Source organism: Silene latifolia, chromosome 10 (assembly GCF_048544455.1).
Source record: "Silene latifolia isolate original U9 population chromosome 10, ASM4854445v1, whole genome shotgun sequence".
In the NCBI taxonomy this organism is placed as follows: domain Eukaryota; kingdom Viridiplantae; phylum Streptophyta; class Magnoliopsida; order Caryophyllales; family Caryophyllaceae; genus Silene; species Silene latifolia.
The window spans coordinates 156844141-156976032 of NC_133535.1; the positions used below are offsets into that span (position 1 = coordinate 156844141).

General features: G+C 38.4%; 5 protein-coding genes, 1 long non-coding RNA gene and 3 other non-coding genes across 15 annotated transcripts; 6 read left to right on the forward strand and 3 right to left on the reverse strand.

Annotated features, from left to right (window-relative positions):
• Window positions 1-1118: 1118 nt before the first annotated feature.
• On the reverse strand, window positions 1119-6111 carry LOC141606513 (plastid division protein PDV1-like). 2 transcript variants are annotated; one of them, XM_074425666.1, is made up of 2 exons: window positions 5484-6111; window positions 1119-1762 (listed from the first exon to the last, which is right to left on the reverse strand). In XM_074425666.1, exons 1-2 carry the CDS (start codon window positions 5754-5756, stop codon window positions 1298-1300), a joined length of 738 nt encoding a protein of 245 aa, XP_074281767.1. In that variant the 5' UTR covers window positions 5757-6111; the 3' UTR covers window positions 1119-1297. The 2 variants fall into 2 exon arrangements, with proteins under 2 accessions (XP_074281767.1, XP_074281766.1); XM_074425665.1 differs by having other exon boundaries at window positions 1119-1771; window positions 5484-6109.
• A 2888-nt stretch (window positions 6112-8999) lies between these two features.
• Window positions 9000-10421, forward strand: LOC141608719 (uncharacterized). Its single transcript, XM_074428064.1, has 3 exons — window positions 9000-9497; window positions 10084-10147; window positions 10384-10421. The coding sequence occupies exons 1-3, from the start codon at window positions 9000-9002 to the stop codon at window positions 10419-10421; spliced, it is 600 nt and encodes a 199-aa protein (XP_074284165.1).
• A 12937-nt stretch (window positions 10422-23358) lies between these two features.
• LOC141610312 (small nucleolar RNA R71) lies at window positions 23359-23465 on the reverse strand. The gene has a single exon (XR_012528213.1). It is a non-coding gene; the product is annotated as a small nucleolar RNA R71 (small nucleolar RNA).
• A 20284-nt stretch (window positions 23466-43749) lies between these two features.
• On the forward strand, window positions 43750-46395 carry LOC141608720 (uncharacterized). The gene is made up of 2 exons (XM_074428065.1): window positions 43750-43797; window positions 45433-46395. Exons 1-2 carry the CDS (start codon window positions 43750-43752, stop codon window positions 46393-46395), a joined length of 1011 nt encoding a protein of 336 aa, XP_074284166.1.
• Window positions 46396-51085: 4690 nt separating this feature from the next.
• LOC141606514 (mitochondrial carrier protein MTM1-like) lies at window positions 51086-56177 on the forward strand. 4 transcript variants are annotated; one of them, XR_012526750.1, is made up of 11 exons: window positions 51086-51177; window positions 51313-51520; window positions 52870-53028; window positions 53138-53266; window positions 53602-53661; window positions 53762-53932; window positions 54058-54154; window positions 54898-55021; window positions 55151-55300; window positions 55437-55495; window positions 55803-56177. XR_012526750.1 is itself a non-coding variant. In XM_074425668.1 (11 exons), the coding sequence occupies exons 2-11, from the start codon at window positions 51323-51325 to the stop codon at window positions 55930-55932; spliced, it is 1176 nt and encodes a 391-aa protein (XP_074281769.1). In that variant the 5' UTR covers window positions 51086-51177; window positions 51313-51322; the 3' UTR covers window positions 55933-56177. The 4 variants fall into 4 exon arrangements, 3 of the variants coding, with proteins under 3 accessions (XP_074281769.1, XP_074281768.1, XP_074281770.1); XM_074425668.1 differs by having other exon boundaries at window positions 52939-53028; window positions 54898-54989; XM_074425667.1 differs by having other exon boundaries at window positions 54898-54989; window positions 55803-56046.
• Window positions 56178-56738: 561 nt separating this feature from the next.
• Window positions 56739-60373, reverse strand: LOC141606515 (uncharacterized). The gene is made up of 2 exons (XR_012526751.1): window positions 59766-60373; window positions 56739-57106 (listed from the first exon to the last, which is right to left on the reverse strand). It is a non-coding gene; the product is annotated as an uncharacterized LOC141606515 (long non-coding RNA).
• An 8902-nt stretch (window positions 60374-69275) lies between these two features.
• On the forward strand, window positions 69276-97392 carry LOC141606516 (uncharacterized). 3 transcript variants are annotated; one of them, XM_074425670.1, is made up of 7 exons: window positions 69278-69791; window positions 73258-73455; window positions 73925-74249; window positions 74424-75107; window positions 75191-75735; window positions 95725-95952; window positions 96573-97392. In XM_074425670.1, exons 1-7 carry the CDS (start codon window positions 69450-69452, stop codon window positions 97299-97301), a joined length of 3051 nt encoding a protein of 1016 aa, XP_074281771.1. In that variant the 5' UTR covers window positions 69278-69449; the 3' UTR covers window positions 97302-97392. The 3 variants fall into 3 exon arrangements, with proteins under 3 accessions (XP_074281773.1, XP_074281771.1, XP_074281772.1); XM_074425671.1 differs by lacking the exon at window positions 73258-73455 and having other exon boundaries at window positions 69279-69791; XM_074425672.1 differs by lacking the exons at window positions 73258-73455; window positions 95725-95952 and having other exon boundaries at window positions 69276-69791.
• On the forward strand, window positions 89202-89308 carry LOC141610256 (small nucleolar RNA R71). The gene has a single exon (XR_012528159.1). It is a non-coding gene; the product is annotated as a small nucleolar RNA R71 (small nucleolar RNA).
• Window positions 97393-115908: 18516 nt separating the features above from the next.
• LOC141610392 (small nucleolar RNA R71) lies at window positions 115909-116015 on the forward strand. The gene has a single exon (XR_012528303.1). It is a non-coding gene; the product is annotated as a small nucleolar RNA R71 (small nucleolar RNA).
• The last annotated feature ends 15877 nt before the right edge of the window (window positions 116016-131892 follow it).

Below are 131892 nucleotides of genomic sequence, written 5' to 3' on the forward strand. Positions count from 1 at the left end.
GTTAATGTGTTTATCTTACTGAAATCGTATTCAAAATAACGGTCATAAAATATTTTCAAACTTTTCTTAAACTGATGACTAGTTCCCAAATATATTTCTTTTACCATATTATTAATACCATCAATTTTTTAAATTTCTTTGGGTTAAAATAATATTGATAATTTTTTTTTTATACGTGTAAAGGAATGTATAAAGGTAAATTTTTTACTTGATTTATTAGAATAGGACCACATAAATGATTTTTCAAGTAAAATCAAATAACATGTTTAAAACCTTTCTTTATCAAGCCGAAAAATCCGAGAAACCAATAAAATATCAATCAAACTAATCAAAATTAGAAGAATATCATGGAAAATTCTCATAAAAACATAAAACTATCATTTTTCAATTTATGTAATCATATTTATAATGTACGAGGATTACACTTTTTGAATTTTCTTTTCCTCATGGCACCTTCAAAAATCAAATCAATTTTTCAATCTGTCCTTATAATTTGGGCCTTTTAAAGTGAGCTACTTAACATCTTCAAACGTCAAGGTCCAAAGTATAACCTTTCTTATAGGGCGGCTCGTGTAAGGTGAAATAGGCCTACCACTTTCACCTGCCTCTCAGAAAATGGTGTTTTGTGGCCCAGTTTGTGTCCATTTTCAATTCATGTGAAAATTTGTTGAGTATTCTCACTTTTCCGGCTCGACTTTTTATCGATAATACAAATTTTTATAAGAGACGGTCTCATGATAATCATGTCGTTAAGCTAGTAATTGTAACTTGTAAGTTGATCAGAGGCAATAATAGTAGTCATTAGTGAAGCCAGGATTTACGATTAGGGGGGCGATAAAATTCAGCAGGAGCAAACAAGTAATGCCATAAGGCGAACTCGAAAATTTTTCGAAAATTTGACCTACTTTCGCATTTTTCATTGTTCCAAGTAGGTGTGAGCAAAAAAAACCAAACCGATTTTGTAACCAGAAACCGAACCAAATCCCGGTTTCAAAACCGAAAAAATCCGGGGCCCCCTTAAATCCGCCACTCAGCCTTTATCATCACTCGTAGACGATAGTAGCTTTTATACACAAGGATGAAATAAATTAGTCCTATTTTGTGATTAATCTAATTCCTTTTCGTCGAAAAAAGAAATTCATATATACAATCAGTCGAACAACAAAACGCTACATGGCTACGAAAGGCCAGCGAGTTTTTTTTTTTTGCCAAACCAACAATATCTTCACAGAAACAACAAACTTCTACAAAAATTCATCAACCGGTAACATGACAAGATGTAAATCAAGGCTTAGTTTTAACCTCTAGCCAACCGTACATCCAAATGACTCCCAGAAAACGAGGTACTGTCGACTCGAGTTGAAGTCTTCCCTGTTCTACCTTGCTTCAAACCAATGTTCAGAAGTTGATTATCCTTGTAGGTTACTTGCTGCAACTGCAATAATGCAAGCATGCTAAGGGCAAACACTGCAGCATTTCCTAGAACTGCACCCATCTTGTCCGGTTGAAGCGTTTTCTTGGCTGTATTGAAACCCGACAGAAGAATTCTGACCAGAAGGTTTGAGCGAACCCTGCTTTGTTGGGTAGAATGTTCAGTGGGTGCGGAAGGATGGATAAAGCAACTGGCATCTCCCACAAAGTTAATAGCTTCATCAATCACCTTATATTTCTTGCCGTGGTGTTCAGCCAATCTTAAAGCAAGAACAAGACGGCACTGCTCTAATCGGGCAAGTGCAGCATCCCTTTCTGCACGCTGCTGGACCTGCGCATTCTGACAGAATCAACATAAAAAAGATAAAGCTTAGCATATAAAAACAAAAAACATAATTACCATCAAGCAGAACCCGTGACCTTGTGGTCACACTGGCTCTGATAGTCTGATACCATGTCAAGAAAACATCTCAGCCAAAAGCCTAAAGCTAATGGTTGGAGTCCCAAGATCGGTTTTATACTCTTAACACTCAAAAGATCGTAAATAGCCTCCCTAGTGGTCTTACACAGCATGAATCCAGGATTAAACACTATCGTGCTGAAGAAAAACAGAACTTAACGACCCACTATCCAGATATACAGGAAAAACACATTCAATCTGTAAGATTGCCTTTAATCCTCGCATGGAAATACTTCAGGTAAAAACAGATCACATTGAAATAGGAGACTAGCTGAATTAATTAACTTGAACGGGTTAACATCAAAGATTGTGATAACTCCAGGACGGATTTAAAGCACAAGCCATTAACAATCCTCCATGTAAGTAAAATGGTGAGTTTCGCTTCATCCAATTATAGTGCTTTGTCTAATCTTTTATTCAGAGTACTGTCGAACAAATACCAAAACGCTTTCATGAGTTCTAATAACTCTGCTCCTTTTAGACTGTACTCAAGAAAAACTTGAACAAAAGTTACCGATTTTTTGCCTAGGACTGTTTTTCATTCCTCAAGTGACACGGCTGACACCTATATCTCTTATCCTTTACAAAGAAGGCACAAGTCGTAAACTCATACTAATACATTACTAATACATAACTGAATGTCCACCATAAACACATCACAAATATTCTATTCGTAATACTCGTAAATGATTAGAAAGTAAGCACTAAGCAGTATATTTTGCGGACATTTATAACGGTGCACATGGCCAATCATTCAAAAATTTTGTACCGTTGGAAGTTAAATTATGACTCTTATTATGCGATCTTCACCTCCATAGGCAAACCATGATATCGTTTCTCTATGCCAAATTGTTGGTAACAAACATCATCCAAAAAAAAGAGGGGTACTAAAGAGTTTTGAGTTTTGACCTGTGTGGAATAAAAGACAATAAAGGGGAACGGTTAACAGATAGCAGGAGACCAATAAGATCTTCCTACGGCTTAATTCCTGTCAGGGAAGACGATGCCTCCACTCAAAAACATTTTCATACATCAATGACACAGGAAGAGGACCTGCTGTCGAACAGTCAGAGCCTCAGAGGGTAAATACACATGTCCTTGTTCTGTGATAATTGAGCGACTAATGTAAAACACAAACTAATGGATGGGGTTCACTTTCAAGTTTCAACAACCTCATTTTCCAACTCGTTCAGGAACTCAGAAGACTTTCTCTGCTTGAACACATTTGCTCACTATTTGAGTGAAAGTATCCTCACAAATACAGTCAAGTTCGTTCCACAGAAAGCTTCAGACAGTAACCAGTAAAAATAACCAGTATTGTCCTGAAAATGCAACCAAGTGCCACACAACTTTTGGACTCCCATGGGCAAATTGGCAATTGCACATACAAGACAATTTCTCCAGCAGTACTCTTGTTACATTTCAAATCAACGACACAGTCCAGAATTTCCTCCCATACGGTTCAATACAGTTGAACCAAACAATAACAAAAGGAGACAAAGACATAGCTTGACAGTTATTTCTACTTATCCTCAAACAATCTCTGATATTTCTAATTTTCCTCATTCGTGAGTGACATATTATTGTCGTGTGGATGAAAATTGATCCTTCACCATCTCACGCTTATTCTCCTGATAGATCACTAACACAGTAGAGCTTTGGTATCATGTCTATATCCATGATAACGTTAACTACAAGTTAGCTAAAAACTATATCCATGATAAACATGTTAAAAATATCTTCAAGTGTGCGCATTGATATTCACTCTTTGAGACATTCGTTACACCTATATAGATTGGAACAACAACAATGTCGTAGTATAAAGGAATTGGGGGCAGCTAACAACAATACGACCTTTTCAAATCTACTAGATGGTAAACCAACTAACCAAATACAACCCTTATCCATAATAGATTAATAGCATTAGTCATAGAAAGTAAAGGAAAGCAACAACCTTAGTTTGAAAAGAAGCGAGATGCAATTAGGGGATGGGGTCCCAAGGCAACGAGGCGCAAGGCACGAAACTTGTGGATACAAGGCCCATTAATTTTTCAAACGGACATGTATGTTTGAGAAAGACAAAAAATTGTGCAGCAATAGTCCTTTTTTTTATTTTTAAGGCTACCATGTACTTATAAGTGAAAATTAAGGACAAGGCAGAGAAGACAAGGGTAAAAAAAAAAAAAAAAAAAAGAAAATGGAATTGCTTAGTAATGCACCTTGAATGAAACACTAACGCAGCAGGAGGCGAACTAGCATAAAAACGGCCAAAAGTCCATATCATACCCAATATTTCTACTACGGGTGGAGGGAAATGGAGGGGGAGAGATTTCGACTTTTGGAAGATCCATTTTCCCTCCTCCAAAGCAAATCAAAATCCTTCCATCATAGGAACAATTTAGAGGGAAATTAACACCCATATTCCATCAATCCACCCCCCCTCCCCTCCCCTTCTCTTCCTTCCATTTCCTTTCTCTTTATCCCCCTCCCCTCTCTTTCCCTCCTACTTTGCTACCCAAACAAGCCTTACAACAGCTCATGAAGCAACTCTAACAAGGAAACCATCTCCCCTCACAAAGAAAAATTTACGAAGTTCAAAAGCAGAGTTATAATTGTTAGAGAAAAGAATGGACTCCATATATGATATCATTCATTACAATTACTCATATTATGAGTTATGACCTCTACCAAAGAAGCTACCATGTGTCCATGTCTAGAATACTAGAATCCATACACAGTTACACACATAAAGCCAAACTGAAATGTAAATCTGGCCTAGAGTATCACATACTAACCATATCATCCAATTACATCATCCCTCCGTCCCAATCATGTGATTGCCATTTCTATTCTTTGCATCGGGTATTTTAATCAAAGGTAACAATTGATATGGAGGCAATAATTCTCACATGCATTTTAGTAACAATTTCAAAGCCTATCAAACAAGAAAATTGACAGTCAGTATACTGAGTACTTTGGTAGGCATTCAACCTGCCAAAATATCCAAATCCCGAAATTCTTCCAAACCCGAAAGTCATGTCTAGTTTCTTAAAATTGCATCTAAGGGTCCAGTAGATCATTCACATACACACCTAACCTCTTACAGTAATTGTTACAAATTCTGGTTTAAGACGGGTATAGGTCTCAATAGTGAATCGAATGCACCTGGTATAATGAGGTCAGTTGATACGGACCTGGTTCACAATAATGACTAAATACAACCATATTAAGTGAAACCAAATTCGGAATTCTAGTCCATATAACCCCAATCAGGCAATCATAAAACACGAAACCACGTACTAAATTCCGCTTACATACTTTCAACAAACGTATGAAAATGAAATGAGCGAAAAAAAGGTATTTCGTAACTAATAAAGGGCACATCCCACAACAAGTCAACAACAAACCTCTCAAAATCAGGTCCTAATAATAACTAACCAACAATTAACCACAAACCATAAAATTCACAACTAAACAGAAACAAAAAAAAAATCACCAGATTCTCGATCATTTGTTTACCTTTTTTATTCTCCGTGAAATATATTTTAATCAAAGATAAATAAATGAGTAATTTCAAAACAAGAAAACTAACATGGAAAAATTCAAGCTGATCTTCGAGATTCTCGAGGGCAGAACGAATGGAATTAAGACTCTTAGCTTCAAAAATGGCGGATGAATCCTTCATAAAAACAAACCCATTATTATTATTATCATCAACATTGTTATTACAATTAAAATGGGGATTTTTGAGAGATTTAGTGGAATTAATAAAATGGGTTTTAGAAATTGAGTGAATTGCATCACTAAGTTTGTCATGTAAATCCCATATTTTTTCTAATGTTGCTTCTACTTCTTCGATCTCCATTTCTTATTAAAAGCGGTTAACAAAACCCGCTTCGGATATATTATTGTGTAAGACGGTCTTACCCAACTGAAAAATGATTTTAAGGGTTTGGGAATTGGAGGGAAATTTTGCAATTTTTTATTTTGGGTGGTTGAAGAGTTTAATGGTGGAGAGAAATAGAGAAAAAAAAAAAAAGAGTGGGAGGAAAGGAAAGAGGTAGTTTTGGGAGTTTGGGTGATGGTCAAGTTTGGAATGTTGGACCTTGCTTGTTTAAGACTTTTTGTTATGTGTTTGTTGTATTATATGGGCTTTGGTCATTTTTTGGTAGGGTTATTGTTTGATCATTTGATGGTTGTCATGTTTTGATCAATTCTTGCCATGGAAATTTGTAAGGTTAAGGGTGTATGTTTGTGTAGATTGTATGTTTGTAATGAGATTATTGAGTTTGAGTTTATATTGGCCATGTTTACGAGTTGGAGATAAGTGGGCTCGAACTAGTGATATATCAGTCACATGGTAAACATGTGTTAAGTTTAAGGTGTTCGAAGAGGTTTTAGTTTGGTGTTTGAAATAATGTCGATGAATGATAGGTGATAGGAAGAGCGGAACACAAGTGTGGGTTGGCTCTACCACACACACCCATCGGCTAAATTTTGGTTAGTCCGCCAGCTCGGCCCATCTCACCATTAATACCGGGTCCGTAACTAACAGGAAAAAAATAGCCAGGCCCATTCTGGCCCGCCTCACCACGCGCCGATCCTGGGCCAAACATAATGTAGCCTGGCGCGGCTCGCTTGGTCCCTCTCGCTTATGTGGGCCGGTTCTGTGGTATGGTTGACTAGGCCCGTTGCCAACTTGACCCGGATTACATCAGCCCGGCCCATTGTTCAACTCTAGTAGTAGGTAATGAATTAACGGATTTTCTAACATGTGCCCTTAGGGCACAGGTTAATAAGTTAATTAAAGAAAGTTTGTTGAGAATATTTCACTAATTATGGTAAATGTGAGTTTGTGGCTTTGTGCATCTAATTTTCATGATTTATTATCTACAAACTTTTTGCAATTAAGTAATTAACTTATTAACATGTGCCACATGTTAGAAAAACCCATTCATTAAATCTCTTATCCTTTTTATACCGTACTTATCAATTACAGATTACCTCCTATTATACCAAAGACAAAAAAGTGTGTATAAGAAAATACTTCGTAATCCTAACAAGTAACAAATGTTATACATGTGGATTTATGATTTTTTTTTTTTAACAAAGTGCGGAGATTTGATTAATTAGGTTAGCTCCCTTTCAAATAAAAAAAGAAAAAAAAAGTTGAGCATGTAGGGAATTGCACATGCACTTCAAATTTGTACGTAATCCCCCCTACTACTAAGAGAATAAAATTCTTTTAGTATTTTCCCGCCCAAGTGTTCCCTACTTTAATGGGTCTGCTTTGTGGTCTGAAAACACCACAAATCACATTCTAAGTTGACCACTATTTAAAAATAATCTTTGACTTTTCTAATTAACAATCCTATATGGAAACAAACTGATTTTCCATTGATTGCCAGATCTATTACTAACATTCTAACGTATAACCAAAAAAATTCTGACTTTGATAATTAACAATCCTATATGGAAACAAATTGATTTCCCTTTGATTTGGCAGATCTCATTACTAACAATTCTAACGTTAGAACCAAAAAAAATCTCTGACTTTTCAAATCACAATAAATTACCCCCAATATACAATATCTCATATCAATTTATCAGAGATCAAATACGAAAAATACTGTAGATCAATTATATACCTATTCTTGAACTGTAGATCAAAAATACTGTAGATCAAAATATTGTAGATCAATTATATATACCTATTCTTCAACTCTCAATCCAGAAAATCTGCAGTCAAACATAGCAATTCATTTTATCAAATATAAGAAAATATCATCATTATATTATATTTGAGGCAAGTTTTGTATATTCAATTGCCTTCCATTCACAATATCCGCTACTACTAAGAGAATAAAAATTCTCTTAGTTTTCCCTCTAAAAAGCATCTAGCTAAATAAGGTAATAAATAAAATTTCATTTCATTACATTATTATCTTTTCAATGAATATATGCTTATAAATAAACTCTCATTTTTTAAATAAATTCATAATTATGATTTTTTCATTAAAATAAAATAAAATTGATATTAAACTATAAAGTATAAATTGTTAAATTTTTCAGTAATGTAATAATTATCACTGTAGAGAATAACTTGACACATTCTTAAATAAATCTAAAATCTAGAACTAATAAATTCACAACTTAAATAAATTTTTTTTATTAGTTTTCCATTTCAATTTTTTGTTTCATATCAAAATACAATGGAGTGAACTGATAAATATTAATAAGGTGCAAATTTAAAAAATATAAATCCTCCTATATACTAAGCGAATACAACTTTTCTAAAGTTTTCCCTCTAAAGTGCTCAAACTTATATATGAAAATAAATTAGATTTTCATTTATTAAGCTAATTTTTCATTTAAAATAATCTATACATAACAAGTGTATTCCTATTATTAATTTCGTGATGAAAAAAGTTTTTTTTTTTAAAATAATTTGATTTAGTTAAAATATTTTCATAAAAAACACAATTCATGTAATTATTTAATTCTTTTGATTTATTTTAATATTAGTTATTTTTTATAAAACTTCGTGAGATATAAATCTAAAATCTAGAACTAATGTACTAAAAATTAAAAGGCCTATATTTACCGCGCATTTGCGCGGGATCTACACTAGTTGGCTATAAAACTAATTAGTTCTCTCTTCTTTTTCTAATGTGAACAACACCGTTAGAGTAGTATAAGCTCTTTATTAACAAATACGAGTATGAACGAATCGATCTAATGTGTCTTCCCATCGGAATTACAACTAATATGTTATGAAGTACAATGAATAGAGATTGATTGATTAAAAACTGATGCGGCATTGAAACATAATTGAAATTGAAGTGTACTAATTATTAGTAAATATTATGAGAGATTGTATATATCGTTTAGTTATTAGTTATCATAGCTAGCTATATTCTTTCCATGTATTTAGGTCTTATTGTTATATCTTGTACCTATATATTCATAGCTAATATCAAACCCTAATCAAGGGATTTATGTAACTTACATGGTATCAGTGTCTAGGTTCATTTCTTGTGTCTCTGCTCCCGGCACCACAGATCTCGGCCTATTCCACAGTCTCTACCGTGTCTAGCCTCACGCAACGATGGCCGGTGACGACAAAACTGAAACCTCAAAATCAACCCTACATCCCGTCTACACGGTCACCAACATCCATAATAAGGTCCGTGTCCTTAACGGTCTTAAGGTCTCTTACTCGCTATGGGTCGACCTATTCACACTTCATGCTCGCGGCTACAAAGTTTTGCATCATATTGACGTCACTACACCTCCGGCAAACACGGATCCGTTGTTTAGTGCGTGGTCGGAAGTCAATGCCATTGTTTTGCAATGGATTTATGGCACCATGTCAGACGACCTCCTTCCCCGGGTTCTCAAACGCGACTCCACTGCCCGCGAGGCCTGGACTCGGGTTGAGAATATCTTCCTCAACAACAAGGGTGCGCGTGCTGCTAGCCTTGAGCACGAATTCATTAATCTCAAACTCGGTAAGTTTCCCAATTTTGACACCAACTGTCAACGACTAAAGGACTTGTCCGTGGCATTGTCTGATGTCGGAGCCGCCGTTAGCGACCAACGTTTGGTACTTCAATTAGTCTGTGGCCTGCCCAAGGAATACGGCACGGTTACGGCATATATTAACCAAACGCTTCCTAATTTTGAAACGGCGCGAAGCATGATCGAGCTTGAGAACCATCGTCACGATAGTCGCGACGAACCCGCGGCCCTGGTGACTCCTTCTCCCCCCCCCCCCCCCCCCTGCTGACACCCGCACTTGGGATGATGCTCCCAAGTCTGCCCAACCTCGCAGTCACCGCCACAGTGGTGGCAAACGTGGTAACAGTGGTGGTCACAAAAATGGGGGAAACCGCCAGTCGAAACAAACTTCCCCACAACTGACACCTACTCTGATGTGGGGACCCATGCCGGGGTGGCCATCTCCGTGGACCCCCCCCCCACCTTGCCCTTACCCCACCTACCCAGGGTGGACCCAACCATGGCAGCCGTGGCCCACACAACAGCCCTTTGCCTCACGCTCTGTTTCCCGCAGCAGAAACAATGGAAATCGCCAAACTGCTGTTGGTTACGGACACGCCAACGTTGCCACCTCTGACGATTGCCCTCAATCTACGGACATAGGACAAGCATTTAATGCCCTCACGTTGCAGCCTTACAATAATGGTCCGTTTTACATGGATACAGGAGCATCGTCTCACCTCAGCGCGGACTCAGGTGTGTTTCATTCCCCTCTTAATTACAGTACAATACGCTCGATTTTTGTCGAGAATGGCGCTAGTATTCCAGTACACGGGTCTGGCCACACGAATTTTCCCACACCCACCCGCTCACTTCACCTTCACAATGTCTTATATACGCCCAAAATTATTAAAAACCTTATATCTGTAAGACAATTCACTAAAGATAACAATGTTTCCGTTGAATTTGACCCTCGTGGTTTCTCTGTGAAGGATTTAGCAAATGGGAGTCTGATTCTGAGGAGCAATAGTGATGGCGACCTCTACCCCGTGTCAGCCGAGTCAGCCGCAACCACCTCTGCCGTGTCCAGCCCTACACTCCTTGCTTTCCATCCCGATGTCCGGCACTCCCGTTTAGGACACCCGGGTGCCTCTATTTTTAATTTCCTTAAGTCTCAATCCCGTATTGATTATAATAGCAAATCGAACTCTTCTTTGTGTCATTCATGTCAAATAAGCAAACACAAAAGGCTACCTTTTTCTAATTCTTTATCTAATACTTTTGCCCCGTTTGACATTATTCACAGTGACTTGTGGACATCGCCAATCAAAAGTAAAGCAGGTTATAAATATTATTTGATTTTAATTGATAATTACACACAATTTGTTTGGGTTTATCCGTTAAAATTCAAATCCGAAACCATTTCCAAATTCATAAAATTTCGTAACTATGTCACTACGCAATTTAATCGCCCCATTAAAGCTTTTCAGTGTGACTTAGGCCGTGAATTCGATAACAATGAATTTAAAAATTTTGCTGACCAAAACGGTCTCGTGTTTCGATTCTCGTGCCCTCAAACTTCGCCCCAAAATGGCAAGGCTGAAAGCATGCTACGTCGTATAAATGAAATTGTTCTTGCCCTGTTACACCACGCCTCTATTCCTCTTGAATATTGGGTCGATGCTCTTCATACGGCAGTCCACCTCCACAACATTTTGCCCACTAAAACTCTCAAATTCCGTACACCAACTTCCGCTCTCTTCCATAAAAATCCCTCTTACTCTCACCTCCGTGTTTTTGGATGTGTCTGCTACCCCAATCTCACCGCCAAAACGCCCCATAAATTGGCCCCCCCGATCCACCAAATGTGTCTTTCTAGGCTATCCCCCGGAATTTCGTGGTTACAAATGTCTTGAGCTATCTAGCGGTAAACATATCATTTCCCGTCACGTCACCTTCGATGAGTCCGTTCTCCCATTCGCTCAAGCTTCATCTGCCACTACCTCGACCAGTGACCACGCCAACAGCCACCTCAACCCCGCCCTCATCGATGCCTTCCTTCAACCTCTCCCTAACCACCCTCCTAACGAACCTCACTCACCCCTCACCCCCTCCACTTCTGCCACTACTCCAACTACGACCACCTCACCCCATACCCCAATTCACCACACCCCTGTTCTATCCCCGCAATCCCCTGCCCAACCCCCTGTTTCATCCCCGCAAACCCCTGCCCAACCCCCTGACTCGACACCACATACCCCACCCTCCACCAACACTCCTCATACCGTACCCACACCCACTCCCTCACGGACCCCTGCCCATAACCATCACTCACTTGACCCACCCCCCTGCTCCATTCGTGACCACCGAATGACAACACGAGCCATGAACGGGATTTTCAAACCCCGCGTTCTCACCGCCACACACACCCAGACGATCTCCCCCTACCAAAGAATCCCCATGCTGCACTACAGGACCCACACTGGAATACCGCTATGAATGACGAGTATCGTGCTTTAATTAATAATTACACTTGGGAACTCGTACCTCGTCCCACTAATGCTCCTGTGATCCGTTGTATGTGGCTTTATCGTCACAAGTTTAAATTTGATGGTTCTCTTCAACGTTACAAGGCTCGCCTTGTAGTAAATGGTAAGTGCCAACAAGTGGGGATTGACTGTAATGAGACCTTTAGCCCGGTGGTCAAACCGACAACGATCCGCACGTTCTCAGTCTTGCTATTTCTCGGTCTTGGCCTATACACTAATTAGATGTAAAGAATGTCTTTCTACATGGGGATCTTGTCGAAACTGTGTATATGCATCAACCCCCCGGATTTGTTGACCCCAATATGCCACATCACGTATGTCGACTCCGTAAGTCTCTCTATGGACTTAAACAAGCCCCTCGGGCTTGGTATCAATGGTTTACGAACTTCATATTGTCCAAGGGCTTTAGTAGCAGTGTATGTGACCCATCCTTGTTTATTTATCATCATGGTACTGACATGGCCTATATGCTCTTATACGTTGACGATATTGTTCTCACGGCCTCATTCTCATCCTTACTTCGACGAATTATTGATGACTTATCCAAGGAATTTGCAATGTCAGACCTCGACAAGCTGCACCATTTCCTCGGGATACAGGTAACGCGTACTTCATCTGGGCTGTTTTTATCGCAAAATCAATATGCCCGTGAAATCCTTAGTCGTGCTTCAATGGCTTCGTGTAATCCCGTTTCCACACCTGTTGAAGCTGGGTCCAAACTCAGCTCCACTGCCGGGCCTGTTCTCGCTGACTCCACCCTCTACCGTCAGCTTGCAGGCGCTCTACAGTATCTCACGATCACTAGACCCGATATTACTTATGCGGTCCAACAGGTTTGTCTTTTCATGCACGCCCCCCGTGAGCCACACTTTCAATTTTTGAAACGTATTTTACGATACATAAAAGGCACACTCGAATATGGTCTCACAATTACCAAATCTGCCGCCCATACTTTAACCGCCTACTCCGATGCTGATTGGGGCGGTTGTCCCGACTCACGACGGTCTACCTCCGGCTACTGTGTATTTCTTGGTGATAACTTGGTATCTTGGTCCTCAAAACAACAAGCTACTGTTTCTAAGTCTAACGCGGAGGCCGAATATAGGGGTGTTGCTAATGCGGTTGCCGAAACGAGCTGGTTACGCAATTTACTTCTGGAACTTCGTGTTCCTATATCCACGGCCAGTCTCATTTATTGTGATAATATATCCGCCGTTTACTTGTCCGGCAACCCGGTTCAACATCAGCGAACTAAACATATAGAGATTGATATTCATTTCGTTCGCGATCAAGTCCGACTTGGGAAAGTTAAAGTTCTTCATGTTCCAGCCGAATATCAATATGCCGATATATTTACAAAAGGACTTCTCAAGCACCTATTCACGCGTTTCCGCTCCAGCCTAAGCGTCCGCTCCTCTCCCGCTTCGACTGCGGGGGTGTATTAGTAAATATTATGAGAGATTGTATATATCGTTTAGTTATTAGTTACCATAGCTAGCTATATTCTTTCCATGTATTTAGGTCTTATTGTTATATCTTGTACCTATATATTCATAGCTAATATCAAACCCTAATCAAGGGATTTACGTAACTTACGCTAATAATGTACTATGAAAGATCACCTTCCATTCAATTGTTATGTCACAAATTGTCATTAAAGACATGACATATCCGTCACTCTTGAGTGACGGATACCATTTTACCTCATAAAGTACCCACTTTTTCTCTCTCTACAACACTATTCATGTGGTCCCCTTTCTCCACTAACCCATTTTGTTACCGTTTTATCTCACAAAATATCCGCCACAAATGGTAACCCGTCACAAGGGAGACCAATTGTTATTATGTAGTGTATGAAGTACTCCCTCCGGCTTGCTATTTTCTTCCCATTTCATTATAATACTCCTCACATATATTAGAGAAACGGGAAGAAAATTAAAAACCAGAGGGAGTATTATTCATCAAAGCTTTACAACCAATGAACAAACAAAGAGTAGGGTAACTCGGCCCACATTCATAGCAAAATGCCACTAAATCTCCATACATAACTAAAGGAAAGACGTTCTTAGTTTCTAATTTTTAGATATTGAGTAAGGATCTTCTCCATTTCCTTAAAAGAAATAAAGTGTTATTATGTTTTAATAGTTGGGATTAATTCTGGATAGATCTGGTGGTTGTAAATACATTTGAATAGGAAAAAGTAAATGAATGAAAAGAGATATATATAATAATATGGGTGTATTAGAGAGGAAATGAAGATAAATAAAGGGAGAGAATCCAAATTGTTTCCGACCATACATAATTACATACAGTATATTAATATTATTATTATTATGTTTGTCAATGACTAAATCAAAGTACACTGTAATGAATGGGAATGCACCAATAGAATATCAAGCGCTAATATCCACCGTTATTATTATTAGGCCCCTATGTACCAAAAAAAAAAATTATTATTAGGCCCTAAAGACTAAAGTTTATGCTTGATTAGATGTGTTCACAATTATAATTTTGACCATTATGTGAAACACTGATTAAATAACCCACTAAATAACGGACAATGTTATTGTTAGGATGATAATGGCATACACATACCTTAAACAACTAGCGCCTAGCGGTGTAACACCCCAATCTAGTCCTCGAACCGTAAGCGGTCATTCACGATAGCTATTTAGGTTATGTATTTACACGGAATTTTTTTTAGCACATTTTGATTTCAGTCATGCACATTCTTGAAGGAGTCTTAATATGGACTTTCAAAAAAGAAAATGCATTTTGTTGATATCATTACCTCTTTAGAATCTTTTATTAAACATTTAATCATATAAGCTTATCAATAAAACTTTCCAATTTATAGGAGGTATTACATTTGGCGCCATTGTCATTGGTGTTATGGTGGATCCTAAATAACCAGGTGAATGTTAACAAGACACCAAACGTAATACGGAGTATTCTTTCCCACTAAACATGATGTAATAAAAAAAAAGTTGTTAGGAAACTATCGAGCCAAAAACTTAAGCTGATAATTGGAGTCTTATAATTGGTTTATATTGTAACACGTTCCTTCACATGAATGTTCATTAGACTTGAAGTATGGATGCAATGCAGGCCTCCCAATACTAAGACCATCTCAACCAAAACCTTATATTAAGGTGGTTTTATATCAAAACACGTCCCTTCACAAATCGTTTCATACGACGGTCTCATACACAAGACCAATCCGAGAACAAGAGGGAGCTTCGTAGACCTGTTTATTTTTTTTGAAGGAAAAGATCAATTCATTAATAAATCGTCATACGGCACTTACAAGAGATAAGTATAATCGAAAACAACAAATCTAATAGAAGCCAAAGGACAAATTCTTCTCTTAAAACTTGGGATCTCAAAACATGATATGACAATTCGGCTCGTCCTTGTATCGCTCTCTTCATGTAACTTTTAAGGGGATCCTTCACTTGATTCGTAGACCTGTTTATTTAATTAAACTTTAATTTGATTTTCATAATTTGACATTTTATAACAATAATAGACATGTTTAGTGTTTGTTATTGACTAATATTTGTGTTTGGTCATTTCTCATTATAGGTCTACCATATCATATTATCATAAAACGGTTTTATAAAAGACATACGAATTTCCAAACATTATTCTAGTCAGATAATCCGACCATCTACTATTTTAGTCCAACATTCATATTGACATTTGAGTCAAAATTTTCCCCAAGGGCCAATTTAGCCGAAGTACACTGCATACACACGAATATATTCGGTTCAATCAAGGGGGGAAGAAAATCATATGAAAGTAGTGGTGCACTATCCATAATATTATTCGATATGTACCATTTGCGGCCTGTCTAGGGTGAACATTGGTGCACTATATATAGACCTTGTATCCCATACATCTTAGCATTGCAATCACCAATGTCTCTCCATATATATAATTAGTACACACATATTTTGTAGTACAAATTATAATTTACGGCTTAAAAGAGAGAGGGCTTACATGAAAATGAGAGTCACAAGTTGAGTAGCCAAGGATGACTTGCCTGCGTTGCTACTTATAGAGTCTCGATGAGATCTATAAAGAGTGTACGATAGGCAGTCTCCTTGGCTATCTTCACTGGCTCTCATATTTTCATGCTAGCCCCCAATCTCTTCTCGAGGGCTAGAAATGCTTGCAAATTATAAATATGGTTTTGAGGGGGTCGGAGTATGATGAAGAGAATATAAAGAGAGAGGGCTTACATGGAAATGAAAGTCATATGTTGAGTAGCCAAGGATGACTTGCCTGCGTCTCTATTTATAGTGTCTCGATGAGATCTGTAAAGTGTGTACGATAGGCAGTCTCCTTGGCTATCTTCACTGGCTCTCATATCTTCATGATAGCCCTCGATCTCTTCTCGAGCGATAGGCATGTTTGCAAATTATAATTATGGATTCGAGGTGAGTGTGTTGAAGAATATAAAGAGAGAGGGCTTACATGAAAATGAGAGTCATATGTTGAGTAGCCAAGGATGACTTGCCTGCGTTGCTACTTATAGAGTCTCGACGAGATCTGTAAAGAGTGTACGATAGGCAGTCTCCTTGGCTATCTTCACTGACTCTCATATCTTCATGCTAGCCCTTGGTCTCTTCTCGAATGATAGACAAACTTGCACTTTTTGATTGAATATCTCAAAATTACTAACAATGTAGTTTAATTGCAACACTTAGGCATGCATATCATATCGTTTCCATTTATTCCTATTACTTGCTTCACGTTCTCTCATAAGGAGTATGTAGTTGCTCTGTAAGAGCGTTTTTCACCAGTTTATGTGGCCAATATAGTAACAGCGCGTCTTGCTTCAAACAGTTTTTCCCCAACATGTTATCATTTACAATAAAATGTTGTTATTTTCTGAAAACATATTACCATTATTTTTCACATCATTTTCATAACATTTTATGGATTAAATGGTTACATTCTCTTAAAAAATGGCAACATTTTATCGGTCTTATTTCAAACAGGAAAACAACCCGTCTGAAATAAAAATTTACGAATATAATAAGGGGCCTGATGATGTCACGAACTAAATTTTGATAATGCCACGATTTACTCCTATCCTATGTAAATGCAAGTTGCAGGCAAATAATACACTTATAAATTCGTGGCATTAAAGCTTTACTCTCTAGCAATATCATTGCCCTATAATAAGATCCATTACGAGTACGTATTTTTCATATAGGTTGCACATATAACACATTGATGATTAATGACGGAGCAGTCGAGAAGATATATAGATTAGAGATGACTAGATGAGGGACAAGGGGCGTCTTGTAACAAACGGAGACCGGGGGCACCGCAAAAAAATGAGGCCCCAAATATAAATGTACAATTTTATTATACTTCATTTTTTATATTCAATTTCATAAGTAAAGCTTATAAATTCGGGGTCCAAAATCGGAGGCCCGGTTCCTCCTTCCATGGTTGCACGGGGTCTTAGACACCCCTGTGAGGGACTCGAGCTAGCTATTTAACTTGACAAGCTAAATACGGAAAACTAATAAGTCTTTTTTTTTTCGAAACCTAATGGGTTCATGCTCGATCTTAACTCTTAAGGGTCTGGTAATCTGGTATCACATAAAGCTAAATACACAGAGTTTTGGAATAAAGTTACTCGTATCATATCTTCCTATCATATACGAAGTATGACAATGGGACTACTCAATTATGGAAAGACCTAAAATATACCCCGCACATTACATATTCCGTATAATTTAATGAACACTAAAACTTTGGAGAGACGGTTTTTCGATAAGTTATTGAGAGATCAGTCTTTCGTACCCTTTTATTTGTATTTTGTGACCCTTTTGTTGTTGATCGTGACATAGTAAATTCGTACCTATTTACATAATAAATGTACTCATTTTATCTTTAATAATAATTTGTACCCTATTTTATTACCTTTAGTACCACTTTTACTTAAAATTGTAAAATAATCTCTCAATAAGCTTATTGAGACTTTTGAGAGACCGTCTCTCAGGAGACCTACTCTTTAATGAATTACAAAAAAATAACATCTACATTGTAATCAATAATCAATATTTTTTTTTTGAGAGAAAAGAACAATTCATTAATAGAACGTCATACGGCACTTACAAAGAATAATTATAATCGAAAACAAATCTAATGGAAACCAAAGAAAAATAATTTTCTTATAAACTAGGGATCTCAAAACAGCATCTGACAATTCGGGTTGTCCTATTATCGCTATCTTCATGTAGCTTTTGAGGGGATCATTCGTTTGATTTATGAGATAAACTTTACCTCTGACTGGTTCCAAAGATCGTTGACAAATTACTTTTACCCTTTGAAAGTACACGCTGCAAACCATCAACGAACTACTCTTGACTATATTACTGATGAAACTAACTCCACGAATAAATGAAAAAACCCCGAAATAAGGGACGGAAAAACGATTCTGACCAAAATGGAGACTTTTATTGAATAGAAGATAGATATGCATACTATTGATTGAAATTTGAAACAATTTTGGGGCTTATCATAGATCGATTGATAATCGATGGGAGCCCCCTGTATAATATGATGGAGGCTAAGGTTTTTTAGAGAGAGTTTTTTTAAGATTATTGTAGTCTTAGTTTTCTATATCAATAATCAATATTTGTTTTACATTAATGATGCGGAAAAAAAAAAAAAACAGAATTAGTAAAGAAGATGATCATGGTGTATGAGTGTATGACGATCCATCCCTTACTACTAAGAAAATAAAAATTCTTAAAAGTTTTCCCTCAAAACTCCATCTATTTATAAAAGGAAAGAAATGAGATTTTCCCATTAAGCTATTACTCAATCCTATTCAGCCTATAGTTCCCATTTCTCTAATATATGTGAGGAGTATTATAATGAAAGGGGAAGTATAGGCTGAATAGGAGGGAGTATTATTATTATTATTATTATTTTATTTTATTTTGGTGTTGACCAGGAGTATCCCCTACCGACAGCTGGTGCAATCTCCTTCAGGGTACTGAAAGCAATTTAATGGGTTGACCCCTTCCAAGTTTGGCTTTTTCATTCGCAAGAGTCAGGAATCGAACCCCTCACACCAGCCAACTTTGGTTCCATTAAGCTATTATCTTTTCTTGAAAGCATGAATTTTCATTAAATTCTAAGTTATAATTATAATGCTTTAATCAAAATAAAATAAAAGTTGTATAAAATTATAAAATACAAATTTGCTAATTTTTCTTGCAAAATGACTTGATGCATACTTACAACGTATAAAACAATAAAATAAACTATTATTATTAGCTTCGTGAAAAAAAAATTCATTAAAATAAAATCATAACAAACACATCCTCATCTTTATCAAATCATAGTTTACCAATTAACAAAAGAGAGAGAGAGAGAGAGAGAGAGAGAGAGAGAGAGAGAATTCTATGGTCAAACTCGAGACAACAAATACCTTACGAAAAATTTCCTCCAAATTCATAATTGTTAAGGTAGGGTTAGGTAGGTAACAATCGGATTTATATTCCTAACTTAAAAATGTAAACGGATCAGCTGAGATTAATATTATAGTTCGTTGAGTTTGCACTAAACGTATGATTTCATGTAGTATGCTATTTGAATTGAAGACTACATAGTTCTTTCTCCGATTGCTATTTTACAATCCAAAGTAAATTTATCTGGGTAAATTAAGAGGTGTGATATCCATTTTAAGTACCCGCTTCACTGTCATCCCTACAACCTCGCTCCACCACTGCTCATAGAACTTAATACGTAAACAAATATCCGAGACAAAGAGAGTACAAGATGAGTATGCTTTAATTCGTCTATTATTTGAACTCGTTCTTATAAAAGTTATATACTCGTATAAGACACTCTAATAGAAATATTGATTTCCATCACTTAAACACGTAAAAGTCGTATTGTTCCAACAATATTGCACAGAATCTCTTAGCCAATTTTTTTAAGATTTATTATTATCATAATTGGTAAATTAATTAATGGTTAAGCTAAGTTCCTAATTTACCCTTTAACACTAATTAGTTAAAATTTGAATTTTGATGGAGGGAAAGCCAAATAGCTAAGTAAATTACAATAATACCCCGGGTGTTACTCAATTTGAGTAACACTGGATGTCGGCATCTCATTTTTCATTATAATTTATACGGTGGATGAGTGAAAAATGATTGACCATTGATGAATAGTATTTTAGTCGCTTTTTACCCCGCATTTATATCTTATTACGACTCGATTTTGCGTGCTTAATTGTCTAATTAGCTCATTTATTTACTAATTTATAATAATTAGTCGTATTAGTTATATTTAATAATTAGTCGGTTTTATATAATATTAGTATTATTAACATTATTTTATTATTATATTAATTTAATGGGTAGGTGAGACGGGAAAGCAAGTTGGAATAATGAGACGGAAGCATGGTCAAAGTGAAGCAAGACGGATGTTGATAGAGTCAAGACGGGTCAAAGCAAACCAAATAAATGAAGGTCAAAGGTCAACCTTGACCTTTAACAATCAAGTAACACGTCCTGCTCCTTCATTGTCTTCACTCACATCATTCATCACCATCATCACCTCCATTATCATTCACCTTCGACATCATACCCTCCTCCATAATCAAACACCCCCTGCATCTCATTCATCAACAACAATCAGCTTCATGTTCATCGTTTTCACTCATCACCATTAACAACATTCATCATCATCATCAATTCACATTCACCATTATCACCTCAACACATTCACCACCATTCAATCACTCCATCATCATCGTTCATCACCATTTTCATCAAACACCATCAGTGGAGACCGCCACAAACTCACGCTGCAATCATCGTCATCATCCAATCAACAACGGCAACTCCACCATCACCAAAGCACAATCAGATTCGAACTCGGAATCGAAACAAGTTATTCAGAAGCTTTGTGCTCCATGCCGGCGCCCCGGCAGCCGACTCCTCAACCGGCAGAACACACCAATTTGTTCTCTTTTTTTTTTGCGAAGGTCTCGCTACCGGTATAGGGACCGGCAGCCGTCTAGCCGGCAAAACGCACCACAATCAACAATCTCGCATCAATTTTGTGCTCTATGCCGGTGCCCCGGCTGCCGACAGGCCGGCATAACGCACACCCATCCCTTTTCTGCTCTTTCTTCAATGGCCTCGCTGCCGGCATCAAGCCCGGCCGCCGGTGGACCGGCAAAGCACCTCTGCTGCGTTTTACTCGTGTTTCCCTTCCCCTTTTTCCTTTTTCTTTTGTTTTTGAATTGATTTGTCTGGGATGTAATTTGTGTCGATGAGTTTGGTAGTTAGGATTAGAGTCATTATTATTATTATTATTATTATTATTATTATTATTATTAGTGTCATAATTATTAGTAGTAATTAGTATAAAAAGACTACCCCTTTACTTACATTAGCCAGGACATTATAAAACACTACCTCACATTACCCATTACTTACCTTAGAAATTAGATTAGAAACTAGTCTCTCTTACTCTCTCAATATTGGTAGAACCCTAAATATTTCCCTTTCAATATTTCTTCAATAAAATTTGTAATCATTACTCAATTAGTTTAATCAATCTCTTGTTTATCCAAGTTATTCATTCCATCAATTCAAGTCCCCATGTTATTGGTATAATTCCTTACTCTTATTTCACTCTTTAATTTCAATTGTTTACATTTGCCTTCTTTTAAGTTTTGTTTAATTGTTAATGTTTGAATACTACTTCTTATTGTTTAATTGAGGTTATTCTCTTTCTTGTTCATCTTTTCTCTATTCACCATTGTTGTTTACAAGATTGAATCTTTGATTTCTCATGTTAAAGATTGAGTCTTTGTGTTTATTGACTTAAAGCTTGTGCCTTTAAGTTTAATCTTCATTGTTTTTTGAATTAAATTGTCTTTCCTTGTAATTTGAGTTGGGTATTTGCATGATTAGTAATAGAATTTACACTTCCATCATGATTATGCATAAAGAAACCATCTTTGTTATTTTTATTGCTCTTGGTACCATGATTAGTGAGTAGTCTTCCACTAGGACTCGGTTTGACCCAATATGAGTAATTTCACTAATTGAATCTCATAAAGGCTAATTATTTGGGGAAATTGGTGAGGGTAGTTTAGAGGATTGATTTGGGTTTATGGATTGATTTTTGGGTAGTGTCGATTTATGACCCTTGTCCACCAACGAGAGTTGGTTAGGTTGTGATTTGGATACCCGAAATTCGACCCTATTGCTAACCTTGGTTGAGACCGAAAGGGAGAACCGGGTAGGGCACCTCTAAATTAGCGTTTGAAATCGACCCTCGAGAGAGGGAGTGGGATGACCCGGAATACGATGGGGGCTTAATGACCTTGACCAAGTTCTTGACCTCCTTGGAATTGTGCATGATTTTGGGGTAGTTGAGTGTTGAGTTAGGGATTCTTACCTTCGAACCCGAGAGGGGGGTTGGTGGGTAGTGCTAGTGTCCTACTTCGAACCCGAGAGGGGGGTCTTAGGCGAATTAGAGCCATCTCCTCCTTGCTTGTCTACCCGAGTGATTAGCCTAGGGAATTAATATGTGGAATTACGAATTGTTGTGGTAAAACCGAGTTCTAGGCCTTTTTAATCATTTGATCTATAACTTTATTCCTTTCTTACTCATTTATCATCTTTAGCTAATTTGCATTTCATTTTATTTAGTTTAGTTGTTTAGTTTTAAACCTCATCCAAATATTTCCGACTTAGCTAAGCATAAGAATATAGACAATTAGTAATCACCCATGCTCCCTGTGGATTCGACCTCGACTACCCTACTACATTAGTTGAGTTATTTGTTTGATCGGGGGAGTGCGACAAACCCCGCTTATCAAAATGGCGCCGCTGCCGGGGAGCATTGGCATGATATTAGTTGTTTTGTTCTAGTTTAGACTAGGTCTTTCTTTGTTACTAATCCCTTTGTTGAGTAGTGGAAGGTGTTTTAGAAGAACCGGGTAATCTTGAGTTCTTTGAGAATCCATTTGGAATTCCCGAAGAACCAACAATGGCCGCGGTTCCTATGAGGGATAATTTGGCTCCGAAGAAGGTGGTGAACCCAAGTATTGTCAAGCCACCTATTCAAGCCAATAACTTTGATGTGAAGGCTACTTTGTTGCAACTAGTCCAAGGAAACCAATTCGGAGGGGGAGCCACCGAAAACCCCAATGAACATCTTAATGAATTCTTGGATAGTTGTGACATGTTCAAAGCAAATGGAGTGTCGGAGGATGCCATCCGCCTTAGACTCTTTCCTTATTCCTTGAGGGGGAGTGCTAAGGAATGGTTGAAGAGTTGTGAGCCCGATTCATTTAGAACTTGGAATGATGTCTCCAAGGCCTTCTTGAACAAGTACTTCCCACCACAAAGAACCGCAAGAATCAAAAGTGAGCTTCAAGGCTTCACTCAACAAGATGATGAGACCCTTTACGAAGCATGGGAAAGGTATAAGGGACTCCAAAGGTTGTGTCCTCATCACGGGATTGGAGATGATGAGTTGATCAACAACTTTTATGAGGGGTTGAGCAATGAAATGAAAATGAACCTAGATTCCGGCTCGGGAAAGGGGGCATTAGATAAAATTGATCACAAGACGGCCAAGGAGCTTATTGAGGAAATGGCTTCCCGAACTTTTCATTGGAATAATGATAGGCACAAGAGGAAGGGAAAGTCAACCGTCGAGTCGGCCAACAATGTGGAAGTTAAGGGATTGATAGAGGAACTCAAGCAACAAATTGCTTTGTTGAACTCAAGCAACACCTCTAAAAACTCTTCATCAAGTAGGTCTCAAGTGTATTGTTGTGAGATTTGTGGAGATCAAGAGCATCCACCAAATGAATGTCCTTTGATGATGGGAGAGGCAAATTGTATGGAGCAAGTGAATGGAGTGTGGGAATCAATTCCGGCTAGACAATCATTCAACAACAATCAATACCATCCCGGAATGAGAGCCCACCCAAATTTTTCCCATGACTCACAAAATGCCCAAAACCCCATTTTCCAACAAAATCCACAATTTACACCAAATTTCCAAGCCCAAAAGCAAAATCCCACCTTTCAACCAAGACCACCATTTCAACAAAATTCTCAACCCTTTCCACAATCCACCCAACTCAAATCAAACATGGAGCTCATGATGGAGCAATTGATGAATTCTCAAAACCAACTCGTAAACACTCAAACCCAATTCATCACTCATTCCAACCAAAAACAAGAGGAGACAACATCCTCTATCAACGAACTAAGGACTCAAATGCAAGCCGCCCAAAGAATGACGGATAATCAAATCTCTCAATTGGCTTCTCAAATAAGTCAATTTCAAGCCTCAAATGGAAAGTTTCCGGGTAAAACCGCGGAGAACCCAAAGACCATTAATTCTATACATTTGAGGAGTGGTAGGGAGTTAGAAGACCGAGTGTTCATAAAGAGGAAAAAGAGCCGCAAACCGGAAGTTGTGGTTGAACCACAAAAAGTGGTTGAAGATGATCTTGTGGAAGTTGTTGTAGAGACTCCCATGCTTGTTGATGAGTCCACCAAGGTTGTTGATGAACCCACCAAGGTTGTTGAGGAACCCAAGCAACATGTTGTGAGACCATATGTGCCACCAATCCCTTTCCCTCAAAGGTTGGCAAGAGCAAAGCTTGAGCAAAAGTATGGGAAATTCATGCACATGATGAAAGGTGTGAACATCACCATGCCTTTTATTGATGCCATCAAGGAGATACCCGCATATGGAAAATTCTTGAAAGAGTTGATTTCCAACAAAAATTCATTGGGTCCAAGTACCATGGTCAATTTATCACAAGAATGTAGTGCTATCCTATTGCACAAGATGCCACCAAAGCTTGAAGATCCGGGTAGTTTTTCCATACCATGCACAATTGGGACCGTTCATATTGAGAGAGCCTTGTGTGACTTGGGAGCAAGCATTAGCCTCATGCCTCTCAATATCTTCAAGAAATTGAAGGGTTTTGAACTTTCACCTACAAGAGTATCATTGCAACTTGCGGATAGATCGGTGAGGTATCCAATTGGCCTTGTGGAAGATGTACCACTCAAGGTGGGAAAGCTTGTGATACCTTGCGACTTCTATGTGATGGATATTCCCGAGGATTCTAAAATTCCAATCATCCTAGGACGCCCTTGCCTTGCTACGGGGGGTGTCTTGATTGATGTGAAAAATGGCAAACTATCTCTTCAAGTTGGTGATGACAAGATAGAATTCTCCTTGGAAAACTCCATGAAATCTCCTTCTATGAGTGACTCTTGTTGTAGGGTGGATGTGTTGGAGGATTGTTTGAATGAGGATAATATTGAGCCTTCACACTTGGATCCATTGGAAGTTTGTCCAACAAACAAGGAGGGAAATGGAGGTGATCTTGCGTTGAGAGTTGATGTTAAAGGACATTTGGGTGAAAATGACTCAAGAGAAGATGAATTTGAAGACCAAATTAATAATGAGATTGAATCATTCTTGAACTCCCCGGATTCATTTAGTCTAAGCCCTTTAGAAGAAGCACCTTGGTTGGATAACTCTTCAAGTGATTGGGAAGCTCAAATTGATGCCTTGGAGGCGGCTCTCAATGGAAATAGTTTGGTTCAAAAGGAGAGTCAAGAAAATGGCGATAAAAATGACAACATCATGAACCTCAATGTTGAGAAGTTGACTCCTCCACCTACTATTCCCTACCAATTTCCTTACTTTGGTGACCAAGAAGAGAGTTGCCCAACAAGTGAAACTTATGAGATTCCGTTCCTCCTACCACCTAGCTACCATTCCAAGTTTAAGGGTTCTAACTATCAAGAGGGCCCAAAAAAGGGAACCAAGGAGAGTAAGAGGAACCATGGGAAGAAACGTTGGAAGAGAGGTCGGGTGCGGTTTTCTATAGCTTGGCATTCCTTGTTTCTAGTTGAAGGTTTTGATAGAGCATTTGACCGATTACTCCGTGCCTTGAGTGACATGGATCACGCTACTTGGAAATTCAAGAAACAAAATTTTGAATGAGAGGTTTGGTGGAGTCCCTTAAGAACCACCACATTGTTAGTATTCTCTTCCCTTGCTTTATTTATGTTTTGCTTGCATTTGCATTTAGTTTACTTAACCGAATGGGAGTTAATCTAAATTAGCTCTCTTTGCACTCATGTAGTGTAGTTTGCATTGTCCTTTTAATTTAGCATATAGAATAATTCATGCATTACATTCTTTAACCAAAAACCACTCAAAATTTGAAAAATCAAAAAATCTTCAAAAAACATGTATTTTATTTCGAAATTTCCTCCACACATTTATTTCCATTTGAAATATGTAAATAAATAAGTGTGGGGAGGAAATTCCATCATTTAAAAATACCAAAAACATGTTATTTATTTTCAAATATTCAAAAAAATCCAAAAACATGTTCTTTAATTTTGGAAAATTCAAAAACCAACAAAAATATGTTATTTATTCTTCCTTTTCTCCCCCTATACTTTGTTCCATTGAGGACAATGTAAATTTCAAGTGTGGGGAGGGAAATATCCACTTTGTGCATATTGTTTATATTTGTGTATATTTGCTTGTTAATTTGAGAAAAATACAAAAATGCCTAAAAATTAAAAAATTTCAAAAATTTCAAAAATATTGCATTGTTTATATTATATATATTGCATTTGTCCTAACTATTTTGATAGGCAACACATGAATCATCGGAGAAGACGCTTGGTAAAATTCTTCCAATTCTTTCCCCTCTATCCTTCCTTTTCTTTTTGTATATATAAGCATGGAGGAGGACGGGATATGTGATGTGGGTGTTCCTTTTGGGAACCGTTTTGGATATGATTATGTTGTTGATGTGTTGTTAGGACTAGAACTTGTATGTATTTAGATTAGACATGAATATATGTGTTCACTCTTGCATTCACGTAGTTTGTTCATATGTTTAGTTGCATTTCATACACGTTGCATCTCGTATGTAAATAGTTGCATAGATGGTCTAAATGTGGAGGGTATATGTCGTCAATGATGATAATTGTTTTGTCCGTGTCATTTCCCTCTTGATAGCTCGTGCCTTTTGATGACACATGTTAGGGTTTTTGCTTGCAAAAACCCGGAAGTCTAGCTTAACAACCAAGTTGCGACCACCTTGTGAGACCGTATTAGGCCCGAGACTTGACCTTAGACCGACATAGCTACTAAAATGTGAGGATAGAGCCTCTTTATGGCCGGTCCATCAAACCGGTCCTGTTTAGGTCATGAGAGTAGTTCTCCTTACGTGGTATGTCATGTCAAAACGCATAAGTATGGTGCTCATTCCTTACCGTAGGAGTGTCGGTGTGCATATTGAGACAATTTTGTTCAAATAAAGTAACCTCACAATAGCCAAATAAGCCTTTGTTATGCCCTTTAGTCAATTGTTTCCTTTTGTTAACCCATTTTGAGCCTAAGCCTTATCGTTTCTATTGCCAACAAATTAACTACATCCCATAAACAACTCACCTTGGTTGAGTAGTTCGTCATTGTGGTTCTTTTGTGGAGTATATTTGGGTTGGAATTTTGACTCACCTTGAGGTGTATGATCTTAATGCCACATGAGTGAAATGCAACTTTGGCTACTTTTGTCTAATAAGAGGTGAACAAGTCGTGAAAAATGCAAGAAAGAAAATCAAATAGAAAAGAAAAAAAATGAAGAAGAAAAACAAATAGAAAAAGAGAAAAAATGAAATGAAAAACAAAAAGAAAAGAATGTATATTTTTGTGCCAAATAAAGGGTTGGTAATTTGCAAATTGAGTTTGTTTTGAAGAGTATTGAATGATTTTGGAAATGACAATCTTGTCATATTTTGTGAAAGAATTCATTTGCGTTGGTTGAGTTTAGTGAATTGGTTAGATGTGGCGACTACTCGATCTTTAGCCCCACATTTCCTAAAAACGGTGCTTGCACCAACCCCTTTTCACCGAACCCAAGCCCCATTACAACCCGGTTGTCTCTCTTGTATGTGCATCATTTAACATTTCTCTTGCGGATATTGGATATAGTACCATATTAGATTGCGGGCATGCTTCGCAAGTCGAGTTAGGAGAGTGATTTTGGTTACTTTTGTCACAAAAAAATCACCCCGTTCTTTCATTTGAGTGACTAGTGAAACCCGTGAGGGTCGGACTTTGGTCTCTTTTTGGTCAACGGTTTGATATGGAGTCGAATCTTGAGTGTGTCGTGTCATTCTTGGGAGTATAGCGAAGTACTTCCCCTTTCCCGCCTAGAATTTGTTTCAAAAGGCATCCCGTGTTGTCAATGTTGGCTACTTGAGCTAGAATTAGGGAATTGACACCTTGGTAAGACCCGGAGACGACATCCTCCAGTAATGACTCTCTTGGTTCGATTTTTGAAAACAAACGGCCGCTTAGATGAGGAAAGCGGTTTGACTTTTTGTGATGCATCTTATATGTTGATTCGTGTTTAAATGTTGGATGTGTCAAAATTTTCCGCAAGCCCCCACTTGCCTTGCATCGGAATGCATACCTCATTGTGTTTTGGTGTGAGTTGAAGGGACGGAGAAGACCCGTTAATTGTCTTTCATCGGATATTATTAGATTAGCTAGTCTTTTATATTAAGGGTCTTAGTTTATTTAATGAGCTTACTCGAGGACGAGTAAGGTATAAGTGTGGGGAGGTTTGATGAATAGTATTTTAGTCGCTTTTTACCCCGCATTTATATCTTATTACGACTCGATTTTGCGTCTTAATTAATCTAATTAGCTCATTTATTTACTAATTTATAATAATTAGTCGTATTAGTTATATTTAATAATTAGTCGGTTTTATATAATATTAGTATTATTAACATTATTTTATTATTATATTAATTTAATGGGTAGGTGAGACGGGAAAGCAAGTTGGAATAATGAGACGGAAGCATGGTCAAAGTGAAGCAAGACGGATGTTGATAGAGTCAAGACGGGTCAAAGCAAACCAAATAAATGAAGGTCAAAGGTCAACCTTGACCTTTAACAATCAAGTAACACGTCCTGCTCCTTCATTGTCTTCACTCACATCATTCATCACCATCATCACCTCCATTATCATTCACCTTCGACATCATACCCTCCTCCATAATCAAACACCCCCTGCATCTCATTCATCAACAACAATCAGCTTCATGTTCATCGTTTTCACTCATCACCATTAACAACATTCATCATCATCATCAATTCACATTCACCATTATCACCTCAACACATTCACCACCATTCAATCACTCCATCATCATCGTTCATCACCATTTTCATCAAACACCATCAGTGGAGACCGCCACAAACTCACGCTGCAATCATCGTCATCATCCAATCAACAACGGCAACTCCACCATCACCAAAGCACAATCAGATTCGAACTCGGAATCGAAACAAGTTATTCAGAAGCTTTGTGCTCCATGCCGGCGCCCCGGCAGCCGACTCCTCAACCGGCAGAACACACCAATTTGTTCTCTTTTTTTTTTGCGAAGGTCTCGCTACCGGTATAGGGACCGGCAGCCGTCTAGCCGGCAAAACGCACCACAATCAACAATCTCGCATCAATTTTGTGCTCTATGCCGGTGCCCCGGCTGCCGACAGGCCGGCATAACGCACACCCATCCCTTTTCTGCTCTTTCTTCAATGGCCTCGCTGCCGGCATCAAGCCCGGCCGCCGGTGGACCGGCAAAGCACCTCTGCTGCGTTTTACTCGTGTTTCCCTTCCCCTTTTTCCTTTTTCTTTTGTTTTTGAATTGATTTGTCTGGGATGTAATTTGTGTCGATGAGTTTGGTAGTTAGGATTAGAGTCATTATTATTATTATTATTATTATTATTATTATTATTATTAGTGTCATAATTATTAGTAGTAATTAGTATAAAAAGACTACCCCTTTACTTACATTAGCCAGGACATTATAAAACACTACCTCACATTACCCATTACTTACCTTAGAAATTAGATTAGAAACTAGTCTCTCTTACTCTCTCAATATTGGTAGAACCCTAAATATTTCCCTTTCAATATTTCTTCAATAAAATTTGTAATCATTACTCAATTAGTTTAATCAATCTCTTGTTTATCCAAGTTATTCATTCCATCAATTCAAGTCCCCATGTTATTGGTATAATTCCTTACTCTTATTTCACTCTTTAATTTCAATTGTTTACATTTGCCTTCTTTTAAGTTTTGTTTAATTGTTAATGTTTGAATACTACTTCTTATTGTTTAATTGAGGTTATTCTCTTTCTTGTTCATCTTTTCTCTATTCACCATTGTTGTTTACAAGATTGAATCTTTGATTTCTCATGTTAAAGATTGAGTCTTTGTGTTTATTGACTTAAAGCTTGTGCCTTTAAGTTTAATCTTCATTGTTTTTTGAATTAAATTGTCTTTCCTTGTAATTTGAGTTGGGTATTTGCATGATTAGTAATAGAATTTACACTTCCATCATGATTATGCATAAAGAAACCATCTTTGTTATTTTTATTGCTCTTGGTACCATGATTAGTGAGTAGTCTTCCACTAGGACTCGGTTTGACCCAATATGAGTAATTTCACTAATTGAATCTCATAAAGGCTAATTATTTGGGGAAATTGGTGAGGGTAGTTTAGAGGATTGATTTGGGTTTATGGATTGATTTTTGGGTAGTGTCGATTTATGACCCTTGTCCACCAACGAGAGTTGGTTAGGTTGTGATTTGGATACCCGAAATTCGACCCTATTGCTAACCTTGGTTGAGACCGAAAGGGAGAACCGGGTAGGGCACCTCTAAATTAGCGTTTGAAATCGACCCTCGAGAGAGGGAGTGGGATGACCCGGAATACGATGGGGGCTTAATGACCTTGACCAAGTTCTTGACCTCCTTGGAATTGTGCATGATTTTGGGGTAGTTGAGTGTTGAGTTAGGGATTCTTACCTTCGAACCCGAGAGGGGGGTTGGTGGGTAGTGCTAGTGTCCTACTTCGAACCCGAGAGGGGGGTCTTAGGCGAATTAGAACCATCTCCTCCTTGCTTGTCTACCCGAGTGATTAGCCTAGGGAATTAATATGTGGAATTACGAATTGTTGTGGTAAAACCGAGTTCTAGGCCTTTTTAATCATTTGATCTATAACTTTATTCCTTTCTTACTCATTTATCATCTTTAGCTAATTTGCATTTCATTTTATTTAGTTTAGTTGTTTAGTTTTAAACCTCATCCAAATATTTCCGACTTAGCTAAGCATAAGAATATAGACAATTAGTAATCACCCATGCTCCCTGTGGATTCGACCTCGACTACCCTACTACATTAGTTGAGTTATTTGTTTGATCGGGGGAGTGCGACAAACCCCGCTTATCAACCGTTATATGAAGCACTGATTAAATAACCCACTAAATAACGGACAATGTCATTGTTAGGATGATAATGGCATACACATGCCTTCAACAACTAGCGCCTAGCGGTGTAACACCCCAATCTAGTCCTCGAACCATAAGCGGTCATTCACGATAGCTATTCAGGTTATGTATTTACCCGGAATTTTTTTTAGCACATTTTGACTTCAATCATGCACATTCCTGAAGGAGTCTTAATATGGACTTTCAAAAAAGAAAATGCATTTTGTTGATATCATTACCTCTTTAAAATCTTTTATTAAACATTTAATCATATAAACTTATCAATAAAACTTTCCAATTTATAGGAGGTATTACATTTGGCGCCATTGTCACTGGTATTATGGTGGATCCTAAATAACCAGGTGAATGTTAACAAGACACCAAACTTAATACGGAGTATTCTTTTCCACTAAACATGATATAATAAAAAAAATAGAGTTGTTAGGAAACTATCCAGCCAAAAACTTAAGCTTATAATTGGAGTCCTGTAATTGGTTTATATTGTAACACCTTCCTTCACATGAATGTTCATTACACTTGAAGTATGGATGCAATGCAGGCCTCCCAATACTAAGACCATTTCAACCAAAACCTTATATTAAGGTGGTTTTATATCAAAACACGTCTCTTCACAAATCATTTCATACGACGGTCTCATACACAAGACCAATCCGAGAACAAGAGGGAGCATCGTAGACCTGTTTATTTAATTAAACTTTAATTTGATTTTCATAATTTGACATTTTATAACGATAATAGACATGTTTACTGTTTGTGTTTAGTCATTTCTCATTATAGGTCTACCATATCATATTATCATAAAACGGTTTTATAAAAAGGCATATTAATTTCCAAACATTATTCTAGTCAGATAATCCGACCATTTACTATTTTAGTCCAACATTCATATTGACATTTGAGTCAAAATTTTCCCCAAAGGCCAATTTATCCGAAGTACACTATATACATACGAATATATTCGGTTCAATCAAGGGGGGAAGAAAATCATATGAAAGTAGTGGTGCACTATCCATAATATTATTCGATATGTACCATTTGCGGCCCGTCTTGGGTGAACATTGGTGCACTATATATAGACCTTGTATCCCATACATCTTAGCATTGCAATCACCAATGTCTTTACATATATATAATTAGTACACATATTTTGTAGTACAAATTATAATTTACGGTTTAAAAGAGAGAGGGCTTACATGAAAATGAGAGTCACGAGTTGAGTAGCCAAGGATGACTTGCCTGCGTTGCTACTTATAGAGTCTCGATGAGATCTGTAAAGAGTGTACGATAGGCAGTCTCCTTGGCTATCTTCACTGGCTCTCATATCTTCATGATAGCCCTCGATCTCTTCTCGAGTGTTAGGCATGGTTGCAAATTATAATTATGGCTTTGAGGAGTGTGTGTTGAAAAATATAAAGAGAGAGGGCTTACATGGAAATGAAAGTCATATGTTGAGTAGCCAAGGATGACTTGCCTGCGTTGCTGCTTATAGAGTCTCAATGAGATCTGTAAAGAGTGTACGATAGGCAGTCTCCTTGGCTATCTTCACTGGCTCTCATATCTTCATGATAGCCCTCGATCTCTTCTCGAGCGATAGGCATGCTTGCAAATTATAATTATGGTTTTGAGGAGAGTGTGTTGAAGAATATAAAGAGAGAGGGCTTACATGGAAATGAAAGTCATATGTTGAGTAGCCAAGGATGACTTGCCTGCGTTGCTACTTATAGATTCTCGATGAGATCTATAAAGTGTGTACGATAGGCAGTCTCCTTGGCTATCTTCACTGCTCTCATATCTTCATGCTAGCCCTCAGTCTCTTCTCGAATGATTGGCAAACTTGCACTCGCAATGGTTGGCCTTCTTGAGTTTTAATAAGGGTAGCTAATAGGAAGCTCCATTATCAGCTTTTTGATTGAATATTTCAAAATTACTAACAATGTAGTTTAATTGCAACACTTAGGCATGCATATCATATCGTTTCCATTTATCTTTCTTCACTGTGGATTACCAGGTTAACCATTCGAGGGTGACAAGTTTGGAGTCCAAAAGAACTAGCCTGGGAAATCAGGCCATAAATAACCTCATCGATATTGTACTTGGAGATGAATGAACCTGAGACTCCTGCGAGTTTCACCCAAGTATTAACCACTAGACTCCACCCTTGTGGAACCGTGTGAAGAGAATCAGAAATTTGTGCTTGGCTTTAAACCTGCCTGCAGTCGTACTAATTTGTTTCAAGTCTTTCTTAAATTTCAAGTTATAGTCTATCAGACTATCACCATTCTGATAAATTAAGGTGGTTACCGAGTAGTCTAATGTATGAGTACAACATCATTTATGGAAAATGATGTATCAAATAAAAGACTCAAGGTAAGACACGATCAAAAATAAAAGTGTTAAGAAAAACTTGTATTGAAAGATCGTCTTTCACCAGTTTATGTGGCCAATATAATAAGGGGCTTGATGATGTCACGAACTAAATTTTGATAATGCCACGACTTACTCCTATCCTATGTAAATGCAAGTTGCAGGCAAATAATATACTTATAAATTCGTGGCATTAAAGCTTTACTCTCTAGCAATATCATTGCCCTATATAATAAGATCCATTACGAGTATTTTTCATATAGGTTGCACAATGCACATATAACACATTGATGATTAGTGAAGGAGCAGTCGAGAAGATATATAGATTAGAGATGACTAGATGAGGGACTCGAGTTGGGTATGTATTTAACTTGACAAGCTAATAAGTCTTTTTCGAAACCTGGGTTCATGCTCTGGTAATCTGGTATCACATAAAGCTAAATAATAGACAGCGTTTCGGAATAAAGTTACTCGTATCATATCTTCCTATCATATATACGATTAATACGAAGTATGACAATGGGACTACTCAATTATGGAAAGACCTAAAATATACCCCGTAAATAACATACTCCGTATAATTTAATGAAGAGTAAATTATCAATTACACCCACGTCAAATACACATTTTTACATTTACCCCCACGTCAATTTTTTTTATTAAATTACACCCAAGTTAATAGCTCAGTTTACAAATTGCATCCAATATCGGAATCCGACCACTTTTCCGTCAAAATTCAATTTTTTTTTAAAAAAAATTGATTTTAGAACGATTTTGCCCTTCCTTCCTCCTTCTTCTTCTATGAACCCACCTTGTTTTTTCTCCTCATTCTCATCCATTCTTCTATATCTTTCTCCCTCATCTTCCCCAATTTAATTTATAGACCTCCCCCTGCTCAAGGTAAGTCTCCCATTGTTTAATGCCAAGCAATTTATAAACATTACAAATAATGTCGGTTAATGCCAGAGCATTATAAAACCCAGAAATTAGCAATCAATTCGAAAGTGCAATTGACCGGCGGAATTGGCCGGAATTGCAATTGAAGTCAGACTTTTGTCTACGTACAACAACTAAAGATGGAGATGTCACTGAACTATGGCATAAGAGGTATGGCCATCTCGAATACAAAGGCCTGAAAACACTACAACCGAAAGAAATGGTGAGAGGGCTATCCGAGATCGACGAAATCACAACTGTGTGTACCGACTGTTTGAAAGGAAAACAACTTTGCGTCTCTTTTCCTAAGAGAAGTACCTGGAGAGCATGCATCTCAGAAACTCGAGCATGTTCATGCCGATATATGTGGACCGATTACTCCAATTTCAAATAGTACTATGGTGGTGTGCGAGCCATGTCAACTACTAATTGGAGGTTCAACCATGGTGATGTAGAGGGAGCAACGAAAATACAAAATGATGTTGGTTACTGAGAAAATGAAAGGGAAGCATAAAGAAGATAGAATAAATGCAGGGGCAAAATCGTCATTTTATTAATTTTTTCACCTGAAAATGGCCTTGGGTGCAAATTATAACCGGAGCTATTAATTTGGGTGTAATTTAAAAAAAAAAAATTGACGTGGGAGTAAATGTAAAAATGTGTATTTGGCGTGGGTGTAATTGATAATTTACTCTTTAATGAACACTAAAATTTTAGAGAGACGGTCTTTCAATAAGTTATTGAGAGTTCAGTCTTCCGTACCCTTTTATTTGTATTTTGTGATCCTTTTGTGGTTGATCGTGACCTACTCTTTAATGAATTACAAAAAAATAACATCTACGTTGTAATCAATAATCAATATTTGTTTTACATTAATAATGCGAAAAAAAAAACAGAATTAGTAAAGAAGATGATCATGGTGTATGAGTGTATGACGATCCATCCCCTTACTACTAACAAAATAAAAGTTCTCAAAAGTTTTCGCTCCAAACTCCATCTATTTATAAAAGGAAAGAAATGAGATTTTCCCATTAAGCTATTATTTTTTCTTGAAAACATGATTTTTCATTAAATTCTAAGTTATAATTATAATGCTTTAATCGAAATAAAATAAAAGATGTATAAAATTATAAAATACAAAATTGCTAATTTTTCTTACAAAATGACTTGATGCATACTTACAACGTATAAAACAATAAAATAAACTATTATTATTAGCTTCATGAAAAAAAAATTCATTAAAGATAATTTCAGTAAAGTTATAAAATGAAATCATTAACTTTGTCATAAACAAAATTCATGACATACCCAATTTTTTTTTATTAATTTTGCAATTTAATTTTTTTCTCATATCAAAATAGGTGAAGTATGAAAATATTAAGGTATAAATTTGAAATGAATAAGTATTAAACTAAAAAGTAAAAACTCTATAAATACCGCAAATTTATTACGCGGGATCTATATCAGTGTAGTTATAATTAATAAAACAATTGTCAAAATAAGATTTTTGTCTAAAAAAAATCATGATTTATGATTTATATATCAATTTTTCTATCATGTGCCCAATAAACACATGTTAAGGAGCTAATAGGGCTCTTATATGTTCCCGTTTATACAAGTATTTCACATACAGAGTACGTGACACCTATTAGAAATTTAAAAGTTTAGAACACCCGTAAATCGGATCAAAGCATGGTCCAAATGAACTTGGATATCGACTTGGAACAAAAGGATCTACATGATCGTCATATCGGACGTAGAATTGTTGGTCGTTGAAATATGGTGTGCTTTACTTTTTAAGATTCTGAAATCAGCCGTCAATGTCATTATGGTTTTAAGTCAAACACCCAAACCTTTAAATTGTACAAAACCTAAGGAATATATACCAAATGTTCACGGCTTATCAAAATTCATCTCTTATTGGATTAGATCTACCGCGTGTCACGACTAACTAAGTCACACGTTACTATACTGGTATAGTGATATAATATCGTATCATGTTCGTATTCGTATTCCTATTGTGTTATGTTTTAGTGGATTGTTATTCTCTCAATTAAAACCTGATTAGGTTAATTGCTTCAATCGCAATGTGAACTGATTTTTGCAACTTAACTCGACCCGAACAACCCAATTATTTTTAAATGCTTCATCTTCAACTTACGTAAAGTCTTAACCCCTATAATCCACTAATCCAACTAACACAAATATATAACCTTTTGTCAATCACGAACTCAGAACAAACCGGACCATATCAAATTAGTCATTTTTTTGTGTATATCTGGTCTAATCCGGATTTAAGTCAGGTAAGGTCATTATGACGATAAAGTCCTCTTTTATGGGTTCTAACACTGTTACATTCTCAGGATTTGAATCCAAAACATCTGGTTAAGCTAGAACAAGTGAACAACCTGTACCAATTAATCTAAGTGTTCATGAATATCATATCAAATTTGTCAATGGCTAAATCCAACTCACAGATAGACAGTTCGATATGATGTATAATCCGAACCACTCAATAAACCTCCTAACGCACTAACTTGTTCCCAATGGCCAATGGCCATGGCTAGATCAGATTGTACAAACTATAATATTCATCACTTTCTTTTCAGTAGAGATGGAAGTGAAGTCTGTTGGATCCTACACTATGTTTGGAAGAAAAAATGGCATGACCAGGCCCACTAATGTGGGCTTCGTGTCATGTCGTGTCGTGCTGATGAAATGAAATGGCGGCCCAGACACTCTCCCCAACATGCCATGTCGTGTCGTGCCATGCTTAGCGGGCCCAAGTACTTCCTCCACTTAAGCCTTATATTTCTTTGTATTTTAGGCATGTCCAAGCGTTTTGTGCCCAGGTGGGTCGTGTCATGTCATGCTTGGGCTAAGCATGATCTGTTTTCTCAAATTTCGGCCCAGGCATGACTAGGGATGGCAATGGACCGGATCTGGGTAGGGTCCGATAGGATCCAGATCCATATCCGCCACACCAATGTTGGATCCATATCCGGCGGATCCATATTTTCCAGATCCATATCCAGATCCATTTTCAAATAAGTGGATCCATATCCAACCCATATCCACGGGGTCTGAAAAATTAGGATCCGTATCCTACCCATCAGGAGGGTCCGGATCCGCGGATCTGGATAGGGTCTAGGGATCTGTTGCCATCTCTAACTTACAACTTGTGTACTGTGTTTGTGTAATGTTAGTAGGGATGACAATAGATCGGATCTGGGTAGGGTCCGATAGGATCCAGATCAATATCTGCCACACCAACGTCGGATCCATATCCGACCCATATCCGACGGATCCAAATTTTCCAAATTCATATCCAGATCCATTTTCAAATAAGTGGATCTATATCCAACCCATATCCACGGGGTCCAAAAAATTAGAATCCATATCCTACCCATCAGGGTCCGGATCGCCGGATCTAAATAGGGTCCAGGATCCGTTGCCATCTCTAGGCATGACCCATAGCATACTATGCCATACCAATTTCATGTCGTGCTAAAATAAACCATAAGTTGTACTAAAGTGTGCCGATCCAATGGTTCGCGTGCCACTTCCCTCTCTACTTTTCAGTAAGAAGGCCCAATATCATCTTATTAACCAACCTGGAAAAAATGTCCTAGTGACTGTCAGTGATGCAGAAGTTGTTTACTATAAAAATTATAGTATGACACACATTCTAAAAATAGTAGTTTTACTGCATGAACTTTAGTTTCACAAATTCTTGTTTCAGACCGTCACTATCCGTCTTAAGATTAAGACGGATAGTGGCCTCTCACACAAATGCAAGTGGGAGGCAAGTGGGTGGGAAATGGATATACCCACTTGCCTCCCACTTGCATTTGTGTGAGAAAGCACTATCCGTCTTAAGATTAAGACGGATAGTGACGGTCTTAAGCAAGACGGACTGCTTTAGTTTAGATGCAATGCATTATTTTTGCAATTTACATGAAAGTTCAACATCCCACTATGTCAACCTTACCCAACTTACTTTAATCTGACACTATTCTGGTCTAACATGGAATTTATTCTATTTTTGGTAAGTTGCATCATGTGATTTGTTCAAGTGGGTGGTGGTGGTGACACTAGTTTTTGGATGAAGGGGTTAATTTTTTTATTTATATTTATTTTTTCTTATATTCTTTATATAAGAAGAAAAATAAAAGATAATTGGATATTCTTTTTTTTTTTTTTTTTTTTGGAATGATTGTATTTAACTTTTTATGAATTTTAAAGAAAAGTAAGATGAAGAATCAAATCTAGGTCAACAATCATGGAAGAAGATTGCATCCACTTGCAACTTGCATTGTGCAACTTGTTTCTTCTTTTAAGTTGTGAAGGTTATGTAATTAGCTACTTGTATAAATTTTAAATCGATATTATATTAAAATCTTATCGACATTTTGTATCTACGGTCTGAATGTTATTTTTGACTTTTTTTTAATAATAAAAGATACTCGATAATTGATATTAAGATCAATAATTACTTTTTCCCATTATATGGCATAAGTCAAGAGAAAAAATAGCCATTTTTAGAATAAAAATAAGACTAAAATATATATATGTAGAAGACCCTAGACATTGCTAAATAGTTTTTTTTTAAGTTGCGTATGTCGTGTAATTAGCTAGTTGTACATAGTATAAATTTAAATTTTCTATCGATGATATACCAGAATCTTATCGTTAATTATATATTTGCGTTATGAATAAGTATTTTTATTTTTTTTCGATTTTATCGTTTTCTTATACAAAACTAAATGCTTGATGGTACGAAAAATAATTAGATTGAGAATTACATGTTTCCATTATTGCATATAAGTTAATATAAACCAAATAGCATTTTTTAGAATAAAAATAGACTATAATAGAAATAGAAGACCCTAGACATTGCTAAATTGTTAAATTTGAAGGGGCAACAAAACTACAAGAGCATATAATATAAAACACAAAATAAGAATAAAAAATATATGAAGGGATATGATATAGGGATGGGCTTAAAAGTAAGGGGCAACCGAGAATATAACATGCAATCATATTACTTGAAATGTGCCCTATATATAGGGGTGTTGCTTGTTGTATGTTGGACTACATCCATCCCACAATAATTTGTTAAGGAAGTTAGAGAAATAAGGCAAAAAAATGTGAGAGAAATGAGAAAAAAAAAATGGTGATTTTGGAGGAAGAGAAGGGGCTTACATGAAGAGTTAGAGTAATGTTGAGTAGCCAAGGATGACTTGCCTGAATTTTCTAGGTTAACAGTCTATTTACGATGGTAGATCGTTTATAGGACTCGTCAGGCAGTCTCCTTGGCTATCTTGACTTACTCTTCTCCTTCATGCTAGCCCTTTTCTCTTCAAATTTCTAATTTTATAATGCTCATGATTTATGTTGACGTCTATCTACGATGATGATGGTGGATCGTTTATAGATATAGGACTCGTCAGGCAGTCTTCTTGACTATCTCGACTTATTCTTCTCTTTCATGCTAGCTAGCCCTTTTCTCTTCAAGTTTCTAATGGTATAATGCTCATGATTAAGATTTTTTTTTTTTTTTTTTTGGCAACATGATTTAGAAATTAATTATGTTGTGTCTTATAAGTCGGAGTGTCCTCACCATAATTTGATGTGCACAAAATTGTAGGCATTATTGTGACAATACGTGAAACTTGAACCTTTGAAAGCTTGGTAGCATTGTTCATTCGTTATTCAACTCGTGTTTATCATCGCGTAAGTTATAGAAATTTGCATATCTTCATCTTCATTTTCATATATAATGTACTCCCTTCGGGTCATTTATTTACGTTTTGGCACAAAACCAAGGAAATGGAAAGAGACTATTTAGGGATGTTGTTATTGAATAATAAGTAAATCATTTAGATATGTGCATGATCAAATTACTTCTTTAAAAATAGTCCTAATATTAAAAGGTAAATAAATTAACTTTTACTTCAATTTCATTTCAGCTCAGTTTAGTTCGGCTCGGCTTTATTCAGTTCAAGCTTCATTCAGTTCAGTTCCGTTCCGCTTCTCTCTTTACAAATTAACTCTTACTTCAACTCCATTCAGTTTAGCTCAGTTACATTCAGCCAAAAAGAACAGGACATGACACAATCATAAATGAAATAGCTAAACAAATGACCGAAACGGAAGGAATATATTAATACCGACATCAAAATGTGTTTACTTGTTAGATAGTTAGATTGGTACAATGTTAGAGACGATAAGCAGGTGAACTAGTCATGAACCCATCACTCATGACACGAACATTATATTGTACCGTAGTTTACAATTAAATGTTATCATAATTATTGCTCTTACGGAGTTCTGACTCATTCCATTCAAAACAATCGTCAAAATATATTTACGGCAGACGTCGGCAGTCACATGTTACATAATTACATCACATGTTCCGTGATGTTCGTCTCAAGTGGCTAGTAGCCTAGAAGTAGTTCTTATATGAACGAAGATTCGAAGGTTGTTTACCAAATGAAAAATGTGCCTAACTTGTTATATGGGATTAGTATTACTCATTCCTTGAGAAGACCATTTTAATTAAAATCTTGATTATAATTGAGCTCTAATCAATATTTTAATATTTTAATTTAATACATTCTTTCCTCGAATGTTATTTTGGATTTAAGTAGTATAGTTAGTACACTAACATATGTTGAATTTCACTTAAGATGTCGGGAGTTTCTAGAATTTGAACCCGTAATCGTTTAATTACAATGACACTAATACAATAATACCATGTCATGACTGAGGTCCAATCAATATTTTCCTAATAATTCCGAATATAACCAACGTTTAAAACATTGATCTCGTGGTCCCTCCTTGTTAATAAGTTAATTAATTTGTGCGTTTATTCTGTAACAAAGTGCTAAATTTACCATGTTCATTATCATTGGGCTTGGATTATTTGAACTTTTTGGGCAAATTTATTGGGACACAACTTATGGTGCATCCAATTCGTTATCAAAAGCCCGGTCCATATAGCTTGCTTGCTTTCCGTTGCTTCTGCCTCTTGGACTTTTTTTTTTTTTTAACTACCTTATTTTGGTATCGACTGGACATGGAGTTCAGGTAGGGACATTTCAGGTCTGCAGACTTTGGATCGAGCCGGTTCATTTCGGATTCAGAGCATTTTTGGGACAACTATTATCAAGTTATTTGTAAATAATAATCAGCTTGGAAAAATAAAAAATCGGGTTTATACTGGATCGGGTCAATTCAGGTACGGGTCAAGTGCGGGTCTTAAGTTCGAATGTCGGGTTGGGTTTAAGTCGGGTCTTTGCTAGGACCCATTTACATATGTCGTTCATTATTATAAAAACTATGTCCATAGATTTGTAATTTGAAAGTTCGGTCAGCCCTGACGGTTAAAAAAAAAAAAAAAAAAAAAACTCCCTAGCATATTACACAACATTAAGGCCAAGCCTAAATCAACACCGCCATCCCTAGATTCTTAAAAAAAGGGTCCTGCTATACGTCGTCGACAAATTACTAAATATCGTCGACAATTAATGTAAATTTCCAAGTTTGCCCTCCATATCATAACTTCATATCCGTCTCACCAAAATGCAATTTCCGTCTCAAAACACAAATGCAATTTCCGCCTCACTAAAACACAAGTCACCGTCTCACTAAAATATTTCAAACAAAAAAAGAAGTCGGGTTTTGTAATTAACAACATGAACGGGAACGATTTTAACAACGATTCCAACAATGAAGCTAGTAACGAGGTTAGTTTACGATTTAGTTTTGTTAAAAATTTATGTTTTATTATCGTTTCAATCCCGAATTAGGATAGATGTCATGAATGTAGACGGAATTATGATAGAATTTGTGACGGATTTATTTGAAAATGCAATTGAAAAAAAAAAAAAAAAAAATTATACGAACTGGGCCTGGACGAAGAACTTTTTCGGCCCGGACACTGTCTTGACAAAAAAATCCTTCGTCCATAATGGGCCTTGGACGAAGTAAATTTTCGTCCAAAACCAGGCCTGGACGAAAAAATCCTTCGTCCAAGGCCCATTATGGACGAAGGATTTTTTTCCGTCCAGGCTGGTTTTGGACGAAAATTTCCTTCGTCAAGGCCCAAACCCGTGTATTTTTTTTTTTTTTTTTTTTTTTTTTTTGTTTCCGACTCGTTTTGTATAAAACATTTAAAATAATTAATTTCCGTCTTTTTTTGTATAAAACATTTAAAATAATTAAATACCGTCTTTGTATTATAAAACAATTGAAATAATTAATTATCGTCTTTATATTATATTTTTATCTTTAATATTTCCGACTCGTTTTGTATAAAATAACTAATTACCGTCTTTGTATTAGTTTTATATTATTTTTTATTTACTCTGACTCGTTCCGTAACAAATAATTAATTAATAACTAATTTATCGAAATGCGTGCGCAGGTGATTAACGATGGAGACGGTATTGATTACTCAGATCATTTTAAGACTAGCTTGTTCTTTGCATCTAGTATTCAAGCGTTTAATTGGGCATATGAGATCGGACTCCGACTCGGGTTTGGTATAAAAAGAGCAAGCAACAAGAAAGTTGGTCGTAACACGAATTTGAGACAACATTATTTTGTTTGTCGGATGGGTGGAAAAGGTCCCGTAAATAAGGATGTCGATTCTTTAATGAGGGGTAACACGGCTACCTCGTGGTGCAATTGCAAATTTTCAATGAAAGTTGTTGAATTAGAAGAGAATAAGTGGCAGCTTGTGATGAGATCCGGGTTTCATAATCATGCTTTAACGTTGTATTGTGACGGCGACAGATACTTTGCAAAGTTTGATGACGAGGAGTTGGCTTATATTGATGCCCAAGTTAGAGCTCACGTTAGACCGACAATTATTAGTGCGGGTTTGCATCAGCGGAATCCGGAAAAGTCAAGACCTAATCGGCGACAAATCTACAATCGTTCTCAAAAAGTAAGGGCCGAGGAAAGAGAAGGGAGAAACCCGGCACAACATATGTTAGCACTTGCGGTTCAAAGATAAGTACGTTCATTATTGGGTCAGCGATCGAGACCGATGAGCTAACCCACGTGTTCATGGCTCATCCAGAAGCCGTTAATATGTTTCGATCATACTATTATGTGGTATTGATCGATTCCACGTACAAGACAAATTTATACCGTCTTCCGCTTGTTGAGATTGTTGGAGTCACACCCGTCGGGAAGAGCTTTGTCATCGCGTATGCTCTTGTGACGCATGAGTCCGAGGATGTGTAACAGCCCAAGGTAACCTGCTAGCGTGATATTGTCCGCTTTGGGAGACACAACTCCCTCACGGCTTTAAAACGCGTCACACTAGGAAGAGGTAGCCACATGATTATAAACCATGCTTCGTTCCCCTCTTCTACCGATGTGGGAAGGTCACCTTCCCTCCTCCCCAAAGGAGAAGGCAGCGTCCTCGCTGCCCACCGGCACAGGCCCCGGCTCTGATACCATTTGTAACAGCCCAAGGTAACCTGCTAGCGTGATATTGTCCGCTCTGGGAGACACAACTCCCTCACGGCTTTAAAACGCGTCACACTAGGAAGAGGTAGCCACATGATTATAAACCATGCTTCGTTCCCCTCTTCTACCGATGTGGGAAGGTCACCTTCCCTCAAAATTGGGTTAGATCCACCCCGAAGGATGGGTAGCCTTAACCCTTCGGTGGTGTCCTTAGGGTACTCACTTCACTTTGTTTTAAATAAAGTTGTGAGTCTTGGGTGCGGTGGTGTGTATCCGCATGTCTAGGTCTGCGCAGATTTTAGGCTAGGGTTGTGTTGTCTCTTGGCCATGTTTTCTTAATAGTAACCGCTGAGCCAAGATACCGGTTCGATTACCTTCCCTACCTCGTGGTATAGACTTGAGTTACAAAGTGACTATTGACGGGACTAAGAACTTATGCCTGTATTTGATATATTGCCCTTTCTTGTATGGTGATTCTATGAATCATAGAAGGTGAGATGCAAGCCGGCTATGGTTGATAGAGTTTGGATTCCTGGATGTTATGTGACTCACATGATAGTGTAGTATGAGTCGGTCTAGTATTCGCATGCTAGGACTACGTGTTGTTATATTGTTGTTCACATGATAAGAACGATTGTCTAGCATCTATATGCTAAGGCTATGTGTTATTCATATTCATATTCTTATGTTTACATGTTACATTAATTATGACATTTCGTGGCTGGGAGAACCCACATCGGTAGAAGAGGGGAACGAAGCATGGTTTATAATCATGTGGCTACCTCTTCCTAGTGTGACGCGTTTTAAAGCCGTGAGGGAGTTGTGTCTCCCAGAGCGGACAATATCACGCTAGCAGGTTACCTTGGGCTGTTACAAATGGTATCAGAGCGAGGGAAGGTGACCTTCCCACATCGGTAGAAGAGGGGAACGAAGCATGGTTTATAATCATGTGGCTACCTCTTCCTAGTGTGACGCGTTTTAAAGCCGTGAGGGAGTTGTGTCTCCCGGAGCGGACAATATCACGCTAGCAGTTACCTTGGGCTGTTACAAATGGTATCGAGCCGGGGCTGTGCTTAGGTGGGCAGCGAGGACGCTGCCTTCTCCTTTGGGGAGGAGGGAAGGTGACCTTCCCACATCGGTAGAAGAGGGGAACGAAGCATGGTTTATAATCATGTGGCTACCTCTTCCTAGTGTGACGCGTTTTAAAGCCGTGAGGGAGTTGTGTCTCCCAGAGCGGACAATATCACGCTAGCAGGTTACCTTGGGCTGTTACAGGATGGATATTTGTGGGTGTTACGGAAACTGAAGGCCCTTCTCAATGATGCCGTTCAACCTAATGTTATTGTTACTGATTGCGAGGCAGGTTTGTTGAACGCGATTCCCATTGTTTTTCCGGATTCGTCCCACTTGCTATGTCTTTGGCATATATATTCTAACGTGGAGACGAAAGCACTTGATATCACGGGTCAGGATAGTTGGGCTAAGCACGTAACTTTTAACTTGTTTGAATCGGTTGTCGAGGCGAAGACCGAAGATAAGTTTAATGTTGCGTGGGGCAAATTGGCAAGGGAATGGGCGGGAGTGGCGGCTTATATTGAGAGGCAATGGTTCCCGCACTTGAAAAATTGGGCCAAGTATAGAACGAACAAGATAACTCATTTTGGGAATACTTCTACATCCCGGGTTGAGTCGGCTCATGCGAATCTGAAGAGATGGTTGAATAACGAGAAACTGGCCGTTGATAGCATTTGGATTCAGTTTCATTCTTTGATGGAAACGCAACATGTTGAGATCCGACACTCGTTGGAGTTATCTAGATCGAAGCGGTTGACGGGGATTCAGCGATTATTTTCCAGACTTTCTTTAAAAATATCAAAGAATGTCATCAGTGAATTGCGTGAAGAATTCGAAAGAGGTGCCAAGATGACGGAAGATGCCTTGATTATCGATTGCGGTTGTGTAAAGGCTACTACACTTGGTTTGTTATGTGCTTGTACACTTCATCGCATTGCTAGAAACGGATCTCGGGTCCCTGTTGATGTGTTACATGCATTTTGGAGGAAGTTGGAGTACGATGGTTCGGAGGCAATGCCGACTTGTGACGATGATCGATTGGAGGAGTTATTCGATGAAATTCGGAATGCAGATCCGAGTATGAGATCATCCATGGTCGATGCCCTTTACTCTCAGATACATCCGGAACTGCATCTACCAATATACCCTCACTCTTGTAAATAGGGACCTTCTTACTAGAGTTTAACGGCAACCTCAACTGGTCTGATGCAATCCCAAAGAAGCCACAAACATACATAAGGGGATCCGCCAACGTCCCGTCATTACTCTCCACCTTATAACAGTTACAATCAACCCGAACGCCTAAGATCTGCGCAACATCGTGAAGGAGTATGGACACACTACTACAGATACAGGCTATAACAACGGTCAAAAACCGTTGTTATATAAAAAAGCGGACGTTGTTAAAGCGTCCGTTGTAAAAGGTTTTAACAACGGTTGGTTTTCTTAAGGAAACCGTTTAACCGTTGTTAAAACTATTAACAACGGTTTTAAGTATAAAAACCCGTTGTGGAAAGTGTGACTCAATTTTGGAGGGAAAGTTATAACAACGGTTGTAATATACAAAACCGTTGTTATAACTAAAGACAACGGTTTTTTAATAAATAACCGTTGTTGTTTGTTCCTAAAAAATAAAATAAAAATTAAATTAAATATTACTAGATGCATGCATAATTACGGCCCGTTATAATTTCGATGCATATGCAGAATGTCCCTTAAATTAATTACCAACGGTTTTGAAAAAAACTTATAAATGTGACTATAAATATTAAAGCATCCTTTACTAACATTCATTAATTGAAACAACATGGCAATGAACCCTAATTTTATCAACAACGAAGAATGGCTTACACAAACGATTGAAGATGATGGGAAGGTTCTCGCCGGGCTTCCCGCCGATCAACACCCATTAATCAAAGCATCCCTTGAACATCAACGGAATTATTGGATTAAGAGGCGTGAAGCAGTCCGGCTTGTCAACAAAGCCTCATCATCATCATCATCTTCATACCCTCGTCGGCCTGTTACTCGCAACTTGGCTGCAGCCAGAGATATGTTGAGTGATACTCTTCCAACCTTATCTCCACATGCAAGTCGTGTCCTTGCATATATTCAATCTGTTATTGCAAAATATGAAGCCAATGACCCGAAAGTTAGCGGTATACCAGAGTGGCGTGATTGGTGGCAGGTTGAGAAGCGCTTTTTACGCTTAACCGGGTTGTTCCGCTTATTATACATCTTTTGATTTCGATAATTGCTTGTAATGTATTTGGTTTAAAATTAAATGAAATGATCATTTTGAAAGTGTTGAGTTATGCTTGTTTGATTTGCTTCCATTTTTGAACTCCATAGATCGGTCATCATCAAGATCCGATTATTACCGCCATCACTTGTGCATATGAACGGACAATATGGAATGAGAAGGGTTAGTAATAAGATGCATTTCCATTATCTCAATATATTCTCCAGACCCTAACTGCTAAAACAAACTCCAAATAAATTAACCCTCTCCTTAATCTTTCAAAACAAACTCCAAACTCCAACAAAATGAATGATATCATCCTTAAGACTCTTACTATGCTCGATCCGTACTGAAGGACGCCAAAGAAGATGGCTTGACGGAGCAGCAGCAGCTGCAGCTATATATATGACGATATAGCAGATGCTGAACGGAACCTAATGGTCGATAAAAACACATACATGGAAATGAAATAATTAGAAAAATAAAATAATGACGATGAAACAAACATGATAATTACAGAACGTACGTAAAGAGACGATGAAATCAACAGTGACGGCGAGAAGATAAAGCGACGATGAGAAAGAGAGAAAGAGACGACGGTTAAGGTTTGTGTTTTGTGTTTGTGTTTGGCTAATGCTGGATTTGTGTTTGTGTATTAAGGTTTGTGTTTTGTGGCTGCAGCAGACTTGTGTTTGTGTGGTTGATAGTGTGGAAGGTATTGACAACGGTTATTAAACAACAACCGTTGTCAAATACGTTTTAACAACGGTTGTAAATTAACAACCGTTGTCAAAGAAGTTTTAACAACGGGTTCCAAAAGCAACCGTTGTGATTACCTTTCACTATTTTTGCGTCAATTTTGCGCCACATTAGTAACAACGCTTGTGTATGTGTAACCCGTTGTTAAAACTAATAACAACGGTTTTTATAACCATACCCGTTGTAATTCATTTTAGTAAAATTCGCGCCATACATTATACAACGTCTATTGTGATTTTCGTGAATACTCGTTGTTAATGGGGCGTTGTAGTTGCCTGGATTTGTAGTAGTGACATCTCCCCAAAAGGCATGTGAAAACTGTTGGTGTCGGGTTGCCATCTCTCAACAAAAGCAGAAATAAAGGGCATGTTATAATACTCGGCCATGGAATCTAATAGGTGAGAAAGACCAAGACTCATCATAAATAGTCCGAACGGCAGGGAGGGAGTTGCCAACAACTCAACAACCTCGTCTTACCAAACCGGTGGTAACCCGTCAAAACTGGTCGACCGACCTCATTAGGAGTCGGCCATAAGGTGTTGGCAATGTGGCCCCCAAAGCTAGGAATCACGTGGGGAAACATCGGACCACCCGGAACACGATGATCGATCAACCACGAGACATCCTTACCCGACTTCTTCTTCTTCGGAGCCACCACACTACTAGAACTACCATCCGACATCCGCTGAAAACGCCCCTCCTCATTCCGTGTACGTGGCACTCTACGCACTCGCTCATAACCCGCCTCCTCCTCACCTATCACATCACCAGACCGAACCAGCTCCTCTTCCAACCGCTCCTCAGTCCACGAATCGGTACTACCATCTCCAACCTCAGACCCAAACTGGAGCCCCTTTCGAGCTCGAACGTGACGGTCATTTCCTCCACCGGCCATCTATTCAAAAAATAAAACAAAGAATTTATAAATATAAGTTTAAGTAAATTAAAAATTAAAAAAAAAAAAAATAACCCGGAACGGGTTTTTTTAATAATAATTAATTAATATTTTACGTAAACAAAACGAGACGCAACAAAAATATATTTACAACAACTTGATTACTTAAATTAATAAAACAAATAATTTATAAATATAAGTTTAAGTAAATTAAAAAATAAATAAAAAAACAAAATATCCCCAAAAGGAGTTTATTAGTAATAATTAATTAATATTTTACGTCGACAAAACGAGACGGAAAAAATATATATTTACAACGACTTCGCCACGGACGAGAATTATTATTAATAATTTATTAGTTTATAACGATAACAAAACAAGACGAAAAAAATTTATTTAAAAAAAAAAAAAAAGTATCGAGAAATTCTAAAACCTACAGAAAAAAAAAAAAAAAAACACGTGAACTGGGCCAGACGAAGGAATTCTTCGTCCAACTCCAGGCCCAGACGAAAGAATCCTTCGTCCAGAGTAGGGATGTCAATGGATCGGGTTCGGGTCGGGTGAAGCCTCGTCCGTCATCCATCCGTCCTTTTAAAATCTCATCCAACCCGTCCGTCATCCGTGAAACATATCATCCGTCATCCATCCATCCATCATCCATGGATGAAACGGGTGGATCGGGTGATAAACGGGTGTTGTGTATTTATATATTTCAAGTTAAAAAAAATGATGATTTTTTTTCTCTACAAAAATAAAGTTAGATAATTATTTTAGTTTAACTTTCTAGTGGGTAAGTTCACAAAATATTTATATTGAGAGTAGAAAAATATGAAAATTTAAATATTTTATATCTTAATAATGTGTTATATGTAAAAAAAATTAAAAAAAATAAATAATAAAATCGGGTGATGGATGGATGGCGGGTGGAATTTCTTCATCCAACCCATCCGTCATCCATCATCCGTTTCATCCGTCATCCATCCATCATCAATTTAAATCGGGTTTTCATCCATCTTTTAGGATCGGGTGGATCGGGTTTTGATGGATGCGGGTGAGATTGACATCCCTAGTCCAGAGCCCATATTAGACGAGGAATTCTTTCGTCTGGGCCTGGACTTGGACGAAGAAGTTCCTCGTCTGGGCCCAGTTCTCGTGTTTTCCTTTTTTTTTTTTTCGATTAATTGTTTCGATTATTCCGTTTGATTTTCGCGTAACACGACTAAATCCGATTGAAATCAAAGCATCTATCCTAATTCCGTCACAACTTTGGCATCTATCCTAATTCCGTCACAAATTTACAAACTAAGCAAAATAATACAAAAAATTATTAATACTAATCACATATCTTGTTGAATGTTTGAATTCGTGACGGAAATTATGCGGTCGATACATTTTTTTGTTGAAATTTGAGTCGGGTTTTTTTTTTTTTCAAAATTTCGAATGTGAAAGGTAGTTATTGAATAAAAAGGAAAATATGAGGGGGAGTGTGAGGGAGGGGCAAATTTGAAAGTTCATTAAAATTGTCGACGATATTTAGTAATTTTTCGACGACCTTTAGCAGCCAGGTAAAAAAAAGGCATTTTGAACGGGGTTAGGACAAGCTGGAACTAGCTCAACCCAACCCACCTTCTAAATAACCCAATTCAGAGCTCAGCAAAGAGAGCCCCCGACCTGCCACTGACCGGCGTGGCTAACCGTAACCCGGGTCGTGGCCAAGTCTTGTCTAGGACTTTTCATATATTGACGACCACCAGTACACACAAATTAACTAATCCAAAAAAATGGGAGCCAAGAACTAAATCAAACACGAAAAATACCACATCGTCACAACAAAGTACAGGTCAATGCTTTCGTGTACCCTAGAGAACCAAAGTATCAAACATGTGTCCCTCAGCCTCAACCGCCATTGATGGACCTTCTAATTTCCACATTTCATACATTATTATACAGTCATATATTTCTTGGTTTAAATTCCAATCATATTCTCCAATCAATTTCTTCAACATACATACATGTTAGTAATTTGACATTTTTAGTCACCAAAATAATGGTAAAGTTCATGCCTTTTTTTCCTTACCATTTTTTCAATATTCCAATCAATTTTTGATTTATTTTCATGTTTTAGCTTTCTGGGTATCAAATTCTCTTCAATTAACAAATACCCTTTTGTTGTTTTGTTGTACAGAAGGAATAAAATGGTGGAATTTTCTTCTTCTTCATCAATATCACCATGTTCTTCAAAGCAGTTGAAGAACAACAACAATTACAATAATAATAATAATAATAACAATAATAATCATAGAAATAGAAATAATTTCGTTGCGAATACGCTTTCTGCAGCAGGTGCTGCATTCCTCTCTGCTGTTCTGGTTAACCCTCTTGATGTTGCCAAGGTTTGATTTTTCATTTTTTTCTTGTACCCCTTTTGGATTTTCTGTTTTTTATTTATTTTATTTGGTGAATTGGTATTTCTGAGGATGTTTTTTTGCCTCCTGACATTGTTTTAACACAAATTCTTATTTAAGACGGACATATACGTCTTAAACAATAAAATAGGTCCAATAGAGGGATGACTGATGAGACAAACAGGACAATGCTTAGGGAATGACCCATTTTACCACATTTTGAGGTGATATTAGCTCTATTTAGCTAGATTAGGCCGCGACTGTGCCTCATGGCTTATAGTGAGAAATTTTCTTGTTTTGGGGTATTTTGGTAGTGCTTGTCCTGTGGAATTTGGTAGAATTTGCATTATGTTGCTGACATTGGGAAATGAGAGGTGAGGTGTGAGGGAATTGTTTAAGGTCTTCAGATATGGGGGAATTGTCCTAGGAAAAAAATTGAAAATTTATGTGGTCTGTCTCAGTTAGGCACATACTCCCTCTGTCTCGTCATTTGTTGTCTTTTGATTTTGGCACAAAGACCTAGAAAAGAGGAGAGGTCCAATTACTAAATGACATGTGAACCAAATTGAGTGTGAATAATTAAATTGTTCATCAAACGCATTCCTAAAATAGAAAGGACAACATTTGACTTAGACACCAAATAGAAAAGGATAACAAATGATTGGATCAGACACCCTAAAATAGAAAAGGATAACAAATGACTGTAACAGAGGGAGTATTTGATAGGGTTAGCTTGAAGTTCGATTCTAGTGTCGTCGTTATGGCATTTTATTTCGATTGTTTAAACAAAAGTGCGGAAAGAGAGTTGGTTGTTGTTTAATTGCAAATGTGGGAGAGGTTTAATGGTTGTGAAAGTCCATGATTCTACGGAGTAGATGTTATTCTAGTAGGCAAGCTCTTGGTGTGTGCAAGGCTTGTCGAGACTTGGTTTTGGAGTCTATTATACTCCGTAGTAGATTAATCTCCCAAAAATTGTACGCCACACCCCCGCTTTACACCTTGGCCATGGGTCCTGCTCGGGTCATTCTTGAAACTAAGAAAACATTATTATTACCCCCGTTTGTCAAAGGTTTTCGTCTATGACAGGGTAAAACTGTCACATGTGCGTGTCATTTCTTTACAGTCGAGTGTTGCTTCACAGCGTAAGAATCAAAAAATTTAGTGAGCCATTTTGTCCTGTCAAATTAAAAAGTGTAATAATTTGATGAACTGTGATGCTCAGCCTGATGTAGTCTGGTGGTTTAGCACCTCATTGAGTCGTTGGTATTATGCTTTGTGCCTGTCCTTATTTGAGTTTAGCCGACAATCTTACATGGGTTATGTATATATATATGAAGGGTTTTTTTCACGAACGAAGTGATACAATGGTACTCGTAGCATACATAATACTGATACTGTCAGTGCAGACAAGGTTGCAAGCTCAAGCTGCAGGAGCTCCGTATGCTCATCCATTAAGCAACGCGTTGAGTCGGATGGCATTCTTCGGTCCAACAATGGTATGCCAATGATTATTGAATGTGTTACGTGAAAGTTTGTTATCGAAACTTTAGTTCTTTTTTTATTCTCATTTAATTGGTCATGCTGTTTCTGTCTATTCCTTGACAGATGTTTGCTGACTTAAGGTGTTCACCCACATGCGCTCGAGCTGGAATTCAAGGAACAGTGTCTATATGCCCACCTGATTGTTTTCATTACAAAGGAACGTTAGATGCACTCTACAAAATTGTTAGACAGGTAGAAGGCCATGTATAAGCTGCTCATCTATTTACTGTTCTTAATCGTAACGACATACCAAATTGTATAACATGTCTCTGATGATAGTTTGCGTTTAGACCGCCATATATTCACTCATCTTTTTATCTGTGTTCTGTTTTCCTGCCAAAGTCGGTTTTTATAGCGCTGAGAACCCTGAGCATTAGTTGCCTGCTGTTAGTTAATCTGTTACATATGAGCCATGATGAGCTCTAAGTTTTTCTTACCTTCAGAGTAGTCAAATATGCTTTATTTATCTAACTTTCCTTGTTGGTATATTTTTGAATGAATCGAATTAAAAGTGTAGACGTATACAGGAAGGAGTCACACGACTATGGCGAGGAACAAATGCTGGCCTGGCATTGGCAATACCAATGGTAACTTCCAGAGAAATTATGGACGTGATTTTCTGTATATGTAATATGCTCGTTGTTTTGTTAATTTATGCATTTAGTTGTTCTATGTATTTCCCTTCAGGTAGGAATTTATCTTCCTTTCTATGATGTATTCCGAAATCGTATGGAGGAATTAGCTGCCGAAAGATTGCCAAGTATGAAGCCATACGTGCCCCTTATTGCTGGCGCTTTAGCTCGCTCTCTAGCTTGCACCACATGTTATCCTATTGAACTCGCCCGAACACGGATGCAGGTGCTTCTCTTCTCTGTCTGTTTTAACATTGATGTGAACCTAGTAATGTTAACCTTTTTTATTTTTAGGTAATAATAACATGCTAATTTTTCAAGATTTTCTCTACACCAAATATTGCATGTTAGGCATTTAAGGAGTCCGGAAAAAAGCCCCCTGGTGTAGTGAAGACCCTTATCGGGGTTGTTTCTAATGGCAATACGGCAACAAACCTCCACAGTTTATGTGAGTTTATCCTTCTTCACTCCTTGTAATGCATGACTGCAGCATTTCAGTTAGTTAACTCTTGGGTCTGCGCGTCCTTCTTTTTAAGCACAAAGATTTTAAGGTTTTAACTTTTAACTGGGAAACACGCTGTACAAGCCAATAGCACCAAGCTCTCTTGTGTAAATGCGTTCTATAAATTGTTTCTAAATTCACTCTTAGGAGCTGAGACCTTTTTTGCAACGTGATTTCGAATGTGTAGCGAAAGTTTTTTTAGATCTTGCATATATGTAGACCCGGCAAAAACAACCCGACACGATCGACCCGACCCGAATTACATCACTTGAACGTGGCTCGAAACCCGAATTGACCCGACCCGACCCAAACATGACCCTAGCTCTCTAAACCAAACCTGTAATTGACCCGACCCGAAAATGACCCGTTCCTGAAACCACCAAACCCGAAAATGACCTGACAAAACATAACTCTAATTGAACCAAAAAGACTTGAAATGACTTTTTCTTTCTTATTCATTGACCCGAAAATGACCAGACCCAAAACAACCTGACCTGCTTGACCCGAAACAGACCCGACCAACAAACCGGAAACAGACTCGAAACCCGAAATGACCCGACCCGAAGTAACCCGAGATCAATGAGAGACCCGAACGGCCCAACCCAATTGACCCGTTTCCAGGTTTAAATATATGTTCATTCTTAGAAAATCCAGTTCTAAGCACTTGACGTATTATCTCCTTTGCACAGTACGAAATTTCCGCTTTCTTTGGACTGGTCTTGGAGTACAGCTTGCTCGTGATGTTCCGTACTCAGCTATGTGTTGGTCAATCCTCGAACCTGTAAGATGTTCGATTTCAGTAAATTTGCTAAGGTGCCTTCCCTGTTTGTATTTATTCATGTGAGGGTGCTGCCAAATTCCAATTTCAGTGCCCTCCAATTGTGGGAGACTTATTTTAGCTTGTATGATTACTGTAGTGATACTGTTCTTATTATCTTGTAGATGAGGTGGAAACTTATGACCCAAGTTGGAGACGGAGCAAGTGTTCTCACTGTCCTTGGTTCAAATTTTACTGCGGGATTTATTGCCGGAAGCCTTGCTGCAGGGGCAACATGCCCCTTGGATGTTGCAAGGACACGTCGACAAATAGAGGTTGACTTGAAGTTAAACCATTTCTGTGCTGCTTATGACAAACGTTTGCATTCTTTTGTACTATTTATTAATTACCGGATTTAAGGATTCTCTGCTCGTCTTTCTGTTACCTAAATACGATTTGTGTTGATTACAGAAGGATCCTCTCCGGGCACTGAAGATGACTACGAGGCAGACACTGGTGGAGATCTGGAGGTATGTACTTGAAAATCTCTGGATAAATCTATTGTGTGCTATTTTACGCGGTAATCCTTGATTGTTCTTTATATAAAATCATTTTGAGGACCTAAGTGGTAGAATAATAACCCAGTCTTTTCTGAAGATTTTGTCTTTTTATGTTTTCCGATTGTTCCTTGTTCCGTGACTTTTTATGTCAAATTCAAGTACGCATCCACAGACAATAAAAATATATCTGAAGATGCGTACATGAATTTGGCATTGTCCGACAACCTACTTCAAACATGCGTAACGTATATCTAATAGACCTGTTCTCATGCAACAGAGATGGAGGAATGAAGGGTTTATTTGCCGGGGCTGGGCCTCGTGTAGCTCGGGCAGGTCCATCAGTCGGGATTGTGGTTTCGTTCTACGAAGTTGTAAAGTACATGTTGCAAACTAGGTTCAGTTCATGATTAGGCTGCTGGCAAACTGTACAAATGTAGACTTTAGAATTTAGAGATTAGATTCGTCTAAGCCATGAATAAAGCAAGGTTGCGCGTAAAGGAGCAACTCATAGGTCATAGTGCAGGTATTAGTCATACCAAATTTTGATTATCCGATATGTACACCATACAGTTTTTTCCGAGGGTTGCCTGAGCTCAGGTTGTATTTGATGGCTTATGTATGGCCTTAATTTATCACAAGTTTTTCATGCATAGATGTCGGTTAGTTTAACTAGTGCTCCGGAAATTCATAGTGGCTATAATCTTATTTATGCCTGCGCATGCGACCTTTTGCAACTGGAAATAAAAAAGTTGCACTGTTTAGTTTTTTTTTTTTTGGGTGACGAGAGAACCAGCAACCGCTATCTTTGGTGCGCATTGGGTAAACCCTCGGGTGTACATGATAGCCTGCAAATCACGTATACTAGGGAAGCCACCCGAGGGTGACAGGCTCGAAGTCTATTAGGCATGCACTGTTTAAGGTTAACAATGAGATAGAAAGAATAATGGCCGGGGCAAAATTCTGACATATATTGAAAGTATAACAGGCCTAATATAAAACCTTGCATGACCCTTTATGCGATGGCCGAGCAGTGTTTGCTACGGCCACAAGTCACAACCGCATTGCTCTACCTATTGGCTATTGCTTTTCCTTCTCATTGCAAAACTCGAGCCAACACCTGCCTTAATGTTTTCGGTTTCTAGTTCAGTAGGAGCATATATCTACTTTTGTCGACCTTGAAGAAAATCAATTTGATATTGCCAGAGAGACGATGTTCAAGAACAGTCGATGCATAAAGAGAGAATTTATGTGAATATGATCTCAACAAACGTTCATCTCATCCAAATTTCTGACATACATCATTGTCAAAAAGAACCAAATACAAATACACCTCTTCCTACTCCCAAATAATCACACAACTATCGCATCCATTAATTGAAGAAATTAGCAAAAGTAACGCTATTCCATTTTCAGAATACGATTAAAGAAAAAGACACAAAAAAAGGAACACGCGTCTTGGATGGTGGTGGTAATACTCCTAGCTAGCTAGGCCTCTATGGCCGCAAGCTTAATGAATGAGGTATGTTAGCACCAAAGCGACCAGCATCAATACATATGCTATCCCTTGATCAATGCTTGTTCCTGAAAGAACCACATTGTTTGTAAGCAAACCAACCAAATGTGTACGATACTGGTATACACATCAATGACCTCGATAAATATGTACTACTGTTTCTCAAAACAATTAATCAAATAGCACCGTGTCAATAAAATGTCTATTAATTGTTGATAGCGATGCAGGATTCCATTGTCAATGAAATAGTAATAACGAGTAATAAGCAAGACGTGACTAACTATTAGAGAATGACTCATACTTGATCAAAGTTAACATTGAAATGGTACTATTGGCATTAAGACATTGACTTGGTTTATAGGGCTCAAATTTTTCTAAATCGTGTTGAAACGATAGTATGAGGTGAAAATACTTGCATTTTGTTGAATCAGACGTGTTTCAAAATTATTGGCAAAATGGATCAAAATGATACAATAGTTAACAAGACTGACACATCATTCAGGTAGGGCAAGGGTTAAGTCGTTTTGGCTAATGACAGTTCTGACTTCTGAGACTCCAAGTCTGTGATTTCGGGTACACGTCAGTTTCGATGGTAATGGGGTCAGGTCATTTGATTCTAGCAGTTTAGGACTGGTCACTTCCCGATCCATATGGGGTTCAACACAGCCCGGGCCATCTATGGTTCATACCAAGTCAATCCAGGTTCCGTGGCATTCTATGGTTCTTATGTTTAGGACTAGTTCAGAACTTCAGATAATTTCGCAGGTGTCAGTTTCCTTAAGTCTACATGAGCACGATGGCTTTCAGAGACTCAGAGTCTCAGTTGTCATTCTTGGCAAGAACTACCCCCTAGTTCCGGAGAATGAACCATTAGCGATCCTGATGCTATAACACCCTGATTGTTAAGCCTAAAGATTTGCTTTGTATGAGGACAATTGTTAACACTTAACAGGACAATAACGCTAAATATAAGCGAGAAGAGGAGGGAAATGATGGCAAGGGATGCTAGTAGAGGGTGCAAAACTGCAAATAAGGAAGTGAAGGTAATAATTAACCGATAAAGGGTAGTAAGGATTACCAACTTTCACCCTAAGGTAACACATTATCCCATATGTGAGTAATAGTTCCCTCATCGCACTCTCTTTTCACCCTCCGCCAGCCACTTTCCACTTTCCAATTGATTTTAACCTTTACTATCTCGGAAATAATTTCCTCGTCCCAAACAATCAGTAAAGGTAATCTCGCCATTGCTTTAGAAATCGTTCTCGAAGCATCAAGAGGACACAACAAAGATACATTGGTAAATGTAAAAGGCGAGATTCAATTCAACTTTGCCAACTTTGACAAAACTTGCTTCTACATTTTCCCCATGACTTGAACTTATCAATCAACACACGTAACATTAAAAAAAAAAAAAATTACACACAACCACAATTTGAAAATTCACTAATCACTTGTCTACCTAACCATTGAGACAGAGACACAAAACAATAGATAAACAAATGTCAGCTTGGTGTATCAGATTCAAAGTCAAACTTTTGCTCAAGTTCTTTGGAAAAATAAAAACAAAGTTAAAAACCCCTTGATGATTCAACTCTCAAATATGTAGGAAAACTTTGAAATAACATCAGCATTACCATCACAATGCCTTCAAATCATATACTTGAAATAGCCTTTTATGTTTAGAAATGAGCTTCCAAGGCAGTACAATATAGGGAAGAGGGATTCAAACATAGGACATATTATCCAAACTAACTCCGTCTTAACCACAAAGCTAAGACTTCCTCAACCCTTTACACAATTAAATGATGAAGTCTATAACATATCATAACTCAAATGTCATTTCAACACTACAATGCAGTAGATCTACAATATGGGCAATCAACAAATTTCAATAAAAGTATACAACTTTCAATAACTCAAGCAACAAATCAACAAACATATAAATTGCACAAACTTTTACAGAACATCACCAAATAACCTTGAAATTACATGTGCACTCTATGCTATTAACAAATTAACATATACTCCCTCCGTCTCATTCATTTGTTATACCTCTTTTAATTCTTTGTGAGGGGTATTTTAATCAAATGGGGCAGAGGGAGTAAAAGACAAAAACTTTTACCAAAACATTACCAAATATCCTTGAATTTACATGTACATTATATGCTAATGACAAAATTAACCAAAACCCATTTCAGAATCATCAAATTGTTGGATCTAAACTCAATTTACTCACTAACTCAAAAAAAAAACACATATATCAAACATAACCAGGTAAGATTATAACATAAAATACACTAAAGTTCAATTCTTTAGTCAAATTTATTCATAAATCAAGCTTACCCACATATGATTATCCCATAAAACACACAAAATTCAATTCTTTAGCCAAATTTGTTCATAAATCAAACATACCCAGATAAGATTATAACATAAAATGCACAAAATTCAACTATTTAGTCAAATTTTTTCACAAATCAAACATACTCAGATAAGATTATTACATAAAATGCACAAAATTCAACTATTTAGCCAAATATGAACATATACCCACATTTAATTAGAACATAAAATACACAAAATTCAATTTTTTAGCAAAATTTTTCATTAATCAAGCATACCCAGATAAGATTATAACAGAAAACACAATAAAATTAAAATCATTACACAAATATGTTCTAAATCATATTCAAATTAATTAAAATTCAGACAATAAATTCATACCATCACTGGTTGGAGCAGGAGCAGGGGCAGCAGATTGAGCTTGAGCCATAGCAAAAATTAGAGAAAAAACAACCAAAACAATGAATGAAGCCTTACAAACCTCCATTGTTAACTAATTTAAAACCTTAAAAAAATTAATTTAATTTAATTTTTTAATTAAATTTTCTCTTAGTAGCCAAAAAATGCAGGATCTCTACAGCCTCTCTCTCTCACTTTAACAAAGAAAATGAGGAATCGTTTGGAGAGAGAGAGGGTGTAAAGAAGGAAGAAAAAATGGGCAAAAAAGAAGAGAAAATGTTGTGCACACAAAATGTTTGATGAAATGTGTCAATGAGAAAGAGGCAATAGCAAGATTTGTTTGGGGTTGAAGATGGTGTTTTATACTGGTTTTTTTGGAGGGGTTTTGGTGGTGGTGGTGTCAAACTTTGTTTTTTAATGGGTTGCCACTAAGATTTTGGTAAGTTCTGGAAATATTTGGGGTGTTGTTTTGGAAGGTTGGGAGAGGCAAGTGGGGAGATATTGGTGGAGATCCATTCATGATGTAATGAACTAGGTCATGAGAATTTGGGTGTTGATTGAATTAGAAAATTGTTTTTGTTGTTGTCATTGGTAATCCCCTATATACTAAAAGATTAACACATTTTAAAAATTCCCGCTCAAAATTCCCGCTCAAGTACTGAAAAATTGCGCTTAATGTTATATTCTGACTAATTCTTATTCTCTAAATATATTCTAGCCAAATCTTTTCTAAATATACTCACTCTTAATTGACTCCACTAATTAGCTACACTAAAAAATATACCGTAAATAAATATATAATGAAATGATTTACACAATATTCATCAATCTTTACCTTCTTAATAATATATAATATAATATAATAATTCCAAACTCCTTATTTTCTCGATCTCTACCATAAATAAATATATACAGATATTGTTTTTACCGGTTTCCTTCACGAGTCTAATACGCGTTTAATTAGATATTACATCTAACTTAAATGGATTATTAATGTCAAAAAAAATTCTTAATAATAAAGCACAATAATATTAGTACTGCAAAAATAACTTAACTTAAATGTCTTTTAACCGTAGTTATTTTCTTTTCTACCTCTTACTAATATTATATTAGTACATTATAACATTAATTGAAAGTACAGTTAATTTATGCAAATAATTTTTATTAAGTCCGCTTCTTTATAAATCAAATCTAAAAAATACCGCGCTGTAGCGCGGGATCTATACTAGTTTTGATTAGATGGTTTGGGGAGTTTAGTTGGTATGTTTAGGATGTCGTGTTGTTTGAGTTGTGTGATGTGTTTACGAGAGACGTGTTGTTAAAATTGTTTTGTTGAGATTCGTGTGAAGACCAGTAGGAAGAAATTTAAACTTTTTGATTAGGTTATAGGTCGATTAGACATAACCATCCTAATATGGTTGCTCACAATTAGAGATGGCAACGGATCCTGAACCCTATCCGGATCCGCGGATCCGGACCCTGGTGGGTAGGATATGGATCTTAATTTTTCGGACCCCGTGGATATGGGTTGGATATGGATCCACTTATTTGAAAATGGATCTGAAAAATTTGGATCCGCCGGATATGTGTCGGATATGGATCCAACGTTGGTGTGGCGGATATGGATCTGGATCCTATCGGACCCTACCCTAATCAGGTCCATTGTCATCCCTACTAACATTACACAAATGAGTACACAAGTTGTAAGTTAGAGATGGCAACGGATCCTGGACCCTATCCAGATCCACGGATCCGGACCCCGTGGATATGGGTTGGATATGGATCCACTTATTTGAAAATGGATCTAGAAAATTTGGATCCACCGGATATGAGTCGGATATGGATCCAACGTTGGTGTGGCGGATATGAATCTGGGTCCTATCGAACCCTACCCAGATCCGATCCATTGTCATCCCTACTCACAATATTCATAGTACTCTGTATATTATGTCTTTTCTTGTTGTCATTAGATTCAAACTCACCCTAATGTATACGAGCATAACATGTAGGCATAAAACCTAAGAACTTTATTAAAACACATTAACTTATGGATGATATATCACAAATTCGAATCTATTTTTCGTTTATTTTATTCCTCAATGTCAACGAAAATCATTTGATGACATACCTTCATATAACCATATATGTTCGTGTTATGTAAGTATTTAACAACGCATCAGTTTAAATCCGTTCGATAAGCCCTCAAAATCAATTTGCTGAGAATGTCATCTTAGGTCCTATGATCATTGAAAATCGATCAAAGAGCAAGGCACATACTACATGCTAGGGAAATTCGGTCCATCAAACCATGTGGCAATACGTTCCAAAGTGCCGTCCATCTTCCATTCTCTCGTGGAGACATGCGCATAACTTCCTAAATCTTGTATTGTGTTGTGTCGCATGACTTCTTCCTAATTATGGCCCCCCTATTCACCAATTCTCATATTAATTTATTAAACGACTTATTGAATAGTTTCGCAAATTACAGTAAAACTTTTAAGTAAATTACCTAATTTTTAGATAAGAAATCTCTATGTTTAGAACGCCATTGTATGATTATAGTAGAATAAAAAAAGGTAATTTACATTTGGCTAGAGTGTACGATGATATGATATATTGATGTATCTATGAATTTTTCTTTTTATAGTACATCGGGTTCACCCTTATTAATTAGCCATTTTTAAGTTTGAGTTGGGACTTTGTATTCATTTGAATTTGAAAGATAACTTATAATATAAGTTTAATGACAACAAAGGGAAGTAAAAGTCGAAGATAAAACACAAATTCAATATGATGGGGTTAATTCATGATGTAATTAAAGTAAGCACTATTTTTATATTTATTTTTCACTAGTTTGACATAATAATTCTATATTTTTCGATACTAATGCCTTGCTCTCAAGGGTTAAATGGAGTTGAACTAAATTGATTTGAGTTGAATGAAACTGAATTGAAATGAAATTTGTTGAGATCAATAAAGCTGAAATAAGTTGAGGCTGAACTGAATTGAGCCAAATTAAATTGAACTAAATAAGAGCTGAAATTAAGCAGAAAAGAACAGAGATCAAGTGTCTTCATACTCCTAGTTTAATACAAATATCAAATTTCATGAATATTTTCTTTTTAAACCCTTCACTAGTTTTGTGGCCCGTGAAATTCACGGGATGTTTTGTTTTGAGTGTGATGTTTCTAGTATTTTTAGTAATTGAAATTTTATAAAATATCAAAACATATAGTAAGTTCATCTTATGAATAATTCATCATTGATTGCATACTAAGATTAGGACATTTACATGTTAACATAAAGATCAAAGTCGATAAATTAAATAAGCAAAAGTAGGTGAATATTGCTAATTTTTCGAAGGTAAATGATGAAAAAAAAAACAAATACCAAAATAAAATATACATTTGAAAAAAAAGAAAAAAAACTATTAGTCATTCACGTTGATGTCGTCAGTCTTGTAGTTAGTCTCCCATATATAGTTATTTAAGCTATCCTAGTATTTTACTTCTCCATATAGTCTTCTTTTTCCAACGAATCGACCCTATAATAAAAAAAATTACTTAGTAATTAGTCTGAATTAACCAACAAAATAGTGAAATTTGTTTTATGCAATATTATCGTTGTTAAATTAAGTTTCGTCTTAAATAGTGAAAGAAAAAGGGAATGAGAATGAAGTCGTAGAGATGTAAATATATTACCTTTGAATATCTCAACACCACAAATATTGATAGCCTCTAAATGAGAACAAAACAAACACAAATGATGAAATTGAAAATGTGATGAACATTTCATAACCCAATGGAACTTACATAAAAAGTAGATAAATTAGTTAATAATTTTAAAACCTTAATACACTTAGCTTGATGTTAATAGAATGATAGGAAAGTTTAGTGATACATTTATTTTTACTGACGATAAAGATAAGAAAAATTTTGGCTTATAAATTTTGTCTTCCATCAAAAATATATAAAGAATTGAGGATGCGTTTTATGACTTTTGAGCATCTTTTTTTCATTATTATCAAAATTAATATAGGTATAAATATGAATCAAGGTTCACGACTTTTGAGCATCATTTTTCATTATTATGAAATTTATTGTAAACATTAATAAGGAATAAAGAGAAATGGAATGTATAAGTTTTGATTGATTATTATTATTATTGTTGTTGTTGTTGTTGTTATTATTATTATTTATTTTTTTACAAGATCCACCTTACAGGAGATTGATTTAAGATGTTGTCTTATTATGTAATTAAAATATGACATGTAAATGATGATAGTTAGTTTTGTTTGCCTTTTAATTAGATTTATATATTTTATATCTAGATTATTGAGTTATAGATTTTTCTCATTACTATGAAATTTAATATAGACATAAATATGGAGCAAAGGAGAAATAAAATGTAAAAGATTTGCTTTATTATTATTCTTATTTTTTTTTTACAAAATCCACTTTGCATAAGAGTGGTTAGATACTATCTTATGAAATTTAACATATGACATTCAGTTAATGGTAAATAGTTTGGCTTACTTTTTAATTATAGATTATAGTTTTATAAATTCAATTATTATTCCATGCATGTCAAAAATAAATAAGAATTAATGGGGTGTGAAAATGTCATGTGAAATGAAATTGAATGTTCTAAGCTATCCTTTTAATTAGATAGTATAGATTTAATGCAATGTTATTGATAATTGAGTATGTCATATTCCTGCAATTTCAATACAAACACAAATTAAAACAATAACTAAATAATATTCTTACTATTAATAAATTTAAAACATAATACGGATAAAAGGCGAAAGAATTCATTTATTTATCTATGTATGTATATTAGGATTGTTATAATAGTTATATAGGAAACTTTTTGTTATTAATTATGGATTAATTTCAACAATTTATTCGAGGGAAGAGGAACGATTTTGTGGATTAAAAGGTAGATAAAAAAAATTATGATAACTACAAATTATAATGATGGTGAGAGAAAACCAAAAAACCATCCTATTAAATAAAAGAAATTAAAGGTTTAAGTAGATTAATAACCAAATTTATGAGAGGAAAATAAAGAATTTGTATTAATTCATTTTTTGTGTTTGCAATTAGTATTTTTTTAATTTTTTTGTACTTATAAGCATGTGACGGTTTTAAAGATAACTTTTTAATACATAATCTAGACTTTTATAATATTGTATAAATAAATAATCAAGTAATCAATATAGATGAATTAGTATTTACTAATAAAAAATCAACATGTGGATTAAAACTAAATGTTTTAAGTAGCCTTTAACTACTATATTGCATAGATACAATTTTTTTTTTTTTTTTTTCAACATCATTTATTCTTCTTCTTTCTTAATTTCATGTATTCGGTTTTTTTATTTCGAATACATATAATACTACTCTATATGAAATATCTCGAAATTATTAACATATAATTAATGCGTATTTTTTTATTGTAGTTTTTTTTGAGTTAATTAAGTTTAAAACTAATGGAATATGAATGAATTTTTAAAGGAAATAAGTGAATTAAATTAATTAATTCAATATAATATAAGTTGATAATCTATGTCATATTAGTTTGCCAAGTCACATTGTTATTGCGTACATGGCTTTTTTTCATCCCATGTGACATTGTCTATGTGGCTTTTTAAGGTTAGCCTTTTAATAGTATTTTATAGATGAAGAAAAAAGAAAGATGGAGATACTAATTTGTCAAACATAGGTGATGTTTGGCCTTGATTATGGAAAATGGTTTTTCCTTTTCAAAAAGAGTTTATTCATAAGTTACTTTTCGGAAAAGTTTTAGTTGTTTGGCCATACTTTTGTAAAAAGTGGTTTCTCACAAAATTTATATGTTTGGCGTAACTACTTTAATACAACTTTTGTTTGCTTATTTCGTTCTTTATGTGAAAAGTAGAAGTAGTAATTATCTACTTCTCCTTTTGGGGGTGAATAATCAGTTTTTGACTTTTCAAAAGCACTTTTAAAACCCTCTAATTTACCATGTTTGGCCAAGCTACTACTTTTTCAATTGCAAAAGCACTTTTTAAGCTTGGCCAAACAGCACCATAATAAAGTTGTTTAGTGGATTGTTGACCCTATCCATGGAGAACAAACGGAGTACAAAATGCTTCATAAAATTCTTCCTAACACAAATAATCTCATATTTAATGAAAATTGACGGCTGAAACACCTGGCATAGCGGTATATATGATCATATTATGGACTTTGGTAGTTGTAAAAGTGTAAAGATGATCAGTTGGTCTTGCTTTAGACGGGTCGAATCTTAAGACGGGTAGTTACACTCATAAAACAAATAGGGGGGACAAGGTGGGGGCACCCCCATGTGCCTCCCACTATCACCAATTTGGGCATTTTGTCTCACAAAATGGTATCCGTCTACAACTAAAGACGGATAGTGCCCGTCTTTAGTAAGAATTTGTGAAAGATGATTGTCATTTAGAATACTTACTAATTGCCAGCCAACCAAGTAACCAACATAAGAAGAACCAAGTCTCAGAGAAGAAAATTCCTCTTTTAATCATGTAACCAACACATATTATTTGCACAAATTCTCCTTGAAGACGGGTACTATCCATCAAAAATTAAAGACGGATAATGTTCTCTCACAAAATGCAAGTGACACTATTTATAAAGTGCTTCATTTTCCTCTCACTTGCTCTCCCACTTACCTTATCGTGAGACACACTATCCGTCTTCAATTTATGACGGATAGTGTCCGTCACAAGCAAAACGCTTTGTATTATTTGTTAGACAAGCACAATTATCCTCCTTAAATTGAGGTTAAGTATCTCACTAAATATTTTAGTCAAATAAAATCCCTCGATCCCAATTATTTTGTTAACCTATTTTATTTTCTATGAATAGCACGTTAATAAAAGGTAACAAATTTTTAAACGGAGGGCGTATAAGATGACGAACTCTATACATTTACTAATGTGGCCAATAAAGAAAATGAGACCTCTTAAATTTCCGTTTATCAAAAAAAAAAAAAAAGAGTAAACATTCTCAAGAGTAACAGGTCAACTTGGTCGGGCTCGGGCTCGGGTTCGGGTCAATTTTGGGTCATATCTGCAGACTTCAGGTCAGGCCGGGTTATTTTCAGATAAACTATTATCAAATTATTTGTGGATAATATTCATTTTGCAACAATGAAAATTCAGGTGGGGTTATGTTGGATCGGGTCAAGTTCGGATCTTGAGTATGGATGTTAGGTCGGGTCAATTTTGGTAAATCTACTCCAGGGATATATAATAACCTTTCCCTCAAAATAGTTCTCACTTAGCACAAAGCGTACTAACAACATGGGCTGGGCTCATATGCTCAATGATGCAAAGTTTGGAGCTCGAGTTAGGCCCAACTTACTACTGGGCTTGAGCTGTTGAGCATCGGAACATTCGGAAATAATATGATGGGAGATGAGACATAAAAGTAGGACAAATATCTCAACTCGAGCCGACACTAAAGTTTCGACTTAATAAACTATGTACGTAGTATAGATTAAATAGTTTGAATATCATCCGGATTATGGTTTACCCACATAGTGACATGCATGCTTACATTTTTCAACTCGCAACTTTTTAAGAGTATTTTCGGACTTTTAAGTTTTATAACCCTACGTACCATATTACGGGGTTACAATGTGCAAACCGTCATACGGTTCGTATTCATCCTAATCCCCTATTTACTAAATGTATAGGTGAACTCACAAATTTTCCCTTAAAAAAACATCTTTTTAAATAAGAAAGCTATTTATAATTTAATTGTATTCACTAAATAAGGAAATTAATAATTATAATGTATTTAATTATATAATTCTTTTCATAAAAATTAATCTTTTCATCAAATTATATAATTTTCACTAAACACTAAACTATTATATTTTAATTAAAGTATAAATAATACTCCCTCCCAGTCACTATAATGTTCCCTCTTTCCCAAAACGGATTATTCAAGTAATGTTCCCCTTTCTATTTTTAGAAACTTTTACTCTTATTTTATTCATTTCTCTCTCCTATCACCAAACCCCACACAACTCTTTTACTCTTATTTTATTACTTTCCTTTATGTTTTGGCCCCACAATTCTTTATTTAACTACTAATAATTCATCCCTCTCTCCTATCACCAACCCCACACAACTCTTTTACTCCTATTTTAATACTTTTCCTTAAGTATCGTGCCATTATCAAAGGGGAACATTATGACGACTGGGAGGGAGTATAAGAATATAACCAATTAAATTTTTATTGATATTATTATTTTATAATGACTTGACACATACTATTCATACTATGTATAAACAAAACTATAACTGGTTTTGATTAATTTCATAACAAAAAAAAAAGTTGAGAGAATTTATAAATTGGAATCATTAGCGTTGTGGTATAAAAAATAATTTTAAAAAAAATGTATTTCAGCACATTACTCAATCCTCTTGGATTAATTTTCAGTTTTAATTTATTTTTTGCTCGAAACAAAATATAATAACGAGAAAAATAAACAATTAATGAGATACACTATTATTTTACAGTTCAATTTTATTTAGTTTTCTTGAAGAATTTTAAACTTCAATTTTTTTCCTCAAAATATAATAACGTGAAATATGAAAAATTAATGAACTATTAGTTTAGCATGATTAAGTAATACAAAAATAAAAGGCTATAAATACCGCATATTTATTGCGCGGGATCTAAACTAGTTCCTAAGCAAACATTGTATGAAGCCGTCTTCCACCGTCGCTTATTTTCGTCTTCTGATTTTCTCCTGTCCTGTTGGTAACTTGGATAAGTCGACCGTCCTATACAACAATTAAAATTAATCTTTCGTTAAGTCTTCTAACTTATTACTTGCCAAACCAAAAAAAAAAAAAAAGTCTTCTCTTAGAAGTGTAGAGTTATAAATAAACAGTTTGGTCTGAAACAAGACGGACAACATGTTATCATTTAACAGTAAAATGTTTGTATTTTTCTGATAACATGTTACCATTATTTTTTCCACTATTTTCAGGATAAAAAATGACACATTTAGTGATAACATTTTGTAGATTCACTGCTTATATTCTCTTAAAAAATGGCAACATTTTGTCGGTCTTATTTCAGACGAGAAACTACCCGTCTGAAATAAGAATTTGCGATAAATTGTTGCAGTAAGATTCCACCTAATCCAATATTATAGAATTTATAGTCAGTAATCCTACTGTATTTAGTTGACTCTTGTGATATACTCCAATAATTCAGTAAACGAAATCTATATAATAATAATAATAATAATAATAATAATAATATGACATCAATCACTCTCGTTTAAGACATATATCTCCGTCTTAAGATTCAAAAGGAGACAGGTAGCATCCCATTTACGTTGATATGACAAGTTTGTTTGCTAATATCTATACATTTTAATTTTAAAACAGATATTACCGTTGTAAACAAAAATTTGTGATTTGAGATTGACTTTGTTTGGGCACACGCAAGTGTAACTGTGTAAGTCGTTATTTTTTATACTCCTATGAAAGTCTTTATTTATCAAATAATATGACATTCTGTTTTTATTTATACTTCCACTACACACAATTCATATACTCTGTATTTAGAGTTAATAATAGTGTGAGACGGTTTTATACTAAATCATCGTTGTGACATGGGGAGTCGTCTTCTTAGTGCAGCGAGCAGGGGCGATGTAAAATTTGTACTGAAATTTTATAGGGATAACAGAGAAGATCCGAGGCCGCACTTCTTGGGAAGCAAAAATGGGCCTCGGAACATACTCCATGCAGCGGTGAAACATGATCGTTACACCTTCTTGTTAAAAGCACTCAAGATGTTGAGCTCACATCCTAAATTGGTCATCGATTTAATCTGTCAAAAGACCAATAATGGTGACAACCCTATTCACTCTGCTGCCCGACAAGGGAATATCTTCACCCTCAAATTGCTAGTTAATGCCTATACCAAAGCCGTTTCTGCTGTTGGAGATAACCAGGTATACTCTCTCTGTCCTGTACTTTTATTAAGATACGCCGTACAGAAAATGTTTTAGACCAGTGAATAAAATGGAAGGAGTATTTAACTATCGTGCCACTGTCACACATGCTGAGGCCAACGGTTTTTTAATGTACGTGTTCACTTAGGACACACGTTACAAATACCAGTGGAAAAACCCATTATACATCCGCGATGAACATTCAAGTTGACCAAACATGTTTAATGGGTAATTTTCGAGCAGATTTATAGAAAATGGATAGGGGGGACAAGGTGGGGGCACGGGCACCCCCATGTGCTTCCCTCTCTCCTCTATTTGGGTCATTTGTGGGAGGAAATGGTATCCGTCACTCCAAAGTAACGGATACGTATCGTGTTCAATGAGATTTTGTGTAATATTTAATGAACTTGCATGAAAAGGTAGATTGCAAAACTCATCACTCCATAGTTCTCTAATTTCACGAATCTGATCCCACGAGGGGAACGTCGTACGTCCCATGAAGGGTAATGGCAATGTACGTAAAAGCCAAATTGGCAATTACAATAATTCAATTTTGGCACAAAAAAGTACAATAATTCAGCAAAGATTTGCAACATGTGATTTGATTCATCTTAACATTTGTTTTCACTACTGAATGAGTGGCCGTCTAAATTGTCTTATCTCTTCATCTACTCATCGAATGCCAACGAGGTCTAATGGATTTGTGATATCAGAAATGGATTTGTGATATCAGTACAGTTGGCAGATTTTATTAACAATTTGACTATCAAATTAAATTAACAGAATTAAAAAACGTGTTTTGTAATTAGCAATTGAATATGTTATTACAGTACGTTGCTATCAGCAGCATATTCAAAAACGGTAGATTTCGATGAATATGCTATTTGAATTTGGCATTTTGAGTGTTTGCTAAACAGCGGATTGCCAAAATTTAGCATATTTGGGACTTTTAGCATATTTGACCAATCAATATGCTATTAACCAAACACATGAAATTAAACCCATGGAAATACTCCTTTGCTCAAAGATAAATGACACTAGCTTAATTGGTCAATCTACTATTTAAGCAAAAATCTACTACTTCACCTATATTTCACCTGATATGTTTACCAAACAAGGCCTATATAGATTATGGCTCACCTATTTTTTCCTCTTTACCCTTACTTTTTTATCCATTTTCTTAAATTTTCTCAACTTCCTATTGTTACTTTTGGTGTAGGTTGGAGGAAGCATATGAATTATAAAATTTTATAAATTGTAAATTTGACGATTGTTTAACTACCATCTTCTTATTATATTTTCGGTATCTCTCATTTTCTATTTAATGGAGGAATTGAATTGCTTAAGTCTCCGAAAAATATTATTACTGTAATGATTCTACTTTGAATCGATGAAATTTTTACAATTAAATCGGTAAATTATATTGTAAAATCGACACTGTAAAACATAATTTTATTGTTAAAATATGTTATAAGAAGTTTATGTTTAAAACTCATGTCACTAATGTAACACCCCCATATTCAGAGGAGCCTTAACTAGGCATTCCTTAGGATATACAGGCGTTACCATCTCGGTTGCCCGAGGATAGTAATAATCAAATGTCGATAAAAGAACTATTAAGTTATATTACAAGCGACTTAAACCAATAAACGATATAAAGGTACAACTCAAAGACTACTTGCTATGATCGCCATATCTCGTGAGGACTCATCCCTGCTCGGACTCCAGCTATCAACAACATCAACACCTGCTAAGACCGACTGCTCACCATAAGGGATCACGGTAGACACATAACAAACAAACAACCACGTAAGGTCGATGATCGAGATAAGACACAAAGAATAACAACTACAATCACAACAACACAATACGACGCTATCAGTCTCACACACACAATTACGATAATCCAACCAACCTCTGTCACTGACTGTCCACTAGACCAGTCCTGCCAGTGGGGGACCGCAGCCGCACCCACCAAATCCCCGCTCATCATACCGAGCGATAACCCTTTCCATTAATGTGCACATCCCTTCTGTGGCGGGTTCCACAGAAGGCGAAACTAGGGCGTGAAGCCACTCCCGCAAGTGACCCCACTCAGCCGAGGACACGCCTCGAGAACCACAGACAACAATCACAATCGTCACAATACAATTACTATATCAAACAATCACAATACTATCACAACGACCGACACACTAGACCATCTACAGAAACTGAGTAGGCGAACCTACCTTTAAGCAACCGCAACCAATCCATGCCGACAGATAACATGTCCAGCGACCAAGCAACGCCTATAACCAGAATACCATTATCTATTACTAACAGGCAAACCCTAACTAAAAGAACAAGGACACGGATGATGATTATGACATACCTATTATGGAGAAAACTCAGCAAGAGACCGCTACCCGACACAAGTGACGCCCTCCTAAGGTTCAAGGATCTTCAAAAAGGCTTCCATGGAGGTTTTGAGGTGAAGGGAAGGGAAAGAGGCGACTGAAGGATAGAAGGAAAGTCGCGGAAGTGATTTGCGGATTTAACAACACGCGATATAAAACTCTCGGCCGAAAACCCTGGTGACTCGATCGAGTACCTAACATACTCGATCGAGTGGCCCCCTACTCGATCGAGTAACCTAGCTACTCGATCGAGTAGCCTCTACTCTATCGAGTACCACTCTTAACACGCAAGGTTTTGGCACACTTTTCTAAGACTACTCCCGCTCCCATGGTCAGTCAACGCTGGTCAAAGGGTCCCTAAAAGGGCGGGTATTACAACTAAAACCATTTATATAAAAAAATTACCCAGTAATATCACATTTTCTATAAATCTGCTCGCAAAGCTATATAAGGAAAAGGAATACTTGAACATTCGCCAATCATGATTAAAGCTAACATTGTACTTCGAATTATGATCCATCGCTTACTTTACTAATAAGCCGTTTATGCTGTTGGAGACCCGGGCCAATACAGGGGGATTGGCGGGCTTGGCCGAGCCGGACCGGGTTGGGAATATGTTTGACCCGGGCCAGGCCCGTGGATGGTTGAGGGCGGGCCTTTGTTACTTGTTTTTATTTTTTATTTTATTTACTAAATAGGCGGGTCAAGGATGGACTGGGTCTGAGGTTTGTAACCCGGGCAGGACAGGGAGGGGCACGGGCTGGGCAGGTTTGGTCAGGTCGGGCTGGGCTGTGTGCTGAGAGATTAAACCGGCCGAGCTGGGCTGAGTTAGCCCGTGCTGATGGTCACCTCTAAGTATATGGAGTTCTTTGACAAATTAATGTGACTTTTTGTGTTCATCTCAAGCTATTCATCAATTTTTTTTCCTGTTTTCGGTAGAAGCCGCTAACCCTAACACGCCGCTAGAACATACCACGACTTCCTCTCATTTCCTTGTCCGTTAACCCTAACAAGCCGCTAGAACAGACCACGACTTCCTCTCATTTCCTTGTTTCTAATATTTACAGGAGGTTTTGACCCAATATCAGCAGCTAGAACAGACCACGGCTTCTATTCTTCTCATATTTCTAAGACTTGCAGCAAGGTTTGACAAAATAGCAGCCGCTAGAACAGGGCATGGCTTCTTATTAGCTTTACAATTTGCATCACTTACAGGAACTTATAGAAGCTTTTGGGAGATGACAAGACGAAAAGCCGCAAGAAGGGTCAGCAACTTCTACTGAAAACAGGAAGATAAAATAAAACTGGTGACGTGGAGTCGAGGACCCATTAATCCCAAATAGTTTGAGAAACACTGAAAGTCAAATTAATTTGTCAAATAACCCCATATACTCATATAACCGAGGAAAAATATAGTTTTTTCCTTTCAAGTACCAAAAATATAGTTTTTTCCTTTCAAATACGGTCGTGATAAGTCGGGCCTGAGTCGCACCCGCATGAAGGAGAGAGAGTCCGACTTATAGGCCCAAGGAAGTTCCATCCCAAAATCAATTGACAATGGGTGGAGTAACTCCTTGGTTTGTATGATAAACAACTCTCTCTCCTCTTTTTCCAATGTGGGATACTCACATGTGCCTTTATCTTGGGTGAGCTGTATCTTGACAGATCGTGTATATAAGAGTATTTTAAGACCTCAACCATTAACTTTACATGATATACCATCTTGTCTAACAGGAAACACCGCCTTGGTTAGCAAAGAATTATGAAGACGACAATCCACTTTGTTGTAGCTTGGGGAAAGATATGACGACGCAGGAAAACATAGCAAGGTACTTGGTTTCACTGGATGAACATTTGTTAAGGACTTTGGGCCAAGCTAGGTACCCATTGGACAAGTGTAGCACTCTGATTCTGGACAAAGGCCATCGAAGCATCATCTTCATTGGTATGCAAAGAGGCTTCTCAAAGTTGGTCAAGCAAATACTCACCTCGAATCTTCCTTACTCATTGAGTGGTCATAACGATGAGACTCCTCTTCACTATGCCTCCAAATGTAACGGTAAGAAGTTCTTATATGCACCATCTTGTTTGATTTAATACCTAGCAATAATGGAGAGAGGGGGTAGTATTAGTCGGGAAAGTGAGGGATTGTCGTCCTAAGGCGATGAGAAATGTAACATATTTTCGCAATATAGTAGTAATTGATTCTGATGTCTTGATATAACATTTGCAGAGCAAGTGTCGAGACTCCTACTTGAAAGACATCAGGAGCTCATCAAGAAGGTGTCTTCATCTGGCAAGACGATGCTTGATCATGTTGTCGAAGATGGTGCTACTTGGTTAGTTAGATTGATGTTTACACAAGAAGAGGACACCAAATGCACCATTCCATATTGGCCAAGAGTACCATGGATCAAGGCATGCAAGAGACTGATCTGGCATATGAACAAAGACGGTGACACTGCTCTTCACATTGCTGCGAGAAAAGGGGATATTGAAATTTCAAAACTTCTAATCCAAGGTTTCAAGACCACCCTCCAGGAAGAAGCCGAAGATTGTGATGGCGTGGATGATCTGTTTGAGGCTGGATATGATCTCATGGGTGTAAATCCATTGTACATGGAGAATCTTAAAAAGGACATACCTTTAGTTATTGCCTTGCGAGAAAAACATGATGATTGCGGAGTGATGTTGTCCATGGAGACATTTCCATTAGTAGAGAACTACAGTCTTATTCCATTGTACACGAAATGTTTACCTGTTGCCATGAATAATGGATGTCTATCATCGGCCAAGATGATACTAGAAAGAGTAATAAGTCAAGCATTAGGTAATTTGGGAATTCGTCTCCATGGTGCTGGAATTACAAGTCCTGTTGTTCGTAAGATGGCCGATCATATTACTGCAAAATATCCAGGTACGAGACATTACAAAGATTAGATATGTGTGTCTACCTTGGAACAATTGAACTTAACGTTTTAATTTCTTTTTGATTGTTAGTGAAGCAAAAAATGATTAAATCCCAGGAATTCGAAAAACTTTTAGAAGTACTTCCTAGGTTCCAGGGCGAAAATCAAAAGGATTCAAAAACAATCCTCAAAGAAGCTGTGGAAAGAGGCGAAGAATGGTTTGTCCGATTGGCTTTGCAGAGCGACAAAGATTTACTTAAAGAGTCCACACCAGCTTGGCAAGTAGCATGCGAAAAGGGTGACGTACCATTTTTACTCATCTTTGTTGAATTGTGCGATAATGAAGAAGAATTCATCAAGCTTTGTAGGGAAACGAAACAAACACCACTGCATCATCTAAAACTTTTACAGTCGGAACAATATGCTGAACTGTTAAAAAAACCAGTGTTTGAGAAGCTCAAGAATCAAGGTGATACTGATGGGGCAACACCGTTACATCGAGCTATTGAACGTCATGACCTTGAACTGACTAAAGCCTTGTTGGAAACTAATGAAATTGAAATCAGCATTAAGGATAACAACGGTACAACTGCCCTTGATTTACTAGAAAACAGCTGCAAATACTCTACAAACTGGGTAAGTAATTATTTCTTCGACTTTTTGGGATATATATCCATGAAAAATTCTTCCGTCCTCCCTACTCATATATGAGGAGGACAAAAATGGAAATTAAATATTGTATCCTCCTCATGACTCATGAGTGAGTAGAAAGGAGGTACTCCGAAAGGACGGAAGAATTTCTCATACTCCGTATATGATACCATGTGATATGTCATTTTGTGTATTGTTATACGGAGTATAATACTAGCATTTGCCACTACTTCGCCTTGCCTTTTTTTTCTCGACAAGAAGTTTCCATTTTGTAAATACGGTCGTGCTGGTTATTGATTCCCTTACCCATCACTTGAGAGTTTTTCTCAGGTATTGGAATTTGAAGTAATAATATAATATGAGTACTATAGAATTAAGAACCTAGCTTATTGAGGGGTCATTTGATTCGAAATATTGGAATGATATGAAATGGATTGTGTTATCATAGTGGTATAGAGTTAGAATCACATACTTGCTCATGAGTGTTTTGGTTCGATCCTGAAATGAATATAAAGGTAGTAATAATATGAAATGAAGTTAGAAATTTGAGTGGAAACATGAGTATGAGATTCCAAGGGTTGTAATGAAGTTAAAATTCATTGGGCATCTAACTCCATTCCAAAAACCTCCAACCAAAGACTAGAATGGATTGAAACCATTCTAATCAATTCCAAAAGCTCCAACCAAACACCCCTTGATGGTATCAAGCTATACCTCGCAAGTGCACGATTTTATCGTTGTACACTATTAAGGGTCGATCCCACAAGGAGTTGAAAAGATTACTAATTGTTCTAATCCGATCGTTTAGCTAAGTCGAAAATAAAAGATGAGGTTGTTATACTAATGCTATCTAAAACAAAATGAAATGCAAACTTAACAAAAGCAAGGAAAATAAGCAAGAACGAAGGATAAGTTGTAATTCAAATGATTAAACGGCCTAAGACTCGGTTCTTCCCAAACAATTCGCAATTCCACATAGTTAAATCTCTAGGCCAATCACAAGGGGTAGTTAGGTGAGGAGGTGACGGCTCTAATTCGCCTAAGACCCCCCTCTCGGGTTCGAAATAGGACACTAGCACTACCCACCAACCCCCCTCTCGGGTTCGAAGGTCGGAATCCCTAACTCAATACCCTACTACCCCAAAAACATGCATTTTCCCAAGGTAGTCCGATATTTGCTAAGGTCATTAAGCCCCATCAATTCCCTAAGTCATCCCACTCCTCTCTCGAGGGTCGATTTCAAACGCTAATTTAGAGGTGTCCTACCCCGGTTCTCCCTTTCGGTCTCAACCGAGGTCAACAATAGGGTCAAATCCCGGGTATCCAAATCACAACCTAACCAACTCTCGTTGGTGGTCAAGGGTCGTAAGTCGACACTACCCAAAAGTCAACCCATAAACCAAGTCATTCCTCTAAACTACCCTCACCAATTTCCCCAAATAATTAGCCTTTATGAAATTCAATTAATGAAATTACTCATGTTGGGTCAAACCGAGCCTTAGTGGAAGACTACTCACTAATCATGGTCCTAATTGCAAAATAAACAATAAAGATGGAAACTTTGGTCACAAACATGGTGAGAAGGTGAATCTTACTACTAAACATGCAACAATCCAACAATAGTTGTAAAGAAAGATGATTCAATCTAATAACAAGGGTGATTAAACCTAAAGATGCAATCTTCAACCAAATCAACTCAAAGATTAAGTCTTTGAGGACAACTATCCAAGTATGAACAAATGAAAGAGAAACAAAGGAAAGATGAACAATAAAAAGATGAACAATGATGAAAATAACAACAACAAACAAACAACAACAACAATTTAACATAAACAATCAAACAAGCATGAAAGAAGAACAAAATGTAAACAATTGAAAATAGGGAGAGAATTAATACCAACACAAATGCAAAAGAGGAATTTGGAATAGAAATAATAAAGAAGGAAATCCTTCAATCTTCTTACAAACCCAAATTCAAACCCCAATTAGTTGAAGAACTAACTTAATTAGGGAATGATTAACAAAGAGATTAACAAAGTTTCAAACTTTAAAGGGGAAATATTCTGGATCTAGGGTTGTGTGCAAAAGGGTTTAAGGAGAGGGGTATATATAGGTTACACAAGGATTAGGACCGAAATTGGAAATGGGCTTTGAAACACGTATATGCACTCCCCGGGTCAACCGGCCACGGCCTTTTGACCTGGGAGTTTCTGGATTTTTAGTTGAAGTTTTGAAGTCATCAGTGTGCACGGCCGGTCAATCCGGCCGGGCCACCGACCGGTGGGGCACCTTGACTTCAATCTTGACTTTGGCCTTTTGGAGGGACTCCCGGTAAGCTAGCCGGGCCACGTCATTTGACCTACTGGGAGTTTCCTGTAACATTCTTCATTTTATTTGTCTTCAAGCTCATAGTGTCTTCCCAGCCGGTTAGCCGGCCGCCTGGCCACCGGCTGGGGATGCTTCTTCATACTTCTTCCTTCATTTCCTTGTAAATGTACTCCCGGTAAACTGGCCAGCCTTCTTACCCTACCTACCGAGGGTACTCCTCAGCATAATTCCCTTCATCTTTCATGCATAGCTTAGAAATCCCGTCTTTCTAGCTTCGTTTCGCCCGTTCCCGCCTCAATTTATGCAAGGGGGCCAAAGTGTCATAGTAAAGGGAATCGGGACTAGAAACGAGAGTAAAGGGGGTACAAAACCGCCTTAAATGGGGTCGAATATGCATGAAAATAGAGGGAAAAAGAGTGCAAAATGGTCCTATATCAAACCTCCCCACACTTGAACCTTACTCGTCCCCGAGTAAGTCCTCAAACCAATTGCACAAAGCATTATTATGATAGATATGGAGAGTGGATGCACAATATAAGCATCACTCAACTAAACTACTACTTAAGCCGATCGAGTATTAGCGCACTCAACGCCCCTTCAACTCACAATTTGACACCCATGAGGGGAGAGTGCCCTATTGCAAGGCAAGTTGGGTCTTGCTACAAAACTTTCGACACATTCATCATGAAAGCACGTAATCAACAAGTAGAATGCATCTAACAAAATGATCCACTTTCCTCATCTAAGTGGCCGAATTTTTCAAACAACTAAACACGGTCTTGGTCGGGAGTACCGTCTCAGAAGTGCCAATTGAGGTGCCAACCCCCTAAGCATGACCCAAGCAACCCTTGTGTGACCAATGCCCGAGAAACAAATTCAAGAGCGGGGAAAGGGAAGAAAGGGCAAGTCCGCCGAGAATTACAAAACCGACACAAGATTCAACCAAAGGACTCACGACTAAGGAGACCAAGGCAACGACATCCTCACGGTTTTCACTCGTCACTCAATGAAAGAACAAGGTGATTTTTGTGACAAAAAGTAACCAAAATCACTCAACTAACTCCACTAGCGAAAACGTGCCCGCAATCTAATGTGTAACACCGTCCTATGTCCAATGAAATGCAAACAATGGGAAAATGCACAAAACATGAAGCAAGGGTTACAACGGGGCTAAGGAGAAGGTCGAAACGGGATTGGTGCAAGCACCGTTTGGACATGTGGGGCTCAAATCAAGAATCGTCGACACATCACATCCCATTTCTTATTGCAACACATGAGACACGTCTATGCCCTAACATAGCATTGATGACCAAAACTATGCAAAAATTGCATAAACCCAACTCAAGTAGGAAAAATTTGATAAAACTCCTTTTATTTCAACAAATGGTAACGTCTACACCGTAACAACGACTCGGTTTCCCAAGCCATGCAAAAAAATGTGTAAACCCGACTCATCTTTGGAAAAACATCAATTTGCCCTTTTATTTAGCAACGGCTTTTTTTACCCCATTTAAATGAAGAGTAGGGGTGTTGCTTGCCTTTTTTTTTTTTTTTTTTTTTTTTTTTTTTTTTTGACAACAAACAAATATATACAACGCACAACTCATTTTTTTTTTTGGTTTTTCATGACCTTTTTTTTTACTTTTCTATTTTGTTTTTCATTTCTTTTTCAAAACCTCTTATCTATTTACAATGCCGAAAACACCAAGCTTTTGACCCGAGTGGACATGAACATTATCCACCATCATGACCCAAATAACCTCCTACAACACAACTACAAAACCGACCAATTCTTGATTAAGGAAGGGTGGTTATGGGAATGTAGCTATTTTAAGTGGGTTTGCCAAATGAAAAGGCTAAGCTCAAAGGGGTGAATCAAAAAGGGAAACGATGTAGGGAGAAAACATGGCTATTTGGCTATGTGAGGTTCATAAAAACTTTTTTTTTTTTTTTTGCTTCATATCATGTGCACAAAAATGTAATGCAATTTCATGGTCTAAGGACGATGCGACACACTTATGCGTAATGATGTGACACGCCTCGCGAGGAGACCTACTCTCGAACCTAGATGAGGGCGGGGTATGAATGTACCCACCCTAGGAGGCTCTACCCTTACCCTTTGAGTAGCTAAGTCGAGCCAAAGGTCTAGTCTACGCCCCTAGGTCTCACAAGATCGGTCTAGACTCGTTGGTCAAGCCCTCCTTCCTCGGCTAACTAAGAGGCCACGGGTGCGAGTCACGAGGAGGGGAAAGGCACAATTGGGCACATAAGCTCATCATGGGGGTACTTGGTTCCCTCCCTTGACCATGTTCTTTCCCAAAAATTTATTTACAAACTCAATGCAAAAAGAAAGAAATGCAACAAGTATATACATGTGAACAGATGCATGCGGGAATTTAAACAAACATGAAATGAAACGTGCAACAAATTGGCTAAACCTAGCAGCACATCAACACCAACAAATCCAAACGGTCTCCCAAGGAGACACCCAAGGCAACAAAAATTCCCGTTCTCCTTCAAAATACCAAGATACCAAGAAGAAAGAATAGTAAAAGGAGTGAGAGATAGGAAGGATTATACCAAGCGGTCTTCTAGCTCCTTTTTGCCTCAAGTGGTCAATGCGCCATGCCAAAGGTTAGACAAAACATATATATACAATGCAAATTTTTTTTTGAATTTTTCAGAATTTTTTTTTATTTTTAGGCATTTTCTTGAATTTTCTCAAATTTACATGCATATAAAGGTATGAACAAATATAAACAATATTCACAAAGTGGATATTTCCCTCCCCACACTTGAAATGTACATTGTCCTCAATGGACAAAAGCATAGGGAGTGAATAAGAAAATTAAAGTAACATATTTTTGATTTTTTTGATTTTTTTTTTTTTTTGAAATGAAAATAACATATTTTTGTGATTTTTGTTTTTGAAAAATTAAAAAGACATATTTTTGTTGATTTTTGATATAAGAACTCCCTCCCCACACTTATTTATTTACATTACTTCCGAATGGAAATAAATGTGTGGAGGGAATTCAAATTAAAAGCATGTTTTTGTTTTTTTTAGGCCCTCCCCACACTTATTTATAGACATGGGAGGGCAATTTAGTGAAAGAAAATAACATGTTTTTGGTGATTTTTGGTCATTTTTCAATTTTTAGTTGGTTTTTATTTTGAAAATGCAATGCATGCTCTATTCTATATGCAAAATTTAAATGACAATGCAATTTATGCTAAGTGAATGCAATTACTACATGTGACAATATATTACAAAATTGAGATCTAATGCAATCCTATATGATGCAACTAAATGAATTATCAACTAAATGCATGCGAAAAAATTTAAACATGAATGAGAAATTTGGATAAAAGGGAGAGATCGTACTCGTCATTTGGATTGAAAAGGGAGCAAGAAGTGGAGCCCTCATTACTAGGCTCTACTCATAGTCATCATCACCATCACCGTCTCCATCATCATCATTACCATCACCATCACCATCACCTTGAATTGCCCCGAACTCGGAGTCACGAATGAAATCGTCCGTGTTCAAGTGGACATCCGAGCTAAAATCCTCCATGGCTTGGCTCATACCAACAAACATCTCCGGGTGCCCTCCGGCACCACTAGACCCGCCCTCTTGGAAGACTGAAGGGGCACCCCCGAACCACCTCGCGTCATGTCCCTCCCCTTGGGTGGTAGGCGGGGTGGGAAAGACCGGGGCACTAAAATAGTCGGGCCGCAAGTTAATATCTCCGTAGCGGAAGGTCCCATCTTCCGGATGTCCGCCATCCGGGAATAAATAGTAGGAGGGGTGAAGGCCGGAGGGGTGTTTGTATTGGTTCCTCATACAATCATCATAGACCGGGAATTGACCAAGAGAATGGTCATAGTAAATCCGGTCAAGCCTTTGTTGAAGCCCATGCCGCTCACTTGCGGCGTTTGTCATATTAATCTTCATCTCCGCCATGAAGGAAATGAGGTCGGCATGGAGAGGGGGAGATTGTTGTTGTTGTTGACTGGAGGACCCCTCTCCTTGTTGGAAGGGCCCGGGGACAAATGGAGTAGTCGGTGTGGCATACCGCAAGGTAGACCTCGCGGGAATGATGGGTCGGCCACGAGTGTACCGAAGATTAGGGTTAATTTGTTGTGGGATAGAGGGGTCTTCGAGATTTTCAATCTCAAGCAAATAATACTCCGAGTTGGGCACCACTTTCATTTTGTCGGGGTTGGGAAGAGGGATAGAATTTCGATCAACCCCATCCACCCGAATTTGCCAATAGTCTAGGCCATCATTCGGGTGGGTCTTCAACCAACCAAGGTTGTGGTGGATGTAGCTCTTGATAAACATTGTATCACCGATCATATAACGCATGCCACTCAAGTTGACTCTCCGGTTGAGCCGCTTAATCAAATGGGTGATGAGTCCACCCACGACAACGGCCGTATTAGAGGCCGGAGAATTGCTAAGCCTTTGCAATGTGAGGGCCAAATGGTGGGCGATGTCAATTTTGAAGGTAGTTGGGTTGGAACGAAGGTAAGAGCCGAGAATTTCCAATTCCTCCGTTCGGAAATTATGATTTTCCTCTCGGCCAAAGATGGTCCAACCCATGTACCGATGCCAAACCCGAATAGCCGCATTATGGACGGTGTTTGCGGCTCTCTTGACCCCCTTGATATCATCCAAACCCGAAATATCCTTCCATAAGGCCCCATGGTCGAAAGTCTCGGGTGCCTTGTGAGGCGGGCTAGTGTCAAGCCCGAAATGGGATGCAAAGGTCGGGAGGGTCAAGGAGTAGTCCTTGTTCATCAATCGGAAGTGCAAAAAGGCTACTTTTTGGGTTTGGCGGTGCTTGTCAAGACGGAGGGAGCTCAAAAATTCCCAAGTAAGACGGGCATAGGTCCGTTCATGAATTGCATACATCATTTTCATGCCCACCCCATCAAATAATTCAAGAGTAACTTGATCTAATCCTAATTCCCGCATGGATTGTCGATCAATAAATCGGGTTGGGGCAATAGGGCGTTTCTTGAATAAGACAAACTTACCTTTCATCGTGATGGAGGTGAATTGGATATCCGGGAAGTCGGGATCGGAGCTCATGTCGGTCGCCGCCGCCGCTACCGCCTCCGCTTGTTGAAGGGCCAAGTCTCCTCTCCTCACTCTTTTCTTTGGGGCCATGTTTGTGATTTTGATGGTGGGTAAAAGGTTAGGAGGGAGGTTGAGGTGGTTGTTGGTGGTCGAGGTGGTGGTAGGGGGTGGTGGGAGTGGTTGTGAGGGAGGGAGGTTAGGGTTAGAGTGAGAGAAGAGGGAGAAAAGTATTCGAAAAGAATGAAAAGAATAGGTGATTTTCGTGTAAAATGAAGCTTCAGTACTCCCCCCGGTCGGAAGACCGGCCACGGCCACCCTACTGGGAAAACGTACTAACTTGAAATTTTTTAGAATTTCTGAAGACTCCCCGGGTCGGGAAGACCGGCCGCGGCCAAAGACCGGCCGCCGGTCACCCGGCTGGGAGGACACCCTTCTTTCAATTCCTTCAATATATGCATTCCCAGCCGGTGGGCCGGCTGCCGGCCTGCCGGCTGGGACTTCCCTCATAAGCCAACTTGTTGAAAATCCCTCATAAGCGTACCCCCGGTGGACCGGGCCTCTTACTCATCGGACTTCCTTCATCCATTTTGATACATTTCCAATCAGTATACGCACTCCCGGTACCGGTGGACCAGGCTGCCACTACCGCCGGGACTACTCTTCCTTGTGTTTTCGTCAAAATTCCATTAAATTTACAGAACTTCCCACGGTCAAGACCGCCACGGTCACCCTACTGACTCCTTTCATCATGTTTTCTCCAATAAATCCTTATTCCAATTCCCGTCATTTATTGGCCTCGATTTCCGTGTTTTCGACTTTCAAACCCGACTCGGGACGTCGGATAAAGGCCAATAAATGGTCAAACGCTTGTTCATCAAACAAAAACCCCAAATCTTCAACAATCATGGCCGACAACAATCAAATTGACAAGTAGTATCCATCCAAAATTCCTCAAATTCTACCTAAATGCATGATATATACAAAGTTGCATGGGTTGCCTCCCATGTAGCGCCCTTGTTTAATGTCGTAGGCTCGACGGAGTTATGAATAACAATCAATAATTTGGAATAAAGGTGGCGATGGAGCTCACATTCTTGATAATAGGGGTTCCGGCAACATAGTGCTTGAGCCTTTGCCCGTTCACCTTGAAGGGTTGATCCCCATCGGATATTTCAACGGCACCATGTGGAAAGACGCGGACCACGGTGAAGGGTCCCGACCACTTAGACTTGAGCTTTCCCGCAAACAACTTGAACCTTGAGTTAAAGAGGAGAACCAACTCCCCCTCCTTAAACTCTCTCCGAATGATGGCCTTGTCATGAAATCTTTTGGTCCTCTCCTTATACAATCTAGAGCTCTCATAAGCCTCTAGCCTAAATTCTTCAAGCTCGTTGATGTCAAGTAGCCGCTTCTCCCAAGGCGCTTTTCAAGTCAAAGTTAAGGAGGCGGATTGCCCAATGCGCCTTGTGCTCCAACTCAACCGTGAAAATGGCAGGCTTCAGACACCAACCGGAACGGTGAAGTTCCTATTGGTGTTTTGAAGGCGGTCCGGTAAGCCCACAATGCATCATTGAGCTTGGTAGACCAATCTTTCCTTGACCGGCTCACGGTCTTTTCAAGGATCATCTTGATTTCGCGGTTAGAGATTTCGGCTTGGCCGTTAGCTTGTGGGTGATAGGCAAGACTCCGCCTATGTTGCACCCCATGTTTCTTAAGTAGAGCATCAAGAGTCCTTTCCCGGAAATGAGTTCCACGGTCACTAATCACAATTCGTGGAACTCCAAACCGTGGGAATATGATTGTCTCCATGAGTTTGGTCACCGATTTCGCGTCACAAGTCTTTGTTGGGATTGCTTCCACCCATTTGCTCACGTAGTCCACCGCAACAAGGATATACTCATTCCCATTTGATGACGGAAAAGGGCCTTGATAATCAATGCCCCATACATCGAATATCTCCACTTCAAGTATGTAGTTCATTGGCATTTCATGCCTCTTTGAAATGTTACCACTTCTTTGACACTTGTCGCACTTCTTGACATAGGTGGCCACATCATGGAATAGGGAAGGCCAAAAGAATCCACATTGGAGCACCCTTGCGGCGGTTTTTCGCGAACTACCATGCCCTCCACTTGGCATGTCATGGCAATGAGAGATTATGGGTTGGACTTCTTCATTCGGAATACATCTTCTAATTATCCCGTCGGCACAAGCCTTGTAAAGGCATGGTTCCTCCCAAAAATATTGCTTAAGATCGTGAAAGAACTTCTTCTTCTTATGGGAGTCATAACCATGTGGGATGACCCCGGATACCAAGTAATTGACATAATCCGCGTACCAAGGGACATCCATCAAAGCAAGTGCGAACAAATGATCATCCGGCAAGGAGTCATCAATAGGCAATCCATCCTTACCCTTCACATGTGATAGCCGAGAAAGATGATCGGCTACCACATTTTCGACACCTTTCTTGTCTCGAATTTCAATATCAAACTCTTGTAGCAAAAGAATCCACCGAATCAAGCGTGGTTTTGACTCCTTCTTGATTAGCAAGTGCCTCAACGCCGTGTGATCGGTATGCACAATTACCTTAGAGCCCACCAAATAAGAACGAAACTTGTTCATGGCGTATATGACCGCCAAAAGCTCCTTTTCGGTGGTGGTGTAGTGTGATTGAGCTTCATCCAAGGTCTTGCTTGCATAATATATGGCATGGAGTTTACCATTCTTCTTTTGTCCAAGCACCGCTCCCACCGCTACATCACTAGCATCGCACATCAACTCGAAAGGTTCTCCCTAAGTGGGAGGTTGCATAATCGGAGCGGTGATGAGAGCTTCTTTCAACCTATTGAAAGCATCCAAACACTCATTAGTAAATTCAAATGGCACATCTTTTCCAAGCAACAATGTTAAAGGTCGGGCAATCAAAGAAAAATCCTTGATAAATCTCCCTAGAAAAAACCGGCATGCCCAAGAAAACTTCTAATTCCTTTCACATTAGTGGGAGGGGGTAAAGTTTTGATCACTTCTATCTTGGCTTGATCAACTTCCAAGCCTTTACTTGACACTACATGACCCAAAACGACCCCGGATGTCACCATGAAATGACATTTCTCCCAATTCAAGACTAGACCACTCTCTTGACATCTTTTCAAGACCTTACCCAAATTAGCTAGACAACCATCAAATGAGGTGCCTACGACGGAGAAATCGTCCATAAACACCTCCATGATATTCTCAACATATTCAGAAAATATCGCAAGCATGCATCTTTGAAACGTAGCCGGCGCATTGCAAAGCCCAAAGGGCATGCGCCTATAGGCAAAGGTGCCAAATGGGCACGTGAAGGTGGTCTTTTCTTGGTCATTAGGGTGAATCGGGATTTGGAAAAATCCCGAAAACCCATCAAGGTAGCAAAAATGAGAATGTTGGGCAAGTCTTTCCAACATTTGGTCAAGGAAAGGGAGGGGGAAATGGTCTTTCCTAGTTGCCTTGTTAAGGCGCCTATAGTCTATACACATTCTCCACCCGGTTGTGACTCTTGTTGGAATGAGTTCGTTCTTATCATTGGTGACTACCGTGACCCCGCCCTTCTTCGGCACAACATGCACCGGGCTCACCCACGCACTATCGGAGATAGGGTATATTATGCTTGCATCATAGAGCTTCAACACCTCCTTCCTAACCACTTCTTTCATAGCGGGGTTAAGGCGGCGTTGAGGCTCAATGGAAGATGCACTCTCATCCTCCAAATGAATGCGATGGGTGCAAAAAGAAGGGCTAATCCCCTTGATATCATCAATTGAGTACCCAATGACATCCTTGTATTTTTTCACAACATCAAGTAGCTTTTGAAGTTCGGTGTCATTGAGTGCACTATTGACAATAATAGGGTAAGTGTCATTAGGGCCAAGGAAAGCATGTTTAAGAGTAGAAGGAAGAGGTTTCAACTCCACTTGAGGAGGCGTGGATCTCTCCTCCTTTTTACCATCTCCTCTCAAGCTTTCAAATTCTTTGTCCGGGTCTTCTTCAATTGTAGCTTCCATAGCTAAAGCATATTCCCGGTGTTCCTTGCAATCCTTTACCTTGCCCTCAAGGAACCCTTGCAAACCCTTGTCTTCATCAAACTTCTTCATATCAACCCATTCTTCTACCACATCAATCATATAACAAGACTTTTCTTCCGAAGGCTCTTTCATAGCCTTGTTCAAAGAGAATTCAACCTTATCTTTACCCACTTGTAAAGAAAGCTTCCCATTCTTCACATCAATCATGACACCCCCCGTAGCAAGGCAAGGGCGTCCCAATATGATGGGGATATTCGTGTCCTCGGGGATGTCCATTACATAGAAATCACATGGAAATGCAAGTTTTCCCACCTTGAGTGGGACATCCTCCACAAGACCAATTGGGTATCTTACCGACCTATCCGCAAGTTGGAGAGAAACTCTTGTTGGTGAGAGCTCATAACCCTTCAATTTCTTGAAAATTTTTAGAGGCATAAGACTAATGCTTGCCCCCAAATCACACAAAGCCCTCTCAATGTGCACGGTCCCAATCTTACAAGGTATGGAAAAACTCCCCGGGTCTTCAAGCTTTTGAGGAGCCTCATTCATGAGGATTGCACTACACTCCTTGGATAAGTTCACCGTGGTTGTCGGGCTTAAGGAGTTTTTGTTTGAGATGAGCTCCTTCAAGAACTTTCCATAGCTTGGAATCTCCTTTACGGCATCAATGAAAGGCATAGTAATGTTGATACCCTTCATCATATCCATGAACTTCCCATACTTTTGTTCAAGTTTGGCTCTTGCCAACCTTTGTGGAAAGGGAACCGGTGGTACATAAGTTCTTACCACTTGTTGTTGAGGCTCTTCAACCACCCTTGTTGGTTCATCAATCACTTTTGGAGTTTCCACAACAATTTCCACGAGTTCCTCTTCTCCCTCCTTTTCTCCAATTACCTTAGGAGGTTCAACCATAACTTGAGGTTCAATGACATTACCCGGCCTACTACTCTTCCTTTTCTTGACAAATTCCCGGTCTTCCAAATCCCTACCACTCCTCAAGTGGATTGCATTCATGGTTTTCGGATTTTCCTCGGTTTTACCCGGGAATTTCCCTTGGGAGGCTTGTAGTTGGCTCATTTGAGTAGCCAATTGGGAGATTTGGTTGTCCGTCATCCGTTGAGAAGCTTGCATTTGGGTCCTAAGTTGGTTGATGGATGAGGTTGTCTCGTCATGTTTTTGAGTGGAATGGTTGATGAATTGTGTTTGAGTATTGACAAGTTGGTTTTGTGAAGTCATCAATTGTTCCATCATGAGTTCCAAGCTTGACTTTGGTTGGGTGTTTTGTTGGAAAGGTTGGGTGGTTTGTTGGAAAGGTGGGTTGGTTGGTGGGTTGAGTGGTTGAAATTGTTGTTGTCTTGGTTGGAAGGTTCTCCCTTGGAAACCCGGTGGACCTTGGTTGAATGTAGTGTTTTGTTTTTGAGCTTGAAAGTTTGGTTGTTGTGACTTTTGTTGGAAGGTTGGGTTTTGGACATTTTGAGAGCCATAGGAGAAGTTTGGGTGGGCTCTCATTCCGGGGTGATATTGGTTGTTGTTAAATGCTTGCTTGGCCGGACTAGACTCCCATATCCCGTTCACTTGCTCCATACAACTTCCATCTCCAACCACCAAAGGACACTCATTGGGTGGGTGTCCTTGGTCTCCACAAAGCTCACAACTATAGACTTGGTTTCTCATAGAAGAATTGCTAGATGTTTTGCTTGAGCTCATCAAGGCAACTTGTTGCTTAAGCTCTTCTATCATCTCTTTCACTTCCACATTGTTGGCCGATTCGACCGTTGACTTCCCTTTCCTCTTGTGCCTATCATTATTCCAATGAAAGGTACGAGAAGCCATTTCTTCAATAAGCTCTTTCGCCGTCTTGTGATCTATCTTATCCAATGCTCCCTTCCCCGAGCCGAAATCAAGGTTCATCTTCATCTCATTGTTTAACCCTTCATAGAAATTGTTGATGAGCTCATCATCCCCAATACCGTGGTGAGGACATAGCCTTTGGAGGCCCTTGTACCTTTCCCATGCTTCATAAAGGGTCTCATCTTCTTGTTGGGTGAACCCTTGGAGCTCACTCTTGATTCTTGCGGTTCGTTGGGGTGGGAAATACTTGTTGAGAAAAGCCTTAGAGACATCGTCCCAAGTCCGAAGGGAGTCAGGTTCACAACTTTTAAGCCATTCCTTGGCACTTCCCCTCAAAGAGTAAGGGAAAAGCCTAAGGCGTACGACATCCTCCGTCACTCCATTGGCCTTGAACATGTCACAACTATCCAAGAACTCGTTGAGATGTTCGTTGGGGTTTTCGGTGGCTCCCCCTCCGAATTGATTCCCTTGGACAAGTTGAAGCAAGGTGGCTTTCACATCGAAATTGTTAGCTTGAATGGGTGGTTTGACGATACTCGGATTCACCACCTTTTTAGGAGCCAAGTTGTCTCTCATAGGAACCGCGGCCATTGTCACTTCCGTTTCCGGTGTTGCAAAAGGATTTTCGAAAGCTTCAAAGACCCGTGGTTCTTCTTGAAGGTCCTCAATTACTGGATTTTCTTGAGGAATCGGTGTTTCTATAAGTCCTCTTCTACGGAGTGAATTTAGTCTTCTCGCGGTTGCTTCGATCTCGTGGTCAATCGGACGAATTGGTTGACCTCTTCGAGCTCTCCTAACCATGCAAAAAGTCCTACACACTTAAGAGAGGGATTAGTAACAAAAGACTTAGTCTAAACAAGAACGAAAACAATTAATATCTAGCCGAACTCCCCCGTAATCGGCGCCAAAAACTTGATGGTATCAAGCTATACCGCAAGTGCACGATTTTATCGTTGTACACTATTAAGGGTCGATCCCACAAGGAGTTGAAAAGATTACTAATTGTTCTAATCCGATCGTTTAGCTAAGTCGAAAATAAAAGATGAGGTTGTTATACTAATGCTATCTAAAACAAAATGAAATGCAAACTTAACAAAAGCAAGGAAAATAAGCAAGAACGAAGGATAAGTTGTAATTCAAATGATTAAACGGCCTAAGACTCGGTTCTTCCCAAACAATTCGCAATTCCACATAGTTAAATCTCTAGGCCAATCACAAGGGGTAGTTAGGTGAGGAGGTGACGGCTCTAATTCGCCTAAGACCCCCCTCTCGGGTTCGAAATAGGACACTAGCACTACCCACCAACCCCCCTCTCGGGTTCGAAGGTCGGAATCCCTAACTCAATACCCTACTACCCCAAAAACATGCATTTTCCCAAGGTAGTCCGATATTTGCTAAGGTCATTAAGCCCCATCAATTCCCGGGTCATCCCACTCCCTCTCTCGAGGGTCGATTTCAAACGCTAATTTAGAGGTGTCCTACCCCGGTTCTCCCTTTCGGTCTCAACCGAGGTCAACAATAGGGTCAAATCCCGGGTATCCAAATCACAACCTAACCAACTCTCGTTGGTGGTCAAGGGTCGTAAGTCGACACTACCCAAAAGTCAACCCATAAACCAAGTCATTCCTCTAAACTACCCTCACCAATTTCCCCAAATAATTAGCCTTTATGAAATTCAATTAATGAAATTACTCATGTTGGGTCAAACCGAGCCTTAGTGGAAGACTACTCACTAATCATGGTCCTAATTGCAAAATAAACAATAAAGATGGAAACTTTGGTCACAAACATGGTGAGAAGGTGAATCTTACTACTAAACATGCAACAATCCAACAATAGTTGTAAAGAAAGATGATTCAATCTAATAACAAGGGTGATTAAACCTAAAGATGCAATCTTCAACCAAATCAACTCAAAGATTAAGTCTTTGAGGACAACTATCCAAGTATGAACAAATGAAAGAGAAACAAAGGAAAGATGAACAATAAAAAGATGAACAATGATGAAAATAACAACAACAAACAAACAACAACAACAATTTAACATAAACAATCAAACAAGCATGAAAGAAGAACAAAATGTAAACAATTGAAAATAGGGAGAGAATTAATACCAACACAAATGCAAAAGAGGAATTTGGAATAGAAATAATAAAGAAGGAAATCCTTCAATCTTCTTACAAACCCAAATTCAAACCCCAATTAGTTGAAGAACTAACTTAATTAGGGAATGATTAACAAAGAGATTAACAAAGTTTCAAACTTTAAAGGGGAAATATTCTGGATCTAGGGTTGTGTGCAAAAGGGTTTAAGGAGAGGGGTATATATAGGTTACACAAGGATTAGGACCGAAATTGGAAATGGGCTTTGAAACACGTATATGCACTCCCGTGGACGGTCAGCCGGCCACGGTCCTTTGACCGGCTGAGTTTCTGGATTTTTAGTTGAAGTTTTGAAGTCATCAGTGTGCACGGCCGGTCAACCCACCGCCGGCCACACCGACCACTGGGGCACCCTTGACTTCAATCTTGACTTTTGGCCTTTTGGAGGGACTCCCCGGCCGGCTAGCGGCCACGGCATTTGACCTACTGGGAGTTTCTCTAACATTCTTCATTTTCTTTGTCTTCAAGCTCATAGTGTCTTCCCGGCCCGGTTAGCGGCCGCCGGCCACCTTTACTGGGATGCTTCTTCATACTTCTTCCTTCATTTCCTTGTAAATGTACTCCCGGTGGCTAGCCATTCCTACCTACCGTGGGTACTCCTCAAAGATAATTCCCTTCATCTTTCATGCATAGCTTAGAAATCCCGTCTTTCTAGCTTCGTTTCGCCTTCCTGCCCCGCCTCAATTTCTGCAAGGGGGCCAAAGTGTCATAGTAAAGGGAATCGGGACTAGAAACGAGAGTAAAGGGGGTACAAAACCGCCTTAAATGGGGTCGAATATGCATGAAAATAGAGGGAAAAAGAGTGCAAAATGGTCCTATATCACCCCTCAATTCTATATGAATTTTTCCATGATAATTGGGGTTATTTAGCAAACTAATTAGAGATTTAGGGTTCATTTTAAACTATTTTGGTCCAATGAGTAAACGTCAAAGCTTTTACTCCCTCCTATTCACTATAATCTTCCTCTTTTCTTTTTGCACAAGAAATAAGAAAGTTAATTTGGACCACACAAAATACACTAGCCCACATGCAATTGAATTTGGACCACACAAATCAACCCAAAAAAGGAAATAGGGAAGAAAACCCGAATAATCCAAAAAGGGAAATAGGGAAGAATATAATTAATAGGAGGGAGTATTTTTTTCCCAGTTTTTGTATGAAACCGCTAAATTCCCTAGCGGCGTTGCTAAAGTTTACTAAATTTTCACACCCCAAATAGCCAGTAACTCCTGAAGTCTTATATACATACTGAACACCCTAAGCCGCCAAGGAACTTGGTGGCTTTACCCCTTAGCAATTGTCAAAGAACACTGCAAGTCGTATAAATTGTCAAAGAACAATGCAAAGTCGTCAAGAAAGTTGGCGGCTTCATTCCAAGAGTTAAGATCATCTGTCCCATTTTTATGTCCCATCTTGTATTTCATTACCTTAAGATCTTGACACATCACATTTCATAGGATAAAAATAGCAATAATAAATAACAAAGTGTTTATGTGTCATTATCAGAAGTGATGGGACACAAGATGAGACACGAAATGGGACATAGGATCTCCATTGTCATTCCTAACATTTAGAATCAATTTTTAAGCTAGCAAACTAACTACTTAATGGACTGTTATGAAAAATAGTAAAGCCGCTGATCTCTCTAGCAACTTTATATAAAAAGGGGAAAAAAAAGCATACAACAACGACGTGAATTCATTGACTTTAAATAATTTGAAACCAACCCCAAAAGGTTAATTAATTTGCCAAATAGCTTCATTTAGCTAAAAAATTCTCTTTATGTTGCAAAGATTGTAAAGTACCTGTCAGTTTTGAAATAGGCAAGATATTGTCTATGTGACAAAACTACACACACCTTCTAGGCTTAAAACAATAATAGGAGAAATACTTGATGTAATTGGTTCTTAGTATACCAACTTAAAAGAAAGTTTGACTTTTTAAGCTTAATTATTACTTATCTACTACAATTAATCAAAAGATAATAACAAACATAAATTAAATCTCTGCAGTAGTGGATTTAGGGGGGCCTTGGTCCCGCCCTGTTGGCCCAGAAAATATTCAAAAATTTTAGTTATAATTTTTTTAATTTTTTTCCTGGTTTACGTTATGTCATAACTTCGCCTAAGTTGAGATGTTTTGCCTCTTAACTATAAATCATGGCTTAAGCCTTAAGGGGCTCGATTATTCCAAATAAAACTTATGGAGCCTAATTTCACAATTGAATAGAGTTAAGGGGCTTAATTACCACTTTCGCATTTATCAAGCCCTCTCTTAACCTACTTACAAGACCCATTTCCCGATTTTATTATTTTATATATATCTACGCTTTAGATTTTTTTATTAATTATTTTTTATATAAAAGGTAAATTATTGAGAAAATATATTTAATAAAAAAACACATTTCTAAAATATATCAAATGTGGTCTCATATTGAAGAGAATTTTTTTTAAAATATTGGTATACAGTATACATTTTTTTTAATTTGTAAAATTAAGTGTTTAACTCTTTAAAATAAATAAGCTATAAAAATTAAGTTCAACAAATAATATTAGTCCAAGTGTTCTAGTTTGCATAATTAGCCAAGAAAAGAGATTGCAATGTTCAATGTGACGTACCAATCGTTGGTTGGCGCAGTGGTAGCATGGGGCTGCGCTTGGTAGGGAGGTCTGCGGATCGATCCCCCACAACTGCGATTGGGAGGGGTTTAAATACCGTAATCCTTGGACACGCCCCGAAATCCGGATTAGTCGGCCCAATGTGGTTCGGATTACCGGATGGTTTAGACCAAAAAAAATGTTCAATGTGACGTGTGGATGACAAAGAAATTGGTGTTCCTGAAGAGCGTTTCATGTGGTTTGACTTGGAACAGCTAGACCGCATTTTGTAGAACACGGACTTGATTTTTTTTTTTGTTTTACTTTTATTTTATTATTTACTTTTTATCCTTATTCAAGACCTAATCCAACTTAATCGTACTTATAAACATATTCTTAGACTCTTAGCTTAGGGCATTAATTCCTAGATCAAACCCAAAATGGCCTCGAAATTTCACAACTCAAAAATTGGCACCGCATCTTTCGCAACAAACCATGTGAATATTATACCATGTGATAAACTTAACTGAAAATTCACGTGGTACCCTCAAACTTCGTCATTTTGTACGTGGTACCCAACTTTTTAAGTTTGTGCACATGTTATCATTGAGATTTGATTTTGAAGCACAACGTACCCTTTTTATCGTTTTTAAAATTTTCAATTGAGCATAAATCATATACCAGAAATCGGAATTGACTAATTTTTTTTTTCAAATTGATTATCTCTTCGCGATCTATAGATTGATTAAACGAAAATGGTCATTTGGAAATTTAAGATCGAAAATATGGTTGATTTGAGATTTTCGTTTAAAAAAAACCCTATAAAATGTCAATCGTCAATTTTTTTTCTCAAATCGTAGATTATGAGGAGATAATCATTTCAGGAAAAAAATTGTCCGATTCTGAATTCCGGTCTAGGAGTTATGCGCAATTGAGTTTTTTTATAGCGACAAAAAGGGCATGTTGTACATGAAAATCAAACATGCAGGGTATCATGTACATAAACTTAAAAAGTTGGGTACCACGTGCAAAATGGCAAAATTCGAGGGTACCACGTGAATTTTCCGTAAACTTAAATGGCTAAACTAATTTTCTTTAAAATAAGAAACTAAATTTTTGTGACGATGGCACCCTTGAATTACTTTAATTTGGCACATGATACCTTATACTCCCTCTTATTCCAGATAATCGTCCCATTGTCCATTTCCGTTTATTCACAATAATGTCCCATTGTTCATTTTTGGTAAGTGTTGTGTGGTCCAAATTCAATTTAATTTCCGTCTATTCACATAACTGTCCCATTGTCCGTTTTGTGTGGTCTAAACTCACTTTCTTAATTCTTGTGCCATATTCACAATGGGACGATTATCTGGAATAGGAGGGAGTATAAATCAAGTATATATTAAAAATAAGTTTTGTGGATAAGAAAAATCATAATAAATAAAGTAAATGTGTTTCAAATTCTTCTAAAATTATGAAAAAAGAAAAACATAAAACAATCAGTAAGTATTCCATTTGAATAGTGTTTTGATTGTGAAAATCGTTAGAGTTTTGATTACAAGAATTAAATCGGTTATATTACTGAAAAAGTGTCAGCTACTCTCTTTCTATCTTTTCATCTTATTACTACTAATAATAAAATCTTTATTTTAACGTTCAACTTATACATGTAATGTTATTTAAATACTCCGTATTTTTGCTCATTTGTATACCCATTCCTTAAAAACCAACCAAAAGAACAATGTTTTTGGAAACTTAATAATTCAATATTCATTACTATTATGGTAATTAAAATGAAAATATGGTTATTTTGACAAATAGTTTGAAACTAATGGCTCTTTTGGCAAAAGATCTCTCTCATCATGTAAAACTTTTGCAGCTTAGACAGTATATTCAGTTGTTAAAGATGCCGGTGTTTAAGCATCTTTTGAACCAATGTGATAAAGACGATGGAACGACACCATTGCATCGAGCTATTCAACGCGACGACCTTGAACTGACTAAAGCCTTGTTGGAAACTGAGGGTATTGACGTCAACATCAAGGATAACAATGATACAAAGGCCATTGATTTACTTCAAAAAAGTTGTGGACTTTGTCCGAGTTGGGTACGTTCCCCTATTTCTTACTTAACGATATCTGTCTCATTATAAAAGACCACTTACACTATCCACTTTCATTTGTGAGAGGGACACTATCCGTCTTCTATAATTAGAATTTGCGTTAGGATATATCCCCATGCATGTTATTTTATATCCTAACGCAAATTAAATAAAATGATCCGCAATCTTTGGGGCATATATTTAGTGTTTTTTTATTTAATTTAAAGAAATTAATTTATTCATTTTTCTCCCCTTTATTACACTTTTTTACCAACCAATTTCTTATAGATTTTACCTGGTTCATTCCGGATCTTTAACTCTATTTCGGTTTTTCAAAATCGTTTTAATCTTTTCTCTCGATTTAAATTTTAAGTTTTTTATAAAAGAAAGACGGAATTCGATTTTAAAACCCCTAAGTTCACCTTGACTTTCCATTACATTTTCGTTTTTCCTTTTTGTTTTTCATCTTCCCTTTTTTTATTCGCATTTTGAGGCGTGCGTTCACCCATGTACGGTTCGAAAAGATGATTCATGTCAGCCGACCCCAAATCATTTTGGGATTAAGGCTCTGATGTTGTTGTTGTTGTTGCTGCCTTATATGATGTTGAACATTTTGTTGCCTACAGGGTAAAATGTGTAGGGATATAAAACAAGATTCAACGGTAAAAAAGCTCAAGTACCTTTTCCGGAATATATCATTCGAAGGAATGCAGAATGCTATGTCTGTGGTGGCAGCCCTTGTGGCAACCATTACTTTTGCCGCGGGGTTCACTGTACCGGGTGGGCTCGACAGTAAGGACGGAATACCGGTGCTAGCAACAAAGGCAGCCTTCCTTGCGTTCTCGGTCTGCAATACAATAGCCATGTGTTGCTCCATAATGGTTCTATTCATATTGCTCGGTCCATTAATGTGGAACCCTCATCCTTCCCTCTTTTATGCTAACATGAGTTTGTTCCTCCTACTGATGTCCCTTGGTGGGACCATGGTAGCCTTTATGACCGGGGTTTACGCGACAATGGCCGCCAAAGCCAAGTGGGACGCTATCTTTGTAATCGTCGCATGCTCGTTAGCCTTATCTATGGCTGGGATTGTTTTGATGTTGACCTACTTGCCTCAATTCAAGAAGCTACCTCGCAAGGCCTATAACTTGCTTAAAAGTATATTATACAACACAATAACGCAGGCGAGTGAAGCCCCAATCGTTGCTACGGTGAATACTTCACAACAACCTGCAACAAGCTTAAACACCCATTTGGCCCAAACCTCACCAAACCTGAACGGGGAGGTCGATCAATCCTCCAGCACCTTGCATCCTACACAAGATGATCATAACATTGAAATCAAATTAAACTGAGTGAATTAAGTGTGGTAGATGGGAAAACATACGGTGTAATAATTGCATTAGTGCAACCTAAGATTTAAGAGTATGATTATTGTGAAAATTTTCCAAAGTCTTAAAATTCAGTCTTTTTTTTTTTTTAGGTAAGAAAACTAGGTTGATCCTCTAGGGTAGGACCAACCTATCTCATCCTTTCGAATGAGGGAGGTAAGTTGAAGCCACCGGCTATCAAACCACCTCGAAAGAGTTGGACATGAATGTCCAACAGAAGCCATGAAGTCAGCAACCTTGTTGGCTTCACGAAAGCAATGTTTAATTATCACTTCATCGAAAAAATGAAGGTCTAATTTCACATCCTTGATAATACTAGAAATTTCCCACGGAATTTGCCAAGTACCTCGAATCGAGTTAAAAACACATAAGTTATCACCCTCGACAATTAACTTTGAGATTCCTAAGTATTTAGCTGCTAAAATACCTTCTTTTAAAGCAAGTGCTTCCGCAACAAGGATACTATTGGATCCGCACTTTTTTGCTCCCAACAAAACGACTTTACCATTGTGATCTCTTATAGAATATACTAAAGCAGCTTTATTACCTTCTATTCTCGATCCGTCAAAATTTAGCTTTAGGAAACCGTTTGTAGGTTTATCCCACCAAATCTCTTCCTTATTAGAAATGTTTCTAACTGACTCTTCTACCTCGGGATTGTTGAGATCCTTAAATCTAGTCACATTCCATGTTTTAGTGCTATTATTACATAAAGTAATAAGTTTGCTGATACTTAAATTAACATTATTAAAGATAATATCATTTCTATGGAACCATGCATTCCACCAAATAAAAATAATCTTTATAAAGTCACTTTTTAGAATTAAATCCTTGAGATAATTAAGTTTCGTTAGAAAACTTTGATTTGTAATAGTATCATAATTTGACAAAAACTCGTTGGTGGTTAGGGACGATGGCAGCGATGGCGGTATGGTGGAAACACACTACCCCACCATATAATTAAATTTGGACCACACAAATACACTACCCCACCATACAATTAAATTTGGACAACACAAACACTTACCAAAAAAGGAAATAGGGAGGTTATTGTGAATAACCGAAAAAGGAAATAGGGAGGTTTATTGTGAATTGGAGGGAGTATAACACATGAGTTTCTTTAATTGGATGTCTTCTTTTGAACGTGGGTAAAGCTCATGTAGAGTTTTAAGTTAAATCTTGGCCGGATTTCCAAGACTCAACTTAAGACTTTACCAAGATTAGGGTAGATTACTGGTAGTCTTGAGTGGGTCTTATCTCAAGACTTAACAAAGTCGTGTGTCAAAACTACCAATATCTTACCGTAAGCCTGGTCGAAACCTATAATGCGACAGTAATACGAAACCGGACCAAATACAAACTTGTATAACCAAAGGTGTAAAGGTTGTTCTCTTATATTATTGTGGGTTTCAAGTAGATATTTATTCGGGATGTCACGTTGTACTGTTGTTATTACGGTGGATTCGTTCTAGTTTTTTTACTATTGGGTTTAGCTCCGTCTTTTCTGGGTTTGACCCTAAATACCATCTCATTTGATTATTGCTAACATTTATTTATTTGTCAATTGATTTCTTTCGTTGTCGTGAAAGATTGACACTTATTTTCCAAAAAGCCAAAATAGCAAAATCTTCAATATCACAAAAAATTATTTTTTGGGTGTCAATATCACAAAGATATTACGGATTTTTCTTATGGTACCCTTGTGGTTTGTCACTTTGTCCATGGTACCCATCTTTTTAAAAATGTGTCTATGGTACTCCTGAGGTTCAATATTTGTGCCTATGGTATCCTTGTTGGGTTATGCACGTTAAATTAAGAGTAACGAAGTTTGATTAAATCAAACTAAATTTGGCGGGAAAATGAGTTTTTTAACAACTTTATTAAAAAAAATAAAGTTTACGCCAAATACCGCTGAAGTTTGCAATATACATGATAATTTTGGCTTGATGAAAAACTGATAAATCTTTTTCGAAAAAGATCATACCTTTTATAATGCACAAAATCTCATTGAAGACGGCGATATCTATCACAAGCAAGACGCTTTGTTTATAATGATGAAGATACCTAGATGTATGTTGATGAATAATCAACAATAAATAAGATATCCCGATGAAGATATATGTAAGAGATTAATTTGTTTAGGATCGAAATGATGGAGGTGAATTAAAGAGGAATGTTAATGGAGAGTACTCAGGAATATTTGTTTAGGGTTTTGGCTTGATGAAATGATGTCCCGATGAAGATATATTTTTTACTCGTATTCTAGCAATCTAGACTAGTCATGTTCGGTCAATCGGATTTGATTTGGGCCATCATCAACGAATGACTGTAGGGAGCGGTTTTCTAGTGAACCACAGATTTGATTTGGGCCATCATCAACATGTTTGTCTGGAAATTCATCTATTTTTACAAACATGTTTGTGAAAATGTTTTTTTTGGTAGAGGGAGCTATGAAGAGTTCTCGAATCACGATCAATAAACTAACATTGTACTCGAAGAATCGTAGAGGGGAAATAGTTTTTTGTTCAGTTATCGTCTTATAGGAGTGATTTTAATTTGACTTTTTGAAAGTAAAGTGAATACGCTCAAGAAATTATGCCATTGCACTTCCAAGATATATTAATGTATTATACCATTGATTAGGACCTCAATCATTAACTTTACATATACCATCTTGTGTAACAGAAATCACTGCCTTGGTTAGCAAAGAATTATGAGGAAGACAATCCACTTAGTTGTAGCTTGGGGAAAGATAGGACGACCCTGGAAAACATAGCAAGGTACTTAGTTTCACTGGATGAACATTTGTTAAGGACTTTGGGCCAAGCTAGGTACCTATTGGACCAGTGTACCACTCTGATTTTGGACAAAGGCCATCGAAGCATCGTCTTTATTGGTATGCAAAGAGGCTTCTCGCAATTGGTGAAGCAAATACTCACCTCAGATCTTCCTTATGCGTTGAGTGGCCAGAATGGTGAGACTCCTCTGCACTATGCCTCCAAAATGCAACGGTATGAAGTTCTCATCATCATGTTTGATTCAATAGCTAGCGATAATGGAGTGTAGGCCGCGTAGTATTAGCTGGGAATGCCGCTTCGATCATTTCAGAAATGCATTTGATGAATAATTTGATCTTTCACACTCAATTTGATCCACTTGTCATCTAATAATTGGTTTCCTCCTCCTTCCCTAATCTTTGTGCCAAAACCAAATGACAACAATTGAACGGGACGGAGGGAATATAATTTATTTTTGTAATAGCAACCGACTCTCATGTCTTGACACAATATACAAGACATACAAGACAATAAGAAGCACCATTCATGATTGAAATAACATATGCAGAGCAAGTGTCGAGGCTCCTACTTGAGAAGCATCATGAGCTTATCAGGAAGGTGTCTTCGTCTGGCAAAACGATGCTTGATCATGCTGTTGAAGATGGTGCTACTTGGTTAGTTAGATTGATGCTTACAAAAGAAGAAGGCACCAAATGCACCATTCCATATTGGTCAGGAGTACCATGGACCAAGGCATGCAGGAGACTGATCTGGCATATGAACAAAGACGGTGACACTGCTCTTCACATTGCTGCGAGAAAAGGGGATATTGAAATTTCAAAACTTCTAATCCAAGGTTTCAAGACCACCCTCCAGGAAGAAGCCGAAGATTGTGATGGCGTGGATGATCTGTTTGAGGCTGGATATGATCTCATGGGTGTAAATCCATTGTACATGGAGAATCTTAAAAAGGACATACCTTTAGTTATTGCCTTGCGAGAAAAACATGATGATTGCGGAGTGATGTTGTCCATGGAGACATTTCCATTAGTAGAGAACTACAGCCTTATTCCATTGTACATGAAATGTTTACCTGTTGCCATGAATAATGGATGTCTATCATCGGCCAAGATGATACTAGAAAGAGTAATAAGTCAAGCATTAGGTAATTTGGGAATTCGTCTCCATGGTGCTGGAATTACAAGTCCCGGTGTTCGTAAGATAACCGATCACATAACTGCAAAATATCCAGGTACGAGACACTAACAAATATAAGATATTTAGATACCTCATCTCCCATAATGTCTACCTTGGAACAATTGAACTTACAGGTTAATTTTTTTTGGGTTGTCAGTGAAGCAAAAAATGATAAAATCAGAGGAATTTTAAAAGCTTTTAGAAGTACTTCCTAGATTCCGGGGGAAAATCAAAAGGATGCAAATACAATCCTCAAAGAAGCCGCAGAAAGAGCTGAAAATTGGCTTGTTAGAATGGTTTTGGAGTGTGACGGGAACTTATTTAGAGAGTCTGCACCTGCTTGGCAAGTAGCGTGCGAGAAGGGCCACTTATCCACTCTACACATCTTTATTACCTTACACGATCATCAAGATTTCATCAAGCTTTGTAGGGACAATAAACAAACTGTTGAACCATATAGCTTATATGTTTATGTTTTGATGATGTCAAGGCGTTTTACATTTTATATACTTGTTGCGTGTAATCGTTTGTCAAGTGTTTTAAAATTAACTTATTACAAACGAGCAACAAAGAAGATTGTGACAATTGCATGTAAAGTTCAAGCCTTCGTTCAAAGATCAAACGGTTCAAAGATTCATTCAAGAATTATGTGAAGACAAAGTTCGTCAAAAGATTAATCAAGCTTGGATGATGACGTAGCCTATACTCGAAGATCTCCTTGAAGATTAGAATAGTATAGGTGATTATCTCGTGATGGTAATCAAGAATGAGTTTCTTGAATTGGTAAAGTTATAGCTTTGTAGCTATAACATTACTAGTAAAAGAGCTCAATGTTTTTATAATTGTTTAAAGTTTATTTTAAATGTTTTAATGAAAGTATTTATATAATAAAGCCCGGTTTAGTGAGGAGTTCGGCTTTGTATTGGACGTTAATTAGTAGTCGTGATGGATCAACTTATGAGTTGGACTTTGCTACTAATTAGGGTTCCAACATAGCCTCTCTTAAAACCTAAATTCTAAATCATATGTTAAGACTAGGGTTTGCACGAGTCACGAGGCATATGAGCCGTGACATTTCGTGTTACCTAATGTATATTAGGCAAAGATTTTATTCTATAATAAAATCTTTACATATCTTATATATCTTACTTAACATATTTGTTTATGATAAAAGATATTCTTGTTTTAGGAAATCTTATCATAATCTTAGAATTTATAGTAAAGATAATATTTGAATAAATTATATTCTATCTCTTGGAATATTCTTTATTATCTTTTAAGGCTTTTAGGAAAGAGATAATAAGAAGATATGATTTGTTTACATATCTTATTATTTTCGGCTATTAGGGTTTGTGCAAAAACCGCACGGCCTACTCTCTTCCTTCCTATAAATACTTTGCTATTTACAACATCTAAAATAGAGACCTTAAGCATAAAAAATGATTTCAACTTTACAAAGCAAACCGTGTGTTTTCAAAGAAAAACCGTTTTGTTATTTTGAAAGGTCGTGTGTTTTAAAACTCGCATACTTGTTCTTATTTTATCGTTATAAGATAATAGTGCTTAGTTGATTTCTTAACTTGTTCATTAACGTGAACCTTTGTTAGAATCATTAGTGCTTTCTTATTAGCGTAAGTTAGTGATATACGATTAATTTGCGCCGAATTTCCCTCTTTCTTTTACGCATTCCGACTCATATCGAGTCGGTTTTGTGTGCCTTTCCTTTCTTTTTGTGCCCGATCCCCGTACTTGCGATTTTGTGTACCCTTTTGTAGGAACCGATCCGAGTATAGAGGAATTGGGGCAAGAAAGGCATCCCATTGCCTTTACCTCGCAAGTGCACGATTTTATCGTTGTACACTCTAGAGGGTCGATCCCACAAGGAGTAGGGGTGATTACTAATTGTCTATATTCTTGAGCTTAGCTAAGTCGATATAAAACAAAGAGGATGGTAACGAACTAGCACTAAACTAACCAATTTAAAGACTATAAACTAGACAAGATAAGAGCAAGCTAAATGATTAAGTCTAGATCAAATAATGGGAAGGACTAGAACTCGGTTCGACCATGAATATGAGTAATTCCACATACTAATCGTCTCGGCTAATCAAAAGGGGTAGGTAGGTAAGGGGGAGATGGCTCTAATTCGCCTAAGACCTCCCTTTCGGGTTCGAAATAGGACACTAGCTATCCCGACTAACCCCCCTCTCGGGTTCGAAAACCGGTATCCCTAACTCAAAACCCGACAACCCCAAGAACATGCATTCTCCAAAGGAGGTCAAGTAAATGGTCAAGGTCATTAAACCCTCATCGTATTCCGGGTCATCCCACTCCCTCTCTCGAGGGTCGATTTCAAACACTAATCTAGAGGCACCCTCCCTCGGTTCTCCCTTTCGGTCTCAACCTTAGTCGGTGACAAGGGTCGGTTCCCAAATATCCAACTAACAACCTAACCAACTCTCGTTGGTGGGCAAGGGTCAAAAGTCGACAATACCCAAGAACCAAACCTTAAACATGCAATCCCTCTAAACTACCCTCACCCATTTCCCCCAACTAATTAGCCTTAGTGATAATTAATTAGTGAGATTATCCATACCGACTCAAACCGAGTCCTAGAAGGAGACTACTCACTAATCATGTTTTTAGAGGCAAAATAAACAATAAAGCTGGAGTCTTTAAACATAAACATGGGTGGAAGATGAATTCTACTTCTAAACATGCAACAATCCAACAATAATTATGAAGAAAGATGATTTAATCTAATAACAAGGTTTAGTAAACTAAAAGACACAATCTTTAACCCAATTCACTCAAAGATTGAATCTTTGAGTGTAAATAGCAAGGATGAACAAAGGAAAGAGAAACAATGAAAAGACGAACAATGGTGAAAACAACAACAATCAAACAACAAAGATGCAAATTTACCATAAACAATCAAACAAACTTGAAGGAAAAGCAAATGTAAACAAATGAAAATAGGGAGAGAATTAGTACCAACTCAATAGCAAGAAAGGAATTAGGATAGAATAAATAAGGATAAACTTTCAATCTTCTTCTTACAACCCAACTTCAATCACAAATTAATTGAAGAACTTGTCTAATTAAGGAATGATTAACAAAATAATTAATAAAGTTTGAAACTTGGAAGAGGAAATAAATTCAGATCTAGGGTTGTGTGTACAAAGGGTTTAAGGAGGGGGTATTTATAGGCTTGCATAGGATTAAGAAGAAAAGAGGAGAAAAGAGAGAAAAAGCCCAAATCCGCTGCTGTTGCGTTAGGGTGGACCGGCTGCCGGTCCTCCTACCGGCAGAACCGTCATATCAAACAAAATATCTGGCAAGTGTGTTCTGCCGGTGGACCGGCTGCCGGCCTGCCGGCAGAACACTTCCTCCAGGTCTTTTTCTTCTTCCTTGGTGCGTGTTGTACCGGTTGACCGGCCGCCGCGCTTCTCCGGCAGCGAGTCAAGCTTCCTTTTCCTCTAAAACTTCAATTAATTCCTCCCGCCGTGTTCTACCGGTGGGCCGGCTGCCGCTCCGTGCAGAACACCGCCTTCATGATTTCTTCAACTTCGGCTTGGCCGAGGAGGTGCTGCTCCGGTGGACCGTGACCTGCCGCGAGAACACTACATTCAGCATTTCTTCACCTCTTCTTCATGTAAAGGCAATGGGATGCCTTTCTTGCCCCAATTATTCTATACTCGGATCGGTTCCTAAAAAAGGGTACACAAAATCGCAAGTACGGGGATCGGGCACAAAAAGCAAGGAAAGGCACACAAAACCGACTCGATATGAGTCGGAATGCGTAAAAGAAAGAGGGAAATTCGGCGCAAATTAATCGTATATCAAACCTCCCCACACTTAATCCTTACTCGTCCCCGAGTAAGTCCTAAAACCAATGTACAAGTCACTATTATTATAGATATGGAGAGTGGGTTCACCATATAAGCACCACTCAACTAAACTACTACCTAAGCCGATCGAGTATTAGCGCACTCAACGCCCCTTCAACTCGCAATTTGACACTCATGAGGGGAGAGTGCCCTATTGCAAGGCAAGTTGGGTCTTGCTACAAAATTTTTGACACATCCAACAATTAAGCATGGATCAACATAGAAGATGCATCACAAAAATTCAAACCGCTTTCCTCATCTAAGCGGCCGTTTTTCCTTGAACGATTAAAGGTTTTGGTCGGGAGATACCGTCTCATAGTCTTGGCGGGGTATCAATGCCCTAATGGTGGCTCAAGCAACCTCAACAAGACAACCGAATGCCTAAGAAACAAATTCAAAGGCGGGAAAGGGGGAAGCAAAGCCTAACCTTCGAGAATTACATGACACACACAAGATTTGACCAAACCGACCCATGACTAAGGGGACCAAGACTACCGACTTCCTCACGGTTTTCACTAGTCTCTCATTTTCTTTTAGGACGGGTGAGTTTTGTGCAAAAAGTAACCAAAATCACTCAACTACTCGACTCGTGAGACATGCCCGCAATCTAACATGGAATCCTCTCCTACAAGACCATTTATGATATGCAAAAAAGGAAAATATGCATAAAAGAAACAAGGGTTGTAACGGGGCTAGGTGACGGGTCGAAACGGGGTTGGTGCAAGCACCATTTTGGGAAAAAATGTGGAGGTACACATCAAGAAGTTGCCAAAATTCCATTTCTTCCACTTTTATTACAACAAATGAGTAACGTCTACACCCTAACAAAAATTGGTTTCCCGAATTAATGCAAACATTGTGCAAACCCGACTCACTTTGGAAAAACACGAAAATATCACCTTATTGCAACCAATGAGCAACGTCTACACCCTAACAAGAAATTGGCTTGCCAAAATCAAGCAAAAATTGTGTAAACCCGACTCACTTAGGAAAAACATCAAGTGCCCTTTTTATTCATGCAACGCCTTTTTCTACTCCATTGATGAAGGAGTGTTGCTTGGCTTTTTCTCATCAAACAAAGTAATTGTGCAAATATTTTTCTTTTTCATCACATTTTTCTCTTTTTCTATTTTCTTTTTCTTTTCTTTTATATTTCAAAAACCTCTTATTCCAACAACAAACCAAATTAAGAACCATTATTTCAACTCAAATCATCAACTAGGACTCAAAACACCCTTCTTCAAACAACCAACAACATGTAAGCAACTTTCTTGATAAGGGAAGGTTGTTTATGGTATGTAGCTAGTTTTGTAGGTGCCAAAAGAAAGGTTCAAGCTCAAAAGGGGTTATCAAAATAGGACCTAGTCTAAAGGGTCGAAAAATTAGGCTTATTTGGCAATGTGAGGCTTATCAATGAAATGCAACTAGTTGTTTCAAAATATGCATATAAATGAACATCTCATGGTCTAAAAGGAAAGGACGCCATGCTTGTGCGTCTTGATGTGACATGCCACGCAAGGAGCCTACTCACGCCTAAGGGAGACCGGGTATGGATTTACCGGTCCCAAGGAGGCTCTAAATCTCACATGTAAGTAGCTATGTCGAAATCTAGGCCTAGTCTACGGTCTATGGTCTCACAAGGTGGTCAAAACTCTCCGGTCTAGCCTCATATCCCGGGCATTTGCAAGCAAACACCCTAACAAGGAAGTCACAAGGTGCAAGCCACTAAGAGGGGAAAGACATGACCTAGACAATATCATCATAGAGGGTATCATGCTCCCTTCCTAGACCAAAATTTGTTTAAAAACTTATATACAAACTCAATGCAACATGAAGGAAATACAACACGTATTTACATGTGAAACAAATGCATGCGAGAAATGGAAATGAACATAAGGTAAACATGCAACAATTTGGACTAATCCTAGCAGCAAATCAACACCAACAATCCACAAGTTCCCCAAGGGAACATCCAAGGCACAAAATCCCATTCTCCTTCATATATACAAGATACAAAAAAAAAAGAACGGTAAAGGAGTAAGAGGTTAGAACGAGTTTACCAAGCGACTTGTAGCTCCTTTTTGCCTCAAATGGTCGACGTCTATGCCAAAGGTTAGCCAAACATATATATACAATGCAATATTTTTGTATTTTTCAGAAATTTTTCAATTTTTAGGCATTTTTTTTCAATTTTATAAGCATTTACAAATATAAACAAATATTCACAAGGGTGGATATTTCCCTCCCCACACTTGAAATGTACATTGTCCTCAATGGACAAAAGCATAGGGAGTGAATAAGAAAAAGAAAGGAACGTATTTTTGTATTTTTAATTTTTGAAATGAAAATAACATATTTTTGGTATTTTTGTTTTTGGAAATTAAAATGCATGTTTTTTTTTAGGCCCTCCCCACACTTATTCATTTACATGGGAGGGCCAGTTGGAAAATTAAAAGAACTTGTTTTTAGATTTTTGAATAATTGAAAAGAAATAACAAGTTTTTGTATTTTTAAATTGGTGGAATTTCCTCCCCACACTTATTTATTTACATGTTTCCTATGGAAATAGATGTGTGGAGGAAATTCGAAAATGAAATACGTGTTTTTGGTGATTTTTTGTTTTTTCAAATTTTTAGTGGTTTTCAATTAAGAATGCAATGCATGATCTATTCTAGATGCAATATTGAAATACGATGCAAGCTATACTATATGGATGCAATAAATATATGTGACAATATATTACAAATTTGAAATCTAATGCAATCCTATATGAATGCAATTATATGAATTTCTAACTAAATGCATGCTAAAAATTAAACATGAATGAGAGAATTTGGATTAAGGGAAAGAGAGATCGTACTTGTCATTTTGGATTGAATATGAGGAGCATACCGAAGGCTTTGGATTGAAAAGGGAGGATAATAGGCCACCAAGTCGGCCTCTCGGGACTAGGAGTCCATCTCATCACCATCATCATCATCATTATTATCTCCGGTAGTAAACTCGGAGCCATGAATCAAATCTTCGGCGTTGAAGGTGAAGTCACCTCCACTACCGTCGCCCATGAGACCTCCCGTGAAGTCTCCACTCATGTTCATCACACCGCCACCACCTCCCGTAGAAGCATCTCCCATAAAGTCCCCACCGGACCCGAAGCACCCGCATCACTAGCAAAGTAGGGCCGAATGCCCCCTACCCAATGGGCGCTTTGCCCCTCTGGTGGAAAGATAGGGGCAGAAAAGTAGTCCGGTTGGAGGTTAAGACCTCCGTGGACCATCGACCCATCCGTTCTCGGGTAGTTCTCATCGGGCCATGCAAAGTAGGAAGGGTGAGGGACATCAAAGGGCACGTAATCCCGTCTACAAAAGTCGTCGTAGACCGGGTACGTACCGGTGGCTTGATCATAGTAAATACGGTCCAATTTCCGCCCCATAATATCCCTCTCACTAGCGGCCTTGGCCGTGGCAATATCCATCCTCTCCATCCACTCGGTGAGGGAAGGTGGCAAGGGAGGATAGGAAGGAGGGTTCGAGGAGGACCCCTCTCCTTGTTGGAATTGCCAAGGTGGGGGTTGGTGGGTTTGTGGCACTTGGTATTGGAGGGTGGAAAGAGTGTCCATTCTACGGTCTCTAGTATAAACACGTGGAATATTAGGAGGAGGTTGGTCGGTGGGTGCGTCTTCTTCAATATCAAGGAGGTAGAAGTCCTTGTCCTTTTCAATTTTGATAGCGGTGACATTGGGAAGCCGGATAGAGTTCTTGTAATTGATTTGCCAATACTCCTTGTCGTCAATGGGGTTGACCTTAAGCCAACCAAGCTTGGTGGTCAAGTAATGCTTTGTTAAGTAAGTGTTCCCGGGTATCCAATTCATGGTAGAAAGGTCTACCGGACGGTCCAAATTATGGGCAATACGGGTGATGATGCCACCCACATGTATCGGGACTTTTTGCCCCGGGGAACTACCAATCTTAGACAAATGTATGGCAAGGTGGTGAGCCACATTAATTCTGAAGGGGGTGGGTTTTGTAAACAAGTAGGACCCCAAAATTTCAAGTTCGTTGGTCCGGAAAACCCACGGCTCATCCACCGCTAGAATAGTGCATCCCATAAATCGATGCCACACCCGAATGACGGGGTTGTGGCAACTCATTGCCGGCCTTTTCACTCCAACTTTATCTTCTAGGCCGGAAATTGCTTTCTACGCTCGGGAATAATGAAAATCAGCGGGTGGGTTATGTGAAGGGGCATTTTCCAACCCAAACATGCTAGCCAACCGACCCAAAGTGATATTGTGCTCCCGGTTCATAAGGCGGAAACTAAGGGTGGCCACTAAATTTGTTTGCCGGTGTTTTGTAATCCGCAAACTACTCAAAAATTCCCAAGTGATACGGGGGTAAGTATATTCATGCATTGAGTACATCCCTCGCATTCCTACCCCGGTAAAAAGAGACTCCGTTTCCCTAGCTATCCCAAGGGTCGATAAGGACGGATGATGCAAAAACTTAGTGGGGGTGAGGGGACGATTTTTGAATAGAATAAACTTACCCTTTTGAGTTTGGGTGGTAAACTCAACCGTAGGAAAGTCCGGATCGGGATTAGTATCGCTTGCGGCTCGAGCAATCAACTCCGCTTAATCCCTTGCTACATCCGCTCTTGTCCTTCTTCCCGCCATTTGATGATTGGGGGTGATTGGTGAAGGTTGATTGAAGTTTGGTGGAGATTTGAGGGAGTTAGGGTTGAAAAGGGGGAAAATTGAGGAGGAAATGAAGGAGGAATGAAGGTGGAAGTAGGTGAAATGAATTAGAAATGAGGGTGTGTCGTGGTTTTAATTTGGGTTTGAGAGTGCGTTCTGCCGGTATGTGAACCGGCAGCCGGTCTGCCGGTATGTGAACCGGCAGCCGGTCTGCCGGCTGAGCACACCCCCTCTTTTCTATTTTTTTTTCGAAATTTTCCTCAAACAAATCTGACCTCGCTATCGGTGGACGGACCGGCTGCCGGTCCACCGGTAGAGCACTCCCCTAACTTGAAATTCCCTTTTACCAGGTGTGTCCTGCCGGTGAGCCGGCTGCCGGCCTACCGGCAGAACACTACTCCACTCAAAAATCAACTTCTTAATACTCAAGGCATGAGTGCTCTGCCGGTGAGCCGGCTGCCGGCCTACCGGCAGAGTACTCCTCTTCACCAGTTTTCTCAATATTCTTCAAGTCTTCACGTGTGTCTTGGCCGGTGGGCCGGCTGCCGGCCTGCTGGTAGAACACACTCCTCAGCATCAATTCTTCAGTTTTCAACTTTCACAGGTGTGTCCTGCCGGTGAGCCGGCTGCCGGCGTACCGGCAGAACACAACATTCTACCAATTTTCAACAAATTAATTTGCCCTCGCTACCGGTAGGGGCACCGGCTGCCGGCCTACCGGCAGGGCACTACACTCAGCTCTTTTTCACTTGTTTTCTTCCAATTTGCTCAATCATAATTAACTCGGGATTCGAGCTTTTTCGTTGACCTCGGGATTCGTGTTTTCCACATCTACGCCGACGCATCATTTCGGGATTTCGGGTCAACGAAAATAAAGCTTGTTTTCTTCAAATGTGACATCCGTCACCAATCCAAATAGACAAAGTACGGTTCCAAATCTCTCACAACTAATCTAAAATGCATGCTATATACAAAGATGCATGGGTTGCCTCCCATGTAGCGCCCTTGTTTTATGTGGTAGGCTCGACGGAGTCATGATTCACAATCAATTACGTGGAAGATAGGTATTGATGGAGCTTACATTCTTGATGATAGGGGTTCCGACAATGTAATGCTTGAGCCTTTGCCCGTTTACTTTGAAAGCTTGATCTCCATCGGATATTTCAATTGCTCCATGGGGAAAAACTCGGACCACGGTGAATGGTCCCGACCACTTCGACTTAAGCTTCCCTGCAAATAACTTGAACCGTGAGTTAAAGAGGAGAACCAACTCTCCCACCTCGAATTCTCTTCTCAAAATTTTCTTGTCATGAAACTTCTTAGTCTTCTCTTTGTAAATCCTTGAGCTCTCATAAGCCTCGAGCCTAAACTCTTCTAACTCATTAATGTCAAGAAGTCTCTTTTCTCCGGCTCTCTTCAAGTCAAAGTTGAGAAGTCGGATTGCCCAATGTGCCTTGTGCTCCAACTCTACCGGTAAGTGACAAGGCTTTCCGTACACCAACCGGAACGGTGAAGTTCCTATCGGTGTTTTGAAAGCGGTCCGGTAAGCCCATAATGCATCGTTGAGCTTGGTTGACCAATCCTTCCTTGACCGGCTCACGGTCTTCTCAAGAATCATCTTAATCTCACGGTTTGAGATTTCGGCTTGGCCGTTTGCTTGTGGGTGGTAGGCAAGACTACGCCTATGTTGCACCCCATGTTTCTTTAGAAGAGCATCAAGAGTCCTTTCCCGAAAATGAGTCCCACGATCACTAATCACAATTCTTGGAACCCCAAACCTTGGAAATATGATTGTTTCCATGAGTTTTGTTACCGACTTTGCATCACAAGTTTTTGTTGGGATAGCTTCAACCCATTTGCTCACATAATCCACCGTAACAAGTATGTACTCATATCCATTGGATGATGGAAAATGACCTTGATAGTCAATTCCCCATACATCAAACAACTCTACCTCTAGAATGTAGTTCATTGGCATCTCATGCCTCCTTGAAATATTGCCGCTTCGTTGACATTTATCACACCCCTTGACGTAGTTTGCCACATCATGAAATAGGGAAGGTCAATAGAAACCGCATTGGAGCACCCTTGCGGCGGTCTTTCTCGAACTACCATGCCCTCCACTTGGCATATCAAGGCAATGTGAAATTATCGGCTTCACCTCTTCACTTGGAATGCATCTCCGAATTATCCCATCCGCACAAGATTTGTATAAGCAAGGCTCATCCCAAAAATATTGCCTTAGATCATGAAAGAATTTCTTCCTCTTATGTGAGTCATAATCATATGGGATTATTCCGGAGACCAAATAATTGACAATATCCGCATACCATGGCGCCTCTCCCATACTTAGTGACAACAAGTGATCATCGGGCAAATAATCATTGATAGGAAGCCCATTGTCAACATTGAGGTTGATTAGCCGGGATAAATGGTCGGCCACCACATTTTCAACTCCTTTCTTATCCCTAATCTCCATGTCAAACTCTTGGAGAAGTAATATCCACCTTATCAAACGAGGTTTGGACTCCTTCTTGATGAGCAAGTGTCTCAAAGCAACATGATCGGTGAACACTATAACCTTAGCTCCCACCAAGTAGGTCCGGAACTTCTCCATAGCAAAGACCACGGCCAAGAGCTCCTTTTCCGTTGTTGAGTAATTTGTTTGAGCGTCATCAAGAGTTTTGCTTGCATAATGAATTGCATGCACTTTTCCATCCTTCCTTTGGCCTAAAACCGCGCCCAAGGCATGATCGCTAGCATCGCACATTAACTCAAACGACAAGCTCCAATCCGGAGGTTGTATGATTGGAGCACTTGTCAAAGCTTCCTTCAACCTATTAAAAGCATCAAGACATCGGTTAGAGAACACGAAAGGAGTATCTTTGGCTAACAACTCGGTCAAAGGTCTCGCAATCTTTGAGAAGTCCTTGATGAAGCGGCGATAAAAGCCCGCATGTCCAAGGAAACTTCTCACCCCCTTGACATTGGTGGGAGGTGGGAGACTAGCAATGACCTCAATCTTAGCCTTATCAACTTCTATTCCACGATTTGACACTATGTGTCCCAACACAACACCTTCTTGTACCATAAAATGGCACTTCTCCCAATTAAGGACAAGGTGAGACTCTTGACACTTGCTCAAAACTTTCTCCAAATTCATTAAACAACTTTCAAAACTTTTCCCAACAACCGAGAAATCATCCATGAAAACTTCCATTTCTTGTTCAATGAAATCGGAGAAAATTGACATCATAGCTCTTTGAAAAGTAGACGGAGCATTACATAGCCCAAATGGCATCCTCCTATATGCATAGGTGCCAAATGGACAAGTAAAGGTGGTCTTTTCTTGGTCACTTGGATGGATAGGGATTTGGAAAAATCCCGAATAGCCATCCAAGAAGCAAAAATAGTTGTGTTGAGCTAATCTTTCTAGCATTTGATCCATGAACGGTAAGGAAAAATGATCCTTCCGGGTGGATTTGTTCAACTTCCTATAGTCTACGCACATTCTCCACCCGGTTACCGTCCTTGTAGGAATCAATTCATTCTTGTCATTTCGCACTACCGTCATGCCTCCTTTTTTGGGAACTACATGAACCGGGCTTACCCACCTACTATCCAAAATAGGATAGATAATGCCGGCGTCAAGTAGCTTAAGGACCTCTTTCCTTACAACCTTTTTCATTATGGGATTAAGCCTTCTTTGTGCCTCAATTGAGGATGCATCCTCATTTTCAAGTAAAATTTTATGAGTGCACAAAGAGGGACTAATCCCCTTGAGGTCACCAATAGTGTACCCAAGGACACCCTTGAACCTTTTGAGCAAAGAAATTAGTTTTGAGGTTTGGGTGTCATCAAGTGCACTATTGATGATGACGGGAAAAGTGGAATTATCCCCTAGAAATTCATACTTCAAAGAAGAGGGAAGAGATTTAAGTTCAACCGTAGGAGGAGGCGTGGAACTCTCCTCCTTCTTACCGACTTCTAACACTTCAAACTTGGGAGCTTGTTCATGAATTGGAGCCGAATCCAACATCCATACATATGCAAGAGTCTCAACATCTTTGTCATCGACCTCATACCCACTAACAAGACAAGTCTCCAAAGGATCCATAGAGGAAGCTTTTGGGTCATGCTCCTCCATGGGATTCTCAAGAATGTCAACAATGCAACAAGTGTCACCTAGAGATGGAGCTTCCATGGACTTGTGGAGTTCAAATTCTACTCTATCTTCACCCACTTGCAAAGATAGCTTGCCACTTTTTACATCGATCATAGCTCCACCGGTGGCAAGACAAGGTCGCCCCAAAATAATAGGCACATTGTAATCCTCGGGCATATCCTTAACAAAGAAATCACATGGTATGACAAGCTTCCCAACAACCAAGGGTACATCTTCAATCACACCTATGGGAAATTTAACCGACCGATCGGCTAGTTGAAGTGAAACTCTAGTTGGTTTCAAATCTCCCAAATCAAGCCTCTTGAATATTGAAAGTGGCATGAGGCTCACACTAGCCCCCAAGTCACACAATGCTCTTTTAATAGCCACCCCTTGGATAGAACAAGGAATAGAGAAGCTACCCGGATCTTCTAGCTTGTTTGGAAGCTTGTTGGTGTGAGTAAGAATAGCACTACATTCCTTAGAGAGGTTGATGGTTTGCACCTCTCCATTCTTCTTCTTCAAAGTGACAAGTTCCTTAAGAAACTTGCCATAAGATGGAATTTCGGTAATCATATCAAGGAAAGGAATAGTGACATTCATTCCCTTCAAGATCTCAACAAATTTCTCATATTTCTTTTCAAGCCTAGGCCTTGCAAGCCTTTGTGGAAAGGGTACCGGTGCTACATACTCCCTTGGTGGTGGAGTACATTCTTTGGCCTTAGTTGCAATAGGCTCATCTTGCTTTGGAGGGTTAACCATCTCCACCTCCTTAGACTTCTCCACCATAATCTCATCCTCTTCCACAACTTCAACCGGGTGCTCTTTCACTACTTCACTAGACACTCTCTTCCTCTTCCATTTAGGAGATTTCTCAACCTCCTCCAATTGCTTCCCACTCCTAAAAAATACCGCATTCAACTCCCTTGGGTTAACCATATTACCCGAAAACTTTCCCGTATTTTGAGCCAATTGCCCCAATTGTTGAGAAATTTGGGCCACATGAGTTTCCGTAGCCTTTTGGGATGCTCGTAGTTCATCATTAACCCGGTTTTGTGCGGTAATGTGGTTATCAAGCTTTGAGTCGGATTTTTGATTGGCAATAACCAATTGTTCAAAGGCTTGTTCCCAAGATGGTTTTTGAGGGGTTTGGAAGTTTTGGTTTTGTGGTTGGAAATTTTGGTTTTGTTGTTGATTGAAGTTTTGTCCCTTGAAACCTCCAAATGGTTGTTGGTTTTGGGTGACAAATTGTTTCCCTTGGAAACCCGGTGGAATTTGTCTTTGGAATTGAGAGTTTTGATTGAACCTTTGTTGTTGTTGAGGTTGGGAAGTGGTTGGGTTTTGAATATTTTGTGAAGCATAAGACAAGAAAGGGTGAGTTCTTTTTCCATTGACGAATTGGTTGTTGTTATTATTGTTGAACCCTTGCCTTGCACTAGTGGATTCCCAAACTCCATTTGCTTGCTCATAGCATTCCTCTTGGAGGGGTGCAATCAAGGGACACCCAATGGGAGTGTGCCCTTGTTCACCACACAACTCACAATACAAGACTTGCCTCATATCGGAGCCTTTAGGTTTTGAATTTAGCAAAGCAACTTGTTGGGTGAGTTCATCTAGTATTCCCTTAACCTCCACATTCAAAACCGAATTAGAATCCTTGTTCTTGCCTTTTCTTGATTGCCTATCACTTCCCCATTCCATAGTTCTTGAGGCAATCTCCTCAATTAGCTCTTTTGCCGCTTTATGCCCCAAAATGTCCAAGGCACCTTTCCCTGAACCCGCATCTAATGAAAGCCGAAGGTCTTGGGTCAACCCTTTGTAAAAGTTGTTCACTAGCTCGGCCTGGGAAATTCCATGGTGAGGGCATAACCGTTGGAGCTTCTTATACCGTTCCCATGCCTCATATAAGGTCTCATCCTCTTCTTGAGTAAAGCTTTGTAGTTCACTCTTGACTTTGGCCGTTCTTGAGGGTGGGAAATATTTGTTCAAAAATGCCGAAGCCAACTCATCCCATGTCTTGAAGGAATCCGGGTCACAATTCTTCAACCAATCCTTAGCCGAACCCCTAAGTGAGCGGGGGAACAACCTAAGGCGTACCGCGTCATCGGAGACCCCATTTGACTTGTACATATCACAATTTTCAAGGAACTCATTTAGATGATCGTTTGGGTTCTCCAAGGGACTTCCTCCAAATTGGTTGTCTTGAACAAGGTTGAGCAAGACATTTTTGATCTCAAAGTTATTAGCTTGAATTCTTGGCCTTTGGATGCTTGGATTGACTATGTGCTTAGGAGCCATAGTCTCTCTTATCGAAACCGGATCACCCACGGTGTTAGGTTCTTCTTCTAAAACCCCAAAAGGATTTTCAAACACTTCGGTAACTTCTTGGTGATTACCTTCTTCAATAGGTGGTGTATCAAGTAAACCCCTTCTTCTTAGAGAATTAAGTCTTCTTGCCGTGGCTTCAATTTCGCGATCAAGTGGATATGTTGGTTGACCTCTTCTTCGTCGCCTACTCATGCAAAAGACCTAAGCACTTGAAAGAAAGGATTAGTAACAAAGGACTTAGTCTAAACTAGAACAAAAACGATTAATATCAAGCCGTAATCCCCGGCAACGGCGCCAAAAACTTGATGGTATCAAGTTATACCTCGCAAGTGCACGATTTTATCGTTGTACACTCTAGAGGGTCGCTCACACAAGGAGTAGGGGTGATTACTAATTGTCTATATTCTTGAGCTTAGCTAAGTCGATATAAAACAAAGAGGATGGTAACGAACTAGCACTAAACTAACCAATTTAAAGACTATAAACTAGACAAGATAAGAGCAAGCTAAATGATTAAGTCTAGATCAAATAATGGGAAGGACTAGAACTCGGTTAGACCATGAATATGAGTAATTCCACATACTAATCGTCTCGGCTAATCAAAAGGGGTAGGTAGGTAAGGGGGAGATGGCTCTAATTCGCCTAAGACCTCCCTTTCGGGTTCGAAATAGGACACTAGCTATCCCGACTAACCCCCCTCTCGGGTTCGAAAACCGGTATCCCTAACTCAAAACCCGACAACCCCAAGAACATGCATTCTCCCAAGGAGGTCAAGTAAATGGTCAAGGTCATTAAACCCTCATCGTATTCCGGGTCATCCCACTCCCTCTCTCGAGGGTCGATTTCAAACACTAATCTAGAGGCACCCTCCCTCGGTTCTCCCTTTCGGTCTCAACCTTAGTCGGTGACAAGGGTCGATTCCCAAATATCCAACTAACAACCTAACCAACTCTCGTTGGTGGGCAAGGGTCAAAAGTCGACAATACCCAAGAACCAAACCTTAAACATGCAATCCCTCTAAACTACCCTCACCCATTTCCCCCAACTAATTAGCCTTAGTGATAATTAATTAGTGAGATTACCCATACCGAGTCAAACCGAGTCCTAGAAGGAGACTACTCACTAATCATGTTTCTAGAGGCAAAATAAACAATAAAGATGGAGTCTTTAAACATAAACATGGGTGGAAGATGAATTCTACTTCTAAACATGCAACAATCCAACAATAATTATGAAGAAAGATGATTTAATCTAATAACAAGGTTTAGTAAACTAAAAGACACAATCTTTAACCCAATCCACTCAAAGATTGAATCTTTGAGTGTAAATAGCAAGGATGAACAAAGGAAAGAGAAACAATGAAAAGATGAACAATGGTGAAAACAACAACAATAAAACAACAAAGATGCAAATTTACCATAAACAATCAAACAAACTTGAAGGAAAAGCAAATGTAAACAAAAGAAAATAGGGAGAGAATTAGTACCAACTCAATAGCAAGAAAGGAATTAGGATAGAATAAATAAGGATAAACTTTTAATCTTCTTCTTACAACCCAACTTCAATCACAAATTAATTGAAGAACTTGTCTAATTAAGAAATGATTAACAAAATAATTAACAAAGTTTGAAACTTGGAAGAGGAAATAAATTCAGATCTAGGGTTGTGTGTACAAAGGGTTTAAGGAGGGGGTATTTATAGGCTTGCATAGGATTAAGAAGAAAAGAGGAGAAAAGAGAGAAAAAGCCCAAATCCGCTGCTGTTGCGTTCTGCCGGTGGACCGGCTGCCGGTCCTCCTACCGGCAGAACCGTCATATCAAACAAAATATCTGGCAAGTGTGTTCTGCCGGTGGACCGGCTGCCGGCCTGCCGGCAGAACACTGCCTCCAGGTCTTTTTCTTCTTCCTTGGTGCGTGTTGTACCGGTTGACCGGCTGCCGGCGCTTCTCCCGGCAGCGAGGTCAAGCTTCCTTTTCCTCTAAAACTTCAATTAATTCCTCCTGCTGTGTTCTACCGGTGGGCCGGCTGCCGGCCTGCCGGCAGAACACTGCCTTCAGTGATTTCTTCAACTTCTGGCTTGGCTGAGGAGGTGCTCTGCCGGTGGACCGGCTACCGGCCTGCCGGCAGAATACTACATTCAACATTTCTTCACCTCTTCTTCATGTAAAGGCAATGGGATGCCTTTCTTGTCCCAATTCCTCTATAATCGGATCGGTTCCTAAAAAAGGGTACACAAAATCGCAAGTACGGGGATCGGGCACAAAAAGCAAGGAAAGGCACACAAAACCGACTCGATATGAGTCGGAATGCGTAAAAGAAAGAGGGAAATTCGGCGCAAATTAATCGTATATCAAACCTCCCCACACTTAATCCTTACTCGTCCCCGAGTAAGTCCTAAAACCAATGTACAAGTCACTCGAGTATTTAACGGTACTCATTGAGTTACAGCTAGAGTTAGTTGTACGAGTTGGGTTAGTAAATTTGTAATCCATAGAAAGGTACTAAATTTATTAATCGAGAATAGTGGACGTAGGTTTCGACTTGTGAAACTGAACCACTTCAAAAACTGTGTGTCTCTCCGTTCTTTCGTTTGTTTCGTTTATTCTGTTTACTTTCATTAGTTGATTAGTTAAAGTGTAATCAATAAACTTTAAATAATCAATTACATACGCATAATCGAAAAAGATTTAAAAAGTTTTAAATCCTCAATTCACCCCCCTCTTGAGTATTTTGGATCAATAGACTCTTCAATTGGTATCAGAGCCTCGTGCTCTTGATTGCCTAACCGCAAAGAGGCTGATCTATCATGTTTTTTATTTATCTTATCGTTTTATATTCCGCTGCCTATCACGTGATAAATGGATTCCAAATATCTCAAGTGTCCCGTCTTTGATGGGAAGAATTATGGATTGTGGAAAACATGATGACTCACAATGTGAAAGGTCACGATTGGGAGTGCTGGAGGATCATTCAAAACGGATCGCACAAAATTCTTGTGGCATCCGAGGAAGGCACTACCTATGAAAAGAAAGAAGAGGACTATGTCGAGGCCGACTACAAGAAGGCCGAAAAGAACTCCAAAGCAATAAGTCTCCTGCAAAACGGAATGACTTCTACTGAGTTTGATCGGTTCTCTTCTTGTTCCACGGCCAAGGAGATATGGGATGGGCTTGAATTAGCTTATGAGGGCACTTCCATTGTTAGGAAACACCGAATAGATTTGCTTATGCAAAAATATGAGCTATTCATTATGGAGCCTAATGAGTCCTTAGATAGTATGTCTGCAAGGTTTTCAAGCATCATAAACGAACTGAAAAACCTAGGTAGGAAATTCAGTACTGAGGACATTGCTAGAAAGGTTCTTAGGAGCCTTACTAAGAAGTGGCGTGCTAAGGTCACTGCAATGGAGGAATCACGGGATCTTGAAACCCTATCCTATCAAGAACTCATTGGTGCTCTCATGGCCCATGAAATTACTCTTAACAAAGATGACGCTGAACCAAGCCGAAATAAGAGTATGGCCTTAAAGAGTGAAGAAGTGGACTCTGAATTAGAGGATGAAACTGTATTGTTTGCACGCCGTTTCAAAAACAAAATATTTCGAAATAAACAAACAAAATCATCCTACAACAACAACAACAAATCGTCCAACAAAAGGGCTACTGAATCAAAGTCATCTTTCGCAAATAGAGGTTGCTTCAAGTGTGGAGAATCTGGTCATATGATCAAGGATTGTCCAACATGGGAGAAGATAAAAGACAAGACAAAACGTGAGAAGACAAAGAGAGAATTTAAACAAGTTATGATGGCTTCGTGTTGGGGAGACCTTGACTCAGAAGATGACGAGGAATCTGAAGACGACGAAGTGGCCAGCCTTTGTCTCAGCAGTGTTAGTCTTGACCTAATCTCCGACAGTGACAATGAAAGCACAAACTCTCATTCAAACTATTGCCTTCTCGGAGAATCAAACGAAGATGACGATGAAGAGGTAAGTTATCTTGAGCTTAAAAAACGCGTTAAGAAATTGTCTAAAAGTGCTTTAATTGAATTCTTTGAACAATCTCTTGATAAGTGTCACGAACAGGATCTGGAATTGAAAGATCTAAAGGAACAGATTCTCGAAATCGCGGAAGAGAATCATACTCTCAAGGCTAGAGCTAAGAAGTTGAAATCTAAAGTGATAGCTGAGAAAGCTACAACATTAGATTCTACTATGGCTGAAAAGAAGGAATTAGAGTCCAAAGTTATAGCTAATGAAGCTATAACTTCCGACCTAAAGTTTAACATCAAGCACCTTCAAGCCAAAGTTATAGCTAATGAAGCTATAACTTTAGAACTTAGAAAAGCCAAAGAACTTTTGGAAGCTAAGGTCACATATGATGAAGCAGTGATCTTAAACCAAAAGAAAGAGATAGATTCCCTTTCAAAGCAATTAAAGGAATCTAAAACCGATATGATCAATGTTAAGAAACAACACACCGATGTTGTGTTCATTCTTAACAAACGATTCCAAGACTTTCGTGATAACTTTAAAAAGGACAATGATGTAAATCACACGAAATGTCAAGAGGAAATTAAAACCCTAAAAGACCTACTTCTACACGCTAGAAAGGTCCATGATAAGTGGGAAGGTAGCACAAAAGTCCTAAACTTCCTAACCGAACAATCTGACAATAATATGAAGATGGGGTTAGGACATGAGTGCTACAGCCGTAGAGATCACTCTAAATACAAATCCACACCTTCGGATTTTGACTTCAGAAAAAGGAAGTATGCTGATCTTCCTGAATACCTGATTTGCAATTACTGTGGTCATACGGGTCACATCCAAATAAATTGTGTCAAAAAGGCTCATGATATACGAAAAAATGCTGAACATGCTAAATCTGTTGACACAGTTGACGAGGATAAGGAAACCCCCACTAACGAACCTAACCAAGAAAGGAACAATAAATTTCGTTGGTTCTATGACATGGCCTTTGACTACACTAAGAAACCTAGCACTTCACAAAACCCTTGTCGATCTCAACCTAGTAAGCCTACTAACAAGGGAAATAGTCGTGAAAGACCTAGAGAAATTCCTAGACCTAGAGAAAACCCTAACTCTAGAACTCCTCCCAAGCCAAATAAACCAAGGGTTAGAAAAACGGTTATTAGACAGGTTTGGGTTTGAAAAGATCTAGTATATAGAGTAACTAATCATAAGGGACCCAACTTAGCTTGGGTACCTAAGAACTGTATCTAATCCTTTATGCAGGAAGAAGTGAAAGAAAACAATCAATGGTATCTTGATAGTGGATGCTCAAGACACATGACCGGAGATAAGAATCTGTTTCTTTCACTCAAGCCCTTTAACGGAGGAAAATTAACGTTCGGGGACAACAAAAAGGGAAAAGTCATTGGCATTGGCAAAATCGGAATTTCTAAGTCTCAAGCAATCAGTGATGTTTATCTCGTGGATGGTCTAAAACATAACTTGCTAAGCATATCTCAACTATGCGACAAACGTAACAAAGTAGTTTTTCATACTAATAGTTATCGCATTATTATTGAAGGAACTAGCAATGTTATTCTAGAAGGCCTCAGGAAAAGAAATGTTTATATGGTAGATTTAAATGCTGTGCCTACTAACTCCTTTTCGTGCATGAAAGTTACACTTGATGATCCTTGTTTATGGCATAAACGTTTTGGTCACATTAGCTCATTAACTTTGAACAAACTCAAGAAGTGGGACTTGGTTGAGGGGTTACCTAAGATCAAGTTCGACCAAGAAAAGATGTGTGACACGTGTGCAAGGTGCAAACAAGTAAGGTCATCGTTCAAACCGAAAAGAGTAGTAAGCACAAATCGAGCCTTGGAATTGGTACACATGGATTTATGTGGACCAATGAAGGTAAGGAGTAGAGGAAGATCCAGGTACGTCTTTGTTCTTGTAGACGACTACTCAAGGTATGTATGGCCTATCTTCCTTCATTCAAAAGACGAAACATTTGATGAATTCGATTGTCTTATGAAACGTGTTCAAAATAAATATAAGACTAATCTAGTATCTATTCGTACGGATCATGGCACCGAGTTTGATAATCAAACTTTTATAGAATATTGTAGAGTTAATGGTGTAGGGCATAACTTTTCTGCACCAAGAACTCCTCAACAAAACGGTGTTGTTGAACGTATGAATAGAACTTTAGAAGATATGGCACGTACAATGCTTTTGTGTAGTGGTTTACCTCGTAACTTTTGGGCTGAAGCCATTAGTACTTCTTGCTACATCCATAATCGTGCTATGATCCGACCTATTCTTAAGAAAACCCCCTACGAACTCCTTAGAGGTCGAAAACCTAATATCTCCCATCTTCGTTGTTTTGGGAGTAAATGTTTTGTACACAATAACGGTAAAAACCGGTTAAGTAAGTTCGACCCTAGGAGTGATGAGGCGATTTTCATAGGATATTCAGATCATAGCAAGGCTTACAAAGTCTTCAATAAAAGAACTCTTTGTATTGAAGAAAGTGTCCACGTTATTTTTGATGAAGATAACGTATTTGATAAGCCTCTACAGGATGAGGAAGAAGACTTAGATGAACCCGACTTTCGTCTTTCAAGAGACGACTCTCCGGAATTGGAATTGGAGGATAATGAGATTGAGGGAACGAATGATGAACTTGATCATTCCTCAAAAGGTAAAAAGGAGAAAAACAAAGTTATAGTTGATGATACTATAACATTGACTCAAGACAAGAACTCCCAAACCAATGTTATAGGTGATGTTACTATAACATTGAATCCAAATCAAGGTGTGGAGTCCGAGGTTATAATCGACTCTAATACAACACCCGGATTGGATTCAGGGGGAACTTCCTCAAATTCCAATCCAGATGAAGTTGGGACAAGCTCAAATAACGAGGAAGAACCAAGCACCTCAACAAAATGGAAATACAAGAACTCACATCCCATGGACAATATTCTTGGGAATATTAAGAAGGGTGTTCAAACAAGACGTTCCTTAAACAACTTCTGCTCTTTCTACTCCTTCCTATCCATGATCGAACCAAAGAACATCAATGAAGCTCTTGCTGAATCAGATTGGATTATAGCTATGCAAGAAGAGCTACAACAGTTCGAAAGAAACAAGGTTTGGCATTTAGTTCCTAGACCAAAAGATCGTTCAGTCATTGGAACTAGGTGGGTCTTCAGGAACAAATTAGATGATGCCGGAGTCATTGTCAGAAACAAAGCAAGATTGGTGGTCCAAGGGTATAATCAACAAGAAGGAATAGATTATGACGAGACTTTCGCACCTGTTGCTCGGTGATACGTGCATTTTATATAGTCTTTTTAGGCCTTTTTATGCACGTATTTCTATGCTATTATCGTAGTTTATGCTACGAAATGCCCCGAATATGCTACTTTGGTTTGTTTTGTCTTATTTGCAGGAATGAACCAGAAAGTAGTGAAATCGAGCCTTTTACCGTCCTTTTAGCATGCATTTGGAGGAAGAGTGAATTTGGAGCGGGAATGTAGCTATTTTGAGATGCGCAAAGAAGAAAGATAGCTAGGAAGAACTTCAAATTGCTAGTGCCTACTTTGAAGAGCTATATCTCGAGTGATACAACAGATATTCAGGTGATTCCAATTGAAGATGAAAGCCTGTCCTCTTAGCTTTCCAACGCCACCGGAATCGCCCTATTTGCCCAAGTAACGAAGAAATGGCAGCCGTTTGAAGTTCAGTGCGCGAAGCAGGAATTGTGTGTTGGAAAGTACTCGATCGAGTAGATTTATGTTCGATCGAGTCCTTTTTCTACTCGATCGAGTAGATTCAATTTAAGGTTTACTCGATCGAGTAGATTTTCTACTCGATCGAGTGGTTTAAGCTTAATTTTACTCGATCGAGTGATTTAAAGTTACTCGATCGAGTAGTTTTTGTTATTGGGCTTAGGTCCGTGACGCATTAGGTCTAATTACGCATAGGTTTATTATAAATAAGGAGATTAGTCTTGCTAATCAGATATATCTCTCCATCTCGGATCATACATCTCTTAGTTTTACATCTCAAACACTTTGCTACGATTTCCGATCTACAACTTTGTAACCGTACCCTTTCCCTTTTAATTCATTCTTGTTTCTTTATTGCTTTTATTATTTCTCTATTTAGTTATCATGTCTTATGTTATTAGTTTAGCAATTGCTAGTGTAGTATCCCGAGCCATGCGTAGCTAATTCCTTTAATATGTTAGGACTAGGGAAACCGTGGTACCAATATGTTAGGATCGACATGATTAGATTAGTTTTGCGACAAGAATTTTATTAAGCAATATAATTGTGATTAGGTTGAATGAATGCATGCAGGAGACCGATTAATTAGTTACCCCCGACCTAGATCGAAAGATTGGAAGGGAAGGCTTGCTTAATTACAATAGGTGATACCTAACTAGGGCGAAAGCTAAATTAGGGAGACCCTAGGGCGATTAGAGACCGAAAGGGTATAATCGTAGGTTTAAGGACCGAAAGGTGACGACCTCGCTCTTCTTATCAATAATTTAATCGACTCGGTTGACTCGATAGTGTAGTTGCCACGGTAGACCGATTCCTAGCATATTTTCTCTTTTATCCGATTTATCCTCGTATTTCTTCCTTATTATCTCTTGTTTTGATTTCTCTTCCCTTAATCCTCGTAGTGTAGTTACCAAACAATTAAAACCCCCATTACTCTTAGACTAACTTAAAACAGATAAATCTCATTTTTGCCTCCCTGTGGAGATCGACCCTACTTACCGCTAGCTTCTGTTAGTTGTACTTAGGTTTATTTTTGATACTGCGACGACCGGTATCACTCGGCTTGAAGCTATTAGACTTCTGATAGCATTCGCAGCACACAAGGGAATGAAGCTCTTCCAGATGGATGTCAAGACAACATTCTTAAACGGTTATTTACAAGAGGAAGTCTTCGTTGAACAGCCCCCTGGTTTTAAGAATATCAAATTTGAGGATCACGTATTCAAATTAGATAAAGCCCTATATGGATTAAAGCAAGCACCTAGGGCATGGTACGATCGATTATCTAAGTTTCTACTTCACAGTGGATTCAGTAGGGGATCCGTCGACAAAACCCTATTTCTAAAAACGGAGGATTCTGACCTTTTAGTTGTTCAAATATACGTCGATGATATTATCTTTGGATCGACCAACCGAAGCCTATGAAAATATTTTTCTGAGTTGATGACCTACGAGTTCGATATGAGTATGATGGAAGAATTGAAATTCTTCCTAGGTCTGCAAATACAACAAACTGATGAAGGCATTAAAATCCATCACCAGAAATATATCAAGGAGTTGATTCGGAAATTCGGAATGGAAAATTCACATGCTATGCTTACTCCAATGGTCGAGAACAAGAAATTGACATTGGATGAAAACGGTAAATCAGTTGATGAAACTACTTACCGTGGAATGATTGGGTCACAATATTTGACCGCAGGTAGACCGATATTATGTTTAGCGTATGCGTTTGTGCGAGATATCAATCATCTCCCAAAGAATCGCATATGACGGCCGTAAAACGAATTTTACGATACTTGATTGGAACGGCCAACTTATATCTGTGGTATCCAATGAAGTGCAATTTTGATCTAGTCGGTTATTCTGATGCCTACTACGCAGGATGTTCTCTAGACAGAAAAAGCACGTCGGGTGTCGCCACTTTTGTCGGACCGTGTATCATCACGTGGGGTTCGAAGAAACAAAATTCGGTTGCTCTCTCAATCATTGCTGAATATATTCTTTGCAGGACTGGTATGTACTCAACTTTTATGGCTTAAGCAACAATTACGTGATTATGGTATTGACGTAGGATGTATTCCTATTTTATGTGATAATACAAGTGCAATTATAATTTCTAAAAATCATGCACAACATTCACGTACTAAACACATTGAAATAAGACATCATTTTATTCGAGACCATGTTGAGAAGGGAAATATAAAACTTGAATTTTGTAGTACTGAAAAACAATGGGCAGACATTTTGACAAAATCATTAGCTAGAGAACGTTTTGAGACTTTACGGTTGGAAATTGGTTTAATCGGTGGTACCTAAGTTTCTGTATATGTTCAATTTTCTTATGACTGACTAGTTAAGCTAAGATTGTATGACTGTGTCCGTATATTGCGTTGCATGAATAATTTCGTATGTAGGAATACTTTTATCATAAATTTCTATTTGTAATTTAGAATTTAATTGTTATACAAACTTATTCCTTATCACAATAAATAAAACACACCATAACTTTTATCTTTCCAATTCACAAAAATCTTTCCTAAATTGCTACTCTTTGTACACGCCTAAATGTACTCCACATACAATTCTATTTCCTAATTCTTATCTTTTACCATAATAAATCTATCACTTAAATTCCTATACCTACCATAATTCCTATTCCTAATTAACACTTACCATAATTGATCTCCACTTGTTAAACCTAGACCTAGTCTACACCTATATCTACCCCCCCCCCCCTTGCGTGTAACCCGTCCAAACAACCCCACTTGCATACTTTTCATCCTCTCAAAATTTTACTATCATCACAAATCTCCTTCTTTACACAAACCATCACCATCACCTCCTTTTTCAACTATCACCATCATCATGAATCCAACCCATGCAAAAATCACCCGATCTTCAACCCGTCACCACCAAAACCGCCACTTTCATAACCAAACATCACCACTACCACCACATGATCCTAATTCCACCAATTTTCCTTCACCACAACCAAACCCAACTACGCCCCTGTTCCGTAGTCGGGACGAGTCGATATCCGAAGGCAAAAGGCGACGCCTTTTTAAAGGGAAAAATAAAGTAGTTTGTGATGAGAGTGATGATGTGGAGGAACCCGAGGTGATTGTTCGGAATGGTGTTGCTCGTACCTTACACCGAGATGCTTCGAAAGCCGCAACAAAAGAGGGGTTAAATCGTGTTCGGCTCACTCATGACGAAATCATCCTTGTTAATCGTGTCTTGAGGTATTCCCTTCATGGTGGAAGGTATTATCCGAAATCTTAGTTGGTTAATGTTCCCGCTCTTGCTTTCTTTGTTAATTTTCTTGATTTTCAAGGGTGGAGTCACATTAGTCAATTTTCGGGTCCTATTTATCCGGTGGAAGTCGTTCAATTCTTTGCTAGTGTGTCGATTAAAAAGGGAGTCTTGCATGCCGTGGTTAATGGGAAAGATGTGACGGTCTCTGTTTCAGATTTTTGCTCTGCTTTTTCGGTTCCCGATGACGGAATTGAATTAAATCCGAGTCTTGAATGGTCTAATGTGGTAAGTGAAAAGGAGTTGTTAGTGAAAAAGTATTTTGAAGAGATGACGGAAGGAGGTAATATCGTGGTTCGTCCTCTCTCGGCAAAAATCAAGTTCCTCTTGAACTTTTTGTGGAACACGGTGGTGCCGAGGAGAGGAGGTCGTGATAAGGTGTCGAGTTATGAAGCTATCATGGTCTATTCTTGGTTGGAGGGTCAGAAAGTGAATTTGGGTAGTGTTGTGTTGCACCGTATAATCCAAACAAGTCTCACGGTAACAAAAGAGAAGTTGAGCACCACAATCGACTTACCATATGGGATGTGGGTGTCTCGGTTGTTGGAGATAAAGCGAGTGGTGGGACAAGATAGTTACGGTGTTAGTGCACGGGATTGTATGTGTGATAGGCAGATCAAGCTTATGGGTCTTGTTGTTGATGGACCCGAGTTACTTCTTGTTAAGGATGTTGAGAAAAACCCGGGTGATTCGGGTTTAGGGGCTATGGAGGCGAAATTGGAAGCGTTTATGAGTGGTTTAATGGAGAAGTTTGAGGAGCATTCCACGAATTTGGCTACGGTATTGTCTCGGGTTGGACCATCTCGGTCTTTAGACTCGGGTTTGGATGCTTCTCGGGTGTATTCTTGGATGGAGGAAGTGGATAAGCGGTTAGCGGGTTTTGAAAGGGAATTAAAGGCAATTCGTGGGGAAGTGTTCCCACACGGTGATCGTCTTACTTTCCTTACAAGTCAAGGTGGAGCGTTGGTTATGCACGGGAAAGCCATGGCAAGTGATCAAGCGCTCACATTGGAGGCCACGAAAGCTCTCTCCCTGAAAGTGCTTAACTTTGAAAGGAGTATTCAGACTCTTTCTCAGCTTGTGCGGAGTTCTTTCGATCGTCTTGATGCTTTAGAGCATCGTACTAGGCCCGACTACGTGAACCCGTATAAGACCCGTAACATTTGATTTCCTCTCGCCTTACCATATCTAGCCCTTACCTTATTTAGCTTTCTTTTTATTTTCTCTTGGTGTGTTTAAACATTCTCATTCGGCCCATTTTGGCAATACACTTGAGGTTATGGCCCAAGTGTTTCATTAGACATGTGTTCATTCGGCCCATTTTGGCTTAAATGTGTTTAATTCCTAAGTTTGTATGATACTTTGTAGATACCTCATTTCTGCACCTCCCGCAAACCACCCGGTGATGATTGAGCCGCATGTTTGGTACGCGGAACGATTTGTGACAATTCGTAAGATTATCGTCAAGTGATTGCTCAAACATTAATGTCTACCTCATAAATGTCATCTACGCGCCGATACAGTCGTTTTGGCAGTAATTAGGGTACATTTGGAGTCCGGGTCAAAAACCGTCTTCATTTCCTAAAACCGTCAAATCCCGAGTCAAAGCAATGTGCTTGTCTACCTAAGGTTAGGATGTCATAAAATGTTGAGATTATATCTCATTTTGAGTCTCATGTCACTTCATTAGGCTAAACTTAAAGTTTACATTACAAAATGTGCATTTCATTTAGTTAAAATGACAACCCGACCTTTAGGCCCGTTTTACGAGGTGATAACTACTTTTTTGGGGTCAAACCTATTTCACAGAAAGTTCTAGATCTCTTTCTTAGCTTTCTAACGCCACCGAAATCACCTTAATCCGAGTCTTGTAGAGAAAGTTATGCCTAAAATACAAAGGCTGTCAAACGCGTTTTCTACGCGCAGAGGAACCTACCCGGGAAAGGACGCAGCAAGTGCTGCGCCTCTTCCAAGGGACGCAGCACCTGCTGCGCCTTTTCCCAGGGCTTTCTTTTTGTCCAAGTTTCCGCGTTTAACCTAAGTCGGTTGTTTCCGGATCTTTCCTTCCGTATCCAACTCTTACCATAATTCCTCCGTGTGATTAGTATAAATAGGAGCCTTCGCTCCTCATATTTCTCACGCGAGTGTCCGCCCTTCTCTTCTCCCTTTGCATTCTAGACCTTTGTTCTTACTTTTTGGCGTCTACGTGCTTGAACATTCGACCACGTAAGCTCGGATCCTTCTGAGTACCAGCCTCGTTTGCATGACCGACCAATTTGACCAACTCCACAATCAATCAACTTAATTAAATTAATCGTTTTCCTCTTACGAGGGCACTTTCTTTACATTCGCGTCGAGCATCACTAATCGATATCTTAGTCCTTCTCGTTTCGTCAAACATGTAAGTCTGAGGGTGTAAATCTCTCTTTTATTTATTGTATTTTATCTTATTGTAATCATCAATTGTAAGGTTTATGTCGAAAGTATCTCTTAAAACCGATTTCTAAAACCCTTTGTTTAAAACCCTTTTTTACGGATTTCCAGTAGATGACCGTCGAGAAAGGACGCAGCAACTGCTGCGCCTCTTCGAAGGAGCGCAGTACCTGCTGCGCCTCTTCGTGAGGCTGCCGAAGTTCCTGCTTCCTTTCTTCTTCCTTCGTCCTCTGTTATTCGTTATTGCTTGTATTTGTTTCGTTTGTTTGTTAACTCTTCATCATAATAGCATATAATTCACATGTATATTAATCATCATCTTTAACATGTAATTCATTGTTAAATCCGACTTAAATCCCAAATAATCCAATATTTGCGGGTTTTCGTCATTAAATTCAATCCGGGTTGTAGAAATTCAATTTCTTCATATTGGGTTTCTGGAACTCATTCTTTGATATATTTTCATCTGTCTTTTGTCGTATTTATCGCATATTCGTCATTAATCCATTATATTTAACTAATTGAATCAATTTGTGTAGTTTGTTAATATTGTTCACTCCTGTAATTAATCCATCTTAATTCCGTCTCACTCATATTTTATTGCTTTCATGACCCATTCATATGTTAAATAACCTATTAATCACTTTCATCCGAGTAAATAATTTAATCGATCTTTAAAATACCAATTAGCATTAACGGCTTGCAATTACGGCTTCACAGTCAGAACTGAGCCAAGGAACAGACGCGTTGCTCGTCGCGCTTCTTCCAAGGACGCAGCTCTGCTGCTGCTGTTCTCGGCCGAGTTAAATCTGCGAACTCCGTTTTTGCCTTGACCTAGTTTACTAACTACGTATTAATTGACTATTATTCGTATTATCGCCTACTGATTTGTTCGTTATTTCTTTCTTTTATTCTTTTTCTCAAATTATCCGTTTTAAAGGTATTTTCTGTAACACTACGGATTTTCCTTGGTGACTACTCGACCGAGTAGCGCCTACTCGGCCGAGTAGTGCTGAGGTTGTGTGTTGTTTTGGTTCTGCCGAGGAACACTCGGCCGAGTATAGTTAACACTCGACCGAGTATGGGACACTCGGCCGAGTACACTCTTACTCGACCGAGTGTCCGGTTTGGCGGAGTGTTATTTCGACGGTTTGATTAGGGAATGTTTAGGGTATTTTATATTTCCGCGTCAGTTTCTAATATCATTTGAAAGCTTTATCATTCTACGATCTCTCCCTAATCACTCCCTAATCATCCTCATATCTCGTTGTGTGTGCAAATCGTCGTGATCCTTGCGTGTAGTCTCTTATTCTACTGTTGGTAAGTTTCATTCCCTTGTCATTTGTATTCTTTTGGGGTTACTGAATATATGGAATTGGGGAAAATGGGTTTGTGCAATGTGTAATTGTAGTATGTGATTATTGTTGTAGGTGACGACATGATAATTGTTATGCATTTGTGTGGTTGATTACAGCATAGCGGATTGCGAAAAGGTAGGGTTTCCCTACTCGTTTCTTCAATTGATTTGAGATTGTGCTTGTTGTAATTGTTGTTATCTGCTGATCATCGGAGTATGGAGATTGTTGTGACGATGTTGGTATGAGCGGATTGAGATGGCTGTGATGTCATGTGATTGTGATTGTGGTGGAGTCACTTGCGGGAGTGGCTTCACACCCTAGTTCGCCCTCCGTGGAACCCGCCACGGGAGGGGATGTGCACATTAAGGGACAGGGATTGTTAGTCGCTCGTTGATGAGCTGGACTAGGTGGGGATGGGCTGCGGTCACCCATCGGCGGCGAGGATTACCATTGCGATGGGTAATCTGCGGGGCTACACACTTCGGTGTGTAGTCGGTTACTGTGCGTGAGATCGATGATCAGCTAGCGGTAATGTTGTTGTCTTATATTGATTGAGTAGTACTGACCCCGTGTTGTTGTTTTGTAAAACCTGCGGTGATCCATTCGGGGATGGTGAGCAGATTA

What these genes read in the sequence shown, in the direction of transcription:
- LOC141606516 (XM_074425670.1), top strand. Translation starts at nt 69,450, where the DNA reads ATGGGGAGTCGTCTTCTTAGTGCAGCGAGCAGGGGCGATGTAAAATTT. An exon ending in GCAAATACTCTACAAACTGG is followed by an intron (nt 75,736 to 95,724) that starts GTAAGTAATTAT and finishes AAACTTTTGCAG; the next exon opens with CTTAGACAGTATATTCAGTT. An exon ending in GTGGACTTTGTCCGAGTTGG is followed by an intron (nt 95,953 to 96,572) that starts GTACGTTCCCCT and finishes TGTTGCCTACAG; the next exon opens with GGTAAAATGTGTAGGGATAT.
- LOC141606513 (XM_074425665.1), bottom strand. Translation starts at nt 5,756, where the DNA reads ATGGAGATCGAAGAAGTAGAAGCAACATTAGAAAAAATATGGGATTTA. An exon ending in ATCAGCTTGAATTTTTCCAT is followed by an intron (nt 1,772 to 5,483) that starts GTTAGTTTTCTT and finishes TGATTCTGTCAG; the next exon opens with AATGCGCAGGTCCAGCAGCG.
- LOC141608719 (XM_074428064.1), top strand. Translation starts at nt 9,000, where the DNA reads ATGGCCGGTGACGACAAAACTGAAACCTCAAAATCAACCCTACATCCC. An exon ending in CCGTTAGCGACCAACGTTTG is followed by an intron (nt 9,498 to 10,083) that starts GTACTTCAATTA and finishes CTCACGTTGCAG; the next exon opens with CCTTACAATAATGGTCCGTT. An exon ending in TCACCTCAGCGCGGACTCAG is followed by an intron (nt 10,148 to 10,383) that starts GTGTGTTTCATT and finishes TTCTCTGTGAAG; the next exon opens with GATTTAGCAAATGGGAGTCT.
- LOC141606514 (XM_074425667.1), top strand. Translation starts at nt 51,323, where the DNA reads ATGGTGGAATTTTCTTCTTCTTCATCAATATCACCATGTTCTTCAAAG. An exon ending in ACCCTCTTGATGTTGCCAAG is followed by an intron (nt 51,521 to 52,869) that starts GTTTGATTTTTC and finishes ATATATATGAAG; the next exon opens with GGTTTTTTTCACGAACGAAG. An exon ending in TCTACAAAATTGTTAGACAG is followed by an intron (nt 53,267 to 53,601) that starts GTAGAAGGCCAT and finishes AGACGTATACAG; the next exon opens with GAAGGAGTCACACGACTATG.
- LOC141608720 (XM_074428065.1), top strand. Translation starts at nt 43,750, where the DNA reads ATGGCTCATCCAGAAGCCGTTAATATGTTTCGATCATACTATTATGTG. An exon ending in TTCGATCATACTATTATGTG is followed by an intron (nt 43,798 to 45,432) that starts GTATTGATCGAT and finishes GGGCTGTTACAG; the next exon opens with GATGGATATTTGTGGGTGTT.